The sequence below is a fragment of the Marmota flaviventris genome, chromosome 7 (assembly GCF_047511675.1).
Source record: "Marmota flaviventris isolate mMarFla1 chromosome 7, mMarFla1.hap1, whole genome shotgun sequence".
Classification (NCBI taxonomy): domain Eukaryota; kingdom Metazoa; phylum Chordata; class Mammalia; order Rodentia; family Sciuridae; genus Marmota; species Marmota flaviventris.
Window position 1 is genome coordinate 84,097,062 of NC_092504.1, and position 121,896 is coordinate 84,218,957.

General features: G+C 35.1%; 1 protein-coding gene and 1 pseudogene across 1 annotated transcript; both read left to right on the forward strand.

The window, feature by feature from the left end:
* Positions 1-44,459: 44,459 nt before the first annotated feature.
* On the forward strand, positions 44,460-119,990 carry Arsj (arylsulfatase family member J). The gene is made up of 2 exons (XM_027935468.2): positions 44,460-44,872; positions 117,943-119,990. The coding sequence occupies exons 1-2, from the start codon at positions 44,460-44,462 to the stop codon at positions 119,339-119,341; spliced, it is 1,812 nt and encodes a 603-aa protein (XP_027791269.1). The 3' UTR covers positions 119,342-119,990.
* LOC114092774 (ATP synthase subunit beta, mitochondrial pseudogene) lies at positions 96,582-98,166 on the forward strand (annotated as a pseudogene).
* Positions 119,991-121,896: the final 1,906 nt, after the last annotated feature.

Sequence of the window (121,896 nt, forward strand, 5' to 3'; positions counted from 1 at the left end):
GTTGCATTTGAAGACATTTTTTTCAAATGGCACATGTTAGCTTTCAATTCAAACACTTGATTTTGTCATCAGTCAAGAAATTAATTGATTTTTGCAGCCATGCATGCAAAAATCAAGTTCTTCTAGGATAAATATTTTTATTTAATGTACAAGCTTCCAACCAAGCCTCTTTCTCCTACAGTTTTAAATCCAGATGGTGTATTCTATCCCTCTTGTTTTAAAACATATTAGTTAATAGAGTGATGCTTAAATGAAGTATATGATAGTTTTCTGCTAAACTATCACCATTAATTTTATAAAAGTTAATGTAGATTTCTCCCTTTTCTTCCTTCAATTCTATAATAAATTAAAAGGACCTTGATTATGAGAAAATTAAGAATTACAATTCACACTATTTTTAATAATAAAACAGACACCACTGTTTCTCTATTTCTTGGTGGATGCAACTATCAAAATTAATATCATCCACCCTGTCTTCCACTACATAATTCTATACAATGTAATGCCAAAGATACTGTTTCAGGAAACACTATTCTTAGAGGTTTGTAGACATGATGTTTCTGCCAATATTGTCATTGGACATACTTATGATCTTGGAAAACTCTCTGCACAACTGTAATGTGAGGGTGGAAGGAATTCATCCATAGTGATTCTTCCCTTTCTAGAATTCTACATCATGTACCAGACCCCTCTGTTTCTCTGTATAGGTGTGTATGATGTCATTCATCCACCATGCCTAACATGCCTGCCATGCCTGTGCCCAGACCACAGAACACTGAGTTGGTTTATGTTAACCAAAGAAAACATAAGACTATTTCAGACATGAGAAGAATTAAGTAACATAAATAATGCTGCCCTTCAAATGCACTGACTGGAGAGTTAATAATAGATTCTTTACATTTTAGTGACAGTAGTCACAATAGAGCAGACACTAAGTGGAAAGTAAATACCATTTTCCCAGAGGCTATCTTAGAACTCATCTTCAGTCTTTGGCCAGAATCCAAATATACACAAGCCTGGAAAAATAATGACAACAAAGGAAAAGATCTTTGTAACAAAGTCCAGTAAAAGAAAATAATATTACTCTCTTTAAAAAAAGAACTTTCTAGCAATGATTGCTTTGAGACCACTGCTATTAATGTTCCTACATAGGGTCAGCATCCAGTTTTATATAAAATGGTCAGTGTCAGAAATCTCAGAAAACTCATTTAGCTATATAAAGCATCTCTCCTGCATGTATAAAATGCTTTTGCCCCTGGTGAGGTAGAGCTTGAAAAACTCATGACACAGCATTGGTGAAGAAACACATGCATAGGCATTGTCTTCCAAAGAGGAAGAAGGGGGAGTTGTTTTTTTTTTTTTTCTTCAACTACTTCAACATCCCAGAAAAATATAATTCACTTAAGAGTAGAATTTAGTTTTGCTGTAAGATCATGTCCAACTAAATTCCCTATTAGAGAAACTGACTTGGACATAACTGCTACAATGAAATGTCCCATGATGACAAATAATGGTAATTAGTGAATGATAAAGTATGATGCACTTGATTGAGGTCAGAGTGAAAAACAAAATACTAGTTTTGGTAACTGCATATATTTTTAGAAGAGAGGAGCATAGACTTTTTATAATCGGATTTGGATTATTACCTAACTCCCTGATTCTTCTTTCTCCACACAAAAATTTGGATTTTCTAGGAGATAGTTCAGAATTCTCAGTTCCAAGTAAAGAGACAATTTTCAAAAATTTTACCTGATTACAAGGAATACTCTGAAGAGGATAAACTTCCAGAAGTTACTAGAGGAGAACAAAATCAAAATTCATAGAATAGCATTAAAGTAAAAGGAAATTAAAGTTTTTCTAATTAATGAAAGACACTAGACAAATCAATTGTTTTTTAAATATAATCATGTACAGTGAGTATTCTAAACATGTCTTTTTTTCAGTTTATACTTTGAGTTACATATACAAATATATTTTAAGTGATTTTAATAAAATTAAGAAACAAATTTTTGGTGGGATGTAAACAATTGTACAATAATTACTGCTGACTAATTCTAGAACAACCTTTTTTTTTATGCAGTACCCTTATGAGATTCCCATGAAATACATTTGATCAATATTGGGAATGGTGCAGTGGGTAAGAGATTATTAGATATAAAGTAACTATTAAAAACATTACATTATTTAAAGAACATTCTTTGAAGAACATACCACAGTCTTTCACAGCAGCCAAAAGATGAAAATAACTCATGATAAATAGATAAAGAAAACATGAAATATATATGTATACACACACAATGGAATATTATTTAATTATAAAATCAAGTATAGATGAATGTGGATGTATCTTGAAAACAATATGCTCAGGAAAATAAGCCAGACACAAAAAGTTCATATTATTCGATTCTATTTGTATAAATATCCAGAACAGATAAATCTATAAAGTCAGAAAGAACTGGTGCTTGCCAATTTCTTAGACAAGAGGAGAATGTGAGCTGAATGCTTAATGAGATTTCTTTTTGGCACTAAAAATGTTCTGAAGGTAGAAAGAGATCATAGTTTTATAATGTTGGGAATGTATTAAATACCACCAAATTATAAACTTAATAATAATTTTAAGTTTCGTGAATTTCACCTCAATTTAAAAAAAAAATGTTATAATGATTATGACAATTTGGTGTTACTGGAAAAGAAATAACCATTCCAATGAAACAATAGAAAACCTAGGGAAAAAGTCTATGTTTGATTAAAATATTAGATTTCTATGATAAACTTGTAAATTAAACTATTATAATTCTGAATTAAATTAACAGTCACTATTGTTATATATCACTAACAGAAAAAAAATTTAAATATACAAATAAAAGTAGTCCATTGCTTTAAAATAGAGAACTTATAGCCTCAAGGTTTTGAAAAACTAATAGACAAGCATAAGAACATAATCCAATATGCTTTCAGATGGATATTACATATTTATTTACATTTCTAAAATGTATTAGGGGTCAGATAGGTGAGTTGAAGAACCGGTTATCTGTCAATTATCTATGACAACAGAGTAACAGCAAATGACTTGAATGAATTGATAAAACAAAAATATTCACTTCTTGCTTTTAAATTTGTCTGATTATATTCAGGATCTTGGTAATCCCTTGCCTGCACATGACCTTCTAATTCTTGCACCAAATTTAACTGTTTACATTAAGTCTATAAACCAGTAATGTCAATGTCTTTTCTCATCTTTGTCTACTTCCAAGTAAAGTTACTTCTTCATTTTTCTTCATTTAAAAATCATTCATTGCTAACTATGATGCAGGTATTACTTTATGAAATAGATTTATAGTCATGAATAAAACAGATTAAAATTCTTGTTCTCATGGAGTTTACTTCCCAAGGGAATACATGCTCAGCTTCTTGATGATGTCTATTCATAAGAATATATCAGTGAGAACACTGCACCATACAAACAGGGATCTTCAATGCCAATGCAAGTTTAAGTACAGTGTGCTCCTGATTCAGGGTCCAAGGACCTCTGTTTAAGTCCTAGGCCCATAATTATGAGTCATGATATAAAAGAGTATCTTTCTTGTCAAAGTCTCCATTCGTACTACAGAGTATTAGGACTAAATTCACAAGATTGTCTTAGGGATTAAATTAGATGGTACACATGAGAAAAAAAAAACAATTTATACATTTTTAAATTGTATACATATAACTATATACTGTATAATATATGTATATTTATTTATTTATTTCATAGTCCTGTTTATATACCTCTATCATAGAGCTGTTACATTGTGTTTTGTATGTTCCCAGTGTCTCTCAATAGTATCTAGTAAATGAAAGAAAGTTGTTAAGGTTTGAATAAGTGAATGAATGAATGAATGAATTATCCATAAACACTATCTCAAACTATTTGAATTTAATCTTCAAAATATCCAGGACTACCTTTCTTCCCTACATAATCCTGCAGTTATTCCCATTAAATTTTCAGAAAAAGGGCTTCTTAACTATCAGAAATTTATGTTTATTTTTAAACAAGAACAAGCAGAAAAATCATTTTTAAAATTTTAAGATGCCATTTAACATAGCACCAAAAATAATTAATACTTAGGAATACATTTACAAAATATGTGAAGGATCTTCAACAAAAATTTTAAATCTAATGGACAATTTAGATTGTAGTTTAAAAGGCTTACATAAATTAAATGCTATGATCATATATTAGAGAAATCAATATTATAAAGAAGTTAATTTTCCTCAAATTTATTTATAAAGTTAATGCAATCCCAATAAAAACTGAAAGAAGATCCTTTTTTTTTTTTTTTGGTAAAGATACATTTTTTACTTTTCTTGTTTTTTTTTTTTTTTTTTTTTTTTTCGTGTGTGTGTGGGACTAGACATTTGGTTCTAAAATTTATATGGAAACAAAAAGGGCAAGTGTGGCTATAAGATCTGGAAGAAAAATCAATTGAATTTGTTTTATCTTATCATAAAGCTTCAATAATGAAATCAGTATTGTATTAATACAAGGACAGAAGAATAAACTAATGTAACAGAATAAAGAGATCATAAGTGTATATATTTATTTATTTATTTATTTAAAGTCAAACCAGTCCTACAACACAATGGGGAAAGGATGAACTTTTCCATGAAAGGTGATGGTTTAATTGGCCCATATGAAAAAAAAATTCAACCTTGATTCCTATCTCATAACTCACAGAAAGCACAATGCTAATCAGAGTGCAATACAAATGCTACGAAGAACAATGTACAACTGTTTGAAAATACCAGATTATATATTCACAATCTTGAGTTAAATATTTCTTAAATATGAAGTAAAAAATCCTACCAATATGGGGGAAATGAAAAATTACAACACTTAATGTGTAGAAGCTCTATTCAACAAAACGATGGCATGGATTAAGCTAAAAACCAAGTCAGAGAATGAGAAATAAGCCAACATATTTGTTATACAAATAATTAAGAGTGAGTTTATGTGCAGGCTAAATAAAACACTCATGCAAAAAAGCAATAAATAAAAGAACAACCAAAAAGAAAAATGGGCATAAGATGGAAATCTGAATGCCCAAAACAAATAAAAAATGTTCAACAGTACTAGTCATCAGGAAAATTAAATTCCAACCACAATGACATTCTACCACATACCCACAAGTATAACTAAAATCAAAGGACTTTTAGTACCAAGAGATGGCAAGAATGTAAATCAACTGGAATTCTCATACAGCACTGGTTAATGTTTAAATTGCTATGAAGAATTTGAAAATCTAGAGGCAATATCCCCAAACTGAACATATACATACCTTACAACATTGCAATTCCACAGCTTGGATTATCTCCAACAGAACTGCTTGCACATGTATCTCAAGAGACACACAGAAGAATTTTTTATAGAAGCATTATTCCTAAATCAAACACTGGAAATAATCCCAATTTCTATCAACAGTGAAATGGATAGATAAATTGTGGTATCTCTAGTGTAACAATAAATAGCAGTGACAGAGAATAAAATACTGCCACTCGTAATAATATAAATGAATCTTACAGGCATAATGCAGTAGGAAAGAAGTCAGTCACAAAAAAAACGTATTTTATGATTCTGTTTATGTGAATTTCAAATTAGGCCAAACAGTGGAGAAGGAAAAAGATAGGAATTGAGAGTGCATAAGATAAGAGTTTTTTCATAGTGCTGGAAATCCTCTATTTCTTGATCTAGAAAGTGGACAATTTACTGATCTCTATCTTCAAATTTTGTATATTTTTTGATATTTTTTAAATTAAAAAACATGCCAATTAATAACTTTCAAGAAAAGTTTGATAACTATAAAACATCATTTGGACATTTTTTTTGATTTATTACTTTAAAGTTTAGGCATGTCTCTATATGTATAATAAGAATTGTAATGCATTCCACTGTCATGTATTTTAAAAATAAAATCAATAAAAAAAAGAGAGACCATACTCAGCTAAAAATAAACAAACAAACAAATAAATAAATAAATCTACACGTGTGTTAAAAATAGAATTAATAAGCATATAAATAAAACTATTACTATGGAGAAAAGTATTCATGGTTTAACAGAGAAAAAACCTTAAGTCTGACAGTTGAAACTATTTTAATGTTCAAAAACCACTCAAAAGTTCCCACATCAAAGACAAAAAAATTTCTACCAACATGGCTATGAGTTGGGGGAACATTTGTCAAGGATAAGAATTGGCTCAGAACAAGGGGAAAAAATAAAGGAAATGAATAAATTGTACTCTCTGGTTTAAAATACATAAGAATAAAAATTAATATAAGAACCTGTGCAATCTGGCATTTTTATAAATAATTTTAGTGGGGTAAACAACAGACTCTTTATATTTACTTTGGTTAAGCTTTGATAAAGGGCAAAAGACTACCTTAATCTTCCCTCATCTTTCCCTTAGAAATATCTCTGTATTGCTCTTTTTGTTCATTGTTATGGTTTGGGTATGAGATGTCCCCCCAAAGCTCATGTGTGAGACAATACAAGAATGTTCAGAAGTGAAATGAATGTATTATGAGAGGTGTAACATAATCAGTGAATTAATAGAGTAATAACTTGAAAGGACTAATTTTCTGGGTGGTAACTATAGGCAGGTAGGTTTTACTGGAGAAAGTAGGTCACTGGGAGTGTGGCTTTGGAGTTTGTATTTGTCCTTAGTATCTATCTACCTATCTGTTTCGGGGCTGCCCCGAGCACAGGAGCTTTCCTTTGTCACCTCTTGCCATAATGCTCTACTTCATCTCAGGCTCAGAGCCATGGAGTCAACCAATCACAGACTGAACCTTTGAAACCATGAGCCCCAATAAACTTTTCATCCTCTAAGTTTTTCTTGTCAGTTTTCTCGGTCACAGTAATGAAAAGCTGATAAACACATTCATTTACTCATTTGTTCATTTTTTCCCACAAACACAGTGATTATTTTGTATGGAGATTATGTTGTATATTGGAATTTCAGTGGTAAGCAAGAAAGAAGGTGAGTTCACTGCATTTGGATTTTAAAAGAGAATATAGACAATAACCAAGCAAACAAATAAACAAGATTAATACACACTGTAAAGGCTGAAATTAAGGAAATTAAAATAATGTGGGATATATTAAAATGGTATGGGATAGAGTGTAATGTCATCTAGTATGGAGGTTACTTTAGAAACAGTGGTTAGGGAAGGCCCACCTTAGGAGGAGAAGTATCAAATAAGACTTAGGGCAAAATTCAGTCATTTATTTAATTTGACAAACACATATTGAGTTTCTACTCTATGACAGATACCATTCTGGATGCTAAAAAATCAATAATGAATAAGAAAAAAACAGAGATACAGTCCTGTAGCATTGACATTGATGTTTGCAAAACGATTCTTTCATGTTGATGCTACAATGACTGCATTTAACCTGGTTGGGAAAAATCTTGGTGGGGTTGTTAAACATCTATAAGGATGGGTGCCGCAGTGAACAATTGGGAGAAGGGCCTGCAATAGATTTAAAGTAGACAGAGATCAGACCAGGCATGGTTCTGTAGATCATGAAAAGAAATCTGTTTTGTTTTGTTTGTTTTGTTTTCACTATAATTAGAAGCCAATGATGTGTTTTAAGCAGAGGAATGGTATGAATAGATTTAATTTTGAGATCAAAATCACACTTGCTGCTTTGTGAAGAATGATTTTAAGAAAACAGTAGTAGAAATAAAGAAACAAGTTAGTAAACTACATTCCAGGCAAGAAAGTATGGTGATCTGAATGAATTTAGATAGGAAAGTGGAGGTAGAATTAGATTAGGAGAATAAACTGAGGACACAAATAAACAGAACTGACTGATGGATGGGTATGGTAGGTTAAAGGAAAAAAAAAATTACCCTTTTACTTCCCAAAGAAACAAGTAAGTGGATGTTAATCCTATATATTAAAGTGGCAAAGATAAAGAGGAGTTCAAAGAGGAATTTAAAACAAATTATCACGAGTTCATCCTTTCTGGTAGATTACATTAAGAGGTATACAAAGCATACAACTGTGGTGCAAATAGTTAGAAATGCAAGGGCTGGGGATGCAGCACAGTGATAGAGTGCTTGCCTAGTGTGCACAAGGCCCCAGGTTCGATCTCCAGTCCTCAAATACAAACAAACAACAGCATCAACAACAAAATTGAAATGCAAGTCAAGAACTCAGTGGTAAGTCTAAGCATTTAAGATCAATCAGGATAAATATTGATTGCCTATCAATGAAATCACCTAGAAAAAGTATGTTGATGAAGCATAGTGGATCTAAGATTGAGAATTCACCAGTCTAGACATTCCAGGTCTAGTTAAAGAAGGCTAAACAGCCAAGTAAATTAAGACATACCATTGAGTTAGAGAAAATCAACAAAGCAAAAGGAGAGTACAATAGACTAATTACTATAATTTATGATATATTTTAATAACTAGAAGAATCCAAAGGTCCTCAACATATAAACAGGAATAAGGAGGTAGAACTACTATTTACTCAAACTTCATCATTGCACATTGTATGCATGGGTAGAATTGTCATACTATCCCCCATCAATACTCACAAACATTAAAAATATAATTTTTTAAAAGTGGTGGGGGGAGAATTACCTACTATTTCTTATAATGGTGAGAAGCAGAATGAACTAGAGTGAATGATGAGCTAGCTAAGAGGATTTTCAGTGGAATGCTGGGTGCAGAGTGTTGGGTTCAGAAGGCTGGCCTTAGTGTGCTGAGGAGCAAATGGTAGGGGGAAAAGTGAGAGCACAATGATGAGTCATAGTGAGGATAAAGGGAAGTTATGTATGATTTGAAGAGAGTAGAGAAAGTATGAAATTGTCATCTTGAAAGTGGCAACATGACGGCGCGTCTCTGATTTGATATCAAGCTCCTTGATCCATTTTGAATTAACTTTTGTGCATGGCGAGAGAAAGGGATTCAGTTTCATTTTGTTGCATATGGATTTCCAGTTTTCCCAGCACCATTTGTTGAAGATGCTATCCTTCCTCCATTGCATGCTTTTAGACCCTTTATCAAATATAAGATAGTTGTAGTTTTGTGGATTGGTTTCTGTGTCCTCTATTCTGTACCATTGGTCCACCCGCCTGTTTTGGTACCAGTACCATGCTGTTTTTGTTACTATTGCTCTGTAATATAGTTTGAAGTCTGGTATCGCTATACCGCCTGATTCACACTTGGCTACGATCTACAGTCGGTGGGGTCGGGCTCCAAATTCCTCAACAGGACACCCATAGCACAAAAGTTAATAACTAGAATCAACAAATGGGACTTACTCAAACTAAAAAGTTTTTTCTCAGCAAAAGATACAATAAGAGAGGTAAATAGAGAGCCTACATCCTGGGAACAAATCTTTACTCCTCACACTTCAGATAGAGCCCTAATATCCAGAGTATACAAAGAGCTCAAAAAATTAGACAATAAGAGAACAAACAACCCAATCAACAAATGGGCCAAGGACCTGAACAGACACTTCTCAGAGGAGGACATACAGTCAATCAACAAGTACATGAAAAAATGCTCACCATCTCTAGCAGTCAGAGAAATGCAAATCAAAACCACCCTAAGATACCATCTCACTCCAGTTAGATTGGCAGCCATTATGAAGTCAAACAACAACAAGTGCTGGCGAGGATGTGGGGAAAAGGGTACACTTGTACATTGCTGGTGGGACTGCAAATTGGTGCAGCCAATTTGGAAAGCAGTATGGAGATTTCTTGGAAAGCTGGGAATGGAGCCACCATTTGACCCAGCTATTCCCCTTCTCGGTCTATTCCCTAAAGACCTAAAAAGAGCATGCTACAGGGACACTGCTACATCGATGTTCATAGCAGCACAATTCACAATAGCTAGACTGTGGAACCAACCTAGATGCCCTTCAATGGATGAATGGATAAAAAAAATGTGGCATTTATACACAATGGAGTATTACTCTGCATTAAAAAATGACAAAATCATAGAATTTACAGGGAAATGGATGGCATTAGAGCAGATTATGCTAAGTGAAGCTAGCCAATCCCTAAAAAACAAATGTCAAATGTCTTCTTTGATATAAGGAGAGTAGCTAAGAACAGAGTAGGGTCGAAGAGCATGAGAAGAAGATTAACATTAAACAGGGATGAGAGGTGGGAGGGAAAGGGAGAGAGAAGGGAAAATGCATGGAAATGGAAGGAGACCCTCAGAGGTATACAAAAGTACATACAAGAGGAAGTGAGGGGAAGGGGAAAAATAATACAAGGGGGACAAACGAATGTCAGTAAAGGGGGCAGAGAGAGAAGAGGGGAGGGGAGGGGAGGGGAGGGGAGGGGAGGGGGGATAGTAGAGGATAGGAAAGACAGCAGAATACAACAGACACTAGTATGGCAATATGTAAATCAATGGATGTGTAACTGATGTGATTCTGCAATCTGTATATGGGGTAAAAATGGGAGCTCATAACCCACTTGAATCAAATTGTGAAATATGATATATCAAGAACTATGTAATGTTTTGAACAGCCAACAATAAAAAATAAATTAAAAAAAAAAAAAAGCAATTTACTATATTTACAAGATGAATAAAATATTACTCCTAAAATTCTTAAAAAAAAAAAAAAAAAAAGAAAGTGGCAACATGACCCCATTAATGAGTGGTGTTGAATACAAGTTTGAGATTTGAGATCAGAGTCCATGAAATTATAATTTTAGTAATACTAAAATATTTCATGAAGGCAATTATTCCAAATTTATAGTAATACTAGAATATTCCATGAAAGACAATTATTCCAAATATTACACAATTTTGAGATTACATGTTTTTTAAAAAAATAGTTAACCATAGGAAAAAGCATGAAAAAACTAACAAAAACTAAAATAAGCAAGTCAAAAATGTGCTTTACTCAATTACAATTTAGATGTACACATTCTGTAAGTTGAAGCTGTCCCTAGGCATTACTGACTTGTATAACCAAATCTTACAGAGTTGATTTTTGTTAAGAACTCTAGTATTATCACAGTTTGAAGTCAATAGTAAATGAATCTTCTCCATTTGTGCTCTTTTCTCCCAATTAGGTAAGTGAGCCAAGATGTTAGTCAAACAACTGCCTACAAATTAACACATGACTGGTAATTAAATTTGATCTTTAAAGGAAAAGAGCAACACAGAAAACAACATGTAGCTTGGTCCTTATTTTCTTAGGTATATATAATCCCATCAAATGAATTCCCATTTTAGTGATTTGCTAAGGGTTGATTATTAGATCTGCATTTATGTCCCAAGTTAAAGGGTTTATGATAGAAGATAGTGATGATAGATGATAATTAGATAACACAAAGTATAGCTTATCTATTTCATAGTTGACAATGCACACATACATGCTTATATAACTACACACATATAGAAATCATAACCAACAGAAATTTTGATGGCATTCTTAGATCATCAAAACACTACTGCTCATTTATTTAGTAATTCCTCCATTTTTGACAGACTACTTTAAATTCCAAATTATGATTCAGACTTCCTTTTTACAAAGAAAGAATAGACTTTTTCAATTTTCCGGAATAGAGAAATTTATGTTAAAATGTGAGAAAGTAAAACTGACTAAAGTTGTTCAGAGGGGAAAAGATGTTAAATCTTCCAAGTTGGGCTAATACAGAGAATGCCTTTAAAAAACTCAGGAAATTATATCTTCTGTGGAGGGATTTTTATGTCTATTTACTTCATCTCAAAATATCACAATATTTATAAGAAATTTTTTCATACAGAGAAGGGTAAATAAAAATTTAATAAAATATCCAGATTTAATTTGATAAGTAAATTCCATCCAGAACTAAGTCATATAACAAAGATAAACTGTGAAGGAATCTTTCAGTTACTATTGCAGATGGTCTCTCTTTGTTCATATAATAAAAAAAAGAAATAATAAATCACTAATCCTTTGAGATGTTGAAGGCAAAGGTGTGAGAATCCTCCATTCGGCATCCTCATCCACCCTCTAAATTAAATCAGCAACTGTCTCTAGGAATAGTATCAATTATAAAAATTATAGGATGCTCTCAACCTCTATTAGTTATTGCTTTAATTTTCTAAGGCTGCTAACAAAATAGCAGAAACTAGGACCCACCCTGACATCTTCAGTGCAATTTTGTACCCCTATAAAGGTTCTGTATTCAAAACAGTCCCATACTGTGGGATAGGGTTTCAATATATGAATTTTGAAAGTGTGCAACTTAGGGAAATAATAGTTATTATTAATATTTTCATCCTGTTTATTACATTAATTCATTTAAAAATATCATTTGATTTAGCTGGGGATGGTGGTAAGCCACCTGTAATCCCAGTGGATCAGGAGGCTGAGGCAGGGCTCAGGCACAAGTTCAAAGACAACATGAGAAACTTAGTGAACCTATAAGCAACTTAGCAAGACTCTGTATCAAAATAAAAAGAGTTGGGGATGCGGCTCAGTGGCAAGCACCCCTGTGTTCCCTGGTGTGTGTGTGTGTGTGTGTGTGTGTAAAATATATTGTTTGACTTGATCTTTTTAGTTACACTGAAAGGTAGTGTTAGGTTGGTGGTGGCTACTCGGTGGCGACTTAGAACAAAGCAGCCCACACAGGAAAGGAACATCTATCGGGTGCAGCGGAAATGGCTGCCAATCAGCGAGATCTCCTGACTAACACCTGTCAATCAGCAGGACCCCCTGGCCAATCCTGGAGTTCAGCCAACTCTCCTGACCAACTCCAAAGGGACAAGGGAACCTAAAAACACCTTTTCCTGTCCCAAGCCCTTCCCTTCCTGCTGTAAGCCCCATAAAAGTCTATTCTGGTGGAGCTTCCATGCGGTTTCTCCTCAGACCCTTCCCCTGTCCCCTCTGTAGGGTCTGATTGAATTCCGCCAGGAAGTGATATCTCAATAAAGCCTCCTTCAGCAGCCCTTTTTAAATCTGCCTCCTTTGGTCACTGCCACCTCGCCTGATCTGACAGGTAGCCATTTAATAGAAGTTTCTAAGACCTTTAGTGTCTTAATCAAGTTTTAAACAAGAGTTGGAGAAACCAGACTACCTTCCTTGAAATCAAACTTCCTCTGGAAGGTCTGTACCAAGACAAATTTTGATGTGGATACACTGTTTCTGTATCCCTACTCTTCCCCAACCTGCTGCTGGGACAGTCCAGCTTGCAGCAAGACAGCATGCTCCCTGTAGGCTGTCACCCACACACAGATCACCACCTTAAATTGTTCATCCAGCAAAATTCCTTCCATTTTTAATTGCAAACCATTTTCCCTTTGCTCAAAAGAATTCAAAGCTTCAATCCTGAGGAGTGGATGAGGACTGTTTTCTATCACAGGACTTCTTCCTTCAGAGTTTGAGCTTTAATGTTTGGGAAAGAAAAGCCACCATCTTGAAAATCACACCAAAAGAGCTTCATTAAGCCCACGGGACTGAAAGAATCATACTTGCTTGGAGTGGAGTGTGATTTCCGTGGCAACAGCTTTGAGGAAGAACAGCAATGGCTACAGATTTTTAGCTGTTCTGTTTCTCCCGCGTCTCCCCTCCCTTCTCTCTCTCCAACAGGAATCAGATCTTCCAAGATATCATAAGCTATTCAATTAAGTTCAACAAATATATTCTGGGACCCACCACTGTGGTCCCTCCATTTGGGAAGATCTTTATTTTTATTCTGACTAAGCTCTTTTCAAGAGTAATCATACTTTCCCAAATTCATAGGGAGCTCTCTTCAGGTCTGCATATCACATGACTCTGTTAGACCACATAGATGTTTTTATCCCTGTGCTCCTTATTTCATTCCTTTCTTTTTTCTCTAAGGAATAAGGCAACTGGAAACAAAATGTTTTTCTGCACACACTTAGGCAAAAATCTAATGAGTTTTTGTGCTTCAGTTTGGAAGAATTTAAATGTAACAAAAACATTGTGAAGGAAATGTATTGAAAGCTATGACTAATATTGTATATACGCCTTCTATAATTTTCATTTGTTGAGGTTTGATGGTTAGGAATAAAAATAAGCTGTAACAACCTCTAATGGTTTAAGATGGATGGATATGTTTGCTTGTTTTTGCAAGTTTAAAAACTGTTAAACGATTTTATTATTTTCTTTTTTAAAATGCTTTCTTATAGAATAATATTTTTAATTAATCCCTCTTACTGTCTATGTAGATGCCAGCTGTTGCATATTTTCTGTACTTTTCCAAATAGGTAACATTTTAGGAGATTTGATCATTTCCTTTTATAACAATGTAACAAGACAAAGTGATTACAGAAACAGAAGTACCATTTCAAATAGAAAAAAAATAAAAATCAGTTCCACTGTATAATAGTAATTTAAGACATTTGTGCCCTTTTGTACTCTCCTCATTATTCTACCATTTTGTAAATTATATCTTTTTATTCAACTATAAAAAGAGAAAAATATATTAGCCTTTGGCGACTTTCTGATTGCCCTGCGTCACTGGTATGAATGGTACCCATGGCCTTTCACAATAGATTTCCTGTGGACTGTTTTGGTTTTGCACCTCCACCCAAGTAACTTGCAGTTCTCAGGCTCCAAAGTGGTTCAAGGCTTTTCAACACTAACTGACTTTAAACAGTTGATTTGCCAGTTGAAAAGGAAAAGTAGATGAGCTATATGTGGGTTGGGTTTTACTGAGTTCATAAGATATTTTCTTTATACTAGAAAATGCTCAGCAAAGGAAACAGTTAATTTGTAACACTTCTATTGGCAAATCCATGAAATGGCAGATGTTCTTTTCCTACTTAAATTTTCAGTTCAGGGATGGCATTAAACTCAACGTGCAAAGATATGAACTTTGACAGGTTTTTTTTTTAATACAAAAACCTAAATGCTGACCTTTAATTTTTTTCTTTTGGTCAGAATACAGAAATATCAGCAGTAAATTCTTAAATATTGTGCAATCAATCTATTAGTAATACATTCTCATGATTTCTGCCAACTGGCACCGGCAAAGGAACTTTACTTATAATATTAAGCAAAAGTTTGGTAAAATACTTATGAAAACAACAATAATAATTAATGATGAGGTGTTTGGAAATCAAAGAACAATTCATCTATAAACTACTAAGTAGAAATCACTTGATTGATTCTAAGGAACAAGGATATCTAAAAATAGTTACAAGAGGTCTTCAAGAGTTTTCAGAATATTTCAGGAAAGAAGGTAAATACAAACTATACCATCTCAAGAGACTAACTGGTAAACCCTATTACTTTGAGATACTTAATGAGTCAACAGACATCCTCTCAAATTTTTTGATAATGAGTCTGTAGACATGATTTTTCTGTTAGATTACATGTATAAAACAATCTCCCAAACTGTTTTTATAAAAAAAACAAATTTAAAAAAATGATAAAGGGAGATGCTAATTATCCTGATTGAATTATATATATAGGTTATATGCGTGTGTTAAAAAAATCACACTGCACTTAATTAATATGTGCAACTAACACATGTTGATAATTAATATGTGCAACTAATACATGTTGTTTAAAAAAAGCATTGAATCCTGGGTTTGCCAAAAATTTATGTCTCCAAAAATATTATTGGTGGGCTGGGGTTGTAACTCAGTGGTAGAGCACTTGCCTCACATGTATGAGGCACTGGGTTCAATCCTCAGAACCACATAAAAATAAATAAATAAAGATATTGGGTCCATCTACAACTAAAAAAAATTTTAAAAAATATTGGCTCAAAAAATATGAAAAGAAAATTATAAACTGAAATTATAATTAACTGGTTACTAAAAAATACACAGTATACATTATGTCAACTATTCCTCCATAATGAAACTCAGTTTATTTAACTGGATATAAACAATGTGTAATGTGGTATGTGAAAGCATCTTAACATACTTAATATAAGAGAGACCGTCCAAGAGCCCCAGATTCTATGAAGGCTTTTCAATGATCACATCCCAGCCAAAGTATTCAGACGGATAAAACTTTTGAGTAAGCAACATTAAAATAAGTAGTCTTTGCTTCTATTAAATGACATTGTTATACAACATTCAAACAAATTTATCTTTATGTCTATCTAGCATTTAGACTTAGATGGATTAAAACCATATGAACAATTTTAATGAAATTCAAGGAAATAGAATGTCAGGCAAAATATCAAAAGGAAAAAGAATTAAAGAGTGTTTCTTTTTAATCCACAATAGTCTTATGATCTGGACTAGATACTAAAATTTCAATAAATGCCACACCTAAATCACTATAGCAACATTTTAATTGTTCTACTTTCAGTCATTACCTCTCCTTCCAATCTACAGGCAACTCAATAGAATAATTTTCTAGCTGAAATGACACTGTCATTCTTGCCTCCAATTCTCAGTTCACTCTTAATTTTTCATTAATTTCACTCTTAATTTTTCATTAATTTCCTCACAGGGAAAGTCTTTGCTTTTCTCTCAACAGATCTAATTCTCTCATCTTTTTAACTTTTGTACTGAGAGAAAAAATCTTCTATGTGAATTAAAACAAAATGTGATGTCATATTTCTGTCATGAAAGATACATCTTTTCTTCAGATTCTTTGCAAATTTGATAAGAATTTCGATTGCCCTAGTGTTTCGATTAGTTTCTTCATATCTATAGAATGTGAAAAAATGGAGAGAAATGAGTATCATTTTAGACTCCATGGTCCAGAACTGCCTGTGCTCACCCTGGTCTATAATCACATGTTCTGGTTACCGTTACTGTCCCCTATATCTAGGAGGGCTGCTCCAACAGTAACTTAGTCCTAGACTGTACACTTGCTGGTGGTGGATGCTCCTTCTCTGAGCTAAGGATCAAGATCGAGATGGTGCCCAGGTTTCCTGCCTTGGTTGGGTTCAGGAAATTTCTTCCCTGAGTTCTGAATTTGTGTTGTCTCTGATGTGTTCCCCAACACTACTGGATGCCTTGGTTCTCTCATGCTTGCCCACTTGAATGCCTTCATTTTTCATTAATTTCCTCATCTACCATTTTGTTTTCTTAATTTTTCTTTTTCTTAAATTTTTTAGTTGTAGATAGACACAATGCTTTTATTTTATTTATTTTTATGTAGTGCAGAGGATCAAACCCAGTGCCTCACACATGCTAGGCAAGCACTCTACCACTGAGCTATAATCCTAGCCCTCTTATTTTTTCTTAACCTTCAGCACTCTTCTGAACTCTTCTCTAGTCCTACTTGACAAATCCTTTTCTCCTTGTCAAAGTTATTTATCTTACATTTTAACATTCATTATTTATTTCTTAAATTTTATTTTTCTCCAACTTTCTTAAGGAATATTTGACAAATAAAATTGTATTTGCTACAGTGTACAACTTGAGCTTTATGTATGTTTATACACATGTGAGATGATTAAAGCAACTTGATTTTTTAAGTAGTGGTTATTCTCTGAGTAAAATTTTTAAGAATTTTTTTTTAGTTGTCAATGGACCTTTATTTTATTTATTTATTTATATGGGGTGCTGAGAATCCAACCAAGAATCTCACACATGCTAGGCAAGTGATACACCACTGAGCCAACACCCAGCCTTGAATAAAAATTTTGATAGGTATTTTTTATGTGATTTAGACTAGTCTGGAGGCACCCTTCAAAGCAGGTATTGTTTTACCCTGTTTAATGATAAGAAAAACATGACTTAGAAAATTTAGATCTTGTCCTCTGTGACTTCAGGACTACTCTGGCCATTACAAATGTAGCTTCCATACTAGATTTCCAAAATAGGATTCTCAGGACATATATTAGAAAGTCGGATTCTAAGGATTATAAGGACTATCTGAGGGATTCAAACAGTGAACCAGCTTTGGGACCCATTGTGCTGCACATGTTGCCACTTACCCTATTGTATCCTCTCTTACAAGGCATCAATCACACTCTTGACGTGAAACCAGAATCACTTTACAACTGAAAGGTAGTCTTACAGTTTTGTGATGTACATTTTACTTAGAGGTGTTCCATATATTAGTTTATTTACATAACAAATGTATTAACCATTCTAAATTATGTGTTATCCTCATTCTTTCTCCTGCTCATTCTACCCCAACCTCAATTTGAAAAGCAGTTGTTTAATTAATACCAGTAACTCAATTTAAATCTCATAATAGGATTTTTTTCTCCTTGGGCCTAGCACACTTTCATAAGAATTAAAACCATGACAATGAGACCACAATTATAAGGAAACCTTCAAATTGCCATTGCACATGGGGAAGATATAGTGAGGTGCCAACTCACTCTTTTACAATAACTGACAAAGAAAGAAAGAAAGAAAGAAAGAAGGAAGGAAGGAAAGAAAGAAAGAAAGAAGGAAGGAAGGAAAGAAAGAAAGAGAAAAAAAGAGACAAAGAGAGAAACAGGAGGGAGGGAGGGAGGGAGAGAAAGAGGGAGGAAAGAGAAAGGGGAAATATATGAAATATATGTAATTGTATTATTCATATAAAGGGATCAAATTTTAACCTAAGCATTCTAAATAAATCTTTCTACCAGAAAATAACCATGAATATTTTTTATAACACAAGGAAATACTTTACTGTATCAGTATATTCCAATTAAAACCAAGGTTCAAAAATCATTCATTCTTTCTTCTGAGATTTTGAAGTCCAGTATTAATTTTTTCAATGTAAACTGGGATACAAAGAATGATTATATTTTCTTCTCTTGCTACTTGTACTATTCATATCAGATGTACCATCAAAACATCCAGAAGAAAAAAAAAGTCCAGAAGTTTTACAGTAGTGAGAAAATCTTCAGCCTGATGGATTCAAAAGGTAAGAATAGAGCATCTACGATGTTATTTTACCAAACATGTTTGAAACCATGATTTTTCCCACATTTACATAAGGGATGGAATTGAGCTATGGAGATAGCTAATGATCCTCTGAGTCAGTGAACAGTTTACTGGAAGATTCAGGGAGAAACCCAGGATGAATATCTGAAAACCCTTCACTGGACACAATAAAGCCTGTGATTCTGACATCAATGCTCCTACAACACTTTCCCATTGCTACAGAGTCCTCTTAATCAACACTGTTTTTTTTTTCCTATAAGGCAATAAAATTATTTAGAATTTGACCTTTAATGTTCAAAGTAAAGAAGACCAAAGGAATTAGGTTGTTTCTGCCTGTATTTTCATCTGTGTAGAGCAAAGTAAATGGATTTAAGTAATGATTGGTCAAGATTTCACATAGAAGGTCTGAGTTGAATGTAATTGATTTGGGAATAAGTCCAAAGAAGGAAGAGAGTACTTCTGAGATGGCAGCCCAAGAAGGCATTATGCCAGGAAAGAGTTGTAAAAGCCAGGAAATTAATTGGGATGGTTGTGAATGGAGAGAGTCAAACACATCACTAAATCAGGAGGGCCAGGAAGATGGGAAACCAGAAAAATGCATCCTGCTTGGGAAATGCTCATTAGAGATGATATTGAGACTGGATGAATCTATGTGTTACTGATTTATTCATCTGCCTTGTTCTTTTCATCCATAAAACATGGTGCTGGGGTAATTTCCATAAAGAAAAGACATATCTATTGTCTATGAGTTCTTGCATTCTTTTAATAGAAAAAGTTGTGTTCTCAACTCTGACCTGTTATTTGGTATTATGCCTTTTGTGAACTCCAAAAAATAGGCTAACAGATTTCAAGATTTAATGTAAATAGCATCAATTTTCAAGGAAAGATATTTGGCATGTAAACTATGTTGAATTTCTGATAATTATTCACTCAAATTCAGCTAACTTATCTTTTATTTCAGATAAGGTAAGATGGTGCTAGGAGATAAAGAGAGCATATTACCAAATAGCACCATCCTACCTTATATCTTTCCTTGAAAAGTGTGAATTTAAAAGGAACAAGAAGTTCTCCAGTTTGTCACTTATATTAATATTGCTCAGGGGGCTGGGGTTGTGGCTCAGTGGTAGAGCACTTGCCTAGCATGTGGGGGGCCCTGAGTTCAATCCTCAGTACCACATAAGAATAAATAAACAAAATAAAGGTGTTTGTCCATCTACAACTAAAAATTTTTTAAAAAAATATTGCTCAAAGAAAGTTATTAGATATGAACCTAATAGGTAAAAGAAAGACCAATTAGATAGTCTATTTATGCCTTGGAGAGCTAAGAAAAATGAGAATGTGTCTAATTTGTTATGTTTGGATAAATTCCCGGAGCTTTATACTTTGTCAAAAGATGACCCTCTTTGCATAACAACTTAGTAAATGGTTCTATAAATCTTACATTTATAATTTGAAAAGTTGACAAGGCATTTCTAAAAAGTATCTCAAGATTACTGTCAATTAACTAACAGATCATTAAGTTATACTTAGTGTCTTGCTTAAGATTTCTCTGAAAATCAGTAGTTAGAATCAAATACTTGTTTTGCTTAAGCAATACTATTTCCCAACACCATAAAAAATTCCAGTTACAAAAAACACATTGGCTACTTCATCTGTTGTGTTTTCCCAACCACAGGCTATAGGCTTTACTATTTTTATTGGTGCTGAGGGAGTGGGGACAGAGGGTGTCCGAGATCTGTTTCATAAAGCATTAGAGAAAGGGGTCTACAGATAGGAAAACATCCAGTAAGAAAATTATGAAACCCACATCAAATTATACCCTGGCTCTGGATGGTTTATCACTGTTTCTTTTTGCTTATTGTAAAGTTATACCTTCAAAATAAACTCTGAAGCCACCATTATGTTTACTTTTGTTTCAATATAAAGGCAGAGAAACCTAGAGAGTGATTTTCTTTGTGTGTTTATATGTGTATTTTGAGTGTGTTTAATTTCCTGCTTCTTTAGCCTTCCTTTATAGTTTTATTTGGATGCTTATTATAATACCAAGTAATAAGTTGTTCAGGATAAGAATGTAAACATATTCTTGAAATAGTATATAAATCCTCACAATAACCCTAAGAGGTAATGAATCATGATCTTTATTTTGTAGATTAAGAAACTGAAACACAAAAATGTGTAAGTAACTTACAATTAGTATTATTACCTTATATTTCTATAATGTCACTGACATTCACTGTCCAAATATCACAAATATTTCTTGAATGATTTTCATGTAATATAATAACAAGAGGAATTTCTCTTCTCAATTATTGATTTTTAAGTTAAAATATTATTTCTATTTTAATCTATTCTGCATCTTTGAGGTTAAACAACTAGATACAATGTTCATATGAGTTTAGGTTCAAACCCAAGATAATTAAATTCATTAAAACTTAACAGATACAAATGCAAGTTATTATTTGAAATGTTTTCTTCCGCCATATATAAATGCAAAAAAATGTCTCATGAAGAGAAAAAAAAATACAGGTATCTTTCTTTTTTTCTTTTCTCTTTAAACACATAGGATTATTTTTCCAAATGCAAGTGTTTTTTAAACTATTTTCATTGACATTACTTCTGTATTAAATCCAAAATATACTCAATTGGCACCTGTGATACTTACATAACAGCAATTTCTCGTTGTTTAAAGTGATCATCCTTAATAAGCATTTTACAATAGGATATGGTCTAAGCAGTACTTTTATTTGTCAGGGTTAAAAGATCACAGTCCTTCTCAAGATGTTAGTAAAACACACACTTCAGCCAAGTGTGAGACAGTGCAATCCTTCCCTGAGAGAGCTTGGTGCCTATTCATTCCAAATGCTTCATTATTTTTTGGAAGTCTTTTCTATTTGCTTCTTCTACAGAGAATTCTATACATCCATAACTTTCAAGGTAGGTATTTTCATTATTTGCAAGGAAAGAAAGAAAAGAAATCGTGATTTTAAAAAACTACTGCCAAGAGGTTTAGAATATTTACTCCAAACTGAATGTGAATCACAGGAAACTGTTTTGCAGCCAAACGCTGCTGTCTCTAATGATCTAACTAGGTTAGTAGGTCACTGAATTCCTTACCCTTACTTTAAGCTCATCTTTGTTGAGGAAAAAAAAAATGACATAACCAAGTGTCAGCAAGATCTGCTTTCTATAGTTTTTAAGAACAAGTTAGAAAAAAAATTGACAAGTCTGTGAGTTACACTTTAGAGCCTAAAAAGAAGCCACTGTTTTGCTCACCTCTCTTCAGGAGTGCTGCCAATGGTGACTTTATGTGTTCTTTTCATGTCCCCTGTGTCCTCCTAACTTGTTCTTTTAACTGAATCAACTTACAATATAAGTCTCCACTTTCATTTTCTCAAATTCCTTAATTTTCCTTTTTGGTACTTCCATGTCTTCCTGTAGGTTTTCTCTGAAATTTGTATGTGATTAATTTTTCTACTTAAACAATTCCATTTTGGATGGTCTATCTTTTTTTTAAACTTCAATTATTACTCACCTCCCATTTTAAAAATGTGTGGTAAAAAACTGTATGTTCCTTTCATTTCAATTAAAATTTAATTTTTTTTATTTAACAAGACAAATGGCAGCAAAATGTGATAAAACATGCAGTGGACCAAAGTGTAATGTATCTGAGCCTACATCCCAGCTCCTTCTTTCAGACATTCTGCCGCAAGTGCTTCCAGATCTCAAATTTTGTGCCAGATACTGATATAATATAGTGCACAATATGTTCATTGTTCCTGCTTTCCTGACACTGGTGGGAAAAGCAAGAGGTAATCAATTATGCAATAAAAATATAATGACCAAATATGGTGGGTGCATAAGAATGTGGGGGAATTTGACTGTATTAGAATGGTTCAAGAATGTTCCCTGTAGGAGGTGATAACTAACCTGAAATAGGACCTACAGGTTGGATAAAAGGAACAGGAAAATTTATTCCAGCAGAAGAGGAAAGATTTTTTAAGGGAAGAGCCAAAGGCAATAGAATATGCCCCATGGTAAGAGAAAGAGTTCCATATGAGACAGGGGGAAGCGAGAGTGCAGATCTTGCAAGATCTAGTAGGACAAAATCACAAATTTTTGTGATCTTGTTCTCAATGCCAACAGAAATTGGAAAGAATTAAATTGATGTGATTAGATTTTCATTTCAAAGGAGCTACTGTGCCTAATCTGTTGAGAAAAAAACTATACCAGGGCAAGAGCCAAAGAAAGACAATACCTTTAGAATATAGACTGTGGTCATTTGGACCAAAGAGGTGGTATTAGGAAGAGACAAAAGTAAATTGACCCAAGATATCCTCTATTTAAGAAGTACAATTGATAGGACTTCATGAGGGACTGAACATAGTGAATGATCTTGTCAACAAGTGCTTACACATTGCCATTGACTAGAAAGCAGAATAGGTTTGCAAGAAAAGATCGAGTTTGATTTTAGACTACATGATGAGTGCGTCTATCTGAAAGAGAGATTGGTAATGTTTCAGATTTCAGATTTTGGAATATTTGTACATACATAATGAGATATCTCAGAAATAGGACCCAAGTCCAAACATGAAATTAATTTCTTTCATATATGCCTTCTATTCATACCTTGAAGGGAATTTCATACATTATTTTAATCATCATGTTCGTGGAACAAATTTGCCTACATTGAGCCATCAGACTTGTAGTATCATGTCACCACCCAAAATGTTTCAGGTTTTGCATCTTCAAATTAGGGATGCTCAACCTGTGTTAAACTTTGTAATTTCTTTCTAACTATAACTTTGAAACTGGAGCTTTTAGAGATTCACTTTCTGTAACTATAAAGTAAGACAATGAGTAAATCATCTCTAAGATATTCCTTTCAGTTATCTACTTCAATTTTATTGCCAACTTTAAATCCCATCAATAGGAAAAACTGAGAAATTGAATATCCTTGCTCTAATGAGTTGCCTGTTTATAATCACAGTAGGAAAGAAAATAATTTACTCTAAATTTGACCAGGTGTATTTTCAAAGTTAGACAAGAAAAAGATATTTTGGGTTCAAGCTATTGTTATTGCTCATGACCTTAAACTGAACACAGAAATAAAATCCCTATCCAATTTATTTGCCAGTGGTTCTCCAACATTTTTTAGGGGTCTCTTTTCCAAGGGAAGTGGAGAAGGACCCCCACCAATAAGAATGAAATGTTAAAATTAAAATGCCATTAAAATAGCAAAAAGGCAGTGAATTTATAAAAATAAGAGGTAAATAAATACACTATAAGGTTAAATACACTAATGAATATTAAATCCACAAATGTACCTACTTCAGCAAATATATGTCAAAATGAGCTGAAGGCATCCCTACATTTTCAGTGATAATACAGAAACTTTTCTGAAAATGATAGGAATTTCAGCTACCTACATGAGTAGTTAGAAGGAGAAATTCAGTTGATATGGCTGACAGCCTCTGAGATGGCCCTTTCTGATCCATAGCTGCACCTATGGACTCTCTTCCAATGTAGAGAATATGGGAGGAGTGATGCACTATCATTTTCAGTATGAGGTCCTGCAAAGATGGCAACTTCTGTCTTGCAGTCTCTCTCTCTCTCGCTCTCTCTCGCTGTCACTCAGATTATTCTTCCAGAGAAGCTGCTATGTCATAATTTGGCCATGCAGAGAGGGGCCAAGGCATGCCAACAACCTGAGCTTAGAAGCAGATCACTCCCCAATCTCTACCTCAGATGAGCCTTGGGATAAGACTAAAACCTAAAAAGACTGTAATTGCTTGAGGCAAGAAGTCAAACTGTGCCTGAATTTCTTAGAGTCATTGTAAGTGTTAAATAAGTAAGTGTTCATTGCTTTAAAACACCACGTTTTGCAGTGATATTTTATATAAGATGGCAACATTAATTAGTCACCAGATATCATTAAAAAACACTAAATTAAATTCTTCAGCTGGGGACCATGCCTTCAACACATGAGCCTTTGGGGGATATTGCAGATCCCAATTATAACAAATCCATAGCATGGACAGAACAAGAGAAAGAGGTGACAGTCTCAAAAGTAAAACTCAGAGGAAGTCTAACAAATTATTGAGGGTTGGGGATTAGTTATCATGACTGTTTGGAATCTCTGGGTCCCCATAAGAGGCTTGTGAAGCCTCTTCCAGATGCCTAGGAGGAAGATCTGGGAAGGATAGGGAACTTGGGGTAACCCAAGTTTAAAGTATAGACAGCCTTCCCTCAAGTTCCACATCTGCAAATTCTGAAAGTGCTGGCTCCAACAACAATGAAATCGAATTTTTTTTTAAATTGCATCAGTACTGAACATGTACAGACTCCTTTGTTGCTGTTTTTCTTGTTCCCTAAAAAAATTCCATTTTAAAAAAAGTTTATATAGCATTTGCAATGTATTAGATATTATAAGTGATCTAAAGATGATTTAAAGTATATGCGGGGGACTGAATATGTAGCTAAGAGGTAGAGCATTTGCCTAGTATGTGTGACTCCCTAAGTTTGATGTTCAACACCACAATAAAAAATAAACATGGGAAGATATTTTTAAACTAGTTAACTAGATACAAATACATTTACTTTTATTTTTTTTAATTTTTGATTCTTTTATTATTATTAGTTGTTCAAAACAATACAAAGCTCTTGACATATCATATTTCATACATTTGATTCAAGCAGATTATGAACTCCCATTTTTACCCCGTGTACATATTGCAGATTCACATCAGTTCCACAGCCACTTTTTTACATACTGCCATACTAGTGTCTGGTGTATTCTGCTGCCCTTCCTATCCTCTACTATCCCCCCTCCCCTCCCCTCCGCTCTCCTCCCATCTTCTCTCTCTACTCCATCTACTGTAATTCATTTCTCTCTCTTGTTTTTTTCCCCTTTCCCCTCACTTCCTCTTATATGTAATTTTGTATAACAATGAGGGTCTCCTTCCTTTACCATGCAATTTCCCTTCTCTCTCTCTTTCCCTCCCCCCTCTCGACCCTGTTTAATGGTGATCTTCTTCTCATGCTCTTCCTCCCTATTCTGTTCTTAGTTGCTCTCCTTATATCAAAGATGACATTTGGCATTTATTTTTTAGGGATTGGCTAGCTTCACTTTTATATAAGGAATGTGAGGATGCCCAGATTTTGATATCTGCAGGGCCCTGGAGCTAATTCCTTATGGATACCAAGGGGTGATTATATCTACTAAAGACTGAGGAGAAAAACAGGAATACCTAGAGAAACACTTACAAATTTCTGGTCCTGCTGCTGGGAGACAGGAACAAAACCCACATATGTGCCAGACCTTTCTCAGATGTGAATGAAAAATCACAGGGGAAGAGCAAGAAACTCATTTATGCCTTGGACCTGACTCTGCTTTAACAAGAGGCCAATGCTCTCTGCTGCAGTTGTATGTGCCTCTGTCTTCCTCAAAATTCCCTTTGAAGGTCTCTTATTGTCCAGACCAGGTCTTTTCTGGACTGTACCCTAGACCTAACTATAAGCTAAGCCGGTACCTTGATCTTCCAGCCTTCAGAACTATGAGAAACATATTTCTATTGTTTAGAAGTTATCCAGTCTCAGTAATAGCAGTCCAAATTGACTAAGAGACATTTAGACAAGTTAAGCACTGTCTTAGTCAGCTCAGGTAGCCATAACACAATACCACAGACTGAGCGGCTTAAACAGCAGAAAAATACTACTCCCAGTTGTGGAGAGTGGAAACACCAATATCATGATGCCAATGGACTTACATCTCTGGTAGAGGCTCTCTCTTCCTGGCTTGCACAGAGAAAGAGAAAGAGGAGGAGAGAGGGAGGGAGAGAGAGAGAGAGAGACTGTGACTGCTGGCATCATTCTGGCCTTTCTTCTTCTTATAAGGTCATTAATACCATCATGGAGGCCCCACGCTCATGACATCATCCAACCTTACTTATTTCCCAAAAGTCCAACCTCTAAATACAATCAGGGCTACAACAAATGACTTTTGAGAGACAAAGTATTCAAGTTCTTATCTAGCAATTGATAGAGCAAGGCTTGTATATATCTGACTTTGAACTGGACTGTTTCCATCACTATTCCTACCCCTCAAAGATATGCTTAAAGAAGGCAGTACACAACCGTTCAGGAGGACCCTATGAGACATACCATTATCAGTTACCTTTAGACCCTTTTCCTCATGGGGCCACTAGCCGATTTACTTGTATCTTCCACTGTTAGAGACATTTTCTTCTCTCTTGCTGCTCTTGCTGGATTTGTATTTCTTTCATATTATGGAAATTTTCACATTCTGGTTTTTTGTTTGTTTGTTTGTTTTTGTTTTTGTTTTATTTCCTCCAGAAACTCTTTAGTCTCTAGAGCTATAGGGAATGTGAAGTAATCCTTACGCCCCTTCTCAAATATGCTGTCTGGTCTGTTTATGATTCTAGTGATTGCCTTCAGCAGGAAGGAGTAAGGCTCCCACCCAAACAACTTTCCAGCTTCTCTCCCCATTGTTAGGGTTGACATTCCTAATAGAAAATTAGTCTCTTGGGGCACAGCAAAGTGTATAAGAGGAAATAAATACATGTACTGGTTTCCATTAAAGCTTATTTGAGCATGGCTTCATTTTAAGTAGGGATGGAGGGGTTGGAGTAATGGGTTTGTTTTGGTTTGTTTTCAATTTGGGTCACATATTCCTACAGAAGAAAGGATATTTTGACCATGTAAAACTGCTCCTTAATTTTTCAACCCACATTTCTAGTAAGGTAACACAGTCCTCTTTAGTTGGGGTAGCCTTCAAGCAGTGGAAGTGGCCAGTGGGTCAATATGCCTTAGCAGTCTGCTGCAATATTGCCAGTGGTGAAAGGGGATTTGACTAAAGAGTCAAAATTCTAACTCCCTCTACTCCAATGGTTAGTGGAACATATTTCTTAAATATCTGTTGAATACAAACAGTAATGAATTTAGGAGTTATCTCAGTGTGCCTGCCAAAGGAAACAACAATCATTCTTCAGCCAGATATTTAATGGGGTTTAATAGTAATAACATCAAGGGTTTTCCAATTAATCTTTGGGTTTCAAAGATGGGAGCGGAGAGTATTCAATGAAGTATTTTGAGAAGTCAAGGACACAATATTAAACATCCCAGTACTTTTACACTCCCTGTCAACAGAAGATAATTAGACACAATGTATAAAGGACATCAGTCTCCATGGTCCTTCATCATTTAGCTACTGATTATTAAGCACTTGCCATGGACAGGTGCTGTCCTAGGCCCTGAGAATAGAATGGCAAACCCAACCTGACCTATTTCCTTCTCTATTATATGTTGTGAGAAGGCAGGAGTGAATGAATTGCCCACGTCACTTTTATACACTGAAATAAACTTTCTAAATTAAACAGACATGGGGTGCAAAGAGGACAGAAGAGATAAATGACTGAAGGTGTGAGTTTTTAAAAAATATAATTGCTGAGTATAGAAAATCAGTTGGAAAAAAAGCCAAAGAATTACTCAATAGGAAATAAAATATTCTGATGTCACTTTGAAAAAGAATCAATTTTTTAATATTAGATTAATAAAAATGTGTACAGAAAAAAATTTCATTTTATGTGTACTTGTCTGGAGCTTTATAAAAGAAATTATATTTTCTATGGGAAACTTGTAAACTGAATAATGTTAGGGTAGTTTCTCTGTGTTCATAGTGCTTTTGATGTTTTGTTGTGTATTCTTTTCATGCATGTTTTAACTACAGTACGGTCTGAGTGGGTGGTAAGCAAATACCCTTTGTTTAAACTTGCTCTAATTATTTGCTTCAAAATACAGTTACCAGTGAGAACAGATTCAACTGGTTGTTTTCTATTTCTGAGTCAAAGGATTCGGTCAATGTGAATTCTTATAAGAAACTGCAACACAAAATTGACTCCTCATATTAGATTTACCTACTAATTTCCAGAAAATAATCTTGGCTGAAGAAATTCAGCTAATAGATAGGACATAGAAATGGTAATATTATAATGGGGAAGGGCTGGAAATGTGGCTCAAGTGGAAGCGCGCTCGCCTGGCATGTGTGGGGTGCTGGGTTCGATCCTCAGCACCACATAAAAATAAAATAAAGATGTGTCCACCGAAAACTAAAAAATAAATATTAAAAAATTCTCTCTCTCTCTCTCTCTCTCTCTCTCTCTCTGTCTCTCTCTCTCTCTCTAAAAAAATATTATAATGGGGAAAACATTATAATTTTATTGAAAGCCATTTAAATAAAATTTATTTCATAATCAATAATGAAACAAATCTCCCATTTTTGCTTTTACATCTATTTGTATATATTGTCCTTAAGTAGTCCATTATTATTCCAATACTCCTTTATTGCTATTTAAACTGGAGTTATCTGAAGCACCACTATATAATTGCCACTTCTGTCCAATCTTAAATTTAGAAGATTTCTAACATTATAAAGACTTTGGGGGGAGGGGGGACAGGTAACTGGAAATTGAACTCAGGGGTGCTCTACCACTAAGATATATCCTTCATCCATTTTGTTTTATTTTATTTCTTTTAGACAGAGTCTCGTTAAATTGCCCAGCTAGCCTGGAATTCACAAACCTCCTGTCTCAGCCTCCAAAGTTCATGGGATTGAAGACATCTACCACTTCCCCTGCCTAGGATTTTACTTTTCCTTGCATTATGACCTCTTACTACTAGTAGTTGTCATTGTCGTCGTCTTCTTCTTCTTCTTCTTCTTCTTCTTCTTCTTCTTCTTTAAATATTTTTAGTTGTACATGGACACAGTATCTTTATTTTATTTATATATGGCATTGAGGATTGAACCCAGCACCTTATATGTGCTAGGCAAGCGCTCTACCACTGAGCTACAACCCCAGCCCCGACCTCTTACTTCTTTACAAGTTGAATGCCTTTATTTTTGGTTGTCAATAGCACAGTAATACAAACTTGGATGAGTTATTTAAAAAAAAGGGGTGGTGATTTCAGCTCAAAGTTCTAGTGGTGCAAGATCAAGGGGCTGCATTTTGTGAGGTCCTTCTCGATGGCAGTGTTCCAAGATGGCACAGGGCATCACATGACAAGAGACAGGAATCCTGTGTGTCTGGGCTGGTCTCTCTCCCTCTTCTTATAAATACACCAAGATTCAATCATAGGAGCTCTACCCTACTGCCTTTAATCCGAATTACTTCCCAAAGACCCCACTTCTAAACACCATAAGAGGAAAAAGTTTCCACCATTTCAGTCTCACTGTGGGGATCAAATGTCAACACATGACACCTCTGGGAACACACTCAAATCATAACCACACTATAGAAGTGACTACAAGCAAAACATTCTTTGATTTCAAACCTCATCAAAGTTTACAGAAGTGTTGGAAAGCATAATTAACCAAAACTATGTAAATATATATTTACATTTACTATTTTTGTCAAAATTATTAAAATATCATTGAAAAGGAAGCACAGGTTTCTTATATCAATTTATACAAGAAGAAATTTATGAATGTTACAAAACAGTTTTCATATGGCATCAAACTGAAATACAATGCATAAGTACAATTTATTTACAAAAATATTCAATTTATTTCCAGGAGTTTTTAAGGATGCAACCTTTTAATTAAACTTAAGTCACACTTTACATCTCAGACTACTCATATACTAAGAGAAACATATACTAAGAGAAGATCTGTCTTTCTATTTAATGTGGTAATGTGGTAAGAAAACAAAATAATCATGAGGAGAACTATTTCTTATAAAATCTTATTTTTATGAGCCATATCTTTGATTTCAAAAAGAAATTACACCAACTTCAGTAGTGTTTAAACTATTGAAGTGTTCAACATATTTTTCATAAGATTATTTCAATATCTGACAAATAATGTTTTAAAATCTGCAGTTTTGTTCTAAAACAATTTTTTTAAAATCTTGTCAAAATTAGCATTTCTCATTTTGTATAAGAAATATGATAAAGTATTTGTATTTTGTGTTGTTTAGTTTTGCCTAATGACAGTTTTATTGCTTCAGCTGACCCAAGAACTTAAAAATCAAATGCTTCTAAAAGGCTTGTGGAGGTGGGGGAAATTTTATTCATCAGGTTTCTCGAGTGGAACAGAACTGATAGAACGTATATGTAATTGTGAGCAGGGATTTGTTAGGTTGGCTTACATGATCCAACATTGGATTTCCCACAATGGCCATCTGCAGGCTGGAGAATCAGGCAAAGTAGTAACTGCTGAGTTCAAGAAGCCTCAGAAATAGAAGGACCAATGATGGTTCACCAATACAAGGCAGAAGACTTAGAAGCCCCCTGAAGAGTTGCTGGAGCAAGTAAGTCCACATTCAAGGGCTGAAGAATCTGAAGTCTGATAACCATGGATGATGACAGTAACAAAAATGCACCTGTTCAAAAAATCATGTTTGCAAAATGGTGCATTTCCTTCCTTCTGCTTCCTGTCCCATTTGGGACCACAGCCTCTTTGTTGGTACTGCCCACAGTCAGCGTGGGTCTCCCTCCCCTCATTTCTCCGATTCACATGTCAATCACTTCTGGAAACACCCTTACAGAAACACCCTGAAGTATGCTTTATCAATTTTCTGGGCATCTCTTAATCTAGTCAAGCTTACAACCAAGATTAACCATCACAAGAGCTGAACAGGGGTACTCCCTAAGATTTCCATCATAACACAAAAGCATCAACATTGCCAATTCAATTTATTTCTGAACTAAGTATAAGACCTAATCTCATTAATAATTTACTTATAGAGGACTGTATTTATCAAGAGGAAAGAAGACATACACTTTTAAAAAGATAATAAAAAGGCATGAGGTAATGAAAAAAGAAAGCACAGAAGCACAGACCAGAGGCCAGAGGCTGCTTTTATTGCCACTTAAATGCTGATTTGCTATGTGACCTTGAGAAGGTCAAGTAACAACTCAAGACCTGCCTTTACTTATCTGTAAAGCATCTGCTGATACATAGTAATATTTACCATCTGTTTTCAGATTTAATGAGCCTGGGTGGGGTCTTCCCAAGATGCATAAATACACTCCAACTTGGCCTGGCTGAGCCTGTATACTGCCAAAGAGACAGTTCCATCAGAAAAGCCTCAGGCCCAAGCCAGACCCCACCCAGATGGTGCCAGGCAGTTCAGGTGAGAGTGCTCAGGGAGTGAGGCTGGCACAGGAGAGAAAGGGAGGTCCTCTTTTGGTCCCTGCAGAGCAGGGAGGGTGAAAGGGAAAGTTACTAAAAGAAAAATGAGAGAGGGGGACCCCAAAATAGCACACTTTAAGCAATTGCTATAAAATACAGATAGTAATAGTACCTGAGAGAGAAATTATGGGAATTACATGGCTTTTATATGTAAAAACCTTACCAAAATTTCTGAAAGAAAAAGTGCTGGGAAAAAAAAGGTAGGGGGGATAGTTTTCAAAGGTTGAATGTTCTCTCTGATATGTGGATACTAACACACAACGGAGGGGGCGGGCAGTGGATTAGACAAAGGGGAACGAAGGGAAGGGAGGGGGGAGGAATAGAAAAGACGGAATTATTCTGACACAACTTTCCTATGTACACGTATGAATATACCACAGTGAATCTCTACAACATGTACATCCACAAGACCAGGATCCTAATTAGAGTAAGATATACTCCATGTTTGTATAAATATGTCAAAATATATTCTATTGTATGTGTATCAAAAAAGAACAAATAATTGTTTAAAAAACATTGGAAAAATCAGAAAAAAAACCAACAAAGATGGTTTTGAGAAGAGCCAGTCTGACTCTGTTCAAATCCCCAGCCCAATATATTAGTTGTGTTACTAATTACTTGGCTTCCCTGCGGCTCAGATTCCTTAATTATAAAGTAGAAGTAAAGAGACTACCTACTCCTAAGGCTGATGTAAGGATTAAATATGTTAATACACACAGTACAAAGAACAATGCCTGGCACCAATGAGCCACTCAATAAGTGTTAGAGCACTTCATATTCAGCCAGGTCTGGTGTATGATACCTTCTCAGCATCTTTTCTTTCTCCATGACCAATTAATGGGGGGGGGGGGGGCTATATTGTAAGCAGAGCTCTCTTGGAGCCGGATATCATGAAGATGGTATAAAGTTTATAATCCTAATAAATTTAATGTAAAATAATTTCTTAAAAATGGACAGTTTAGGACAATATGCTATAAATATCCTTGAAATATCCTAATGGCAAAACCTTCACTGAATTCATTTCTTTTCCAGGATTAGGAGGCCTAAAGTAAAACCAAACCCAACAGTGCATAAAGTGGAGCCAAGTAGGAGGTTGGGCAATTAAAGAGCTTACTAAGAAGCCCATGTCCTACCCTGTAGAAGCACTCTGTGTTCATCATTCAGCTCTGTCACTTGTCCACTCCTGTTTCTCCCCAAAGGGCAAAACACCCAGAGAATACTTTTTTCCTAGTTTACACTTTCAATATCTAGGACCCCAAGATGATTCTAAAATGATCTTTTGCTACATACAGGTTAGCATTGACTGGTTAACTAGACTATTCCACAAGCACTGGCCTTTGACTTTTCTCAGGAGTCTTTATACATAAGGAGTTTTCTGAAGCAAGAGAAATGGGCATGCTTCTTCAGGTCTGTCCTCCTGAGGGTGGACCCCACAGAAACTGCATGCTCCCTGAATCACAAGGACAAGCAGAGGAGACTGAGGAAGGTCTGGACAATTTGGACATGTGGTCTAGGGTATCTTACACCCTGTAACCAAGGGCCTTAGTGTGAGGGAGTAGGAATAGAAAGAAACGAGAAACCACCAACTAATGACATGGAACCCTGGCAAGTCCAGGAATTACCATATTGAGCCAGGCTTCCAGACCATTTTGAAAGTTAAAAAGATCTTCCATATCTCCCAGTTCTTCCATTATGTCTTAGTTTCCATGTGTACTCCTTCTTCTCCCTTGACTCCAAGAGAATGCAAGATTTCTAGGGTAGAAACCACTTACATATTAGTTCAACTGATGAAGTTTGAGAGATTTCACACAGAAACCAACTAGAGGAATTCATTGTAGAAAATAGGGGGAGAAAGCCTAAATTATTGAACAATTTCTTCAAATGATTTATAGCTAAATTTTTATTGATAATATAGTCCTCTGTTTCTTAAAATTGGTACCAACCCTGCAATGTTAGGGGCTTGGCCAGGATGTCTACTTTGTAGATCTTTCACTAGAGGTTAGCCTAGGCTGCTTAATTTGACTATTCCACAGCCACTCGCACTTTAGATGAAAACTGAGTCACTCATTTTTCTGAGTAATCCAATAGAAAAGGAGTTTTCTAAAGTGAGAAAATTGGGGAAAGAATTTATAGGATGCCTTATGGTTACAAAATATTGTAATATATATTATCTCAACTTTATTCTTGGAAAAATCTTATAAAGTAATAGGGAAGATATTATTTTTTGTGTGGGGGCGAGTACTGGGGATTGAACTCAGGGGCACTCAATCCTGAGCCACATCCCCAGCCCTATTTTGTATTTTATTTAGAGACAGGGTCTCACTGAATTGCTTAGCACCTTGCTGTTGTTAAGGCTGATTTTGAACTCGTGATCCTCCTGCCTCAGCCTCCCTAGCCACTGGGATTACAGGCTTGCACCACTGCACCTGGCTAGGAAGCTATTCTTTACCCTTTTTACAGTTGAGAAAATTGAAATTCAAAAGAGTTTGAATCTTGATTAATTGCATAAATAGAACTTGAACTTAGTCTTCAACAATCCTTTGATTTTTTTAATAAGTTATATATTTAGAAAAAAAATTAAATTTTAAATAAAAGATATGTATAGAGTGAATATAATATATATATACATGTATGTATATATATATATATATATATATATATATATATATATATGTGTGTGTGTGTGTGTGTGTGTGTGTGTGTAATTTAATCATGAGAAGATGGTTTAGTAGCCTTTGAAAAGACACAGCCTCTCTAGTTGCTTCCCTTTTGAATCTTCCCAATTTCATCATTGTAGCTGGGGTCCAACTGACTTTTGCCCTAGAAATCCTGTACTTTCTTTTATTAAGGAGAAAGAAAAAAAGAATATAAAAAAGAAACAAAATACATAACTATAGGGCTGGAATTCATCTATCTCTTTATATTTATTTGAGGTCACTGAAGCTCAGAAATGTTAAGTGCATTGCCCTAAATCACAGATGGAAGGAAGAACCAGATGTAGAACTCAGTCTTCCTTTTCCCTGTGTCCTGAAAACAGTCTTCTCTCTCTCCAGTTAATTTTTTTTCTTTCTTCCTTATTTTCTTAACTTCTCTTCGGTTTAACATCACCTCTGCCCAATTGTTTAAAATCACTCATTTTAAACTATGGGTGATATATATGTGCCTATTTCATACAACTATCATATACATATTACAGTTATACAATATATAGTTTATATATTATATATTTTTATATATTGCTACAGGTCTAGTATACAAAATATTTCTCATTTTTTCTATGTATTATATTATATTTTATTATATTCAAATGATCACTTCTAATCATAGCATTATATCATGTTGATGCTCCATAATGTTTTTACCATTTCCTATTATTTAATATTGTTATTTCCATATTTGTTATTATAGCTGGTATTATCATGACCACATTTGTAAGTATAGTTCATTTTATTCTGCTGAATTATTTTCTTATTGTAAATGTCACACAGGGGTATTACTGAGCTTATGTAGAGGTGTTTGTATTATTTGAAATTATTATTCTATTATTCTTAAGAGGAATATATTGAACAAAGCACCTCAGAAAATTACCACTTCACTCCAATCTTACTAATATTACCACTAGTTTTGATGTAATAGTTATAAATATCTACCATTTGCTTATTTTATATTCTTTCACTGCTAATAAAATATTGTTATTTTATTTTATCCATTTCTATTTTCATCAATTATTGCCCAATTTATATATTTATCATTGGTGGATATTTTTCTTATAAATTTGAATAAACTTTTTTTATAAAATACATAGTAACTCTTTGCTGTATTTCTAAAAAAACATACTTTCCTGGTTATTTTCATTTTTGATTTGACTTTGTAGTTAATTTTCATACAACTAAAAATGTTATGCACAATTAAAACTTTTATATCTGTTATACTGAAGACGTACAACAAGAACATTAGGCAATTTTTTTTCTTTTTCTTTTTTTTTCCTCAGTGACCCTTTATATTCTGCCTTACCCTGTTGTCTCTGAGACTTCTGAAGTCACTCAACTAACAAATAGTCTTGTGGTTGCTATACATCACAAAACCTGATCTCAATTTAGAAATAGTGTGCCCAATAATGAATAACTATGAAAACTTAAGGTCTGGGGTTCAGTTAAAGCAAACCTTTATCCTTTCTCCAGATCAACACTTGTTCAGTTGGGAAATTTAGAGTATTTCTCTGTTTCCCTGCCTAGTATTTCCACTTCTTCTTCATCAGCTTGTTATTCTCAACTTCTCCAGGATTAGTGGGCAGAGAGGAATAAAAGATAAGGGAGGCAAATAAGTTATTAAATGAACAGTGTTATGCACTCTAGGCCTGACACTTGTTCAAAGATGGCTTTATTTTATATGGGCTCCCCCATCAACCTTTGAGGATCCCTTATCTTCTCTTGAAATGGGATCAGGCATCTCCAAGCATATTCCTAAGAGTCACCTCTGAGTGAAGAGCACAAATACCTTCAATGCTCCATATAGAGGTCTCTTTGAGTTGATAAGAAGCCCTCCAGAATAGGACTAAAGATAATGGAGATCAGGTTTCTTTCACACATGACCCACACATGATTACCAGGTAACACTCAAGCATTCTTCACCCTAACAAAGAGAACTGACCAGTTTCTGTAACCTCTTTTCCTCTGCTCACCAGTTGTTAATCCTGAGACTTTCTCAGTCAGAAGCCAGGCACCAGACCATCTGATTTTCAGAAAGTCAGCAACTCTCACCTCAAGCCCTGTAAGCAGGACACATCAAGGGCTTTTTAAAAGATGTCTCTTACCAAATCCTCTCCCATCTCCGCACACTGTGACTCACCCATCCATTTCCTTGGTGTAGGTAACAATTTTAAGAGTTGTCCAACTGGTTTTAAATAATCTTCCTTGAAAACTGGCATCTTTTGACATCCGTCTTTGGAAAAATCTCAGCTTTGAATCTTGATGCCTCAGTTAAAACTTCTGATTTAATCACCTGATGAATTTATTTCATAATTAATCTTTTGCCATAGAAAGTTTCATATCATTTAGTGCTGAAAATAGAGTCATTTCTCCACAATATTTGACAATTAAATATTCTGCTTGAATTTATTTAATATAAATTATTTTTCTCATTTAGCTCTCCAATTTTAACTAAACATGTTTTTCTTTTGGCCTGTTTTATAAGATACACATCAATTTGTTTTAGTGTAGAAACATAGCTATTTACTGGAAATGCTTATTTAATTATGCTTATCACTGGAAATGCTTATCCTTTCTTTCATTTTGAAATTATTTCCACATATTGTATTGTTATAGCGACAGATCCATTTTTGGTCTCTTCTTTCTTTCTTAATCAACATTTATTAATGTCTTACTATTATTTTCTATTATGTTCTACTATGTAGTAAGTTGGGATATTCTACTTTTCTTTTTGAAACAACTGTACATTGAGTTCTGGATTTTCATTGGATTGAAGTTGTGATTAGAAGGACATTAAAATATAAATTAATTTGGAAAGAATTATAATGGAAATGGCAAATTAAAACAAACATTAGTAGCTCCATAGTACAGCACTTGCCTAGCATGCACAAAGAACTGGGTTCAATCCCCAGAGTCACATTAACAAAACAAAACAAAACAGCAACAACAATAAAACTCATTAATAGTGTCTACAATGGACCCAGCACTGTTCCATGTGCTCTTCAAATATTAACTCATTTACTTCTCAAAACAACTATGGTGGATTTAATTATCAGCTCCAATTCTTCACCACTTCCTGCATCCACAGATTTGATATGGACACATCCTAGTAGAAATGTATTCCCTACTCTTGGTTTTGGGCTTAGTCATATAATTTGCTTTGCTTAATGGAATGTAAGCAGATAAACTGAGTCTTGCCATATACTTCCTCAGTTAGGTTTTTTTTCTTTTGGGCTCCAACCATTGCAAAGAACATGTGTCTATCTTGCTGTTTCCAGGAGGACATGGGAAACACTTGGAACAGAGCTGACCCAATGCTCAGATTTATAGGAACAAAACTGTCATTGCTTTAAAGCACTGAGTTTTGGGGTAGTTTTTTAAATATCATCAATTGACTATAGCTAACTAATGTGCCATACCATAAACTAAGTATTATTATTACCCCTATTTTGCAGAGGAAAAAAATGAGGCAAATAGTCATTAAGTAATTTATTAGCTAGCAAGTAGACAGCATGGTTCTCACTACTTCTAACAATCTTTATAATATTTAGCCCTCGATTTTGAAAAAAAAAGTTTAATCAAACAAATTTTGATTCCATTTTCTTTATCTCCCACTATCAATGTACGCATTTCTTTATAAAGTCTCTACATATAGCTTATTTAGTTTTTTTTAACATTTATATTTGACAATTATTAGTTCTATTTTTATAGATTATGGGTTAAAACCCTATTTCCTTTTCAACCCTGCCTCATTTGTCCATTGTTCAACAGTTTAGAGCTCTATTTTTATCAATGTTTGTAACTCACAGATAATAACTGCCCATGGGAAGTATTAGTATTAGGAAAAACTAATGATTGTGTCAATTAACTAAGGGATTATAATGGGTAACCAAATTCAAAAATTGATATTCTAAACAGAAAACAGAAAATTCTATATAAATAATAATATAGAATTTAATTTACAATTTAAGCAATAGGAACCGATTTTTTAAATTATAGAAATTATCAGGTTTTCCCATTAAAAAAATATTCTTTAAAATTTAACTCTCAGATAAAGATTTTTGTTGAATACAAGAAAGGACTCTTTGACAGTTCAAATTTTCTGAGTTTCTAATATCAAAAAACTTGCTATTTTGGTTGCTATAGATAGACATGACAGAAACTTTAGTTTCTCCCACATTATCCTTTTCTTTATAAATTACTTGTTTGTATCCAACAGAAACTTCCCCCCAATATGAAAGCAACCAAAATCTAACAATTACTAAATCATTCTACTTGGTCTGATCCAAAAAACTTGTGTTGCCTGTGATTATTTAATAGCTCAAAGCAGCTTGAGTGCCATAACTCGTTAAAGAGTTTAGTAACAGGGAGTCTGTCAGAATGATCATGTTAGGACCAACATCCATTTGAGACTATTTGTGAATTAAGCTAAACATGGTGACACTCCTTCACTTTTAAATATTTAATGTACTTATAAACCCAATCAAGAAGTAGCTGGATTTTAAATATTTTAATAGTTATAAATCTTTGGATTGAGTGTTTTCTCTCTTTTTTAAAAACCTATATTTAAAAATCTACTATATCTCCTAAGTGTCTGCGACCTGTTAGTTGAAAATAAATACCTCCAGAAGAAAGGGAAATAGCATAGCAGGCATGATGTCATAGTGGCCTCCCTTCAAAAAAGTTTTTTAGGTATATACAATTTGTAAGCAAAAGCAATTCTGCCCATGTATACTGGAGGATTGTGGGAAATGTGATTTTTATGGTGAGATTTAATATGGATGTTTCAAAGAAGGATTATTGAATTATGCATTTTACTGCCGGTTTCTACTTTTCTTAGCTTCTCATTCTCCTTACACTCACTTTCCAACCCTGGGCACCAAGTATCCTTGGTCTATCCCTGGGGGTGCCCCAGGCTACCACATGGTGCCTTTATTCAGATTGTGTCTTTCTGGTGTTGACCATCTCCAAATTTACTCTTCTCTTTTGCCTTTATATTATCTAATCAAACAAAGTCCCAGTTTTGGGTCCCTTACTCTTTCAGGCCCTTAATTGATTCATTCTTTTAAAATTTTAATGAATTCTACTCTGTAGTCATATAACACAATCAAAGTATAGTTCTTTAACCCAGGGAATATATTGCTATGCAAATTTTAGATGTTATGGCTATTCTGTGATTTTTAGCCTTTATTCCTTCAAATCTCTCCTTTAAGTGCCCTGCAATTTCCTCTCTTATCATTACGTCTTGTGGCAATAACATTTTTAAAAAGTCAATAGATTCAGTTCTCTTAGAGTAAAATTACAACTCTTCAAACTCTGATGGATTGAAGCAGTCCATTTCTTACTTACTTATCAGAAACAGGCAGTAAAATGCATAAATGAATAATATTTCTTTGAAACATCCATGTTAAATCTCACCATAAAAATGACATTTCCTGCAACCCTCCAGTATATGCATAACAGAATTGCTTTAGCTTACAAATTACAAATATATACTGGAAAAAAATTTTTTTTGAAGGGAGGCCCCCCGTAAGACATTATGCCATTTCCCTGTAGGTTCATCCTAGATATATCACTAAAATATTTTATGTTATATCCTATGTCCATAAGACGTCATTACTTCTAACATCCCTAGAATCAAGTTCCAGCTCTTTATACCTTTACACAGCCCCTCCATATCTGGTATCACTTGAACTTCCTAACATTATTTTCCATACTCCTCCAATCCAATCATGTCTTCAGTCAGCTCTTCTCTTCATTCATTTTACCAAAAATGCACTTCTTTTAACTTCACCTCCTTCCCAAATGCCAATCCATACCTTAGGGGTGTGTTTTGCAATGTGTACATATTCAAGCTGAAATAAACCCAAGATAGAATTCTGTGAGAGAAGCTGGTGCTAGAACACCAAAATACTGATTCTAAAATCAGGAAAAAATTATCAAGTTGTAAAGGTACTTGGATTTGAGAGACCAGGATGGTAAAACCAGTGTGTAGAGTGCATGAAACTCAGTTCTATAAAGAGAAATGAAAATTTAGGTCCTTAAAATACATATACACATACATACAATAAAGCACAGGGCATTCAACAGCCTCCAATTTCATTCTCTGTTTGCTCAAGGGATGTTAAAATAAGCCTGACCTACGGTAAGTAGGGCCTGCAGTTGACCTCGATTTTCCTCTGAGTCACATTTTATTTGTTCTACCATGGCATGACCATTCTTGTTTCTTGGCTCTTTTACTAGATAAATAGTTCTTAAGTCTCATTTAGTATTAGTCTTGTTTACTCCAGAAATGGCTTCTTCTATCTCAAGTTTTGCTTTTACATCCTGAGTGAGCGTGGAGGGTCTGCATGCCTCATGTGAGGATAGAGTCCTAACTGCCAGCTGTGTTCACTCTGTGCTTTGTGGCTATGAAAGATTTTAAAGCCCTTTAGTAGGAAGAGTATCTTTTTAAAAGTAGGGGCTTCAAAGTCAGAAAGATTTCTGTCCAAATTTTCTGCAAAAAGTAGATAACAAAGTAACATTCCCTCTGTGGAAAGGTCACTTCCCTGAACTACCTCACCCACTAACCACACCCAGCCTATCTTTGTTTTAAAATTTCTTTGAATTTTGTTCTGTTTCTCTAGAACACTTATCTCATGCGTAACTATTGGAGTTTTGGGGGTGATAAGTTGATCAGTATATTTCTTCCCCACCATGATATAGTTTCCATCAGGAGCTGAGATTGTGTCTAGTTTAGTTCACTGTTGTTCCCAGTCTCTAGCATTGGCCCAGCTCCTCAAATACTGTTGAATGGAAGAATAGTCCCTAAGGTTGATGGAGAAGAAAAAGAGTTAAAGTATATACAACACTATGTAAACACTATAAAGCATATATATATATATATATATATATATATATATATATATATATATATATATATATAGTGCTATGGTTAGCACCTGGTAAATATTCAGTAAATAGTAACTTTATTTTTTGCTCTTGCTGGAAATCTAAACTGGAAATATCTTTCTTGCACAGAAGAAATGGACATTTCTTGCACTATGTCACTTGTTAATGTGTTAGTGAACTCTTCATTGCTATTACCAAAATACCTAACATAAACAAAGAGGTAAAGATTTATTTTGGCTAGTGGTTTCAATCCATGCTGGCTCCATTGCACTGGACTTCAGGCAAGGCAGAACATCATGGTGGAAGAGTATGACAGGAGAAAGATACTTTATCTCTTGGCAATAGGGGAGAGAGAGAAAGACAGACATAGGGTCCTAGGACACCATACAGTCCCCAAGGACCCACTCCCTCCAGTTAGGTTCTACCTCCTACCATGTCTACCACCTCTTAATTGTCCATTCAGATTATAAATTCATCATCAGATTAATCCTTTGAACATTGTTGCTTTGGGTACCAATCACCTGCAAACACTTGAGTCCTACTTCTCAGTACTTTTCAATCCCCTAATACTTATCACTCTCATTACATATTTGGGAATTTAAACTCAGAATTACTAAACATTTCCAAACATGTCTTCTAAAACTACCATCTCTTCCCAGACCTTGGAATGGCTTCAGAGAAAAAGCCAAGACTAGCAGAAGGCCTAGAGAATGTTAGCAAAATTAACTTCATGGAGCATCATTGTATCTTCCAAAGTTAAGTTTCCATTTTATAAAGTTTTGCTATTATAAAGGTCTCAGGAAGAACTTTAATAGAAAAGAATTAAAACTAAATGGCTAAATGAAACCTAGATTTATGCTTTAGTCAATTGAAAGAATCTAACATGAGGCAGGCCCTCTGTAGGTGTTCAATAAATAACCATTGGAAAAATTGTGTGGGTGGGGGGACATATCTTGGTGACTGTCAGCATTGATTACCTCTTCTATAAAAGAGATACCATAAATCAGTTTCTTGTCTTTGATCTTAAAAACTCTATGACTCTAGTAAAAGCAGGACTATCTTCTCAAGGAAGACAAGCTTAGAGAGAGAGAGAGAGAGAGAGAGAGAGAGAGAGAGAGAGAGAGAGAGAGAGAAGAAAGTAAGAAAGGAAAAAAGAAAAAAATTGAAGATCCCCAAATTTCTGCATAGAAAGCTCTGACTTCTTGACTGCAGGAATGCAGACTGGCCTCGTGGTTCTTGAGGGTGAAACGTTAACTCCTCTTCCTCTCCAGGGTTCTTGGCTGGAGATACCCTGCCGGTTAAGTTTGGAGCAAGGAAAAGAGCGGGCAGTTTTAATATTTCACTTAGGAAGAAACTAATAATAAGTCAGGCTGTAAAGACCAGCTATTGGAGAAGAAATTGAACTTCAAAAGTTGCAGTTTGTGAGTGTTAAAAAGGGGGCGGGGGGAGGTGGGGAGAACAGGAAAAGAAATAATGGCGGGGGGCGGGGGGAGAGGTGGCAGGGGTGACAGGGGAGAAAGGGACTGGTCAAAGAAAACCTGAAGTGAAATAGGAAAAGAATATGCTTTGCAATTTGTTGATTCTCCTGTTCTTCCTCTCTCACTCCCTCCAGAAGACAGAAAAGTTTTGGAGGCGAGAAAGCTCTTCATTCAACAGACTCCCGAAGAGAAGCGCCTGCTTCATCCTTCCCGACTCCCGCCGAGTCCTTCCCCTTTTCCGGGAGATGGAGCGCAGCAGGCGACCCTCTTGAGAAGCAGCAGCCCTGGCTACCCTCGGAGTCCCTTAAGACTCGGGCAGCACGCAGGTCTCCCGCTAGTAAAGCCTTCCTTCTTTCGTCCATTCTCCCGGAAAAGATAAAGGAAAGATTGAGCCTCTAAACCGGCCCTTCCCCTTCCCCCTCTTCCTGAGGGACCTGAGGCAGAAAGTACTATTCTGTGATTCACTGGCGAGAAAAGAGGGAGGAGGCAAAAGAACTTCCGAGAGCCCAAACTAAGTAAGTTAGCCCAGAAAACGCCAGCAGGGTGTAGCGCCTCCGCTGGATGCACCAGCCCGCGGAGAACTGGTGGGCCCGGTGGAGAGGGGCGGCGGGGCCGGACCCTGCCTCGCTCCGCACGCGCTCCTGCACCGGGGAGACGGAATCGGCCCCCAAGTTCCTGCAAAGAAGTGGGCGGTTAGCTGCAGAGGGTAATCAGGAAACGGCTTTTTTTCTCACTTGGCCGCCTGGTGAGTGTTGGGAAGATTGGCAAACGCCTAGGAGAATCGGGAAAGATACAGAGCCCTGGGAAAGGAGCCGGTTCGCTCCGGGCAGTTCCTCGTTGGCCCGGATAAGAGCAAGAAGCAGCTGCTCCACTCTGCAGTGCTTTCCAGGTGTTGGGACCCCCGGACGTACTGCCAACTTCATCACCCTCTGTGCGTGTGCAGCCTAGGACAGCCTGGTCCCCCAACGTGGAGGACGCTCTGGTTACTAAATGGCCCTGCTCAGTGTGATTATCAGTTCCTTATTTGTTTACTTTTGGCTTCTGAGAACTTTTGAGCGGAAATATTAACTTTTTTTGTGGAAGCTACTCTAGAGAGAGAGGAAAAGGAAAAAGTGAAATCTGATGGAGAAGAGTGTTTTTTTCCCAAAGATTCTGGACGTCCTGATAAACCAGCCCTAATAGAAGATTAAAGTTGTGGGAAGTAGTGACAGCCGAGAGGAGCAGAGGATTACTTGCCAGGTGGAGACCCTTCGCGGTCTATTGGGTCTCCCCTTCTGCGTGCATGTGTGTGCCAGCGGCGGCGCGCGGTGCTGGGTTTTGCGCGTGGAGTCTCAGCTTGGAGCCGAGTGAATGGCCCCCAGGGGCCGCGCGGAGCTGCCGCCTCCGCCGCCTCCACCGCCTGCGCCTCAACAGGTCTGGCTCTGGCCTGGAAAGATGCTAGCTATGGGTGCTCTGGCAGGCTTCTGGGTCCTCAGCCTCCTCACCTATGGTTACCTGTCCTGGGGCCAGGGTTTAGAGGATGAGGAAGAAGGGTCCCTGCGAGTTCAAGCTGGAGAAAGACCCGAGCCCAGCACAACGGCCACCTCTCAGCCCCATCTCATTTTCATCCTGGCGGATGATCAGGGATTTAGAGATGTGGGTTACCATGGATCTGAGATAAAGACACCCACTCTTGACAAGCTCGCAGCTGAAGGAGTTAAACTGGAGAATTACTATGTCCAGCCCATTTGCACGCCGTCCAGGAGTCAGTTCATTACTGGAAAGTAAGTATTATTCGTATATGTATTCCTTGGAGAAATCTTAAGCATTTAATGAAGATCCAGCTCTTAATTTAAGAAAGTAACAGAGTATGGGGAACAACTGAATGGATGAATGAATGAATGATGTATTGTGTTGGGCTATGGCATTAAAATTGATGCCCTGTTAATGAATCTTGGTCATCTAGTCAGTAGTCATCTCGTTTTCCTTAGGACAGAGCCAGCTGTGAGCTTTTGAATGAGGTCAGGACTGTAACACTCCTCCACCAACCAGAGAACTCCAGAAGCATTACCAATTCCGTATCTATTCTGACTTTAAAGCATGCTCAGTTTTGCTTTCAGGCGTCACAACAGAATTCACACTGGTTTTCAGTGATAAGAAGGACCGACCAAAATTTTTCTGTAATTCTTGCTTTGTTCTTAAATCTAGAATTGAATGATGAAAGCCGCAGGTCATCTCAAAGAGAAAAGGGGTCACAAAAATAGATGAAGGTAATGTAAAATCTGATCATTGTGCGTAGGACGCTGGTTGAGTCTTTGATGGCTAATTTTTTTCTTTTGTGGTGTCATTATGAGGCCATATTTAATGCCAAGGCAGTTTTCAAAATGCAAGGAAGTTCTATGGTCTGCTCAACAGGAGTGGAACTTCTGAAGTTTTCTGCTGCTCCTCACAGGACTGAACATTTTCTGAGTAATGGCACTTAGATTATTTGGATGTTTAAGTGTTTTTAATATTGCCATCATTTTCCTAGTCAAATCTTCCACTTATGGTTTTCACACATTTTTATTTTTTTACTCTATCCTGTCAGAACATAGGTTACTGTAACCTATTTCATTGCACCAATTCAGCCTGGAATGAAGAGAAAGCAGGAGAGCTAGGAATCAAACTACTCCTGGATAGAGGTAGAAAAGAAGCCTTAAGAGTTCACTCTATGGGCCTTGTGATTTCCGTTGCAAGACAGGGAACCCTTGCTTCAGTGAAGTTGTTCTTGGAATTGGATCCTATAGGAGTAGCCAGTATCCATTGGAAAAATAAAGACTACAGTATTTTGTAGGAATCTCTGTCTTGCAAAGACTTTTGCTTACAGCATAATTTCCACTACTTAGCAAACTGTCAAAACTTAGCATCACTGCCAGAAAAACAACAAAAAAGACATCCTTAGGAGTCTTGTATGTACTTCAGAATCAACTTAAAGGTTAATTACACAGCATAAAGTCAAGGGCATTTGATATTTACAATGGAAAAGATTGTTGGCTAGAAAACAACAAGTCCATCCGGTGGCCTGGAGGTCAAGTTCTTCACATTTAATATCAACCACACTTACATATGGCTCATGAAATAATTGTGTCATATAGCCTCACTAGAGCTTTTCTAAATTGTAAAACCAAAATTTGTGCAGATAGCCAATAGTACTTGAAAAATATGTAATCGAATTATATGAGTATATTTTTCACAATAAAGTACATGTTCAGAGCTTTTCACCAAACAAGAAAATTTAGTTCTTAAATATCTTGCACTGATAACATTGAGGTTTTATCTTTTGATCTTCATGTTTACTTAAGATGAAACAGAAATTAAGCTGGAAATAATTCCTAATTTTTCTCTTTGGTCAGAGGTTGACTCTCTATACTTTCGATGCAATCAAACATTTAATGAGAAGATTTCTTTTCATATTAAAACTGTCTATTGAGTGCAACAAGTTGTATTACTGTTCTCTAGACAGAAAGTTCAAATATCTTGAGTTACTTGATTTAAATTTCTATTTGAATTAACAGTTGAAGACATTTCACTTGTAGTTTTCCTTTTAAACAAATTGCTGGAACTTTCCTTTAAATGAACACAGATGTAAAAAAGAAAGTGGTTATAGAAACCTAGCTCCAGGCTTAATATTAATACTACAGGGCCCAGAGAATACGGTCATTTAACCTCTCTATGAGCACATGTCTAGCCTTTCTGGATCCTCTAAATTAAAAAAGGAAGCAATAAAATCCCAAATGGATTGAATTATTTTAAAGGGAAAAATAGGTTATGTGAAATGTGAGAGTATTCAGATATCTTCACATGATAAAAGAAGAGTTGAGATGATGGAAGCTGAATTTATTTTTAACACAATTTAACAAAACAGCCCTCCCTTAATATTTTGCTAGGGTCAAAATGTAAAAAACTTTTTTTTCTGCTGTACTAATCCATAATAAATTCCAGATTCTTTTAAAAATTTGCCATACCAGTCTGGCAGTATTGACTATCAGTAAGCATCAACTGTGTTCAGACCCCTGTATTAGAGCTGTGAGGAGCAAATAAGGAGCAAGCCCTAATCTCTAGATGGTAATCCTCAAATTTGAGTGAATAAAAAAATCATCAAAATGCTAGTTAAAATACAGATCTCTGCACTTAATCAGTGATTCAGCTTCAGTAGGTCTAGGACTGAATCCAGAAATCAGCAGTAATTTAATGAGCATGTCAAGTTATCTTGATGATAATACTCTGATAATGAATTTAAGAGTCTTGGTATTACATGGTAGCATCTACTGATCACTCACTGTGTTCTGGGATAATGTATTTTAAGTACATTATCTCATTTAATCTTATGATAACTCTGTGGTGGTGGTTTTGACTATTACTCCCATTTTATATAGATGTGACAACAGATCCAAGAGGGGTAGTGATGTAGAGGTTCTGGTGACTGGACTTTGAGAAACAGAACTCTAGATATTGAAAGTTGGCCTGGTGAGAAAAAAGGTTGAATGGGAAATTGGCTGTGTGTGTTGGGTTTATTTCAAAGTAATTTTCTTATTTTAAAGTGTTACAAATAACAACATGGAGAAATGGCAGCATTTCTTCTTAAAAGAGAACATAATTAAAGCTTCAGAGTTAAAAATTTTGCAAAATTTAGACATGTGTTTATTAAATAAAGAGTACAGAATTGGAGATTGGCAATATGAACTACATTCATATCTTTAACAACAATTTTGTGGCTTTTCTATTCTGTTCTTTATTTATTGCAATTGAAATGCCCTAATGATTATTTTAACAAATTCGAAGGTAACTCAAACAGTATGCCTTTGTAACAGGATACCTGATAAATTCATTTCACTTAAAATATACCCATTCCTATCCAACCGCTGCCCTTTGCCAAGGTTAATTGCTCTCCTGACTTCTAATGCCTTAGATTAATTTTGTCTATTTTTGAACTTCATATGAATGGAATTACAGTGATAAGTGTATGGCTTCTTATGTCTGGCTTCTTTTAATATTATATTTATAAAAGTTTTCCACGGTTGTTGTCTATGGATACAATATGTTCATTTTCAGCATTAGATTGTGTTCCTTTGTATAAGTATACTACAGTTTATCCATTGTACTGTTTATAGATATTTGAGTATTTTCTAGTGTTAGGCTATTATGAATAGTACTGCCATAAACATACTTCTGTATGTTTTTTTTTTTGTAAATATATGTATGCATTTCTCTTGGATACCTATCAAGAAGTGGAATTGCTGTACATCACTGAATGTACATGTTCAGTTTTTGTAGATATTACCTAACAGTTTCCAAAGTGATGCTCCCAGTTTACACTGTCACTAGCAATTGTATGGGGAGTTCCATTTGCTTTGCATCCTTGCCATTACTTGGTATTATCTTTTTTCATTTTAGTCTTTCTGGATCATTTTGTATTGGTAGTCCATACTGGTTTAAATTTCGCTTTTTCTGATAACTAAAGAAATTGTGTGTCTTCATATTTTTTTATGGGCCATTTGGATATCCCTTTTAAGAAGTATTCATTTAAGTCTTTAGCTTATTTTCCCTTTATGTGATTGTTTTCTCCTTACAGATTTGTGGTAATTCTATTCTATCCTATTCCTTTGTTAGATATTTATATTGCAAATATATTGGGATAATGTATTTTAAGTACATTATCTCATTTAATCTTATGATAACTCTGTGGTGGTGATTTTGATTATCACTCCCATTTTATATAGATGTGACAACAGATCCAAGAGGGGTAGTGATGTAAAGGTTCTGGTGACTGGACTTTGAGAGTACAGAATAGGAGATTGGCACTCTGGCCTGCTTATTAACTCTCAATGTTTTTTGTTTGCTTTTGTGAATAAGTTTAAATTTTATCATAACACATTTACATTCTTTCTCTTTTTACATCCTACTTAAGATATTCTTGCCTAACTCATGATCACAGTGGGTTTTTTCTCTGAAAAGCCTTATTGCTTTATTTTTATATCTACATCTACAATTCATTTGTAATTAATTTCAGTATAGTGGAAATCAGAGTTCAAGATGATTTTTTTCCACATGTATATTCTAGCCCGCAGTTAATTAAAATCTACTCTGTACTGCAGTGCCACCTTCTTCATAAAACAGATGTACACATTTAGTCTGTTTTTGGACTTATTTTGTCCATGGTCTGTCTTTGTGCCCATATGCCATTCTCTTAACTACTATAGCTTTATTATATCTATATGTAATATCTACAAAAACTGAACATGTACATTCAGTGATGTACAGCAATTCCACTTCTTGATAGGTATCCAAGAGAAATGCATACTTATATTTACCAAAAAACATACAGAAGTATGTTTATGGCAGTACTATTCATAATATATCATACATATATATATATATATATAGAGAGAGAGAGATAGATAGATATAGATAGATATAGATATAGATATAATCTATGTCTTCCTGTGTTTTCCTGTTCATTCTTCAAAATTGCCCTTGTTATTCTTTACCAGTTCATTTATTTTAATAGGAAAGAAGGAGAATGGATGATGTACAGACACAAATAGATCAGAAAAATTCAGTTTTGGAAATATGTAGTCTTTGTGGATTATTCTGCTAAGTAATATAACAAGTGATATCATCAGCTGAGAAAATCTAGAGATTTACATAGAGAAATACAAAGTATTCTTCTAGGAGAGTAAGCAAATTGAGTAGGTCAGTGTATGAAAAATGCTGGGCACTAATGAAAGACCACTTGAGATCTGGGGTCATAAATTTTTGCAGAGCCCAGCCATCATTTGTTTGCTTTTCTCCCATCATGCTTAGTTGCTTTAGTGCAGAGGCAGTGAAGGGGAGGATTGAACTCTATTTGGGGATTTCCCAAATGAATAGAGGGGTGGATCATGGACTCTGAATGTAGCAAGGAGGAGAGGAAATCTCTGGGGAATTTATGTTCTCTAAAAAAGTGCTGGGGTAAATGGATTGCCTGTCCTGAAGCAGGTGAAGTCAGACACTGCAGTAAATTTTGAAAGCTGAAAAGATAGGTTATAGTGTTTGGGGAACTGTATACTCTGGACCAAAATTTTGTAAGCAGTGCAGTTTGTTTTATTTTTTAATGATGTGGGAATGAGTGCTAAAGTGAGATGGAGGAAAACATTTTTGGAAGTGAAAAAGGAAAAATATTATAAATTGGATGGATAATTCCATGAGTGTCTAAGTCATTGATAGTGGTAAAATCATGGTGCAAAGTACAGTAAGCCCATTTGGGGGATCAGGAAAGAGACCTGAGATTGGTTAAAGAACTCTAACAGGAACAATAGTGAGTTTATCTATAGTCCCTTACCTTATTTTTCAAAGGAGTTGAGCTTATAAAGGGAATCAGAAGCCAAAATTGTCTAGAAGAATCAGTGAGAGAATTAAAAGAACTCCTACCCCTTCTCCAGGTTCTGTGATAGTTGGATGTATGTAAAAGCCCAGTCTCAAGTTGAGGGTATAGGCAGCAATTGATCAGAGCAAAAAGGTAGAAAATGTCCACAAAAGAGATAAGGGCAAAGGAGACTTTCTAAATAACAGACTTTCAATAACAGGGCTTGTTGGAGAGGGCTAGGAGTTCATATAGAGAGGGGTTGAATCAGAGTAAAGGACCCAGAGACATAGAGTTCAGGCTCTGAGTGAAAGCTGATATGTTGGGAAGATTAGAGTTATGGTGAAGACTTAAATAAATGGGGCTGAAAGGTACAGTGAGATGTTTTTCTAGCTCTCTTAAGAAATAGTAAGGGTCTGGTTTTAATTATAGCTTTTCTCTGGAGCTTGAGCTGGGCCTTCTAACTGTCCATCACCAACTATTGCCGCCACAAAAGTACAGTCAGGCATGTAACCAGAAGAGCCAAAGGCCTACTTTGGCCCTGGGCGATAAGAACTGATGTAGACCTGTGTGGACTGCAGGGGGCTGCGAAGACAGAAGAATGAGTCTTCCAGGGGTTTACCAAGGACTGCCTTAAGATGCTAAATTTTCAGTTTACAATTGTGCTGGTGTTAGAAACTCTGAAAAAGTAACTGAATTCTTTTAGTCATTCTTACAGGAGAGAGTCTAGAGGAAGCTTAGGGGAATAGGGTTCAGGTAGTTCATTTTATGGGTTTCCCCTCAGCTTGAATTGTAAATGTCAAGGTCATTTATCCATACAGTTTACTGTATTGTACAGTTTACTGAAGATCTTGTTTTAAGTAGTATTCTAAAGCGGAGAGTAATCAATAAATACCTACTAAGAAATCACTCATTACCTTTATAAACAGCTACTACTGAAACTTTTTAAAAAATTAAATACTTATGGTTAGGACTTCAGAAGAAATACAGATTTCCTTCAAGTCTTACTTTGACTTTTGAAAATGAGTATAGCAGGTGGAGAGGGTGGCTCTCATGCATTTCATAAAGAGTAGCTCAACAATCAGGGCCATGCTACAGGAGCTGCCAATTCCTATCTGACCCTGCAGTTGTTCTCATGATAGAATCATGGTCAAGTAAGGTATTGGCTCACCCTGATGATCAAAGCCCCCAGTTTTAAGAGAGTCTTTTCTAAAAAGACACCCTTTGAAGTGAATCCCTATTCAGGTAATACTGTTGAGTTTCCTGATTAGATATTCTGAAAGGTGGAGATTTATCCAGGTGCAGAGGGCTCAGAACATCTAGTTTCATCCATTGACCTTTCTCAGAGATCAAAGATGGGAGGTCTGAAGGACTCGGAGCTCCCGTTTTTAATGTGGGCTCAGTATGAAAGCTGCTTTTATTTTAAAGTTCGGTTTCATTCCATTTTTTTCTGTAGTAATACTCTAGAATTAATTTTGAATTAGTCTTTTTCTGTACTTCATTCTGATCTAATTAGACTTTGTTGACATGTTCTTTTTATCATTCTAAATATTAAATATTCCCAGTAGTGTTACCTACTCATGGAAGCAACTATTTCTCTTATGTGCTCTATTTTGAAAAAGACTCTCTGCCTCCCATCTTTTACTCCCTCTCTTCTAATTAACCCAACTCATTTGCATTGCTAAGACATGATTCTCATTACATTACTACCCTCAGCAAATATTCCTCTGGTTCCCCACTAACTACCAAAGAATAAGAAAAGAAATGAACTTTTACTGAGGGCCTTCCTGTGCCACTTGCTTTTCAGACATCCTGTCATTTGATCTTCACATCTGCCCTGAAGGCAAAATAATTTTATTATTTTGAGAAATATTAATAAAATATTTAACAAATGTCCTCGTTTTATGGATGGCATATAAAAAATTTAGAGGATTGTATAAATAGGTCACATCACAGAGCTTCGAAGCCACAGAGCAAATGTTTGAACCTAAACTTGTGTGACTTCAACAAAACCCTCATTGTTTCTGTAACCCCATTCCGCCTTCTACAAAATTGCAAGCTCCCTAGTCCAGTCTTCAAACAAAAATATTAGTCTCTATACCTTCAAACTCTCTGATCCAAAGAATTGGATGGTTTAGTTTCTCCGGCAAATCTGATACCCTCTTCTTTTGCCGTCTCTGCTCCATGGGATTCATACCCTTCTCTTTGCCCAAATGCTAACCACTCATTAAGACTCAGCTAAAAACCCACATTCCTCATACAGCTTTCCACGTTTCCTTAGCCAGAAATAATTTATCTCAGCGATGACCTTTTATAATTCTTTCTAGAACTGTCTTATTAGCCATGATTTTCCACTCTTTCACAGCTATTACTGAAACTTTTAGCTCCTTTCCTGGTCCCCTGAGAAGAGTAGCTGATTTATAATCTCCATAAATCTCACAGCACCCAATCCAGTGATTTGTGCTAATAGGCACTAAGCAAATGTGTGAAGACTGAACGAATGAATAGATGAGTAACAAGTATTTATTTCCCTCTGACAGGTAACATGATTGAACAGAAATAGCATAGTGAGAAAATTGAGTCAGAGGGCTGATTCGACTAACAAGCTCCTGAATAAGTTATTTAATTTTTCTGAGCTCCATTGTTTTCATCTGTAGAATACGAAAATGGATGTCATTTACCTTTCCAACCTCAGAAGTTATTCCACTAATCAAATGAGGTAATGTGAAAAGAATTTAAGACTTACATATTAGGTAATTTTTAAGTAAAAATTATTTTAAACTTAAATCTATGTCTCCATGAATTTTAATCAATGTAAACCATAGAAGAACTGGTTATTTATTCTTTTTAAAATATTTCTGTAAGCATATTCAGCTTTCTGTCTTTTCCAATTTCACTGTAAGTTTAAAAAAATTAAAATTAAACGATCTATTTTAATTTTCGTATATTTTATGAACTATATGAACTTCATGATTTCACTCATTAAAATGTTCAGGAAGGTGCTGAGGAGTGGATTTTCTTAAGTTTCTGCACTTTCAGATCATTGTAGTTGTTACTTGTCATGCTTGGCAGAACCTGCTGGAACCCCGCTAAGCCTGTGACAGGCGAGAGCAGCTGTGTATTTCAACAGTGATGTTAAAAGTCTAACACTAAATGAAAAGATTTGCAAACAGGGTAATGGAAAAAACAGTAATTACTTAACATCCCTCAACAATACTTCTAAAGCATTTTACTGAAGAGCGTTGATATATTTTATTCAGTTTTGAATGTCAGCTCACCCAGGAACTACCACCCCACAGGTACACAGAAAATAATTTTGAATGAATACATTGTGTTCTAGGCTTCAGGACCTTGTGTGTTCTGAGATCATTAATTATTTCAATAACCTCCTACATTATTACAGTGCCTGAAGCTTCTGATCCTTACTCCACAACAGGACCTGAGTGAAATTTCTATAATACAGTCCAACTCCTGCCACTCCCCTGGTTAAAATTTTTAACAGCTCCTGCTTCCTGTAGGTGACTGCCCAATTGCTAAGCATCCCATATAAGGACCTGCAAAATCCAGCCTCTGATAAAGTTATGGTGCAATCTCTCGGTGCTTCCTCGTTTACACTCTTTGGATTATCACTGCCAAGGTACTTGTGCTTTACCATGGGGCTACATCCTTTATTTCCTGTTTCCTTCTGAATAGATTCCTTTGGTAGAATGGTCTTCATTGTCCTCTGGGAAAACACTGCTGCAACCTTTCAGACCTTCCACCACCCTCATCTCTGCAGTCCTTTTCTGACCATCTTCTCACCTCACACTGGCAAAGTTGAGTACATTTTTTTTAGCCTCTTTTTCATATTTCTGTTTCAGTTTTTATAATTGAAATATGTTATAATCATTTGCTTATCTCTTTCCTCCCAATCCCCCACAATTTAGTATAATAAACTAAATGATATAAACTCTGTAGAGTCTAATTTTTAAAAACATACAGAAGGAACTGTGGTTAAAAGCAAGTAACTTATGTGACTTGAGTCACATAACTTTATGATTCAAATTCCTGAAAAACAAATGAAGATGATAATTCTTGTACCTAACTTGTGGAGTTTATTGAGAGGATTAAGTTTGTGTACATCAAGAACTTAGAACAGGGCCAGCTTTGTAGAACCCACATAACCTTAATAATCTTGGTTACCTCCAGGCAGAGAAATTTAAAATTACCCCATAATTAGTCTATGAATATTTATTGATAAATGGACTCTCAAAAAAATAGTCAATAATCACATTGAATCGAGTGAAAATCTCTGAGAAAATCTTGAAATAACTGTTTTAATGACAAATATATTTGAGTTAATTCTTAATTTCAGGAGTTTTCTTAGTTTTATCTACTAGTAATTGCTTCAAAGTGTAAAGAAATGTTTTGATTTAAAAATTGTCAACATTTATATCACCTTTGCTCATCAACCAAGATATGATAATATTTTTGACAGACATTGATATTGAGGTTGGTAACAATTTTTAATAATTGCTCAGATATAATTTTCAACTTTCTCATATTCAGGGAAAGCATATTAGGTGAAAGTTATTCGAGAAGCAGGGGCATGGGATTAAATACCTGGGTCAAAGCACTATCTCCCCACTCACAGTAAAACTTAAGTTCCTTATAGCTTGTGAGTCTCCTCACCCAATGACAGAAGAGGAACTTCCCACATCATTACTTTCTGGTGTAGTTATCTTAGTAAATAAGATCAGATTGGTAAAAGCCTGGCATGTTATAGGTGCTGAATACACTTTAGTTTTAGGTTTAACTGAATTCCTCAGGGGATATGTTTTGAATAGAAAAACACAAATCATTCCAAAATCTCAACTACTCTTATCATTTTTTCCCACAATAAGTATATGTAGAATCCTAGTCAGAAATTATAAGTTTATCTTATATAGATAAGTTTTCCACATCTTTTTGTTTTCCACATCTTTTTATTACTATAATAAGAAGTGGCAGCTAATATAAAGTAAGACAATTCTTAGAGCTCAAAGAATGTTGCTTATTGTTTTTTCTCAATTCCTTCATTTTATAACAATGACTTGGAATGTCTCTCCACTAACTGAATAGAATCAATAATAAAATGTCTCTCCCATATCACTAACATCAAATCTATCAAACAGCTGGGCCTAATGGGGAGACAATTAAAAAAATAACCACTAGGTCATTGTCTCCTTGCTAAAGCAGTACACTGATAAGTCTTCTCCATAAATCCTTGTCCTCAGGCCTGGTGGAGAGAGTAAAAAAAAACAGAGAGGCTGAGAAACTGACTAAACCCTTTGTAGGTACAAGATTACACAGTGCCCAAGTAGGCTTGGTAAGCATGTTTGGCAATATTCAGTGCCTAAGAAGGTCCAACCAGCAGGTAGATACAGCAGCAAGGACTTCTGTGGCAACTGATACTTGGTGAAATTAAATTTATAGCCACAAATGTAAAATAGGCACTCAGAAATATTCAATGATTTTGGGGCTGGGGATGTGGCTCAAGCGGTAGCGCGCTTGCCTGGCATGCATGTGGCCGGGGTTTGATCCTCAGCACCACATACAAACAAAGATGTTGTGTCTGCCGAAAACTAAAAAAAAAATAAATATTAAAAAAAATTCTCTCTCTCTCAATGATTTTTCAATGATTTTTTTATTACCTCCTTCTATTGGGTCCCCTTCCTCAGAATTACTATTTCCAAATTTCTTGTCTCTTCTAACTGCAAATGTCAGTTCATTTCCTTATTTTGAAATTCCGCAGGAAGAACAAAAACAATAATAGATTATCTCTTTTATATTATCAACACCAAATTTATGAACCTACCTGCATTGACCACCATGTTTTCTGCCTTCCTCCTCATAGGCATTGAAGTACATCCATCCATCGAAAACACAAACCTCTGAAGCTCTGAGCCCCTTCTTCTATCCTCTAGGACCTGATTCCTACAATTTCACCCTTTCCCTCCTTCCTTATTGATTTATCTCTTTACAAAATCATTTCTATCAGCATGTAAATTATTTTAAATTTCTTCTATCTAAAAACCCAAAGTGAACACACTTGATCCAAATTCTCAGCTCTCCTACCTTGTAAAAATTCACAAAAGAGCTATCTGTACTTGCTAACTCAATTCCAATTATTAGCCTATTTTATGTAAGTCTTAGACTATAAATTTGATGGTATTTCTGTATTATAATATTAATTAATTTCTACTATAGGCAATCTATGTTCCAAGGTTTTTAATGAATCTATAATTTACTAGATATTATGGAGAGTTAGTGCTATAATCTTGAACCTGAAGAACTGAAAAATTTTTAAGTAATTTTATCAGATTGTAAAAATTATCTTTGGGGTTGAACATTTTGCATTATAGTCTTTGAGCAGCAAATTCTTGCATTAGGTAAGACTGTTATAAATCTACCTGAACTGAGCACTCAGACTTATCAAATTAAATTTCAATTAGATTTAGATTTTTAAAACACATTTGAAAATATAAACTCAAACACTCAATATCAGTGTTTTGCTCTGATCATTTTCCTAACTACAGGTTTTAGTTAAAGACGGCTTGTAAGTGATAAGAAATTTATATACATATATATAAATTTCTAATGTCTAATGTACATCCTCCAATATAGCTATCTCTAAATAAATGTATATATCTGCATCCTGATTTCTCTTCATAATATTCTCTAAGCCTCATAACTCTGGAGTAATAATTATTATCTACATTTTACATAAGAGAATTAAAGCTCAGAGAAGTAAGTTGCTCTTGGCCAAGGTCCCATGGTAAGTAATGAAGGTAGGATTCGAAATCCAACATGGTGATTTTTCAACTACATTACCTAGATGATCCATAGGATGGGTTTGATAAAACTGTACAACTTATCTTTAGCATGGAAGTCAATAAATATTCAAGAAAAGCAACAGCAGGCTAAAAAACTATATAATTATTCTAAAACCAGAAATTTATTTTCAAACTGACTTTCTCATAAAATTTTGGGAAATAGGAGTAAGTTTTTCTTCTTTATTTCATAAAAAAATTAAATGACAAGAGTAGTTAATGTGCCACAATTTCTAAGAATATTGAAACCATTAGTCAAACTATATTTTCTCATAATTGAGATGAAATATCTTAACATTTTATTATCATAATTTCTTAAATATTCAACAAGCACAGGTCCCATAAGATATTTAAAGTATAATTCCAGTTCTAGTTACTGTGTTTTGAAGCAACCATTATATAGTTCCTATAAAATACTTTGTTTAAATTTGACTTTGAATACTTTTAATAGTTTTTCCATATATGTTGATTCTAATAACCTCTTAAGTTATTAAAAATTAGACATTTAGAACTGCAAACAGTACATGAAAATTACCTGGAGAACTTGTTAAACATTATTCTTCTCATCCTTAGAAATTTTATTTCAGAAGTCTAGATTCTGCATTTCCAGGAAATTTTCTGGTGATGGTGAAGTTGTTGTTCAGGGATCATGCCTCCTAACACTGCAATGGAGTCCTGGTCTTTCATGATCCATGGCCATTTGTTACTATCTTCCTCTCTCAATTTCCCACTGCCATTCATTTAATACCTAGTGTATACATATAGCCATTTAATGTGCATATTAGTTGACTTGGGTTTTTTTTCCTCAAATGCTTTACAACTGAAAGCTTGTTTCAGGTCTCACAGATTCATCTCTTGAAAGAGATATGATCCCTATTAAAGTGCTTCTGCTTTCCCATAAAATGAGTGATAAAAACATTCCTATTTTAGGCAAAGCCCATTGGCTCAATAACAAAGCATAACTAAATTTCTGAAAATTAAATCATGAAATTAAAGGTACTAGGAGATGTAAACATTTGGAATATTGCTGTTCTTAAAACTTTCTGCCACAATGCTGGCTTGAAAATAAATGGATAATTCACCTGAGTTCTTATAAATAATTAAGCTATGACTTTGATCCAGTTTCATCAGTTTCCAGGTGTATTCATACACAGCATAATATACTATGGAGCTATACCATTTGATTTTGTTGCAATCATTTACCTTTAAAAGAAAATCTGGTCAACTGGATCAAAGATCTGAAATTTGCTAAAATAATCCAATGATTTGTTTCTAACAGAATTATTCAGGTCCCTTTTCTGATGTGCTTCTGAATGATTTCAGGTATCAAAAGAACAAAACAAAAAAACATCAGTAATTAAAAATAGAGTTTTTTGAGACTAATATTAATATTAAGCATTTTTTCTCACCTTGAACCATAGATTGGTATTATTATTTCTCAGTTTTATAAAGACACTCCAAAGGTTAAATTCACATCCTTAGAAATTCTAGAATTGAGTAAACTATGCATTACAAATTATGTAAGCCTTTTTGACTTTCCATCGCCAGTTAATGTTTCCTGAAGTTGCTACCCTTAATTTAATTGGTCTTGTGTTTATTTCTTGAAATTCCTTCATCATTTATTCATTCGTTCAATATGGAGCACCTAGTCCTTTTCAGCTACTATTCCAACACATTGGAAAACATCATGTAAGTGTTTGTTCTTATGATATTGAACTTCAAAGCAAGGGGACACACATAAGTAAAATAGATAGTATGCAAGAGGTTAATGTACTCTATGATAGATAATAAAGCAGTAAAAGGAATATGGAGTTACAGAGGTTGGGAAGGCAATATTATGCACTGCTCAGGGAAGGCAGCCCAAAGAGATGAAGTGAGAGAGGAAGCCTTGTATGTAGCTTCTCTGAGCAGAAATGCATAGGCCCTGTGACGGGAGCAACTCTGGTGTGTTCAGGTACCATGAAGAGACTAGCCTAGTAAGAGTGGACCAGAGAGAAGACAGGAGAGGGTGAGAGGAAGTGGTATCAAAGAAGTTAAAGAAGTCAAATCCTTCAGTGTGATGCAGGCTGTGTATTAGCTTTTTGTCACTGTAACAAATACCTGAGAAAATTAACTTAATGGAAGAAATATTTATTTTAGCTCACGTTTGAGAGATTCCAACCCATGGTTAACTGGTTCCAAGGCAGAAATACCATGATAGAAGGGTGTAGTGGGGTAAAGCTGCTCCCTCATGGCAATCCAGAAGCAGAAAAAGAGAGATGGGAGGCAGAAGACAAGATACACTCTTCCAGAACACACCACCAGTGATCTCCTTTCTCCAAATAAGCTGCACTCCTAAAATTTCTACCCCCTTTCTATAATGCTGCCAGCTTTGAAATCATAAATGGATCAATTCGTTGATGAGATTAATACCTCATGATAGAATCACTTCCCCAGAGGCCCACCCCTGAGCATTGCAGCATTGGGGATCAAGCCTTCAACCCATGAGTCTTGAGTGAACACTTTATATACAAACTATAACACCAGGACAAGGATTTTCCCTCTGAGTGAAATGGGAGCCATTGGAAGGCTTGGACCAGAAGGGTGACATGATCTAACTGGGATTTTAACACAGTTGCTTTCGTGGCTGTGTTGTGGATTGTATTATAGAGGTAAAGTTTGCCCCAGGAAGACCTGTTAAAGAGTTCCTGGCATTGACCTGTGTGAGAGACAGTAGGGTGTAGAAAGGGATGATGAGAAGGGGTAGATAATGAGTGTATTCCACACTTAGAGGAGACAAAAGTTTTTGATGGACTCCAAATGGGATGATTAAAAAAAAAGGAGGAGTTGAAGACAACTTCAAGGTCACTCATTCAAATATTAGCAAAAAGAAAAAAGGCAGTACTTGCCCAGGCAGATAGTTCCAACTGGTCAGAAGCTGTAGGAATCTGTTTGTCAATTACATCTGTCACTTCAAAGTCCACTTATGAATAATAATAGACTTAATTTCTGCTTCTCCTTTATCCGACTCCCTTAGGTTTTATAGTTTGAACAATTACCATCATAGATAATTTTTTTTTTCATTTACCTTATAGTAAGTCAGAAGGTCTGCAATTGAATTCTGTCTTAGATACTCACTATATTTCAAAAGAAGATGAAGCAGTGCAGATGAATGTGGAGGAGGGATGCTCTCAGGGCAAGAGTGCTTGCAAGCCCCATGCCTGTCCCAGGGTGGCATTCACTGGGTGAATTTACCATTCTCAATCTCTGTCCTGCCTCAGGTTCACAGACACAAACCCTGTGTAATATTAGCACATCCAGTTGCACAGATGATTGGTGAGAAACGGAAACCAACATGGAGATCCTATGTATGAGCTCAACATTTGTATGTCCATCAAAACAAAAATTCTACTAACTTCAAACTATTGGTTGTGTTAAATATCCAATGCATGCACACACACACATGCATGCACACACGCACCAATGTGCACACACACACATTTATTCTTTGTCTTGGATTCATGTCATAACAAGAGTTTGAATGGTAGTTATTGGTAGACTCTTAATTTTATCTTCTAGCAAGATATTTTTTAAAATTAGGCACACCCTTTATGTTTGAAAATGGCTAACAATATATCCTTTGCTTTTATTTTTAGAAAACAATTTTTATTTAAACTGTTGCACATGGTCATCTCTTTGTTCTCCAAGAGCAAAGCACTTGTTATACAGCTTGTGAAGAACCCTGAGTCAATTGTATTACTACCATCCCCTGCTGTTGTCATCTGGGCCAGAGAGTTAACAGCTGCTGAGACACTGAGAAAATTTTTATTGAGATGAATATTTGCTTTAATGCATTCTCCTAAGTAACCACACCCTGTTTTGAAATCAGAACATCCAACCTCCATCTGATATCACATGTCAGCCCAAACATTTCCTTTCTTGAATTTTAAGGACAACAACTGTAAGAAATTTCATTCTAATTGCAAGAGAAAATTTTCAGTTCTTTGTTTCTTAAAGAAGATCAGTCTAAGAAATCTGGTACAATTTCAAATCCCTCTTCCAAGTCCCTTGATTTTAAATCTCAGTGTGAAACGTTCAGCGAGCATGTCATCTTGTCACATGAGTAAGTGTTCTTTCACTTCCCTAGTGCTAGAAGCATGCAGGACTGAGCAGCCCTTGAGTGTCAGGTCGCCCTGCTGTCTAGGCAGGAACTATACTGTGCTTTTCTCCCATTACTTATGTTTGACCTAGAGGAGCTGGCCGGTTCACACATGTTTGTCTGCCATAGGTAAATTGGCTTATTTCCTTGTTGGACTTTAAACTTGTTCTATGATTTGTAAACTCTTTGACGCTGTGGAATGTTTCATTCAAATAACTTCTTTGACAGAAAAACATGGAACAAAAAAACAGATGAAAGCAGAACTGCTGGCAGAAGTTTCTACCCCTAACCCCCTCCTTCCAAGGCAGTCTCAGGGCACTTCTGCTGTATAATCTCAAGGGCTCCCAGGTCATGATTGAAACACTCTGGTTTATTTCATGTACTCCAGGGATGTTTTTCCAACATATCAAGAAAGATAAGTTAGTTGCTGACTTAATGCTGCAAATGAGTAACATGTTGATAACATGATCATGCTCAAAAGAATGACTCTGCAATAAAAGCCACTGATCTCTTAAATGCGTCTTTGGTGGTGGTGGTGGTGGGGGGGGGGGGGTTACCAGGGATTGAACTCAGGAACACTCGACCACTGAGCCACATCCCCAGCCTTAATTTGTATTTTATTTAGCAATAGGGTCTCACTGAGTTGCTTAGCGCCTTGCTTTTTTCTGAGTCTGGGTTTGAATTCGCAATCCTCCTGCCTCAGCCTCCTGAGCTGCTGGGATTACAGGCATGCGCCACTGCACCTGGCTCTTAAGTGTATATTTTATGAAAGTGCTTTGATTATATGTTTTACAAAGTATAGCTTCCATTTTGATGCATATGCCCAGAATCAAATATAGCTATGAAGCAGTTCAATAATAATCTTATGGCATCACAATGCTACAGTGGAGGTAGACATCCAAAACAGGGCACAGGGAGGGATGTGGAAAATAACAATGAAATCGAAGTGTCCCTAAAGTAGAGACAGTTTCTCAGATAATGTCAGACTTTCAAGTTTTTCTTCTTGTCATCAAATGTCTTTTCAATAGCCCAGGAGAGAGAGAGAGAGAGAGAGAGAGAGAGAGAGAGAGAGAGAGAGAGAGAGAGAGAATACACGTCAACTATTATTCAAAAACTAAGTTGTAGGTAAGCTTATTACAAAACAGATACAGGGAACAACCACATGAAATTTGTTCTCCATTGATGTATATTTTTTGAGATACTACTACAACTCATTATCAATGCCTCATTTTTTTGGCATTTCATCATCATTTTTATCCACAAAGGGAACTCTACAAAAGGGAAATCAGTAGGGAACTGATGAGAAATAAGAAACTGAAAAAAACACACATAATAATAATAGTAAAGATTGAAAAGCAACCAAAAGTTAAAGATAGTCAGTGATAGAAAGAACATTACTTAAAGCCCCAGTGAACATAGGCTTGAAATAGGAGAAACTAGAAGACTTCAGAAAATGTTCTGTTTCGGTAGCTGGAAATCAGCAATATGAACCAAAGTAGACATTCACCAGGATGGAAGGCAGGGGATACTCTGACTTTAAACGGTGCCATTTGGCTTCATATTTTCATTCCAACCAAATGCCCTTTGATAATATGCCACCGTATGAGTACATTCTGTTGAAGCAGTTAATCCCATGTTAGCAGTAGGCGCCAAATGGTCTTTAAAAATCATGTTAAATTAACATAAAATAAAACAGAATGTCTATAAACATTTAATTTAAATGCTACACTTGATCATTATAATCTCTTTAAATAAAAAATGATAGAACAGTGGTTCTCTTAATAAATGTTGTAAATTCATGAAAGATACATGAAAACCATAAAGTGCTATTTCTTTCTTCCCTGGTGCCTCATAACAGCTAAAAATTCTGTATCCCTTGAGACCATGAAATTGTTCACAGGTTTACATTTGTCCCTAAAGTTCAAATAGCTAAGTGTCTCAGAGAGCTTTATTACACTGACTCATTTTTGGCCGGATGATTCAATATTAGGGAATTGAGTCACCAAGTCAGACCGAAGTCTGTGCATTTGGAACATTAAACAGAAGATTTTTGAAAGGAAATGTCAGGCATATTTAAAAGCAGAGCTGCTAATGAGACAGAACACTGGACTGAGAGTAAACAAATTATCCCCCCACCACACACACACAACAGTGTGCTGTTGGATTTTGAGGTTTATGTTCTGTGTGAGCCGTTCAGCAGTGTGGACAGCAATGTGAGGCAGAGTACTTGATTTCACAACATTAGTCTGAAAAGAAATGTTCCCTTATAGTTCTCATGAAATTTTTTTCTTGAGTTTAAATTGATATTTCAAGAAGAAAGTTCATTTCCCCCCCTACTCCAGGAACACAAATGGCTTTGATTCTAGAGTTCTTGAAAGCATGGTAGAGGAGAAAGGGAGAGAGTGTAACCTGAGGGAGGGGTTTGGACTTGAAGAAAAGGGAAGAGAGAAATACTGTGGTCATTAAAAATGAAGGATATTTTCAAGATAGACCCATGTTTGAAGGTATGAGGGAAGGCAGAGTAGAATTTGTAGGGGAATTAGAACAAAATAAAAGTTAAAAGATAGGAGAAGTAAATTTGTTCCACAGTTGTCCTCTTCTTTGCCTATTTGAAATTTTACTTGACCTTGAAGATTCAGGCCAATGCCATGTCCTCTCCAAATCCTCCGTGCCCTAAGCTATGTGTGTACATACTTGTATATATAACAACTAAAGATAAAATATGGAAGCTAATATCCATAAAGAAAAAAATAACCAATCCATGATGTAGGGAACTAGTATTTATCAAAGCTAAAGGTTTAAAGAGCTTCTTTGATTATCATATGTGTCTAGTGTGAGGACCAGGGTACAAATAGAAAAATAATGGATTCCTTAATTTACCTACATATAGGCAAACATTTGTCCACATCCTGTCTTTATTATCAGTTATGACACTGATAATACCATGTGTTACTTTTAGTAGTGCACATAATTTTTAACACTAATTTTCCTTCTGTACCTCTCTTGCCAATTAGACTAGATTTTTAGAAGACAAACCTTTATGTACAGAAACATTCAACGGGGTGGCTGATTTTACCAGAATGTTTCACTGGATTCAAGATGTATCAGGAAAACTGTTGTTCAGTTTCCTTTTCCACGTAAGTCTGGAAGGAGGGACTCGGAGGAAACAGAGGTTCCCCAGCAATGGCAACAGCTGGAAGGCATCTTTAATTATATTCCAGGATAACTTGGACTGCATTTATAATTTTCCGTATGCAGGCTTACCAGTTTCTTTTTAAAAGTTTCCCAGCATAATATGCAAATTTAAAAGATTTGCTGCACTTACATATGTCACTCAATATTAAGTTGTTTTTCTTGAGTACCTTAGCATGGAATATTGAGTGGTAATAAGTCTTAACTTAGAAGATGTTCTCCAGACAGGATGTCTTAGATCTGTGTGTTGCCCCATTTGTTATATATTCATAAAATTTTTAAGATTACCATTAAATCATAAAATTAAGAGAGGTATTTAAGCCTTATAGATGAAATTCTATCTCGCTTTTAGGTTGGGTTTTTATGTTTTGGTTTTTTTTTCCCTCACATAAGCAATTTGTAGTTTTAGAAGCAGAAAAGAAGCAAATCATTGCCTTCAATATGCAAACAAATCAGTCCCATGAAATGTGAAAGCATGTGTGGGGCACTTGTAATGGTGCTTTTGGTCTCCACACTAGACAGGTCTTAAAGTTGTTGGTTTGTGTTCTTCAGTATTCTATCTTGAAAAGGTTGATTTAAGATTTTCCTACTCAATGGAACTAAAGACCACATTTGTTGCAGAAGAACGACTTTAAAGACCCATTGCCACTCTCAACTATAGGGTTATTCTACTTATTTTTACATTTTATCTTGCAATAAATTGTATTGTTTATTAACCTTGCAAACATAAAGGACTTTTTTCTGTTCACGTTTCTCAGCAAACATTTCTAAAATTAACTTTTTAAAAAGAAACCCTTAGATTGAAGGATGCTAAAAAGTATTTAAATAAAATGCTCAACACCTTTTGGAAAGCTGAGAATAAAGGAACTGTCACTATTCCTAAGGCATCAGACATAGTGTTGAAGACTTCATTGCTTTTAGCTCATTATGAGTCTTCCTGAAGGTCCTCCTCTCCAAACCTAGCCTTGTCCAAAAACATTTTATGTTCTGAGCTATCCACAGTTATTAAAGACATTAGCTATTCAAAAGTAAAATGCATCTTCCAGTTTATGACCACATACATAACTCTATAGGTTCATGTTGTCACTAAATTGCAGCAGCCTGGAAATGGTCCACTGCCATCAGCCTTTGCTTTTTATCATTTTCCTCTGTTAAACCATTGGAATTGCCTTTCTAAATTGCATGTCACGTGGTGCTAGTGTGGGCCTGAAAAGGATAAGTTTGTTGGAGCCTGCAGATTCACAACACACCATTTTTGCAGAAGAGTCCCTTCATATATCACCACCTTGCTTCTTTTTCACTTCCTTCAACAGCCCATCTTCCACTTGTGGTGGTCCTGCCATCATTTCACAAATTTATCTTTTTCTCATACTTCTATGTCTTGGCACAGGCTATTGCTTTTGAAGTGTCTCTGACCCGTTTTTTTGTCCTGTGTGTATCTGATTTATCCCTCAGAATTCAAATCAAATATTATTTCTTCATGTATACCTGCAGACAAGAAATTTTCAATTCATTTTATTTACATTTGCCAGTACACAGCACTCATTCTTGTATTCTCCCTTGTACTTTGAGATCTTCGATGGCCCTTATAAATTTAAGTTTGCCCCAGTATCTGACATTGCAGGACATAAACTGCCAATAAATATTAGATGACTGTGTGGTCCCAGTGATTTCTAGTATTTTTAAAATATTTCTGTATTTTTCTACTTTAATATCTTAGATCTCCATCTCTTATTCTTTCTAAATGATTAATAATGTACTCTTTGTATTCTGGGATAATAATATTTTAAATACACCCTTTGAGAAGGGGAGGCTCCTTTATTATTATAAATAATCTGAATCCAAATCTGTTCTATCTTAAGTGCATTTTTTTATACAGTGGTTTTGTCTTATTTGATTTCAGAATCACCACAAACTGTTTTCCTCAATATTATATTTTAGACAAAGAAATTACATGAGATTGTTATTTTTTTTTTTTTTTTTTTTAGCTTGGGACTATAGCTCAACAGATGTTCAACTTCTCCAATGCTGGTTTTTAAAATTGCTGTGTTTCAATACATTTATATTACTTTGTCCCACATACTACTCACCTAGAGTCAGTTAATAGATGGGCCTCAGTGAATACTTGATTATTCGAGAATCAAACCAGTTGGAAATATAAAAATAAGAAAAAGGGAAAAAGAGAAATTATCTCTAGACTATAAGCCAAACAGCTACGGTTTGTACATAGTTGACATAGAAACATAAAGATACACTGTTTGTACCACATATTTTACATCCATTTGGGCTTGATTATTATCCTGTAGGAAAACAGTTATATCTCTCTTTCATAAATTTCAAATCAAATCTTTTGAAGTCATAAAAATTGTTTTCTCACAGAACCCATTTGGCTAAAACCCATTAATATTACTTATGATAAATGAAAAGAATTTGCATTTGCCACATTTCATTAACACATTAGTATTCTGATTAAAATCAGGGTCTATATACAGGAGTTGAATTATCTACTTTGTCTTCTCATGAGTGACATGGTACATTGTTGTCCTGGAACAATTAGGAAATGAGTTTTCTTTCCTTCTGCAGCCATTTTGGACATAGTCTTTTTCTTTATGTTCAATTGGAGTTACATGAAAGTTAAACAATCCACAAAAGATAATTTTCATTAAAGAAAAAAAGAATCTGGAGAAGAAAATTCCAAAGGCTTCTCTGTTGTAAAATTGTTTTCAACCACATAATCAGGAAAGTGCCCCTTCATAACCAATTTTAGATTCCAGTTAGGCTGCTTCTGCCCTCCCCATACTCAGTGGGATTATATACTCTCCAGAAGCTATCATTTTCATACCTTATAAATACTTTAATTCATTCCTCAGTCTCTAGTTCCTTGAACTTTTGTTTTCATGGAGATTTTTCTTTTTTTATCATGATTGGATTACACATATACTAAGAGCTCAATGGAAATAAATGCTAGTAAAGCACTGTAGTTTTTAGAACTATATTACAGGTTATGTAGATATATTAAAGTTTACATATAACAAATACATTTTTGTGACACAAAAAAAGAGCATTTTGTGGCAATAGCTACTCTCCTTTTAAAATAAACAGGATAAAAACAGAATAGATAAAATAGGTAGAATAAGCCAACCCATGTTGCAGTCTTCCTAACAGAAGTGGGTTTACAAGAAAATTCTCATTTAAAGAAAATATGTCAATGAAGATGCATGTAAATCATAGGTTATTATTTAAATTCCTGATATTTGGAATTTTGTTAATTATAAAAATGATACTTTTGTACCTGAGACTTATGTTAATAAAAATATGATACAATGTCAAGAGGTGGTAAATACAATGGGAAAAAATAAAGCAATTTAAGCGAAAAGAATTGGATTGTTTTGGGTTTCTTTTTTATGTATTTATTTTTTTTGTTCTGGGGATTAAACCCAGGGATGCTTTACCACTGAGTTACATCCCCATCCCATTTTATTTTTTTTTATTTTAGATAGGATTTCTTTAACTGTCCAGGTTGGGCTCAAACTTACGATATTCCTGCCTCAGCTTCCCAAGTCCCTGGGATTACAGGCCTGAGCCCACTCTTAGCACAGGGATTGCTATCTTAAAAGTGCACTTAGGGAAGGTAACTGTGAGGAGGAGGCATTTGAGACTGAAATGAAATGAAGAACAAAACTACACCAAAATTGATCCTGGCTGGGAGAGCAAAAGTGGCAAAGAGCATGGTAAGGGAGCTGATGTGGCATATTTGAAAACTGGTCAGTAGACTGGTGTGAAATGAGAGGGCAAAGTGTGGTAGAAAATAAGAATTCAACAAAGTCAGAGTCAGACTTCAATACTGACTGACAGCCCATGGTAAGGACTTAGAAACTTAGCCCACATGTAATATCATTGGTAGGTTTTCACCACAGGTGTGATGTGTTCGTATTCCAAGTGATTTTTCTCAATCTTAGTATCTCAGACAAACTGCATGAGACAGGGCTACTGTCTCACAGGCAAAAGAAAGCCTGGGTCCCAGGATGAACTAGATTATTCTCTCTCTCTCTGTTCATAGCCACCTAATTACCAGGACCAAAGAGTTCATTTTATTTTGCCTGCTGGGCAAAATCAGAATCAATAAAAAGGAACTTGATAATTGTATTCTTAGTTTCTATTAAAATCATGAAACTATCACTTTGCAATGCTTAAAAACTAACTTTCTTCTTAATTTGGCTATGCAGAACTTTATAAACTCTTTCCTATTACAAATGAATACTTTTATGTTTTGCCCCCAAGCAAGAGTGAACATACTTTCTTAAAAATCTGAGAGATTTTCCTTTAACTTTTCTTGAAAAATTGACACTACAGAAAGATTTTGTGCCTTAAGAAAAATGGGAACAACAACATAAGCTTAAGTGTGCTTAACACGAGATCAGTTATTGCGTTCTCTAAAGACATGGTTATCTGGTTTTCCTTTATATTAATATACATCCTTATCTTTAGTTCAAAAACATTGATCACTGGCACAGCACCTGAGGCAAAGGTGCTCAAGATAAGTGTGCTTTAAAACTTTTCCTTAACACACTTCATTTTCAATCAGTACTCTTTGCTCTGAGGCATTTCACTGTGACTTAGAGCCCATTTGTGCAGGGCAAGAGTCAGTAACCATGAGGTCTCTGGAAGGAGGAGGGTCTTTTTTTTTTTATGTCTACAGTGCACCCAAGCTGCAAGCTTCAGCACATGGAAAAATATTTTTATTCACAAGTAGAAACAAATAAAAATGTTTAAATGTATTTCAATAATGTTTTCAAATGTGCAGTTTCCATATTATGAATGACTCAGAAATATTCATAAAATATTAGCTCACAGCTCCTATGGCTGGAAGATAAAAAAGAGCAACATTTTCTTAAAATTGCGTTAAAAGACATAAATCACAACATTATTGTTCCTACTATGTAGACTGTGTTGAAGTATTTTTGAAGAAGCAATGCAAAATGGTAGAAATAACACTAGATTTGGAATCAGAAAACCTCAGTTGGAGTTGAAAGGTGTAGTTTAAAACATATTTTTTTACTAGGTGATCTTCACTAAATCCTTTTACTTCCCTAAGCCTTGGTTTCCTGAGCTATAAATGAGGAATATAACAGTTATGAATGTTAAACAAAGCAACATGTAGACCGGAAAGCACTCTACAGATGTTAGTCATTATAATTTGCATGGTATTTATTGAGCTCTACCCACATGAATTTGGTGCTTGGAAATACCAGGCTGACAGCATTTTGGTAGTTACTTTTATAATAAAAAGTATAGCACAGTCCCTGCAGTATGGCATGAAACCTGGGCTTCCAAGTATGTTGAAGCTTTTTCCTCACTACTTTCTATTTAATAACATAGTCATTAAATTGATCATGAATTCATGTATATTTAAGAACTAAAAGATGTCTGTTAATTGCGTTACGTTGAATTTTATTGGGTTAGGTTAAAATATTACCTTCATAAAATATTAGATCATAGCACATATTAAATATTTAAATAATATCCAGCCTGCCCATTTATTTTGATAGATTTTACTTGGGGGTGGGTAAGCATGGTATATCTGAGGTGACTCAAATAAGATTTATGTGGTGCCACTGGATCTGGCAAAACTCTGAAAAGTGGCTTTAGCTTATCTTGACAATGAGTGTCTGTTTTGGAGTTCTGTCCTTCTGTTATCTTTTGTCTATGCTAAAAGTACCTTGATCTCTTTTTCCTCAGATTTTTTCCAATAATTAATTTTATCCATCTGGCATGGGTTCTCAAACAGATGCTGTGTGCTCACATATGCTAAAGAAAATAGTCAAGAAATTGAAAAGGAGAAAAAAGAACATAGCTCTGTTTACAGAAGGGAAGAGGGACTAAAATAACACACAACAGATAAAGTGCACGAAGAACAGCAAAAAGAAAGGCATTACTGTATTAGAACAGGTTTAAAATCCTTTCTGAGAGGTTCCAGACATCTGGCTCAAGTACAGGTGTTGAGTATCCATGGATATTTCAGAAACAGCCCCATTTTCAAAAGTAATGACTCTATTTTAATCAAGTGGGACAAGTAAGAGCTGGATTCATCTGTCTTGCTTCTATGAGATAAAGTCCCACATACTGATAATTCTTGAACATCAGAAAATGCTGATAACAACTATGGAAATATTTATCCTTGGGACAGTTTGTACAATAAGAGTTAATGCAGATAGATATAGGCTTCTACAGTACATTTCTGTGTTTAACCCTAAATGAAGAAAAGTTTAGTTTTTTGAAAAACAGCTTCCTAGGTATTTTGTTATTTTATGTGCATTTAAAACTTATATCCTCATAAAAAAATAAAAACTTAAGACAATAATATTAATGGAGGCTTATATTCCATAAGTCTGGATTATTTTCTATTTTGAGTTCCTTATAAATGATATTGTTTGGGATGAGAGAAAATTGCTTGGAACATTATCCACTAATTCAAGGAAAAAAAATTTGTATTAATTGCAAGTATTCTTTTATTTATGTATGTTGGGAAAGAGGGAAGCAAAGAGGAGAGAGGACATTGTTAATGGTCTTCATACATTAGAACTGTAATGAATGTATTCAGATGTTTAATGAGATGTCAGTGACTCTGGAAAACCAAAGGACATCCTTTCAGAAGATCTAAAGTAGATTTTGATGGTACTATATTATTTTAATTACTTCTAGGCTGAGAAAGGTATTAGGAACCCAGAACAGTTAGAACTATCAAGAACCAAACTCATCACATAGTCCTATAGCTTATTCTAGAATGCTTCCACTGTATTTAGAAATATTGTCTTTTTAAATCTCAGATTTCTTAAATAATTTTATTCAAACATATGCATCTTTGACATCAGTAACCTTAGTTGTAATAATTTATAATTAAAATTATAAATTACTTTAAATCTTAAATTTAAAGTGGGCTGGTATTTTCTAGCCCACTTTTAAAATCTTTTTATTAGGCTGCCACTGAAAAAGACCCTGTACCATGTTTTTGTGGGCTCTATTTGAGTCAAAAGGTACAGATTCTATTTTAAATTCAAACTGTCACTGAGAATTTTCATTGCACTAAGTTTGTTAAATACACAGAATAAAGAAAAAGACCCTTGTTACATTTACAAATATGTTTTCTTCAAGACTTGAAAGAAAATAGACTATATTAATAGAATGTTTTATTTGTTTCATCCTTAAAACAGAATGAACTTCAAACTATGAAGGACTAATGAGACGTGTTAGTAGCATAAAATAAGGCCAAGATAGGTAAAATGTTTCTATACAAGTTCTAAGGGAAAAAGCCAAATCTTTGAAGCAGATTGCCACAAGCTTTTTACCATGTTCTCTTTCCAGAATTCTCTTTGCTTCTGTTCTTCAGCACAGAGAATAAAGGCTTTGCACTTAGCTTACTCTGTTCACATCCTGCTTCTGCCACTCAAAGTCCTTAAGCCCTGTTTTTCAGTTTCCTGTTTGTGAAGTAAGGATGATATTACTTCTAACAATTTCTTCAACAATGGGAGATATCGTTGGTCTGTTGCTAGACATAAGGTAGACACTCAATAAACTGTAGCTATTACTGCTAGTTCTATGCTTTTTTTGATCTTGGCTTTTGAATACAGATTTCAACTATGGAACCAAGACTTCTGGTGTCAAGGTTATTGTCTGGCATTCATATCAAATTTCCTAAAAATGTTCTGTTGTTGCTGTGTAAATTCAACCAAGGGCTAACTGGCTGATCCTTCTTCATCACGTCCCCATTTTATCCCCAGTTCTTCTGTGACTGTATCTGAACTAAAATTTTCTGATAAGCCTAACAGATTTGCTTCTCAAATGGAGGGCTGGTATTTGCTAGCCCATAGAGAATGGTCCTATTGGTCCTTCTAACCAAGTCATGCACTTCAACACCTATTTCTCAGCCCTCTATTGCCCTCTAGTGACTGCTTTCAGCACTGCCTCACCCAGGGTTTGTTCTTGCAAAGAAACCCTTGGTTACCTAGGTTAATAGGTAGTAAGAACAGTTAGCTGAAATGAGAATCAGAGTGAATTAAATTACATGTCATACTTTGAACATTAATATGTGTGTAAGAATATTTAAAAGGAGTAATTGAAGACTTGTGAAAATCAAGGATATCAGAATACTGAGGATGTGTCACATCTCAATGTCAGAAAAAGTCTGAGTTTTAGGGGGAAATCAGTTGATTTTGTTTAACAAAAAACTTTACTTGAGTAGTCAGTTGGTTGTTACTGAGCAAATTACTATAGGAATTAGTGATCATTAGAAGCTGCTTTGGGTTGAGAAAACATCAAGCCAAAAAATATAGTTTAAATTTGTTCAAGCATGCTGACATCAGGGATGTTAAATGCACATGATATCTCATAAAACAGAAAGTTTTAGAATAGACAATCCTTTTAAGTTAAAAGAAAATAGACTAATAAGTAAAAAGTTGTTTACTGTGCCACTCAAAGTGATCTGAGTAGTAATTCAAGATTAACCTAAGGTTAGGTAGCTGGTAACAGTTTATAAGGCCTTGTTCTGGGTAAGTTCTGTCCCCTCAAACTCTTTAATACATGATTCAGAATACATCTATTTACCCAAATTAACAGAGTATGAATAGCTAGGATACTGTATGTATCTTCTCCACCTTTACATACCAAGAAGGATGAGAGGAAACATCAAGAAATGGGAAATTCTCTGTGTAGATTCACAAAATCAGCTGCTTTTCTATAAGACACACGAAATCTGGCTTAAGAACAGCTTAGGTGGGAAGAAAATATCTTGGGTTTTCAGCCTCCTGCAAGCTCACCATACAGTGAGCTGCCAATGAGCTAATATGGGACCTAATAAAGTGTGAACTTCAGGTCAAGGCAGGTAATAGTCCCATTGAACTTTGCACAGTCGAGACCACATCTGGAGTATTATGTTCAGTTCAAAGTGCCAGATTTTTAGAAGATACCAACAGACTGAAGTCTATGCTGAGAGGGAGATCTGGCAACCACAGGGTGTAAGGATTGGCTGGAATAACTGAGACGATTCAGAAACATGGTTACTGTTTTCCCATATTTGAAGAACTATAATGTAAAAGAGATTCTGCATTTATTAGGATTCCAGACAAGTAGAGCCTGAATGTATCCAAGTAAGAACCTTCTATTAGTAAGTGACTCAGAAATAAAATGAACCATTGATAAATAAAGTGAGTCTTGGTGAGACATTGTATTTCCCACCACGGGAAGCATTCTAGAACAAGCTGTACGACTAGGTGACAAGTATGGCTTTTTATAGCTTTACTGTTCTGGGTTTCTAATGCCTTTCTCATAAATCTGTAACTTTTATGATTCTGCTTCATTTCCCTCTTTACATTTTTTTTCAAACATTAAAAAAATCTTCAATTACTTTCTTTTACTCCCAATTTTATAGTCTTGTACAGAGTTGGCACTGTTCAGTGCCATTAGCAGAATTATAGGATATCATGGCCACATCAGTATGCCAGTGCTTCAACCATATTTCTATCTTGGAACAGACTCCAGAGAAAATAATCCCCATTCTCCTGCCCAGTTATGATCGGGAAACCATAGCCTCTTCATGTGAAAACCTTCATAATTGGTGGCTATAAAATCAAAGAGAACACAGTCATTATAGCATAAATCTAAGGAATTTATGTTCAATATTTTGATATTCACATTAAAGACACAAATAGAATTTATATACTTCAACAATTTGCAGCTTTTCAGTGCAAAATCAGTGTTTAATCCTCTCCTTTCCATCATCTTTCCCTCTCCTCTCCCTACTTTCACTCCCTCCTTTCTTCCCCCTCCTCCCTCTCTCATATGCCCTTCTTCCATTATTCCCTTTTCTCTCTCTTTCAAGATTTATCTCCTAGCTGTTGGATAGTGTTTCTCAATGAAATGTTCAGTGTTCTTTCCTATGTTTACCTGGATCTGTTTCCTTATTACCAAATCAGACCAATAGCCAGTTCCAGGTCACATCTGGCTGGTGCTTCCTACATCTGCTGGGCTTGGAATAGCTTTTCCCTTCACCAACTGGACATGGAGCAGTGACGAGGGTGCATGGGGAGACACATATTGGGGGAGCATCAAAGGGAATGGGGTTAGGAGAGAACAGAAGTTTCCTTTCTTCTCTCTGATGGATTTCCAACAGGGCAGTCCCAGACAGCTGACATCACTTCAAAGGAAGGGAAATGGAGATGCTGTTCTTCTAGAAACAGGTTTCTCCTTTCATACAGCATAGTATTATCCCTGTGTAATCGCTTTTCAGTACATTTTATTAGAACTTCCTTCTATTTCCTGAGAAACCATATAGTTTGCATCTGTGTAGCATGCATGTCTGTGGACCCCTAGAGCTTGGCTTCTGATTCCCTTCTCAGATTAAAAGTAGGGAAAATCTAGAAGACAGAAAATCCCCTACACCTTTTTTATTTCCTCTAAAGAGCTTCTTTTATAATCAAATGGAGGAGAGGCTGGAAGCCCTAACAATGATCTTCCACTTAAGATGATGCTAATTTATCTAGCCCACAAAGAATTGTGGGAAGAAAATAAGGAACGGAAAGTAAACCCCTCAACGCAGGGACCGGCATGGAATAAATCTCAATCACATTCAGCTATTAACATGATTCCTTTTTGTTTTTAAGGTGGACATTGAGGGAGCCATCAATAAATACCTATGGAAGGATGGAAGGCCCTGAATACCAATCTTAGTTCAGTGTGTACAGTTCTTGAGCTTCTTTCAGAAATGGCAGAGCCTGCTATGTGCTACCCCATTTTATCCTTATGCCCTTTTCCCCCTTCTTTGATTGTTATCAAACATAAATAAAAGAGAGGGCCTCTGATATTCACCATATCTTCAAGTCTAGCCTGAAGAAAATGTTACAAGAGAGGTGGCACATATCTTGCATTTGGACCTTAAGAAGCTCTTCGAGTATTTGTTGCAATGAAGACATACAGAAAATCCTAAGAACAAAGCCAGATATAACCCCCCAAAAGCCTAAAAGAGCTTAGAAATTTCTACAGACAGCTGCACTGTGGCACAGAGATACATTTTTCTTTGAACTCCTGCAGCAATATGTTAGGTTTTCTAATACCTGCTTTGGAATTTGATTCTAAAGTATGATTGCCTGAACATATTGGTGAAGCATAATAGATAAGTTACGCCTCTAAGGATAACATTAAAATGTAGTTGGGGAAAAAAAATCTAGAATACTGCATTCTTGCAGCTATTATCAAAGCATAATAAAGTACAATAAAGTACAAGTATTTGGTTTTATAATAAATAAGTCTGCCCAGATACTATAAAATGTGTCATTTAATAATACCTTTAGAGTTTCAGGGAATGGTCAAATCTTTGTTAATTATAAGAAAGTTTTTGAAGAAGAGAATAAAATAGATATTACTGACTCCAAATTCTTGGTAATGTCCATCCCTTAGATTCATTGGTCCATAGTTACAATAAAATGTATATTTCAACAAGTAATTCCCTCTTCAAATTTATGTAAACAAGATAGTACAGCGAAGCTCTAAATTACTCATAAGCCCATTACTTCATAATACAATAAATAAACCCCTATACATTAATATATTTTATTAAATAGAAAATTTAGAGATTTACTTTCCAAAAATTCCATAATTAAAAACATACTCTACATTCAGATAAATTTGTTAATGTTTTGCCATATTGCACTTACTAAAGAATGTAAATAAGTACAAACTAAGTAAGGAAAAGGAAAAGGTAAAATTTATTAAGTAACTCATATAGTCCATATCCTTTATTTAATTGTTCAGTCAATTTATTCCCTACTGAATAAAGAAAAAGGTATTTTTTTTTCTATTTTAAATCACTATTACAGTACTAAATATTATAACTTGAAATATTCAAATATGTATGTTAATATTGTTTAAAATACTTTATGGACAAATTTTAAATCTTATGTTTCCCAAATAGTTCATGGAATTAATGGGAGGTGATATTCATAATTTTTTAAAAATGAATCATCAGTTATTAGATACCACTTCATTTTGCTGCTTCTTCACCCCCTAATAGATGAAGGTTTTAATATATTGTCTTTTAAGTGTTATTAAAATATCCTTGACCTTTGTATAATTGAAAAAGTAAATACATCTAGAAAAAGAGAACCAGAAAACACTGTATCAGAAAACAGAAGAACTATAATTCAGATAATCAAAATAATTTTAATACTGCATTTGTTTCCTCATGGGATACCTACTGAGCTCAACTATAATACTGTGTGTGAAAATGTGTGATTCATGCAAATGTAAAGCATAATGGATGCATTATTATTATTGAGGTCAAGGAGAAATGTAGATTTATGTAAATTAGAATGCAATTAGAATTTTGCATATTAAATATATAAATCATATTTACTGTCGTGTGTGTATATATATATACTGTATATGTAGAATACTACCTTTTTTACTATGTAGAAATGTTTTTTATTAGTGCATTTTAATTACATAGAATAATAAATTTCATTGTAGCATATTTGTACTTGCAAATAGAATACTCAAGAAATCTTTTAACCAAGTATTTTAAAATGTTAATATTAGAGTATGAAAGCCATAGGTACACTTAAAAAAATGAGGTGTAATCTACACAGAGAAAATTCACCCATTTTAGTTCACAGTGCTGTTTTGATAATTTATATAGTCATATGACTATCACCACAATCAAAATATAGAATAATTCCATTATCTACAAAATTCCTTGTATTCCTTTGATGTCAACCCTTCCCCATTTTCTACTTTCTGGCAACCACTAATCTGTTTCCTGTTCCTATAGTTTTGCCTTTTCCAGAATGTCACTGTTTTAGTCAGCTTTTGAGTTGCTGTGACCAAAAGACCTGACCAGAGCAACTTAGAGAGGGAGAAGTTTATTGGGGGCTCCTAGTTTCAGGTTTCAGTCTATAGATGGCCAACTTCATTGCTCTGGCCCTAGATGAGGCAGAACTTCATGGTAGAAGGGCATAATAGAGGAGCACTGCTTCACTCATGGAGTCAGAATCAGGGAGAGAGAGAGAGAGGGTAGGAAAGAGGCCACAGAGCAGAAGAACCCTTCTATGGTTCCCCTTCATTGACCCATCTACTCCAGCAATTAAGTACCTACCCACAGTTACCATCCAGTCAGTTCACTCAAACTGGAATGGATCGGTTAGGTTACAACTCTCACAATGCCATTATTTCACCTCTGAACATTCCTATATTAACATAGAGCACCATCTTCTCTTGGTGTGTGTGTGTGTGTATTTACTCTAAATTGTTTTGTGGAAACCATGTGCAAATTTGGGATGCTAGTTCACTGTGAAATGTGACATATTTAAATTATCTTGATATCTTAACTTTCTCCTCTTTCAAGAGCAACTGTTTATGCTCTTAAAATTTTCACTTGATAATATAAGACTCTTTTTGGTGTGAAACTTCTCTGTAGGACCTCATCATTTTATTTATACATAGTGATTTGCAAGTGATTCAAAGATGCATGTTACATTTAGGATTTTTTATTCACTGAAAGTTTGGAAAGCAAACACAATCCCTATGGTTTCCAGTTCAAGGAAAGCATAAATGAGAAAGATTATAAAGTAGAGCAAAAGACACTTAGGAAAGAGTAAAGAAGTAAATTTTGGCTTGCTTTTTACTTTCTGCTGCTCAACCAGACGAAAATGACCTACACTTCCTTTAAGTTAATCATTTCAAACCACAAAGCAAATTATTTTGGTGCCAAGGGGGAAAAGTAAGTTGGAAGCACACACAAAAATTTAAAGAGTAGAAGAAATGTGTTTTATGAGAAATTGGTTTCCTACATCACTCTTCTAGAAACTATGAACAGATTGATATTTTTTAAGCTCCTGGGGATCCCGTTGACTACCAAGATTGTTGGTTCAATTTGGAGAAGATCCTGTGTGGGAGAGATTCTTTTCATCAGGAAGAAAGTAAGAAGAAATCAAAGAACAGACAAATACAATTATATGGAGTAATTCTGAACAATGGTATTTCTAACTGGTTCTATAAATACGTGTGTGTGTGTGTGTGTGTGTGTGTGTATACACAAAAGGAAACTGCATTAAGGGTCTTAGAGTGTAAATTGAGTAATAGAATTTATAGCAATTAAACTAGTTTTCTCATGGTCATTTATTATGCCTTTTTGCAAAACTGACTCACTTTCCCCTAAATATTTTTTCTTATGATTGTGGGTATCTTAGGATCTAATTCACATGTACTCAATCATAGGAATAATATTACTGAAATTTTACTGGTCAGTTATGGTCCCAACTCTTAAAATTTCATTTACTTCTGTCTTCTCTTGTCTCATTGTTGAAATGAGCATTTAAAAAGAAACCAGCAAAGAACTAATTACAACATATAAGTTGCTATTTAGACTCCAAAACTGATTCTTGATTTTTAATGTACTATTGTTGTTTTTGTTAACATATATTTTCAAGAGCTAAAAAATATTATTCTCATTCAATTTAGAATAAAAACATGTCCAAGATTTTTATTGGTCATTAATTAATGAGAGTATAATTGAAATGCCATTACTATTTCAAATGAGAATTTGAAGTAGATATATATTCAATCAGGAATGTTGTGATGAATTTGTTAATAACCATAAAACTGGCTAATATTCATAGACTATAAATATAATGTTTGAAGTCATCTTTCCTATAGGGCAGAAATCAATTGTATTGCTAATAACCAAAATTCATTTACATTGCTATGAGCAAAAATAATTTGTATTACTCTCAGTTTTTTACCCCTTATGAGTTGTCAGTCACAAGACATGCTCCTCTAGAGTGGATGTCCCCACAGGATCTGCTAGACACCAACCTACCAGCATTTCTCAGAAAGGACTCCTAGTATGTTAGTCAGATTTTCATCACTGTGGCAAAATACCTTACAAAAACAATCTAGAGGAGGAAAATTTTATTTTTAGCTCACAGTTTTAGGGGTTCAGTTAATGATGGGCCAACTCCATTGCACCTCATCTGCAAGCAAGGTGAGGCAGAAAATCATGACCAAAGGACTTGATAGAGGAGTTCTGCTCTGTTTATGATGGCCAGGAAGCAGAGAGCAGAAAGGGAAGGGGTCACTGAGAAGATGAACCCTTCCAGGGCACACACCCCTCTTCCAGCCATGCTTCACCTGCCTACTGTTAGCACCCAACTAATCCGTTTAAACTAGGATAGACTAATTAGGTTACAGTTCTCATAATCTAATCTTTTCACCTCTGAATATCGTTATATTGGCAGAGGAGTTTTTGGAGGGCACTTCCTATCCAAACCATAACATTTCACCTCTGGCCCCCAAAAGCTCATGTTCACTCAATGCAAAATTCATTTAGTCCATTTCCAAGGATTCCCATAGTCTTAACAGTTCCAGCACTTCCCCAAAGTGCAAGTCTAAAGTCTCGTCTGAGATTCTTGGCTGTGAGCCCATGTAAAAAATCAAAAGCAAGTTACATTATATCCAAAATGCAATGGCACAGAGTGAACATCCCCATATCAAAAGGGAGGAATAGGAGCATACAAAGAAATAATGTAAACTAAAAGAAGACTGAAACCCAGCCTGGCAAACATTTCCTGTAGTTCCACCTCCAGTATGTGGGGCACATGGGGATGAGAAAGAGGGTCTAACCAAAAGATTTGGGCCATTCTGCCCCTTTGCCTTTGCCAGCTGCAGTTCTCTTGGTGGTGCTCTTATCCTGATTCTCTTCACAGGTAAGCAGTTCCACATAATTGGCATCTCTTAATTTGGGGGTTCCATTCCAGCTTTCGCTTCACTATTACAGTTTCATGCACTGCCCTCTTCAGGAGCTGCCCCTGCTACATTTTGTCTGTCCTCCTGGGCCTTCCTTTGAAATCTCAGTGGAATCCTCCTATGACATCCTAACTGGAATTCGGCATTCTTGAAGAACCAGAAGCACAGTTCTGCCACAAATTTGAAAAGTGGTTTACCACCCTGAGTCCATGGCTACAGTGGCTTCTGAGTGCTTGGGTGACTGAGAATGGTGAAACAATTTTCTAGAATTTGCTATGCAAGCAGGTGCCCCCACAGTCTCTCTCAAAGGAATTTTTACTTTGAGACCCTTGATGGGTCTCATCTTCCCAATACCTGCGATGCCCTCAGAACATCTCTCCTATTGTCTGTGTACAAAGTGTTTAGCATCGCTTTGTTATAATTGCTTCAACAATCACATCTTCTTTTACATGTACTTTTCTGGCCAAATTGCAAGTTTTAAAAACCCTTCTTTGTTTTCTGGTCCTAATTCTCACGTAAACCTAGCTAAAATCTGCAAGCAATATCCATACCCCCTGAAAGCTGTGCTACTTTGAAATTTTCTCTTTCAGATTAATTATTCCATAACCTTTAAATCAAGCCTCACAGAAAGTATCAGAACATAAGCAAAATGTAGACAACTCCTTTGGCATAATATAACACAAATGGCCTCTAGTTCAATTTCCCGTAGAGTTCCCCATTCCTCTCTAAAAGCTCGTGAGCATAATCTTTACTCTCTGTGGTCCTATTGGCTTTATGGTCTTCTGAACTCCCACCAGAATCGCCCATTAAGCTTCACTTACAACATTTTAGGATTTCTCATTGCCAAACTTTTCCAAACTCCTGAACACCAGTTCCAAAGGCTTCACAAATACATGGTCAGGTTAGTCACAGCAACAACCCTACTTCTTGAAAGCGATTTCTGTGTTAATTAGATTTTTGTCACTATGATCCAAATACCTGACAAAAATGACTTACAGGATGAAAAGTTTATCTGGGATCATGGATTCAGAGGTTTAGTCCATAGACAGTCCACTCTTTTGCTCTAGGCCTGAGGTGAAGTGGGGCCTCATAACTGTAGAACGTGGTGGAAACAAATTTATTCCGCTCATGGCAGCCAGAAGCAGAAGAGAAAGAGAGGGTGGTGGGGGAAGGGATCACAAGGAAGATGAACCTTAAAGGGTACATCCGCACCTTCTTATAGTTACTACCCAATAAATCCATTCAAACTAGAATGAACTTATTAAGTTACAGGTCTAGTAATCTAATAATTTCACCTCTGAATATTCCTGCATTAACACAGAAGCTTTAGGGGAATACTTCATATCCAAACCATAACATTCAGTCTTCTTTTGCCTGTTTACAGGTCATGGACAGTATCTCTTTGACACTGTATATAATTTTATTGGACATGTTAGTTTCAATTTTTTTTCTAAGTTAATGGATCCCTTTTGGTGGCTAGATGACACTAAAATTATGCAACCATTTTTTTTTGTGTGAAAATCTTAGACATCTGCCTACTGCTAGTCATCTCAAACTTTTAAGACAGAGTTTTTGATGTCCTTTTATCCACGTCATTATCAGAGTTGCTTAAAAGCATTCCCTAGGAATCATCCTGGCTTCTATTTATCCATTTCCCTTGAAAAAACTTAAAAACATAGATACATATATACACATATGTTCCTTGTCTAGACTTTTCAAAATGACCTGCAAATCACTTCTTAAATATCACTTCTTAGCATCTCCTGGGTTCAAGCCACAAATAACAGTTCCTGGATGAATAAAGCAGCACTCATTATTTTCTGTTCACCACCCAAAATCCATTCTCACATGTCAGCCAGAGAGATTTTGAAAAGCTTAGATCATATTACTACCCTGCTTAAAACTTTCCAACAGTTTTGTCATTTTAATTAGAATAAAAGCCTAATTCCATGGCATTGGCCTACAAGGTATAACATATTCTGACCCCCACATACCACCCTGGCCTTGTTTCCTATCATCTTCTCCAACAGTGTCTATTTCATTCTCTGTCTATAAGTATACCTATCTGATTCCCAGTTCAGGGCCCAGGCATTAATCATGCTTCTTGCTGGGATGACTTCCCCCATATCTTCCCTTGACTTGCTCCATCTCATTAATTGATGTCAGCTCAAAAATCACATCCTTATGTTTGAAAGTGGATCCTATGGCAGATGGTGACCCTTCTCTGTCAACTTTTAAAAGATGTCAGAACAGCTTTTGAGTCCACAGTGATGAATTTTGACCACAAGGTTAGTAGTCTCCAGTTTAACCCTGATTCCACTTGGGTTTGAGATGTATTGGAATCTACAAGAGTTTCAAAATCCACATTTATGAATGAATACCTTGTGATTCCTAATAGAAAGATACTCTACACTCTTAACTTACTGTTTTAATATCCAGATAAATTTCTGACTCAAAAGATTTTTTTTCCCCACATTCATCTATTAACCACACCAAAGAGATAAATCACTATTTCTACGCTATGATGGAACATACATTTTTGGAGTGCCGTTTAGTAATTTAAAAGAAACGTGGTACATTTTCAGATTTTTATGACTTTTTCATTTTAAGAAGCTCTGAAATTATATCAGCATTGCCTTTTATGTATATGCCAAAATAAAATAAAAATCTGAAAAGGTCACTGTCTCCACTGCTTGCTAAAATCTAACACTTCCTAGTGGTTGCTGATTGCATTCTGTCCTGTGCTTAAGGGAGCAGGGAAAGTCCATGACAGGGGTGGCCTTTGAAATGGGCCTTTTATCTGGACATGGTTTCATAACAAGGATTTATTTCAAGTTATAGGAGTGGTGTTGTTTGAGGGATTTTTAGGACAGTGAAGAATGGGTCCCTTATGATTTGGGTTCCTGAAAGGTTATGTGAAAGGTTGTGGCCATAATTTCAGGGGTCTAGTACTCTGAAACATCTATACTTAGTATATTTTATAGGTAACTGTGTGTTTGGCCACAGGATTATATCATGAGGCTTCACTTATACAATATTGATCTGGAAACTGATAAATTAATATGAGCAGAAAGACATAGGAAACAAGTAGTGGAAACAAATTCAGGGGCTGTTATCATAGTTTATGTTTTCATGTCCTCCCTTGATCTGACCTTTGCTTACCTTTCTAACATTTCCATGTTACATTCATCAAACTGGGCTTCTTGCACTCCCGTGTTCATTAAGTCCAACACATTGACCTAATGAGGTCCCTTGCAACTGGAATCTCATCCTCCTTTCTCAGTGTCTCAACGGTCTCATCAAACTTCAAGGAGCTCAAGACCTTGATCCTTTATTTAATCTGCTCTCACCACTATTCCTGCAGCTCTGCTTCCAGAAAATATTTTTCAGTATAGTTCTACATCCCTAAACCCCTCATTTTGAATCTGTAAGAACAATAGTATCTTCCTCAAAAAATGTATAGAAGTAGATAATGAATGAAAAGAATTTTGAGCATTCTTATTTTTAATTGTTTCAGTTTAACTTGACAATATAAATTTAGCATTTTATATTACTGTTGGTAATTTAAATACACAGATTATTGCTTCATCTAGATAATTGAATGTTAGAATGGTCTACTTATATTTATTTCCACCATAGAGTTTGGTGTGATGCTTTACACATTAGACATTTAATTAATATTTTTAAATTTAATTAAATGGCATATTTTTTTCACAGCACATCTGTCTTGAATTATGATCATTTGGGGGCTTTTTGGCAAAACACCAGTACCAGATGCAAGTTATTTAAAGGCATTTAGGCCCTCTCATCTTTGTACTATCTCATTAAACTCCTGGTAGATTTTCTTCCATATGGTAGGAACCAAATAAACATTTGCTAAACCAAAGCATGCATAAGAGAAAGCAAATGCTATGTCCTTTAAAATTCTCTGGGGTGCCAAAGGCCTACACTTTGGCTTACACAGATATTGTACAAACAAGAAGAGGACAAGTAAATCAGTTTTGTGAAAGGTCCATGAGACCTTCACCCCAGAGTCACCTGCCTTAAAATATGCACCCAAATTCAAGAAATATGCCTGCTGCCTGTCAAAATATTTGGATCTAATGTGATTTTTTTTCTCATTTAAAATTTTAATTTATTTTAAATTTACTCTTTAACTCTTGAAGCCAGCTCTAGGCAGTTTTAAAGTGGAAGAAATCTGTGGTCATTTCACCTTTTTGATTGGGTCTTTTCTAGGTATTGAGGGCTTTCCTGATGCTTGGTTTTGTCTGGCAAGACTATATTCTAGCTAAGGTTTTCATGTCCTTTTGTGTCACTAGAAGATTATTGTCATGATTTGAATGATTACAGACAGATAGACAAGATATAACAGTAAGAATGCCTGTGTGACTATTCAAAATCTCTCACCTTTTCATAGAGCAGATATTAGAAGAAATGGATCTTCTGGTGCCACCAAATCACAACTAGAATATGCTGATCAGTTAATATTACTTATTAACTGTACATAGTTATTTGTTTGTTAATAATGGCATACACATTTTTATTTTGGTTAATTTTCTTCAAAAATCATTTTGTGTGTCTGTTGAATTTTTCATGATAATGTGTTTAGATGTAGTAGTGTTCTTATCCTCACAGAACTCAATGTAACATAACTGAAAGTGGAGATTTAAATATATGAACAGAAGATGGAAAAGACATTAAAATTTTATCTAAAAATAACAAAATGATTATTTTATTGAGAGGCATTTTGAAAATTTTTTGCTTCATTATTCTGCTTCTGATACCTGCAACATAAAAATGGCTTGGTATTCACACCATAATAAAATATCTTCACCTTTATGATTAATGACAGTGTGTTTCCAATTATTGTTAGATTAAGGAAAGTGTACAGCGAATCTGATTCTGATTCAAAAAGAATACATGCTAGGTTTCTAAATTTTTGAGAACTTATTTTGTGATTATATTATTTCAGTGCAGTATAAAAAGTAGAAAGCAACTTATTTTTCTGCAAAATGAGTCCTCTATTTTAAAAAATTAAATCTTTTTCTTCAACAAGACCAACTGCAGCATCATCTAATCAATTCAAAATGTTTAATAAAAATGTCTTTTTCTGCATTAGTGGGTTATAATGGAGAAGACCACATTAACTGTGATCATTTCATAAAGATGAATTAAAAACAAAAATCTATAATTTTTTTATATACCTAAATTGGCTTTTAGTGTATAGATCCTAGGTAGCATCCTGCGCAATGCCATATACATAGTGAATATTCAATAAATGATGAGTCCATGCAACTTTTCTCATTTATAATGGTTACCTTTATTACCTTCTCCCCTCAGGCTGATCTGTGCATTAATATACTCCTGCTGCACTATTTCAGGCTGCAAGCACTGTGCTATACACCAGCAATTCTGTGCTGAAGAAGTCAGAAAAGGCCTTGGCTGCATGGAACTTATATTCTAGTGAGCAGCCAACGAGGAACAAAGAACAACCCTATCAGTAAGATTAATTCAGTTTAGGATGAGAAAATACATTGATTTGATAGAGACTACTATTAAGCATTCAACATTGACTTATGCATATGGATATCCAACTTGTTTATTTTTAAAGTAAAATTTCTGGTATACCAGAAATTACAAACCCAAGTGCTTGTATGTGCAATGCATGAAATAGCTAACTAATGCAAGGTATAGACGTTTTTTCAAATGTTTTTCCCTATATTTTGGACTACCACTGGCTACCACTACATGCAGATGTCCTATTTTCAGTTGACACATTCATTATTTTTCTTTTGAATGCCAGTCTAATTCTAGAAAATACATATACCTAAAAAATGCATTCATTTATTCACTCATTCATTCAATAATCTCAAAAGTGACAATCATCCTTCAGAGCTTGTATGAAGTAGAAAACCAAAATGGTAAGATGCAGACTCTACTTTCCACTGATGATAACCCCCTCACCCTTGGCACCTTTCTGTCCACACAGCCAGAAGTAATTTTCTCCTCCTTGGAACACTGAAGAATTTTCTGTCTTACATTCATTTCTATGTCTTACCCTCCTCACTTAGCTCTTTATGTATTTCTTTTATATATTGTGGCATTCCTCATAACCTCCTAAACTGTAAAAAACCCACAGAAGTTGCTCAGTACATTTTTATTGCATGAATGAGGAAAAGACCAAACTAAAAAAGAAACATTGCTCATTTGATATCATTTCTTATAGGTTTTAATATTGTATTTTCACTGAATATTATGGAAAGGATATAATGGAATTACATCCTTTAATGTAATGTTATGATTTTATTTGACATTTTTTCCCTCAGTGAATATACTTAATTATTAGTTAATTTTAGGAAAACATTTAAAATACATGTTAAATTTTCATAAAGACCAACTCTCACACAGAAAATAATATGAAATATACATACTGTTAATTTCTATTTTAGGGAAAGTTTGAGAATCATGATATATACTTAGGATAAATAGGAAAGCAGAGGAATAGATAACCAAGCAATCGAAATAGCAAAAAAAAAAAAATATTAATCCTTTTGTAGTTTGATGTAATTGCATTTGTCTGTTTTTGGTTTTGTTGCCTATATTTTGAGGTCTTATATAGATATATAAAAAATTATTGCTCAGATTGGTGTCATGAAGCATTTCCCCTGTTTTCTTCTAGTAGTTTCATGGTTTCTGGTCTTACAGTTGCACCTTTTATCCATTTGAGTTGATATAAAGTCTGTATCTCTTCTGCATATGGATATCCAGTTTCCCCAAAACAGTTTATTGAAAAGACTTGTTATTTCCTCAATGTGTGTTCTTGGTTCTTATCCAAAATTTGTTGGCTAATAATGTGTGAAACACTTCACATATATATATGTACACACACAAATATATACACATACACACACACACACATATATATATATTCAGTGGTATATTTTTATCCATAACCTATATCCATAAAATATTTTGTCCATAAAATAATACTATTTATCCATAAAAAATGAGTCCCTGCCATTTGTGACAACTTGATGAAGCTGGACAACATTATGTTAAGTGAATGAACCAAACACAGATAGACAAATCCATATTATCTCACTCGTGCTGAATTTTAAAACATTGACTGACTCAGACAAGTATTACATGTTCTTTTTCATAAGTAGAAAGTAAAAAAAAAGTCAACCTGAATATAAAATAATGATTAATAAATGTTGGGGAAGATGAGGTTTGGGAGAAGATGATGGAAAAGAGGGAAGATGGATTTAATCAGTGCATGCTGTATGTCTATGTTGAACTATCACACTGAACTCCATTAATAGGTACAATTAATACATGCTAATCAAAAATAAAATATTTTTAAAAGTTTATCTCCGGGCTGGGGATGTGGCTCAAGCGGTAGCGCGCTCACCTGGCATGCATGCGGCCCAGGTTCGATCCTCAGCACCACATACAAACAAAGATGTTGTGTCCGCCAAGAACTAAAAAATAAATAAATAAATATTTAAAAATTCTCTCTCTCTCTCTCTCTCTCTCTCTCTCTCTCTCTCTCTCTTTAAAAAAAAAGTTTATCTTCTACAAATAGAGTGTAAAATACTTACAAGAAATTAAGATTGTTGTGGATTGGGGGAGATATTGGTCAAAGGACACATAATTCCATTTATATAGAAGGGATATTTTTCAAGAAATCTATTGTACAGCAAGATGATTATAGTCAATGACAATATAAACTATTCTCAACAATTTCATTCAGTGGCTATTATGTATTATCACCACAAAATTATAACTGTGTAAAGTAATACATGTTAATTTCTCAGGTTTAAACATTCCACAGCATATATGTAATTCATAATAGCATATTGTATAAGATAAAAACATATGACCTTATAATAAGGTAAGGTAAATAAATAACCAAAAAGGAAGTATAAGATTCTTAATTCAGGTTTGCACTGGAAAATTTGTTTTGTTTGCTCTTAACTCAGACCAGTTCATGTTCTAGCAGGGTAAAAGATAAACTCCAAATTTAGAATACACAATTTTAAATTATTTATTGTTTTAAATTATTTATGTCTTTCAAGAAGGGAAGTAAATAGTTTGGTTTTAGCCTTATAAACCATATTAGATGTTAAAGTGGAGTTGTCAGGTAACCAATTCAATACAAGAAACTGATATTTAGAAGAGAGATTTTAAAATATAATAAAAGAAATTAGAAGATACAGATGAAAGAATTAGAAGCCACAAGATGGTCTGGTAGGCAAAGATGAACCCTAACCACCCCCCCCCCCAGAGTTAAGTGTCTAGTGGATAAAAGAGGATCAAAAGGATGCTGAACAGAAGCAGCCATTGAGGTTAGTCAGGAAAGTGTTCCAAAGCCAAGGGAAGAAAGTGTGCAAAGGAGGAGCAAGTGATCAACTTTACCAAAAGCTACTCGAGGATCAAGGAAGACAAAGACTGCAAATTGACCAATGGATTTAATAGCAAGGAGGCAACTGGTGATCTTTTAATGGAATTATAGATATAAAAATCTATTAGAATATGATCAAAAGACAATGGGGGAAATTAGGTGCATACAAATACTTCAAGGCATTTTGTTAGAAAACTGAAGAGATACATAGCACATGGAAAGGATTATAGAGATAAAAGAAGGTATTTTGCAAATTGTGATAACAACATATGTGTAAGTTTTTCAGAATGGTTCAGTAGAGAGACAAAATTTGCTGATGCCAGAATCACTGGAGAAATGTTCTTAAATAGGTAGGAAAGGATGGGATCTCATGCACAGCCCAGGGCTGCCTTAGCCAAGAACATGGGAAGAAAGGAAGAATGCAGGAGTTGATGCAGAGAAACAATAGATTGGGGGGGTGGGGGCTACTTACAGAAATTAGAGTATAATCTGAGTAATTCTGTTTCCTTTGCAAAACAAGGAGCAAATTTACTACTGAAAGTAAAGATGAGACAGGAACTGTGGAGTTTTTTTTTTTCAATAAATGACAGTGGAATGCCTTACCATTCTTATTACACATATAGAGCACGATTTTTCATATCTCTGGTTGTATACAAAGTATGTTCACAACAATTCGTGTCTTCATACATGTACTTTGGATAATGATACCCATCATATTTCACCATCATTGCTAACCCCCTGCCCCATCTAGAGTTCGTCTTTTCCTCCCATGCTCCCCTTCCCTACCCACCTATGAGTCAGTCACCTTATATAGGAGAAAATATTCAGCATTTGTTCTTTTGAGATTGGCTAACTTCACTTATCTTCTCCAACTCAATCCATTTGCCTGCAGATGCCATAGTTTTATTCTTTTATTGCTGAGTAATATTCCATTGTGCATATAGGCCACATTTTTTTTTTATCCATTCATCTACTGAAAGGCATCTAGGTTGGTTCCACAATTTAGCTATTGTGAATTGTGCTGCTGTAAACATTGATGTGGCTGTGTCCCTGTAGTATGCTGTTTTTAAGTCCTTTGGGTATAGACCAAGGAGAGGGATAGCTGAGTCAAATGGCAGTTCCATTCCCAGTTTTCCAAGGGATCTCCATACTGCTTTCCATATTGGCTGCACCAATTTGCAGTCCCACCAGCAGCATATGAGTGTACATTTTCCCCCACATCCTTGCCAACACTTACTGTTGTTTGTCTTCATAATAGCTGCCATTCTGACAGGAGTGAAATGAAATCTTAGAGTAGTTTTGATTTACATGTCTCTAATTGCTAGAGATGATGAACGTTTTTCCGTATATTTTTTGATTGATTGCATATCCTCTTCTGAGAAGTGTCTGCTCAGGTCCTTGGCCCATTTATTGATTGGGTTATTTGGGTTTTTTTGGTGTTTAGCTTTTTGAGTTCTTTATGTACCTAGAGATTAGTGCTGTATCTAATGTGTGAGGAGTAAAGATTTGCTCCCAAGATGTCAGCTGTCTATTAACCTCATAGATTGTTTCTTTTGATGAGAAGAAACTTTTTAATTTGACTCCATCCCATTTATTGATTATTTATTTTAATTCTTGCACTATAGGAGTCTTATTAAGGAAGTTGGGACCTAATCCAACATAATGAAGATTAGGGCCTACTTTTTCTTCTATTAGACACAGAATCTCTGGTTTAATTCCTAAGCCCTTGATCCATTTTGAGTTGACTTTTGTGCATGGTGAGAGATAGGGGCTTAATTTCATTTTGTTGCATATGGATTTCCAGTTTTCCCAGTACCATTTGTTGAAGAGGCTATCTTTTCTCCAATGTATGTTTTTGGCATCTTTGTCTAATATAAGATAATTGTAATTCTGTGGGTTTGTCTCTGTGTCCTCTGTTCTGTACCATTGGTCTACCAGTCTGTTTTGGTGCCAATACCATGCTGTTTTTGTTACTATTGTTCTGTAGTATAGTTTAAGGTCTGGAATAGTGATGCCACCTGCTTCATTCTTCCTGCTAAGGATTGCTTTAGCTATTCTGGGTCTCTTATTTTTCCAGATGAATTTCATGATTGCTTTTGCTATTTCTGTGAGGAATGCCGTTGGGATTTTGATAAGAATTGCATTAAATCTGTACAGTTTGGTAGTATGGTCATTTTGATAATATTAATTCTGCCTATCCAAGAACAAGGTAGATCTTTCCATCTTCTAAGGTCTTCTTTGATTTCTTTCTTTAGGGTTTTTTAGGTTTCATTGTATAGATCTTTTACCTATTTTATTAAATTGATCCCAAGTATTTTATTTTATTTAGGCTATTGTAAAAGGCATAGTTTTCCTCGTTTCCCTTTCTGAGAAGTTGTCACTGACATACAGAAATGCCTTTGATTTATGGGTGTTGATTTTATATCCTGTTACTTTGCTGAATTCATGTACTAGTTCTAGAAGTTTTCTGGTGGAGCTTTTTGGGTCTTCTGGATATAGAATCATATCACTAGCAAATAGTGCTAATTTAAGTTCTTCTTTTCCTATCTGTATCCCTTTAATTTCTTTCATCTAATCGTTCTGGCCAGTGTTTCAAGAACTATGTTAAATAGAAGTGGTGAAAGAGGGCATCCCTGTCTTGTTCCAGTTTTTAGAGGGAATGCTTTCAATTTTTCTCCATTGAGAATGATGTTGGCCTGGGGTTTAACATAGATAGTCTTTACAATGTTGAGATATGTTCCTGTTATCTTTAGTTTTTCTAGTGTTTTGAACATGAAGGGTTGCTGTTTTTGTCAAATGCTTTTTCTGTGTCTATTGAGATCATCAGGAACTGCGTTTTAGTCACCTTTTTCATTGCTGTGACTTAAAGACCGGAACCAAACACTGTAGAAGAGGAAAAGTTTATTTGAGGTCTCATGGTGTCAGAGGTCTTAATGCATAGAAGGCTGGCTCCATTCCTTGGGGTCAAGGTGAGGCAGAACATCATGGCAGAAGAGTCTGACAGAGAGAAGCAGCTCATATTGTGATCAGGAATCAGAGAAAGGCTCTAAACTGTTCAGATACAAAATATATACTCCATAGCCCCTCTTCCTAATGAACTACTTCCTCCAGCCACTCTGCACTTGCCTCCAGTCACCACTCAATTAATCCAATCAGAAATTAATTCACTGACTAAAGCTATAACTAATCATTTCTCCCCAAACCTTGCACTATCTCATATGTGAGCTTTTAGAGGACACCACATCTAAAGTATAACAAATTGTTAGAGATCTGAGAGGAAGAGTATGTTATGAAATATTTATTTAGGAAAACGAGTGAGGCAATAAATGAGTGAAATCAAGCAGGACTCATGGCCAGCATTAAGGGTCTACTTCAGGTTAGTGGCTGTGACTTCAAAGTGAGACCAGTATACCAGTCCATTTGGGCTCCTAACAAAATACCTTATAATTTATAAATGACAGAAATTTACTTCTTACAGTTCTAGAAGCTGGGACTTCCAAGATCCATTCAGGAGACTCGTGTCTGATGAGAACTTGCTCTCTGCTGAAAACATGTCACCGTCTTGCTAAATCCTCACATGGAAGAAGGGGCAAGGACACTCCATCTGATTGCTTTTGATAAGAGGATCTACTCTCATGAGCTCATCACCTCCTAAGGTCCTATCTCTAATACTATCATATTGGTGATTGAGTTTCAATATTTTGAGGGGATACATTCAGAACATAGCAAACAGTATGCATCAGTTTAGATTTTTCTCTGGAATGGTTGAGGCCACAGGGTAGATTAGGCAGAATTAGAGTTTTACCAAGAGACTATGATAAAGTGAGAGGGAAGAAAATAGAATTGCACAAATGTGCAAGGAGTAATGACCATGATGGAACATGGAATTTAGACAAAAAGCCATGGAGTAAGGGACAGCAAAAAGGTAATAGAATAAATGAAACTGTTGTCTCAATAAGAGTTATTAGAAATTACGTGCTTAAAACTGTGATTTATGCCTTTCTGTTAATGGTAATGATTAGATCTTCTAGGTCATGATCATTCATATCACTGGGAATACAAGATTATAGGAAAAGAAGAGCTCAATAAACCAAGAGTCCAAGGCGATGAAAGAATCTTCCATGTGGATATTGAAGTAGAACTGAATAGTGTCTGACAGTAGGTCAAACACTAAACAAGAGCAGTAGAGTCTATATTCTGATAACATGGGTTTAAGGATTAGGGTTTATAGAGAAGAGAGATTGTTTGGAAGTAGTAATGAAATGTAAATGGGATATCTACCCATTTCCAGGCCCAGTAATATGAAAGGTATGTAATAGGACCACCCCTAAAAGAGAGCCACAGGGATTGGAGTGTCTTCAGAGTGCCAGTTTTCTGTGGCACCAAGAAGATGCAGGTTATTTTCACCAAGAGATTGAGGCAAAAGAAACTGTTTCTGACTACCTGAGGGTTCCAGAGGGCACATTCTGCTGGGGAGGAGTCAGGGATGGGAGCAGAAAGGAATGTTCAGAGCCAGAGAAGTATTAGAGTCTGAAACAAGAGGAGACCCAGATTTCATCTGATGCATGACTTAAATAGTATTAAAGGATAAAATGGAATTGGAGCTGAGCCACAGAGAAATGGGGACCTCAGTCTCATCAGGGCGGGTCTTGCCAGAAGACAGTAAAAAAAAATGTTCTTAAATGAGAGTGTTTTGAGGTTCCTGAGTTGAAAGGTAGAATATGAATAAAAATAGGGTCTTTAACTCTTGCTAGAGAATTCCATTTTGAACCACTTAAAAATTAATAGTCTGTGTAAATTTAGCCTAACTTAACTCAGCTTATGAAAGAAAAAAAAACTTGTTTAGGGAATGGTTTTTATGAGTTTTGTCAGATCTAGGCTATGGTTCCAGATATTGATAATGTTTTGTCATCCACTTCTTGAGTAAATCTGTAGCTTCACATAACTTCCTATCTCCCATGTTCCCCTTCTGTTCCCTGGAGTCTAACCTTCACTAAAAATATTTTGCTTTATCATGGTTATGGCAGGGCTTAGTACTCTAGTAAACCAAATTTCTGGTCTATGAATGAGCTTTAATTATTTAAAAATACATTTTTAGCCAAATTGACTGTTTAGCAACAATCTTTTTGAATAAAAATTAGATAATTGCCAATTGTCTAATATCAAATTATTTAAATTTCTAAACTATTTCCCCTCTCCAATTTCTTGCATCTTTTCCCTTTCTTCTGGTCTTCTAATGGTTCCTCCTCAATTCTACTTTTCCAAAACAATTCAGTTCCGGTGTATAAGAATAGATTCCAAGTTGCTATGAGAGGCAGACAGATCCAGGATTGCAGAGTACAGTTTTTTGGGGACTTATTGATGGAAGCATGGTGCTAGGCAACACAAAGACCAGTTGAAGCCCTGCAATTTGAGTCTGAAGGAGGGGCTAATATATTGGTTGAGATAAAAATGACTTCATCCATCTCAGAATCTAACTGGATTATCTTAAGCTAACACCAGAGTCAAGTACACTTCTGGCACCACTATCTGGCATTAAAACTCCACAGACTACTCTAATGGTTTTATCTGTTTTTAGTATGCTGGGAAACCATGGAAGAAAAACTTACTAGGGTTTCTCTGAGGCAATCAGTGATCAAAATGGCTACAGTCATGTTAAGCTGAAATGTACAGAGCCATTTTTGAGACTGTGATGCTGAGCGCTAGTCTATTGTCAATTTATATATGAATTCTCATCATTCTTTCCTGATGGGTATTAACAATTTCATTTACCTTCATTCACTTTTCAGTTTGTTTTGATTCAGAAATTAAAATTACATTTTAATGTCTCCTGGATCAAGATATTTCCTGTGTTTCAATTCTATTTATTATTTTTTTTCTTATAAATATTCTTGACATGAGTTCTTGCTTGTGTGTAAAGATTCCTCACAGGAAAAAAATATTTAACCTCTCCTCATTCCAAAATCACCCAAAAATTATCTTTAATCATAACTAGGTAAAAATACTTTCTTAGAGACATTTACTTTCAACAAATCTTGGTAACATCATGAAATGAGGCATGGAGCATGGGAGAGTACATCTGTTCTTTCTTGAATCTCTTCTAAGCTTTGATCTCTTCTAAGCAAGTGAAAATAACAGCAGTTCTTTTAAACTCCTTTTATTCAGTTGGCCTCCTAAACTCTACCCTTTTTTGCTTTAGTTATCTCATAAATTCTTTCCCCTCCTTTTTTGTTTCACTTAATATTGGATCATGATAGATCCAAGAGAAGAGTAAGGTTGTTAATAAAGAGGGAAAATCCATTCTGTTCCTTTCCTTCTTGCTTAAAATGCTGAATTTGGACTAAAGTAAAAGGAGGCTGAGTCATTGACTGTCTTTATTGTTATGCATATTTATTTTTACTTTTATTGACTGGATATTTTCCTACACTTAATAAAATCAGAAACATGTGTAGACCATATTGAAAAATAAGATTAAAAAGCATGACTTAATTGTTATACTTAATTGGGTGATATTTTACTTTTAAGTTTCCATGGTTCAGAGTCCAATATTTGAATTTTCAGGCACTGCAGTGAAAATGGGTCTTTTCTTTAGAAAGAAATTCTTAGTAGCCAGGATCAAGGTAAATACATACATACCAGGTTACAAATTGTCATGTTGTTTAAAATGCCATTATGGTGGCATAAATATTGTGTTCATTCTCTCCATGAATGGAAATTGAATTATAAGCAAAAACAGGTGAATGAGTTTAGAACTGGTAGAAATATTTATGATTCAAATGTTTTGATTCAAATTAATTCTAATTTTTAATCACATCTTTGAATGAAAATATTAGCAATTATCCCTAACAAATGTGTATTTTTAAATCATGCATTAAATATACAAATAATATAGAATATAAAATATAATATTCTCAGCTAGGCAGGATGGGACACACCTGCAATCCCAGTGGCTCAGGAGGCTGAGGCAGAAGGCTCAAAAATTCAAAGCCAGCCTCAGCAACTTAGTGAGGCCCTGAGCAACTTAGCAAGACCCTGTCTCAAAGTGAAAAATAAATAGGGCTGGGATGCTGCTCAGTGGTTAAGAACCCCTGGGGTAGGGGAGAGGGAGGGAGGAAAGAAGGGGGGAAAGGGAGGGGGGAAAGGAAAGAAAAGAGAGAGAGAAAATTCCAGGATAGAAATTTTAAAGGATGATAAATTAAAAATGGTGCTTCTAATCTGTTTTTTTTTTTTTTCTGGTTTTTGTTTTTGTTTGTTTGTTTTGCCTTCTGCCTACTGAGGTAGATACTAGATCTCTCTACCCAGTGACTTTGACATTTACCCAAATTCTTCCCTCACATAATTACTTTTGAGGTTTAGTTCTCACAGGCTACACCCTTTTCTCTGTTCTGTGTTTATGAGGCTGCTTCTCTTACAGGGACTCTCATGGCTGTTCACACTTATTTCCTTCTTGTGATGCTTTTAATTGTTTGATATGTAAATTTGATAAATGCATCACTTCTAGAACATTTCATATTTTAGTGATTATAAAATGCAATTAATAGTACAGAATCCAACATATTAAATAAAACCACCCTGAATATGTAAGTTGATTATGAAATACTTAATAATTTTGAATTAAGTTATGAAAAATGTCTATCTTAGAATTGAAGACTATGGTAATATTTACTAATGGTGAGGGCTAACAATTATTAAATGCTTACAAAATGCCAAGTGCTTGAGTCTCTACCTGGACTCTGCCATGTTGAGTCTAGTAGGTCGTGTGGCTGCTGCGTTGGCCTCTGGAGCCTTGCAGGGACTCAGCCCTTCCGCATTGTTATCCCAAGCCCAGCTTTTACTACAGGCCACCCCAGCAGCGGTCCAGCCTGCCAGAGACTATGCAGCACAAACATCTCTGTTGCCAAAGGCAGGCCCGGCCACCTGGCACATCATGGCAATCATTGGTGCAGTAGTGGATGTCCAGTTTGATGAGGGATTACCACTTATCCTAAATGCCCTGGAAGTGCAAGGCACAGAGACCAGGCTGGTTTTGGAAGTGGCCCAGCATTTGGGTGAGAGCACAATAAGAACCATTGCTATGGATGGGACAGAAGGCTTGGTTAGAGGTCAGAAAATCTTAGATTCTTGTGCACCAATCAAAATTCTTGTTGGTACTGAGACCTTGGGCAGAATCATGAATGTCATTGGAGAACTTATTGATGAGAGAGTTCCAATCAAAAACAAACAGTTTTCTCCTATTCATGGTGAGACTTCTGAGTTCATTGAGATGAGTGTTGAGCAAGAAATTCTGGAGACTGGTATTTAGGTTATGGATCTTCTAGCTCCTATGCCAAGGGTGGCAAAATTGGGCTCTTCGGTGGTGCTGGAGTTGGCAAGACAGTGCTGATCATGGAGTTAATTAACAATTTTGCCAAATCCCATGGTAGTTACTCTGTATTTTCTGGTGTTGTTTAGAGGACCCGTGAAGGCAATGACTTATACCATGAAATGATTGAATCTGGTGTTATCAATTTAAAAGATGCTACCTCCAAGGTAGTGCTAGTGTATGCCAATGAATGAACCACCTGGTGTTCATGCCTGGTCAGAGCTACTGGACTGACTGTGGCCGAATACTTCAGAGACCAAGAAGGTCAAGATGTACTGCTGTTTATTGATAACATCTTTGACTTCTCCCAGGCTGGTTCAGAGGTATCTGCCTTATTGGCCAGAATCCCTTCTGCTGTAGGCTATTAGCCCACTCTGGCCACTGACATGGATACTATGCAGGAAAGAATCACTACTACCAAGAAGGGATCTATCACCTCTGTACAGGCTACCTATGTTCCTGCTGATGACCTGACTGACCCTGCCCCGCCACTACCTTTGCCCATTTGGATGCTACCACCATGCTGTCCTATGAGATTGCCGAGTTGGGCATCTAACCAGTTGTGGATCCTCTAGACTCCACCTCTCACATCATGAGTCCCAACATTGTTGGCAGTGAGCATTATGATGGTGCCTCTGGAGTCAAAAGATCCTGCAGGACTACAAATCCCTCCAGGATATCATTGCCATCCTGGGTATGCACAAATTTTTCCAAGGAAGACAAGTTGACTGTGTCCTGTGCATGGAAAATACAGCATTTCTTGTCTCAGTCATTCCAGGTTGCTGAGGTCTTCATGGGTCATAGGGAGAAGCTGGTACCCCTGAAGGAGACCATCAAAGGATTCCAAAAGATTTTGACAGGTGAATATGACCATCTCCCAGAACAAGCCTTCTATATGGAGGGACCCATTGAAGAATGTGCGGCAAAAGCTGATAAACTGGCTGAAGAGTATTCATTGTGAGAGGTTCTCTTGCCAAACTTAAGCACTCATCCAGTGTATTTGCCCTCTCCTTGCCTTTAATCCTAAAAACCACAGTTTTCTGTGTAGGCGACACAAGAACCTGATTGAAGACATTATGTTCTATTTGAATATTAATTAAAGTTTCCAATAAAATATACACCACTCAAAAAAAAATGCCAAGTTCTTTACATATACTACAACTTTTAATTCTCAAAACAACTCAAGATAGTAAATTCTTCCATTATAATTTACATATGAGAAATATAAAGCATAGAGAGGTCAAGTTCACACTGCTAATAAGTCTGGAACTAAAATTTGAACCTATACAGTCTTATACTAGAGCAGTATGGGCCAATAGAATTTTATTTAACCAAACAGACATAAAATTATCCATCCCATGGGTCATTTGATATTTTTATATGTAAAACATGTTGCACTGTTCCATGTAGGGCATTGGAAAGGAATATAAATATTACTACAGCAAATTGCTTTCATGTAATCAAACAAAACTGATGTGTTTGAAAATTCACCAGCCAGAACCTTCTAAAGTAATGTCACATTGATTCATGATATTCTATAACTCCTTGATGCCAGTTATGACCAAATAGTATTTTCTTGTCTTTTTTAATATGTGAGTAAAATTATAAAGACAACTCTAAATATTAGTATTTCCTAATTGTGAGAATATAACAATGACTGATCAGAGTTGAATCTATCATTCTTCTAATGAATAACTACTGAACATGTCTAGTATGTTTGGAAAAAATAAAAGCATACCAATAGACTGGATGTGATAATATTATGTTACCCACAACACAATTAAACATGGAACAATAGCTAATCATGAAGGAACAATTCAAATATTTGTCATACTCCTATTTACATTTCAAGTATAAAAATTAAGTGTTCAAATACATTTCCTCATTGATTACAAACTCTTACCAATTAAAACTATTTAGAATTAAATAATGATATCAGATTGGGCTGGTTTATAATTTCACACCAAGAATTTCAGCTCAGTATTCTTCCAACATAACCTCTTTGACAAAAGTATAAGGTTTTACTTAATCTGACAGTGGCCCTTAGGAAATGTAAATGTAAATATTTCCTGGGATTTTTCAATATCCTTTCATGTAGGACAAACCTCCGTGTCAATGAATTGGAGATGGACCACAAAGGGGAAATACCTACCCTATCCATGTCATCAAACACATTGGCTGTTATTTAAATTATTCTTATGACTACTTGAGAATTCCTTGTTTTTGTCCATTTTTGCTAAAGTTTTCATCAAAGTATCCCACTCAGTGGTGGTTGTGCACCAGGTTGTCGGCATATGGCTACATTAAGAGATGAAATTTTATCATACATTTGGATTAGAAATTGCCAGGTGCAGCCTTTATTTCAGTAGTTTGCAAAAGAGAAAGCTGGATACACCGTGCTTGCAGCTTCACGATTAAGAAGAAAAGCTAGGCTATGTGCTAGTTTAATTAACACAAGGCTGAGGAGATTATTCCTAGAAAGATGGGTTAATATTCACTAAGCTGCTGGCTTCATTACAGTCTAAATGAACAAAATTCCCCATAACAATTGTGTTTAATCAGCTTTGTAGTGTCTAGAGCCCTGAATCTCTTGGTTAAAAGTTATATCCCTGGTAGATTAAACAAATTTTGTAGATTCAGGTGAGTAACTCAGAAAGCCTCTTGCCCCTTCTCAGTAAACAAACAAAGGAGCAATCATCCAAGATAATAACAAAAAGAACATGCACAAATTAAAAGAATTTTTACTTTACCAACACACACCCCACTCCCAGTCTCCTAACAGTCCTGTTCTTTGTACCCTTCCTCCTATTACTGAAATGAGCAATGTTCCACACATTTTGAGAAAGCTGCAGACCACTAATGTCACCCAGACCTCCTTTCTCTCTAGGCTTGTCACAAAATAACTTTGTGTTCTACAGTTTGTTTTAACCAAAGATGACCCAAAGTCTGAAGCTTCTAAATTTTATTTCTATTCTCCAGTTTCCCAGTGAGTATCACATTTACAGTTATTTTAAAATGTGTGTGTGTGTGTGTGTGTGTTTCAGAGAATTTCGAACAACATCTTGCTCTCTCCGGTGAACTTAACCAGCTCCATACTGTATCTGTGCAGTGCAGCCATCCCATGTAGTAGGCCTAGCTTTAATGTTGCAGTGTAACATTACAAGTGCCTCTGCTCTTTATTTCATGATTTTTAAGGTTTGTCGGTGGCCCAGATCAAATTGTTCAAGAATATGAATATGACATTTGTGGTTTCCTGGGCCACATTGCTATTTAGAAGTTCCAAATCTTCCTTTATATTCTAAAATCTTCCTTTATATTCTAAATTATGATTTCTCTTCTTAGACAAAGTTCTCATTTTAGGAGAGACAACTTTCATCTTTTAATTGATAATAAAAGCTACCATTTTATATTAAGTTAGAATCAAACAACCACGGGAGTTCTCTAATTCCAGAATCCTTATTTTCTAAAAGAAAGTTTGTTAATTTTTGAAGACGTTTCCTGATGTTGAACTAGTGTGTTTTTTTAAGTGTATCACTAATAGTTTTTCAGATTCATTTCTGCAAATATATGAAGAACCCTCAATGTGCAGGGATATTGGAAAGTATTCTTGATAAAATTTATGTTTATGGTTGTGTTTTAAGCATGTTCACTTGAACCTAATAGAAACTGAGTGCTTTCCTAGAGAATATTTTATGATATTTGAACATTCATGAAGACATGAATTTCCATGGAAACCTTTTCATCCTCACTGAAACTATCTTGACCTGGAGAAAAACTATATCTTTGGCAGAATGGTGGTTTTTGTTCTCTCCTAAACTAGATGTTAGCTATAAGGTTCTACTCCAACAAATATGCAAAGGAATCTCAAACTGCCCCTTCTCCTATTAAAATTTGAAGGGGGATGGAACAATACAATACATACGATACACAGAAGGAAATGCTTTCCTTTACAAACTTAGTTGGATTCTAGTTCCTTCTAGAAATCCTCAATAAAATTTGGCCACACTCATCCTACAGAGCATGATTTTTGTTACATACAGAACTATTTTGACTCTCATCATTTCTTTGCCTTTCTCAGTTGCACTTCTGCATCTATCCATCATTTAGTTCCCTCCCCTTGTCATACCCAGGCCAGTCATGAACCTCAGCTCCTCCACAAAATTCCCCTTTCATTTTTGAGACATTACTAGTTTTCCAAAGATGTGGATTTATGCAACATAGCAGTGGGTTTCTATCATTTCTCTGGCTCCCCAACTTACACACTTTCATGTCCCAAATCCCACAACCATCATGCATGTCTGTCCTACCACAAACAGATGGGGAAAGTTAGGTTTCGAAGGGACAAGAGAAGAAGCCAGATGATGAAGCATGGCCTGAAAATCCTGTGCTCTGGTTGAAGATCCAGGGCTCCATTGGCTACTTTAACAAAATCAACAATAACCATTTGTGCATTATTGTTTACACATACATTTTCTTTACATTTCTTTACATATGGTTGTTGAATAACCCTGTGATGTAAGTATTAATTTTCCCACTTTGCAGAAGCTTATGCAGAAACATCAAGAAGCGACTTCTCCAATGCTTTGCTGTCACCTGGATTTACGTTTTCATTTGAGATCAGATTATATAAAATTGATTTCAATTCCTAGTGGTCTGGTAGTCTTTTGAGGATTTCTGTTAATTACTAGGGGTTCACAGCCTCACAGTCAACTCTTTCTATAGCTGAGTCCTTGGTCTCAGCTAAATCTTATCCTCTAGTCCAGGACAACATATCTCTCAGATCCAGTGCAACCCAGACCTGAGAACTGGTCTTTTTTTTTTTTTTTTTTTTTTTTTGCTTATTTGTTTTTAACTCTTTGTAGAAAATGAAAGCAAACTCCTCTAGAAGTTGAAAAAAGAAACATAGAAGTCTTCCCCATTAACATGAATTGTATTAAAATCTGCATGTTATTTTGTGTTTAAAAATAATTTTTTCAACCAAATAGAAACTAAAACAATTTTTTAAAAATATGTATTCATTTAAAAATCATAACTATTTACCTGATATATTAGAATTTATATATATATATATATATATATATATATATATATATTCTTAAAAACAAAAAATGAGTAAAGAGTAGCATTACTTGTCTTTTTTTTTTTGCTAGTCTCTTTAACATTTATCTTAATTGAAAGTAACTGGATTTCTCATTGTTATTTGTTGTTTCTATTGAAGCATATGAATAAAAATCAGCCTCATAGAGGTATATAGTTGGGAAAAGGAGATTTAGTTGAGTTGTTTTTTCAGGTAATGATGGGTTTGTTTTATTTTGTTTTGTTTTGTTTTTGTTTTTGTTTTTGCTTTTTTGGTACTGCACCAACAGTTGACAAGTGGTGGTGTTTTGCAGAATCTTATTTACTATTGTTAAGTAAGACCAGACAACAACCTATGGGCCAGAAAGTGTATTAGATCTGCCAATGATAATACTCAACTCTGAAATTGCTGTGTTTTTACATGCTAGGCACTATCCTAAGCACTTCACATATATTAACCCCTTCTGTCCTCACAGTGACTCAATGGGAAAGTTGCAATTATAAACCCCATTTTATGCAAATGAGGAAACAGAGGCATAGAAATTCTTTTTAATAAATTTGTCACTTTAATCCAAAGTTTTTCCCAGGGCAGTAATTTCAAAGTAAAATAAACCCAATGAAATGGATGTGAAATAGAATTGCAGAGTTATTGGTAACCATATATCAATCATATTAGACACCCTAATAATACACTGGTAAGTTATAAAGGGAATAACATTCATCTTTAGCAGGTCCAAACACTTATTTTTCCCTTAGCATCCTTTCAACTATATTGTCATGAATGATCTATTTTGTTAATGTGTGTTTCTAAATCTTCTAAATATGACAATTTAAGAAATTTATTAATACAGTTTCTGAATATAGTTTTTACTTAATTGTGCTTTTATGAGCATTTTTATTACTATTATAAAATATTACTAACTGATTTTCAGACTCTTTGTCTTGTATCCTAGTGGCAAGACAGCTAAGATAGCATTTTACCTTTCAGGATTGTAAAAGTTCTTGGCGGGGGAGGGGTGTGTGTGTGTGTGTGTGTGTGACAGTTTTTAATGTTATAATACAAATCTTAAGAGCAGGTGGCAGGCAAGGCATAGCAGAAGGGTACACGTTTCCTCTTGGTACAAGCAAAGGGGCAACAGGCACTAGAAGCAGCACTGTAAAGGAAATATTTACTGCAAGGAATCTTAAAGGTACCTTTTAGGAGCATCCCATGATACGAAATGTATGGTCAATCATGGGTATGGTTTCCCAGGTCAGAGATGCAGTGCTTTTGCAATATTTTCATATTTATAATATGAGTAAAGAACAAGCAAAAAAATGGGTAGAATATCCCGCCTGAGTTTTATCCATCAAATTTTTCTTCTGGAAAGAGAAATAAACATTACTTAATAATGTTAAAGTACTCCAAAGAGAATTTTGGAAAAAAAAATTCTTTACTTTCAGAATATATCAAGATGTACATATTAAATTAATAATGGAAAGTCTAACTCAAGCAACTAATAGAACAGTTGGGTTTTGTCTATAAGTAATTGTAAGTCAGTCAGCATGCCATAAATATTCCTAAAGGTTCTGTACCTATACTCCTTTTTACAAACCATCCCCATTCCGAATATTTGTTGTTTTGAAAAAAATAAACCTGAATAATTGGCAAGTAACTTGGGTTTCCCTATAGAGGAATGTGAAGTATTTCTTCACAGTCCTTCATAAATATTTAAAGAAACTGCCACATTGGTCAAAGAAAAATAAAGAGCAACTCCGTGGACTAAACCTTAGTTTAGTTTGACATTTGGTAATTCCAGTATGACTACTAGGAGACAGAAAGAAATGCTGTTTCACCTCACCCGAAAAATGGTATTATGTTTTGGTTTGGTTTGGTTTTGGTTTCTTCACTTGCACCCAGTAGAGCAGGAGGAGGAAGAGGACACGGAATTGAAGGATGATGAAAAAGAAGGACAAAAGAATATGTGGGAACAATTAATTATAACTATCATTTACAAAAAGTTTTACAGTTTACAATACAATTTATGTTTTATTTTATTTAATCCTACATCTCTCCCTCAAAATAATACTGTGGAGTTGATATAACACTATTATTAATATCTTCTTTTCTTTATGAATATAATCTTTACAAATGAAGAGACTGAGCTTCAGGTTGACTTGCTCAAGGTTACATAGGAACAGAATTCAAAATCCAGGAATTTTGATCCTTAATGTTAGGGGGCTTTTCTTAACACAATACGTACTGAAAAAAATTACTATATGTCAAGGCACAGTATCTAGAGTACAGCCTCTACCAATCCTTCCACTGACCTGATTTTAATAGATATATTTCCTTTCCCACATGCACCCAGAAAATGAATGGTTACCTCCAAAGACATGCTGGGCTGTGGACCCAACCCATAGTTCAAGAACAAACTTATTTCAAAAGACAAAACAGAGCTGCCAGAGAACCTGTGAGATAACCAACATGGATCTTTCCAGTTAGTGCCCTTTCCACCCTGCACAAAGGGAAATGATCTACCTGTGCAGTGATTCCTTTTCACTTTTCTAGTCCTTTGGGAATATCATTCCCAGAGAAAAAAATATATGATCACTGTTAGAGAGAAAATGCTGACCATGGGCTCTTCATGCTCATGGATGACTAAGAAAAGGATGCTCTTTAACTTCAGCAACAGAGGTACAGGAAATTGTGATAAAGATGTTCAGATAGTGAGCAAGTGGGAGCAGTTCACCCCAGGGGTGTGTTTCCAGGCAGTAGGTTTCATCTATTAGAAATATTCAGAATGTGTTTGTTTTCCTATTTTTCTTTTTGGTTTTGAAAATTACTATCATCACTATAAATATATCCAGTCCAGAGAACAATATAGCAAATACTCTGAGTACTTTTCTACATAATAGAGAATGTTAAATGAAAAGAATTACTATATGAAATTTATGCATGCTACTGTACCTGTGATAAGGGAGGAAATATGACTTATAATAAATGTTAGGGCAATAAATATACTTAACTTGGTAATTTTCTATTAAATAAAGCTATTCACAAAGTTCAACACTTCAGAATATAAAATGTCAATTTTATATCCTTATCTGCCAGCACTAATCACATAATAATACTGCCATTTTATTAATAAATCCTAAGCTATTCAAAATAGCTCATATTGGCATTCAAGACAGAGTCAGTAGTCATCACTGTTAGAATTTAGAAAATACAATAATGTAAGGGCAAAGTCACAGATAGATTAAAGTTAATGAATTTATTTTTTTAAATACTTAATACCTGTTAATCAGTGTCTATGTCACATTTCTAAAAGGATACCTATATGAATTTCACTAGCCTTAAGAATCTGATCATACCAATTATGCAGTTTTATTCATTCAATAATTCTTTCTCTTTAGCTGAAACTTCTTTGTAGCATACAATTATAAACATCCTTTAAAAATAATAAATGATAGTATAATAAGCCCAACTGTCATAAAAAATAAACAAATACATTATCAGCTTTCTCTAAGTCATAAAAATTATTCTCTACTTGTGATACTTAATAAATCACAACATTTCCCACAGAATTATTTGTCATATTATCTCACTGTCCTTTAGGCCTTTCCCCACCCACAGTACAGAACTGGCATATGTGGGTACTTAATAAATGTGGTTTTTATCAAATTGAATTTGTGTTTTTTGTCTGGGGATTGCTTCATTTTCTGTATTAAGTAAGTCGTCTTGAATTTCAGTTTGTTTTCACATGGCTTATAGCTGAGACACTGATAAGTTCCACATGAGTCTGAAGTGAAATACTTTCTCACTGTGTGCATAATTTCAGGTGCAAAGATACTCAATTGCTTGACAGATACTTCCTAGTCATGTCTAAGAGGAAATAATTTTGCTTAAAAAATAGAACTTTTTTTGAGCTAATTTCTAAAGAAGACACCTGGTGATGATAAGTGTCAAACTCCTCATAATTTTTCTTTTTCAAAGTCAGAAATACAAAGAAAGTGTTGAATTTCTTGTATATAGCAGTCCCATCTCTAGAGGAATAACTAAATCTTGATGAACCAATATATATAAAAGAAAGTGGGAGATTATAATTTTAAAATAATTGAAAGGATTTTAAATTTTTGTTAGGACATCTAGATCTTACTTTGAAAATTCCAAGTCGAGCACACTGGTACATGCCTCTAATTCCAGTGGCTCAGGAGACTGAGGCAGGAGGATCACAAGTTCAAAGCTAGCCTCTACAATGTAGCTAGTTCCTAAGCAACTTACAAGTAGAATGTCAGTTAAGAATATTTTCCTTAACACAGCCTGTTTCTAGGTCAAAGTTGGTAGCATCATGCATGGTTTAATATTTAAGTATCTCCCTGGTTTACACCTTTAAGTGAATTTTCTAATTAGAATAAAAGATATTAAAACTTATAAGTATTCTGCAATTATATTGACAATGGCAAAAGAATATGAACTTTATATTGTCAATATGGATACACTTTGTTTTATGGAATATGTGTATTCTTGAAATAATCTCCATAAATGAAATGATTTTATAAGCATCTGCAAAGTTGCTTCTTAAATTTTATTCTGTAAGTAATTTTACAAATGAAGAATCCATTAATTACATAAGCAAATATTCATTTTGACAGATGGTAGGTAGTCTGGTAGTTTGTAAATTATATATTATATCTTATTTTTTGAATAATGGGTCTTTGAAAAACAATTCTGGAAGTAAGGAAGGGAGGAAGGGGGAGAGAGAAAAGGAGGAGGAGAAGGAAAGTATGAAGGGAAAAAAGAAAGAAAGGGAGGGAGGGAGGGAAAAAAGAAAAGAATATGGAAGAAAAGAATCAGAGAGAAGACCCTCTAGTGGGAAAGAAACTTAATTTGGGACGAAGCACATGAGAAGAAGATTAACATTAAACAGGGATGAGAGGTGGGAGGGAAAGGGAGAGAGAAGGGAAACTGCATGGAAATGGAAGGAGACCCTCAGGGTTATACAAAATTACATACAAGAGGAAGTGAGGGGAAAGGGGAAAAATAATACAAGGGGGAGAAATGAATTACAGTAGATGGGGTAGAGAGAGAAGAGGGGAGGGGAGGGGAGGGGGGATAGTAGAGGATCGGAAAGGCAGCAGAATACAACAGACACTAGTATGGCAATATGTAAATCAGTGGATGTGTAACCGATGTGATTCTGCAATCTGTATATGGGGTAAAAATGGGAGTTCATAACCCACTTGAATCAAAGTGTGAAATATGATATGTCAAGAACTATGTAATGTTTTGAACAACCAACAATAAAAATTAAAAAAAAAAAAAAGAAAGAAACTTAATTTGGGATGGAAACTACTTCCAGAAAGGAACCACTTAACATGTGATTTGCAGCCAAGTTTCCATGGAGACCAGGAAAACTGTAATCAGTGTAGATAAGGCTTTGATATCATAAATGTTAGCATATTGTGGATGAGAAGAATATTTGGAAGAATAAACAACAGGTTCTGATGAGGAGGAAAACTTATCCAAAGACAGAATTTTGAAGTTGACAAGTTATATTCATTTTCTTGTTCAGAATAAGGAACATTTTCTCTGGCTTTGAGGGAATAATTAAATAATTTATTCAGCTCATGTCATCCCTTTCTTGTGGTCTAAAGGGAGTCTCCTGAGAAGATGTCAATACCAGGAATAACATTCCTTGAGGAGATGAATGAGTGTTCCCATTCAATTGGCATTTAGATTTAGTCTTTTTTACTTTAATTCATTGCCTTGATAAAATTAGTCTCATATTAATCTGAGTAGACTATAAGCTAATTTTTTTGGAACTCAATCATCATCTAAGTTTAATTTATGTATAAATTCATAAAACAAAGTAAAAATTTCTCTCCTAGAATTAATATCTCCCTGGAAACAATCACATTTAACAGCCTGATATACCTCCTTACATATTTTTCTTTCTCTAGCAACACACAGACTCTCAATCGTTCATTCAGTATTTATAGATGTCCTATTATGACCCAGGTATTGTTCTAGGTGATATGAATATAACAGTGAGGAAAGTCCTGTCCTCATGAAATTTAGGAATTTTTTATTGTAAAAGCACAGTAATGCAATGGACATTCCACCATGGCCAAGTGGAAAGAACTCCACGATGCAGCATGAACACTTTTCCACATCAGCACTTAATAGTCCCACCTCTTAAAATGTTCCCCATCTGTACTGCTTCACTTTTCATTCGTTTCTCAACTCATTAGCTTCTGAGTTTCTTCACACTTTTTTTTTTAACTGACGTGTGTCTGTAAAGTTATGCATGCTTATTGCCAAATGCAGTCAATGCTTTTCAGTGCTCACCTTTCCCTGCTTCTCTAAGGTGTGTGATGCTGTCAGGTCTCTAAAACTCTCTTCCACTACTTTAGCTCACAGGATAGTTTTCTATCTCAAACTTTTCTTAGCACTTCTTGCTAAATGATGGTATCTTCTGGGCTCTAACTTTAGCCCTTAGTCTCCATTCTATCTTTTTTCTAATTGTGTTTTTATTGGTGCATTGTATCTTTACGTAATAGTAGAATTACATACGACATATTAGTAATAGTAGAATTACATATGACATATGAATATGACATATTCATACATGTATATAATATAATTTGCTCCATTTCATTTCTCAGTATTTCCCTTTCCCTCCCCTCCTTACCCCTCCTTCCTTACCCTTCCTCCCTTCTATTTACTTTTTAAATTAATGCATTATATTTATACACAAAGTGGGATATGCTGTAATATATTCATACATGCAGATAGCATAATTTGGTCCATTTAATTCCCCAGTACCTACCCTTCCATCCCCTCCTCAGTCCCCTTACTCTGTTCTATTGTTTTCCTTTCTATTTTCAGAGATCTACCTCCTCCCTCTTTTAATTCCTTTTTTCTCTCTAAGTTCTTTATAAGATCTCATGAATTTACCCCCAGCATACATACCTATAAGCTGATGAGTCTCAAACTTTTATTTTACTTGGTCCAATATATTTTAAGGTGACTATCTTCCAGGTACTTTTAGCTAAGCAGAGCAAAACTCATTATCTTCCCCTTATTCCTGTCCCTCCTTCTGGGTTTCAAGGAAACTGCTCTTGCCCAGCCATTCAGACCAGACATGATGGCCTAGTGTTAACATTTCTTCTCCCATGTTCCCCACATAGTTTGCAGCCCTAATAAATGTCCCTCTTTAAAATATCTGATCTCCTTATCTCATCTTCACTGTCATTAATCTTGACTATTATCCTCTATCTCTTGGATTCAGGTAAATCTCCTTGCCCATGTCTTATTTCATTCCAATCGATTCTTCACACAACCACAGTGAATTTTCGAATGCAAGGTTTCTATTATATCATTCTTTTCTCTATCTTTTGTTTTTTGATGGGCACATAGCTACTCCAATCACCATAGAACTTATTAAACAGTTATCATGTATATATCTACGCGCTGAATTCTGTGGTCGGTACAAGGATGAACATAATGAGAAATGAAGCAATAAATATAATCTGGTAACTCCCATACAAGTTAAACATGATAAAGGCAAATACACTGTTGTGATCATACTACAGAGACTGCTATGCAGGAAAAAGTTCACGTTGCTAAAAGGGAGCCTGAAGCTCAAGTTGGGAGCTCATAGGAGGAAATTCATTTCATTCCCCCTGCTTTCCTTAGGGAAGACACCTCTATTTTCTACATCCTGCATTGCTGACCACCTTTAATTCCCCATTTCTACTGCCTAATTGATATTTGTCCCCTTTCTTGGGAAAACCATCCTCACATAATGCTCATGCCACCTGAATGGTCTCTCTCCTCACTTTGCTCCCCAAACCTATATTATATATTTTGTGAATTGGCTCTTGCCTCAGTCTCCCTTTCCACTCCAGCTGTTGTCAGCTACCTCAGGTACTTCAGACATTTGCATGGCCACCTATTAAAATTTTCCAGCTTCTCTAATGACCTTCATTTCCCATCTCGGCCATGCAGGCCAAGGCCAGATGCCTAAATAGTACAATTGCTCAGAGGTGCCTCATATATCTGAAATCTCAAGTCAGTAACATGCGTTTCACCTTTACCTCAGTCTTTCAATGTCCTGATTACCTTGATGATACAATTTCTACTCTTTAAATTCACCAAAACCTTTAGTTTTTAGGTTCCCCTACTTTTAATATCATCCCCATCCGTTCTAGACTTCATGATGCATCAATCACCTCAGCTATGGTCTGGCCAGGGCATTCACATCTCTTCTTCATTTCACCATGGTCTATGTGGTTCTCAGAAGTTTAACTAGAATTTCCCCTTCAAGGAAAACCTTCAGTAGATGCATCTACAATCCTTAGAGACACTGCATTATTTAACATGATGATGTTTCCTATCCTCCAGATTTTTTCTTCCACAGATTTTTTCCTGCTCATATCCCTTTTTTTTTTTTTTTTTGGCAGGGGGGCTACCAGGGATTGAAATCAGGGGCATTTGACCACTGAGCTACATCCCCAGCCCTATTTTGTATTTTATTTAGAGACAGGGTCTCACTGAGTTGCTTAGCACTTCGCCATCGCTGAGGCTGGCTTTGAACTTGTGATCCTCTTGCCTCAGCCTCCCAAGCTGGTGGGAATATCATTCTGTTTACAAAAGTACTTCTGTTCCTTCCTATGACCTTGACATTAAATACAGCTCTATACTGTCATGCAGCTCTGTCATTTAGCTTATACCTCTTTCCATAGACTAATCTCCCAACAGGCAGAATCTGAATCTCTGCTGTCATATTCTAAACTCTTGATTAGTAGAGGGCCACAACCTTGTGCATTTTAGATTTGAGCATTGTGCTCCTCTTACTGAAACACAATTTTTGTCCTCCTTTCAGCCCTTCATGAGGATTGCTCTCCCTCCTGCAAGTTTGGAACCTTAGATGTGTTTTGTGTTTCTTGCCCGTGTTCTTTCAGTTGGTTACCTTTGTTCTGCATTCACCCAGACACTCCTATGAATGCACTAAAACTCTACCCATTAGGAGAGAGTTCTCAACCCTGATATGAGCTCTTATAAAAGTCTGCAGTTGTCTACTGATAGCACTTTCAGCTGTCATGACAGTCCTCTAATTGTTTATCTGTCTGTCCCTAGAGGGACTAAGTTCCTTGAGAGCAGAGACCATCTTAATCATCTCTGTGACCCCCAAAGTATACTCTATGGCACATAGTAGGCAAATCAATGTTAAATGAGTAATTCATTCAATCCACTCATTCATGAGATCAAAAACTAGGTATAGTCTGGTTGTAACACCCCTCCCCCAGCAGCACCCATATTCAGAAGATACAATTAACTGAAAGATGAAATTAATCCCTGTAAATAGAATTTGTCTTTGAGACAAGAGAAAGGAAGTGATAAATTAATCTTTTAGAATATGTAATAATAGTTATATTTTCTCACTTATGAATACCTGATACTTTATTTGCAAATCAAAGTTTTCTAACTTATGAATATCTGATTGACATTTAATTTGTAAGCTGCAATCTTATGCCTTTGCATCCTTCAAAAAATTAATTTACACTCCACTATTGGCTTATTTTGTACTCTCTAACCATCTTGCAATTCAGAATCTGCATGGAAATATGAGGATTCATATTTCATTCCACTTATAATTGTGCATTAAATATGTAATTAGTTTAAAACAATAGGTTTGTACTAAACATTCTTAGATAAAGGAAAATCATGAATTCTAATATCTAGCTCCCAGTGATATAAATTAATAAAAAACTGATTAGAAACTTTTTATATATTCTTTTGCCAAGTTGAAAGACCCACTTAGCATTTTTCTTTTTAATTGGCAGGAAAGTGAGAATGATGGCTGTTACTCTTAACAGATTTGGCATCATCACTATCATTTATATGCAGTTTTCTTCACATGGTACCCAGATGGTGACAAAAAGTCCACTAAATTTCAAAACTATTTTCTTTATATTTTAGCCTAGGTGATGTGAACACTCAAAATATGTTACTTGAAAAAAATCTTATTTTAAAACAAATTTTATATTATGTAAGAATAGAAGTTAAATATATACTGATGTATTTTTGGAAACTTCCTTATCAAAGACCTGTAAATGATATTATAAATTTGGTTTTAAAAAGCTGTTCATAGGGCCTGGGGTTGTAGCTCAGTGGTAGAGCACTTGCCTAGCATGTGTGAGGCACTGGGTTCAATCCTCAGCACTACATAAAAATAAATAAAATAAAGATTTTGTGTCCATCTACAGAAAAAAAAAATACACACACACAACTGTTCAGAGATTATATGAAGATTTTTATTTTAACATTGAATTATAGTCTTTGACTCATGGATTCTTACAGCCAGAAGGAAACGTAAAGGTCATCTAGAACTTCTTTTCCAATTCTGGAATCTTTTTTTACAGAATCCTTGGTAGCTGACCCTCTAACCTGCTTTAATGTTTGTTCATTTTCTTTTTTGCAAATTCCTTTTTTTGCATTACGTTGTAATCATCCTCTTTGTAATATTACATTAGTCCTAATTCTATACTCTGGAATAAGAGATGATTTGGGCCATTCACTAAGTTATAAAAGCTACAAATCTAGAAATCATTCTTTATCATTTCCTTTGTCTCTCACTCCCTCTACCCCTCACTCCCTTACTGGTTTAGTTCTATCAGTTCTAAATTAAAAGAATACATTTGACCCACCCACTTCTTTCCATTTTTACTACCACTAGATGGTAGTCCAAGCCACCATCATCTTTGACCTAATCAACTGTAATAGCCTGCTAAACAATTTCTGTGTCTCGGTTCTCAGATCTACAATTCCCTTTCAATACCTGTGATGTCAGATTTGGAGTACATGCACCCTAAGGCAAAGCAAGATAATTCATTGAGATTCAAGAAGAAATGCTAGAAATTCTACTTATTTATTTTTATCTCATTCTTTTAGGTTTCTATTTTTATATATTTTATAATGTTCACAAATAAGTACCACAGTATGTATGTGTGATTTATAAATAAAAAATGTGTATATATTGGGGCACAGGCTAAGTTATTGACTATTTCCCAGATATGCTCTTATTAGTATACAGTAGTATTATTATATTTAAGAGTTTGCACACAGTACTTTGTATAATGTATTCTCTTATTAGCATTTTACCTCTCATTTTTGTCTTTTGCCTTTATTAAATTCATGGTTTGAGGTATCCAGCTTCTCAGATCTGTTTGCACAGTCTTTTATAACAGGTAAATAATTTATGTTTTTCAATTGAAAGGCCTTCCATTTGTCTTAGTTATATTTGTCTTATACATTTTTATATTTTAAAACAATATCATCTTTATAGAAAAATTGCAAGTAAAACACAAATGACATTTTTTTTTCCCTGAATGATTTTGAAAGTTAATTACCAACAGGGACCCTCGTATCCCCAATACTTTACTCCGTATTTCCTACAAGTAAGGATAGTCTCCTAAAGGTAGCCACAAAACAACCATCAAAATCAGGAAATTAACATTGTTATTCCCTTTTCAACCTGAGACTTCATCTAAGTGTTATCAGTTCTTTAAGAACATCCATTTGAACTCAGAATCACCTATTGCATTTAATTATAATGTCTCCTAGTCTCTTTCAAACTGGAAGAACTCCTTGTCCTTTGAACTACATAAGCTTGGGATTGAATTCAGGTTACACATCTTTGGTTTTGACATCACAGAAATAATGTTGTGCTTTCTCTGTGCATCATATTTGTTACAATAACATCCTACAAAATTTTGGTTTGTCCCATAACTGACGATGGAAACTTTAATCACTTGATTAAGATGGTGTCTATTAGCATCTCCCTGTAAACTTTCTCTTTTCCCTATGTAATGTTTGAGGAGTTTGAGGAGGTACTTTGAGACTATGTCAATATCCCCTTTCATATCAAATTTTTATTACTTATTTATATCAGTATGGACTCAGGGGATCCTATTTTACTTAGAGAATACATTTTTTTAATTACCACTATTTATTTTGGTGCTCAAATTGACCCAAATTTGACCACTGAGAGCCCCTTCAATCAGGTTTCTGCATCCTTTTAACATACTCTCATCAATTCTTGAACTTCTCCTTATTTTCCATCTATATTTAATTTCCTTTGCTTCAGCAACATTTTAGGTCATTTAGATTACTTGAATCATGATTCTGTCACTTCCAATATAAACTATTCCTCCCAGAAATTAAGCATTTCTCATTGAGATATTTAAGTCATAGATAATAAGTATCAATGAGTATGGGCCTAAGAGAGGGTCCTCAATAATTGTTACTGCTAAGTGACAGGCCCTAACAAGCTCATCACTCCAGCCAGCTCTTCTCTAGATTTTAACTGTCTCTTTTTGGAAATAAAATGACTTGTTAGCATTCTTAATGGAAAAAAGAGAGAAACAGAACCAGTAGTTTGTTTTCCACATGATTGACAGCACTGTGTCCATCCCCACCTGATCCCAGGGCCCAGATAATTTGTACTTAATAGGCCTTTACTTTCAGCCCACATGGTAATAATGAAGCTTTGTAGAGGGAGGAATAACCAAATTAGTCCCTGCCACACATTATGCATTCAGTAATGTTGCTCAACTGAGCAAATTAGCAAATACTTCAGATTAATGCAAATAAATTAATTCAAACTTTAAATGGATCTCGCTGTTTAACTAGCTATTTGTGTACCGTGGAAGAATCTACAAAGTCAAAAACTTGAGTCCAATGTGAACCCTAAGGATTCAAGCTGTGGAACTCGGGCAATCCACTAAATTATTATTATGAGTATTTTGGGAGATTTTTGTTTGTTTGTTTGTCTTGTTTTTGGTTCAATGGAACATCACTACCTACTTCATAGAATTGTGCAGCCTAAAGAAGATCATGTAAAATAAAATTTTCTGTGCTTCATTAACTGGTATTAAAGTGTAAAATTATCATTCTTGCCTCCAATCTAGATGATTTTACATCATTTTATAAGACAAGTTTCCTGTGAACATTTTCCAAATGCTACATCACTCCTAAGCCATTTACCTAATGTTGATCCTTTAAAAGAAAAGAAAAGAAAAAAAGGAAAAGAAGGAAATGAAGCTCTCCCTGCAGGACTTTTCTCTTGACTCTTGTCTAATTTGTTCTTTTTGAAATGCTCATAAATCATTTACTTAAAAAATCATTCTCACATTTTTCTGTGATCAACACAAGCCTCACAGTCCAGTTTGCAAATTCTTCCTCCTTTTTTATTGGAAAATTAGAACAGATTTGCTTTTCAAGTTTTCTGGCATCTTTCCTCTGCTCCTTGATTTTTTAGAAAGTTCTAATATTAACTCTTAAAAAAAAAATAAGTGTTAGACTTAGCTCTGCTGTTCGAGAATCAGTGTTATAGATTGGTGGATCAGGTTGAGGGACATAAGGAAAATATACCACAATTTCTCTACCTCTCTATTTTCCCACCTAATAAAATGAACATAAAGAATAAATTAGACTCTTATTATGTTCACACTGCAGATCAAATACAATCATGCATGTGAAGGAAAGTCTGTAAATTATAAAATTTTATGTAACAAACAATTCTATACTCCAGGCTAATTATAATAAAAGCTACAATTTATTACATGTACTCTCCTCACTGAGGTCAGTAGTCCCTTCCAGGACCCACAGTAACCCAAGGAAACTGAGGATCAGAAGGATTAAGTAATGCTCGAAGTCACACACATAAAAAGCTGTGGAGGAAATTCAAACCCAACTCTGACTGCTTCCAAAAGCTATATACTTATCTACACCCCAAATGGCACTCCTAACTCCCCCTTGTGAGGCCTAGGAGTTCAGCATTTAAACAGAAGCTGCCCTGAAAATTTTATACCTTTTAAGAGCTCCTGCCAAACTTTTATGTTGTTGGTCCTAAATTTTCCAATATGAAAACTATTCCACTTTCTGGAGGAGACAGAAACCATGTAGTTGATTAATAGCTCTGAACTCTCATTTATCACCTAACACTATACCATCTTTCGAAAACAGCAAACTTTTCTCCTGCAAACATTCTTTATTTCAAGTGTTTTCATAAGCCTAAATTCCTTTTGCCTTTACCACTAGGTGAGGGGGGAAAAAACAAAACCTAGAAAAACCTGAACCAATTATCTTTTCAAGGAATTGAATAGCCATTATGTCCAAGTATACTTTCTGCATATGATAGTTATTTAATTATATAACCCATCCCCATAAATCCTTTCCATAATTTTTACCTCCCTTTTTAATTTTCTCCAAGTTTCCCTTAATAGGTGATACCAATTTGTCATGTGCAAAATCAGTGGTTTCACAAGTGATAGTAACAATGGCTTCTGAATGCCTTCTAATAATGCTTATGAAATGTCTGTATCTTTGGGAGTTTATTACATTTTAAATTACTACAACTACGGTTATTGTGAAACTTTTATGGATAATGATCTGTGGAGTGGACAAAGAGAACATGAATGTGCCTCAGCAGTAGTGACCAGCTATCACTTTAGCTCTCACAAAACATTTTAGTATGTCTATAAATAACACACCAAAAGAACTCATGATTGCATTACACAGTCATTGGAGCAACTTAAAAATAAATTGAATCATTTACCCATTGTATATATAACATGCTGATATTTCAGGATAACCACTGTGAAAAAAGTTTTATATTTTTACCTCAATGTTACGCTTAGTAATCTGATTCTAAGAATACTTTAATATTTACCCTAGTAATTTTCCACAATCATTATTCTTTTATAATTTCTATATTGACAAATACAAAAGTGCTTTTTTGAACCTACTAAATAAGTCGCTTTGAAAATGTCATGAACTAACAAACACATCTGAACCCACTTATGGCCACTTCTACCCAAAAGCCCTCAGAAAAATGTCTGTAAGGAAAAAAATGATAGAAATTAAAATTCATTTAATTTTACCATATAGGACTGTTCCATATTTTCTTAAACTATATTATAAGTATTGCCACTGATAAACAAACTTACTCATTTCCAACTACTAGTGGAGAAACATAACTCCTAGCACTAGCTAAAACATCTACTCTAAAATGGCTTTGCAAAAATAAAGTCCTGTGTAGTCAGAAACCTCTCTTTTCAAAGATCTAACTAAGTATGAATTATTGTTCGACTATCACTCAGAGATTTTTGTCTGATTTTTGCCTATGTCTTTAGTACTTAAAATCTAGTTTGAAATAAATAATCTCAGGAAATCACTTAGAAGCTAATGTGAGGTCCCTAAATTGAAAACAATGATAATAATACTCCAATTCTGTGTATCCTTTCTCTTGTTAATTTTCATATAATTATGACTAAATTTTACTTTAATTAACTCTGTAATTAGTAGAATGAAGTTTATTTGAATTAATTATGTTGTAAAGACTTTTATAATAAGACTGTGAAATAAGTGGTGAAATCATTGCTTTGAAAGCATTTATTTAGACTTATGCATTTCAAATGTTAAATCTGAAGCTAATCAGAATAAAACTTTGGAGTCAAGAGTAGAAATGTGGAATTGGTCATATATAGTTTGTATTAAAGCTTATATCTTCATAGAAACATTATTTAATTTAGGAATCATTATTTGATGTATGTAGACTATCTCTTTTATTCTGCCCTAACAAAATTTTTACTCTTTTTTTTTTTTCTCAAGGTATCAGATACACACAGGACTTCAACATTCTATCATAAGACCTACCCAACCCAACTGTTTACCTCTGGACAATGCAACCTTACCTCAAAAGTTGAAGGAGGTTGGATATTCAACACATATGGTTGGAAAATGGCACTTGGGTTTTTACAAAAAAGAATGCATGCCCACCAAGAGAGGATTTGATACCTTTTTTGGTTCTCTTTTGGGAAGTGGTGATTACTATACACACTACAAATGTGACAGCCCTGGGATGTGTGGCTATGACTTGTATGAAAATGACAATGCTGCCTGGGACTATGACAACGGCATATACTCCACACAGATGTACACACAGAGAGTGCAACACATCTTAGCTTCCCATAACCCTGCAAAGCCTATATTTTTATATATTGCCTACCAAGCTGTTCACTCACCACTGCAAGCCCCTGGCAGGTATTTTGAGCACTACCGATCCATTATCAACATAAACAGACGGAGGTATGCTGCCATGCTTTCTTGCTTAGATGAAGCAATCAACAATGTGACTCTGGCCCTAAAGACATATGGTTTCTATAACAACAGCATTATCATTTACTCTTCAGATAATGGCGGCCAGCCAATGGCGGGAGGAAGTAACTGGCCTCTCAGAGGTAGCAAAGGAACATACTGGGAAGGGGGAATCCGGGCTGTTGGATTTGTGCATAGCCCACTTCTGAAAAACAAGGGAACAGTATGTAAAGAACTTGTGCACATCACTGACTGGTATCCCACTCTGATTTCCCTGGCTGAGGGACAGATTGATGAAGACATCCAACTAGATGGTTATGATATCTGGGAGACCATAAGTGAAGGCCTTCGCTCACCCCGAGTTGATATTTTGCACAACATTGACCCTATTTACACAAAAGCAAAAAATGGCTCCTTGGCAGCAGGTTATGGGATCTGGAATACAGCCATCCAATCAGCCATCAGGGTGCAGCACTGGAAACTGCTCACAGGAAATCCTGGCTACAGTGACTGGGTTCCCCCTCAGTCTTTCAGCAACCTGGGGCCAAACCGGTGGCACAATGAACGGATTACCTTGTCAACTGGCAAAAGTATATGGCTTTTCAACATCACAGCTGACCCATATGAAAGGGTGGACCTATCCAGCAGGTATCCAGGGATTGTGAAGAAGCTCCTACGGAGGCTGTCACAGTTCAACAAGACTGCAGTTCCTGTCAGATACCCCCCCAAAGATCCCAGGAGTAACCCACGGCTCAATGGAGGAGTCTGGGGACCATGGTATAAAGAGGACAGCAAGAAAAAGAAGACAAGCAAAAATAAAGCTGAGAAAAAGAAAAAGAAAAGTAAGACAAAGAAGAAACGGCCCAAAACACGTTCATCTCCAAATTGCTATTCAGGTGTTATTCCTGAATAACTACAAATAGTTCCAGTTTGGTTAAACTTAAAAATTCTTAGCCTTTCACCTGTTTGCTAGGTAAACCAGCAAATTTGGCTCAGAAATATCACTGCCATAAACACAGGGCTCATTTTCATGTTGTACCAGTCCAGAGACTTCTGCCACCTGGCTGCCACATGGAAAATTGTCCAGCTCCATACCAAAGGTACTGCTTCTGCAAGTCACACTTGGAGGCCATGGAGATGTTTATTTCTCTGGATCCTTTATAAAAGGTGGTCAGTCGTGAGTTTAACTGCTGTGCTTCCTTCAGTTGACCAAACACAATGCTTTACATTATAAGTGGGGACAATGATCAGCAATTGAGGAGCATGCTGATTTGATGGAAATGACAGGGTAGCATGATTTTAAAACTACTTTTGATATAGTCAAAGATTGTGTCACCTCAAAGGCCTCGAAAAGATATTTTCATAGTGAATTTTTGTATCTCTATCATATGACACTTGAGTTTTAAAATTAATTCTATTTCATGTATCATTTCCTTGCCTGTGAAAATAAGCTGTTTTTCTTACATGTGAACAGCTTGCACCTCATTTTATCATGCATGAGGAAATGGCAAATAAGAATGTTTGAGCACACTGCCAAAAATGAATGTAACTATTTTCTAAACACTTTAATAGAATAACACTTCAATATAAAGTGCATAATTTATTTTTAAAGTAAAAATATTTTGTTTTCATAAAAGATATGCAAATGGTTTTAATTATTTTATTTTTATTTTCTGCATACCATTAGAATAATTTTATTTCATTTCTTCAAGATTACCAAGCACTGTTAATACAACAAATTACTGTAGTACTTGTGTAAATACATAGAATATAAAAAGAAAATTTTCAGAAAAAAATTATAATCATTATGTTCAATCATTATTTTGAATGTAATAAGATGAGTATAGTCTTACAAATTATTTGGAAAGTCAATGTACAGAGCTGATACATCTTTATTGTTTCTACCATAAACTATTTATGTATATTAATTATTAAAATGATTTATTTTATGACATTGGCATATTTAGTGTGGCTTCTCTGACCTAACCTCTAGAATTCTAGGTAATATTATTCATCTCAACAAGTAAAATTCTTTACAAATAGGCAACTGAAGGTATGATTTGGTAACATAATAATATAAAGATTTTGCAAATAAGAGATGTTTCCACCTGGGTATTGCATTGAGAAAGATGTTCACTTATTTATAAGTAACATTCAAAATGACACTAGCTTTATGCGAAGTAGACAGGAGAGAAATGGAAATATGAAAGATATGGACCTTGGTAGTAGTTAAAAATCTAGTTTGGAACTCATACAAGTAAACACTATGAGGAAGATCAAGAGAATTATCCATAATGATGTTTATCATGGACCATGGATAAGCTTAGATGTGTGTGTGGTTCCTGAGGAGCCTGGAGTTTTCTTTGAAGTGTCCTTTCTTAATGCATAGGCCTCTGAGCCACACCTCATGAATCACAGGAAGAGCTGTGATTTGTGAGTTATGACTATGGTAAGAGGACATATGTGGTAGAATAGCAGTGTGCTAGTAAGTACCTGTATGTTAGAACTTAAGTGATTGACCACTATAGTTTCTGGGAATCTATAAAACAAATCTGTAAACAAGTACTGAAATTACTATCTTCATGGGCAAATTAATTAAATTTTTAAAAATTTTTATATTTTTAGAATATTTAGCTTCATTTTATTATATAATATTAAGCAGTATTTCCCAAAGTTTAGTCTAAAAGAATATTGTCAATGTTTTCCTTTGTTGATGCTATGACTTATAATAGATGATATACATTTTTAAAAAATAGTTATTACATTAAAAAAACTACTGAAGAGAAATAACTTTCAGATATTTTCTATTAAAATATCTGAAAGAAAGTTAAAGATATTAATTTACTGCAGACTTTCTTAGAGTTTTTTTAAATCGTAGTTGGCACTGGAACTCTCTAACAGAAGAAAAATTATATACAATATTTTCTAATTTATTTCATCTTAAAAATCTTTTCTATGATGCATTAGTAACATTGAACTAGGGTTCTAAGGAACAAACTGTGAAAATTTCCAATGTAAGCATAGAATCTTCTCCATGTGCCTAGCAAAACAAGGAAAAGGAGCAAAGAAGTAAATTAGAAATATGAAAATTAATTTAATTTGGAGTCCCCATAGGCTTTACCTATTATGATGTGATTTTAAGTTCTTTATAAATGACCATAACTTTCTAAATGAAACTAAGTTAACCTACACTGAAATGGCTTTAGGGATATTGATCACTGTTTTAAAGAGAGTACCTGCCCCCTGCACATGCACTGTGATTTAAAAGTCTGTGTCTTGTCCCTAAGAAAACAAAATCTAATATAATAATCATATATAAATCATGAACAAAAATGTTTCCAAATTGCTGTCAACAAGTTGCTAGTTATTTCAAGAAGGCCAGGAAGGAAAGCACCATGCATTTGACTTTTACGCCGTAATCACCAAATGCCATGTTACTATTGGGTCTTCATTGTCTTATGTCCTTCT

Bases quoted from the DNA above. Each gene is read 5' to 3' on its own strand.
- Arsj (XM_027935468.2), top strand. From the start codon at position 44,460: ATGGCCCCCAGGGGCCGCGCGGAGCTGCCGCCTCCGCCGCCTCCACCG. The intron at 44,873-117,942 runs GTAAGTATTATT...TTTTTTCTCAAG, and splicing joins AGTCAGTTCATTACTGGAAA to GTATCAGATACACACAGGAC.